This window comes from Triticum aestivum, chromosome 5B (assembly GCF_018294505.1).
Source record: "Triticum aestivum cultivar Chinese Spring chromosome 5B, IWGSC CS RefSeq v2.1, whole genome shotgun sequence".
In the NCBI taxonomy this organism is placed as follows: Eukaryota; Viridiplantae; Streptophyta; class Magnoliopsida; order Poales; family Poaceae; genus Triticum; species Triticum aestivum.
In genome coordinates, this window is record NC_057807.1 from 499,487,049 (window position 1) to 499,631,227 (window position 144,179).

A 144,179-nucleotide genomic window follows, 5' to 3' on the forward strand; every position below is an offset into this window, starting at 1 on the left:
CGCGCGTATATAAATTTGATCCCATGCTATTCGAGATTGTGATCTCCCCGTCTCAAAAGTTTTTCTTGGACGATGTCTAGGGTGATTCCTAGCATCGAGAGGTAGGATGGGTGTGTACTGGTTAGCTGTGTTTTCTTCCGAAATACCGTAAATGGAACTAGTCCTTCGTGACTACGGAAATCCGTTGGCTGTGGGAAAAATTTTGTACAAACTCTGCAGAGTCATATATTCCTTCGAATCATCTATTCCATGTCCAAGTTCGATATTAACTTATCTTGACCAAATGTCAGTTTTGATGACAGAGACTCCGGTGAACCGCATGAGTGCTAAGTCCGGTTAAATGATTATTCCTGTGGATGGACTAACCCATTTATTCTCATGAATTGAATATTTATTATGAGCATTATTTCCTTGTGAATAAAAGCCATTTATGTGGTGTCGCTAAGACGCCCGACTGTCGTATTTCTTTTAAAGCCCTTTCTGTGATGTCGCCCCGACGTCCGACTGTGGCATTTCTATTAAAGCCCTTTATGTGGTGTCGCTAAGACGCCCGACTGTCGTATTTCTTTTAAAGCCCTTTCTGTGATGTCGCCCCGACGTCCGACTGTGGCATTTCTTTTAAAGCCCTTTATGTGGTGTCGCTAAGACGCCCGACTGTGGTATTTCTTTTAAAGCCCTTTCTGTGATGTCGCCCCGACGTCCGACTGTGGCATTTCTTTTAAAGCCCTTTATGTGGTGTCGCTAAGACGCCCGACTGTGGTATTTCTTTTAAAGCCCTTTCTGTGATGTCGCCCCGACGTCCGACTGTGGCATTTCTTTTAAAGCCCTTTATGTGGTGTCGCTAAGACGCCCGACTGTGGCATCATTTCCTTATATTTATTTGTTCACCTTTCGAGGCGTCGCTTCAGACACCCGATCGGTCTTCATTTATGTTTTGTGGGATTTCAGGCGGACTACCGCCGTTTCCCTTTTACTTACCTCGTTATGCTAATTTTTGAATGTACATTGGTGAATTAATCATGACGCATTCATGCATGCATTTGTTATGTCTTACGTCCGAACTGTCTTGCGAGTACTTTCAAAGTACTCACTGGCTTGTTGATTTGGCTAGATGCTGACGAAGGCGATCTCATGGATGAAGAATTTGATAGCGAGTCCGACGCCTAGAGGAGTCCCAGTCAGTCTCGTTCGACCCTGGATTTGGTCACTGTATTATATCCGCTTCCGCTACCAAATAAATTCATCAAGCCTCACCTCGACGCTCGATGAGATGACAGTTTTAGAGACTTGTATCTCTCTCCCCGTTGTGTTTCTCCACCACCGCCCTATCCTCGAGTCAGTAGTATGCCTCCACACCACTGTGTCATGTCCGCCATTATGTATATTTATTGGCGTGCTTGTAATAATTTGGTTGAGCAACCGTAGTTCGACCCTGTAATATATTTTATGCTACTGGCTTATTGTATCAAGAATTTGTCTACCAGTGAGGAGGATTTCTCTCATACTGGACTCAAAAGATTGGTTTCTCAATAAATATTTTTATTGGAAAACCGGTCGTGACAGAACGATGATGGAACAACGGAGGATGACCCCTCCAAGAAACAGCATAAGCGCCGGCATCAGCGGCGCCGCTCTAAATCCCGCCACAGCAAAAACGGTGATTCCGGCACGGGAGACAATAACACCCCGGAAAGTGCCGAAGACAACCCCCTCCAGCAGGATTCAACACAGGAGGATGGAGAAGCCAGCCCTCATGAGATAGCGGCAGACAGAGAGGTAGAGGACGATAATTACATGCCTCCCTCCGAAGACGAGGCAAGCCTCGACGACGACGAATTTGTCGTGCCTGAGGATCCCGTCGAACAGGAGCGTTTCAAACGCAGGCTTACGGCCATGGCAAGCAGCCTCAAGAAAAAACAGCAACAGCTTAGAGTTGATCAAGATTTGCTAGCTGACAGATGGACTGAAGTCCTTGCGGCCGAAGAGTACGAACTCGAATGCCCCTCCAAGAGCTACCCAAAACGCAGGCTGCTACCCCGATTAGAGGAGGAAGCACCCAAACCTACATCACCAGCGCATGATGCGGCCGACCGGCCACCTCATTGCTGCGACAGAGAGGCCTCTCGGCCCTCCACTCAAGCCGCACCCCGGCACCGCTCAAATACCAAGGCACGGGGAAGTGCGCCAGACCTGCGAGATATATTGGAGGACAAGGCAAGGCAGACAAGATCGATCTACGGATTCACTACACATGACGACAACCGTCATGCCGGATACAGCAAATCCGGCCGGGCCGAACATAGCAGGCAACACCCATTTGAGCTACGTCGTGATATAGCCCAATACAGAGGCGCCGCACACCCACTATGCTTCATAGACAAAGTGATGGATCATCAAATCCCTGAGGGTTTCAAACCCATAAACATTGAATCATACGATGGCACAACAGATCCTGCGGTCTGGATCGAGGACTATCTCCTTCATATCCACATGGCCCGCGGTGATGATCTACACGCCATCAAATACCTCCCACTCAAGCTTAAAGGACCAGCTCGGCATTGGCTTAACAGCTTGCCAGCGGAGTCAATTGGTTGTTGGGAAGACCTGGAAGCTGCATTCCTCGACAACTTCCAGGGCACCTATGTGCGACCACCAGACGCTGATGACCTAAGCCACATAATTCAGCAGCCGGAAGAATCAGCCAGACAATTCTGGACATGGTTCCTAACCAAGAAAAATCAAATCGTCGACTGTCCGGATGCAGAGGCCCTTGCAGCCTTCAAACATAACATCCGCGACGAGTGGCTTGCCCGGCACCTAGGACAGGAAAAGCCAAAATCCATGGCAGCCCTCACAACACTCATGACCCGCTTTTGCACGGGAGAAGACAGCTGGCTAGCTCGTAGTAACAACATGACCAAGTGCCCTGGTAATTCGGATACCAAGGACAGCAGCGGCAAGTCGCGTCGGAACAAGCACAAGCGCCGCATTAATGGCGATAATGCTGAAGATATGGCAGTCAATGCCGGATTCAGAGGCTCTAAACCCGGTCAGCGGAAAAAGCCATTCAAAAGAAATACTCTGGGCCCGTCCAACTTGGACCGAATACTCGATCGTTCGTGCCAGATACACGGCACCCCCGAAAAACCAGCCAACCACACCAACAGGGATTGTTGGGTGCTCAAGCAGGCAGGCAAGTTAAATGCCTAAAACAATGACAAGGGGCTGCATAGCGACGACGAGGAGGATCCCCGACCGCCGAACAATAGAGGATAGAAGGGCTTCCCCCTACAAGTGCGGACGGCGAACATGATATACGCAACCCACATACCCAAAAGGGAGCGGAAGCGTGCACTAAGGGACGTATATGCGATGGAGCCAATCGCCCCAAAGTTTAACCCGTGGTCCTCTTGCCCGATCACTTTTGATTGAAGGGACCACCCCACTAGCATCCGTCATGGCGGATTCACTGCATTGGTTCTAGACCCAATCGTTGACGGATTTCACCTCACTAGAGTCCTGATGGACGGCGGCAGCAGCCTAAACCTGCTTTATCAGGATACAGTGCGCAAAATGGGCATAGACCCATCAAGGATTAAACCCACAAAATGACCTTTAAAGGCGTCATACCAGGTGTAGAGGCCAATTGTACAGGCTCAGTTACACTTGAAGTGGTCTTCGAATCCCCGGATAACTTCCGAAGCAAGGAGTTAATCTTCGACATAGTCCCGTTCCACAGCGGCTATCACGCACTGCTCGGACGAACCGCATTTGCAAAGTTCAATGTGGTGTCACACTACGCATACCTCAAGCTCAAGATGCCAGGCCCTCGAGGAGTTATTACGGTCAACTGAAACACCGAACTCTCTCTCCGAATGGAGGAGCATACGGCGGCCCTCGCGGCGGAAATACAAAGCAGCCTCTCAAGGCAATTCTCGAGTCCGGCTATTAAACGTCCAGACACCGTCAAGCGCGCCCGGAGTAACCTACAACAAGACCGCCTGGCACGTCTCGAGCACGCGTAGCAATGCGGCCCCAACCCCAGCCCTCGCGAAATTGCGAAACCAGTACTACGCGTACATAATTACACTCTGGAAATACCATGGGCATAGGGGGAGGGGCACGACCACGGCAGGCCCAGAATGCGGCTCAACCGCACTAGGGGCTCCCAATTGTGTCATTCTTTTTTCCTTTTTTCTTACTTTCAGGACTCCTTTCTCAAGAAGCCCTGTCCGGCAGAATCGCCGGACGCACGATGCAACAGCCAGGGAAGCAGAAGGCTACGTCGAGTGTCCAGGTGGTCTCTATAACGAGCAATATACCTGTTTTACATATCATCCCGCAGCTCGCTTCTGGAGGGGGACATGTCAAATAGTCCCGTCCCTTGCTTATCGCACTATTTGTATCGTTCTGCTTTTACCGCAGCTTTTTTGAATAAACAATGCATAGCTTTTGCCTATTATTGCATTCCTTTTTTATCTATATATGTTCACTTATGACATGTTGCATCCGTACGCTTTGGTACGGCCAAATACACCAGGGGCTTAAGTACCCCAAAATATGGTGTGATAAGTCCGAACACTTTCACAAGTGCGGCACCCCGAACTTATAACATTATATGCATCGGCTCCGAATCATGTCTTGGGTCAATAGTTGGGTTTGCCCGGCTCCCATGTTTTGGTACCTTACGTTCCGTTATATCGGCTAAGGTAGCGCTGGGAGAACCACTGCGATTGTGCCCCGGTTGAGCTGGGTTGAGCACCTCAGTGGAGAAAGCTAAAACTGACCGTCATGATAGGGCGAGAGCCGGTCGCTGTTCGAGAGGTTTTCGAGTCCCTAAAGACTTATGCCGCTTAGAGTGAGGAGTCGGCTTTGTCTGGCCCAGGCGTGGATAGCGCCCCGAATTCGGTCTTCCGAATACTAGGGGCTTCGCCGAAATTTAAAATTATAGAATTCTATGGCTAAGTGAGAGTGTTCAAGCATTATAGTCCGGTTGCCTTGTTCGTCGCGTTGAGCGCCTCCCTCAAAGGACCCAAGAATGGGAAAAAGAGCGCTCAAGTTTATCCCGAACACCCCAGCACTCCTGGCATGGGGGCAGAAGCCGACGACTCGCCATCTCTCAAATTTAATAAACGGCCGCACAGAAGGTAATATTTTAAATTCACAAGCGTTGCTTAGAGCATATGAACAAGTTTTCAAGCGTACAGGATAACAAATGCGAGTTTACTCAAAAATTACATCTTTGGAGCATTCACCCGCTATAAGGCGGGCACCCTTCAGGACACCCTCATAATACATTTCGGGCTTGCGATACTCCCTGCCCTGCGGTGGAGCGTCCGTCACAAGCTTCTCAGCATCCATCTTGCCCCAGTGTACTTTAGCACCGGCAAGGGCCCTACGGGCACCTTCGATACAGATGGAGTGCTTGACGACTTAAATCCATGGACAGGCGTCCATCAGCCTCCTCACCAGCTCGAAGTAGCTCCCAGGTATGGCTTCCGCAGGCCACAGCTGAACTATGAGGCCCTTCATGGCCTATTCGGCAACCTTATGGAGCTTGACCAGCTGCTTTAGCTGGTCGCTCAAGGGCACCGGGTGTCCGGCCTCAGCATACTGAGACCAGAACACCTTCTCTGTCGAGCTCCCCTCCTCGGCCCGGTAGAATGCGGCAGCGTTGGACACACTGCGGGGCAGATCTGCGAATGCTCCTGGAGAGCTCCGGATTCGGGTAAGTAACAAGTAATTCACTCTCACGTGCTTGCTCTGCATGGAGAATGCCTTACCCGCCGCTATCTTCTTCGTCGCCTCAATTTCCTGGAGGGCTTTTTGGGCTTCGGCCTTAGCGGCTTTGGCGCTCTCAAGAGCCAAGGCGAGCTCAGACTCTCGAGTCTTTGAGTCACGCTCCAAACTCTCGTGTTTTTCCACGAGAGCCTGGAGCTCTTGCCACACCTCCGCCACCCGCGCCTCCTGCTTCTCTCGCTCGGTGCGCTCCGCAGCCGCATTGCTTTTGGCCTTGGACACCGCTTCCTTCAGGGTCGCCACCTCGTTCGTGGCCCCTGTAATTCTCACGTTATTCCTGCTATTTTTTCAACCACATTTTTTATATACTTCCATAAGGTATTATTTACCTTCCTTGTCCTCGAGCTGCTTTTTGGCAAGGCCAAGCTCGTTCTCGGACCGCTCAAGGCTCTGCTTCAATGCATTGACCTCCACAGTCAGTGCGGCAGAGGTCAACAGCGCAACCTGCATTCCCCATATTGACATACTTATGTTAGACTCCTGCGTACATCTTTTTAGATCCTCAGTTCGGCTTTTCTTTCCGAACACCAAACTGAGCATCAGGGGCTACTATCTATGCGGTAATATTTTTACATATCTTAAATACATACCTCAAAGCCTGTTAGAAGGCTGGCACAGGCTTCAGTCAGCCCGCTCCTGGCGGACTGAACTTTCTGGATCACCACACTCATAACAGTGCGGTGCTCCTCGTCGATGGAGGCGCCGTTAAGCGCCTCCAGCAAATTATCCGATGCCTCTAGTTGGACGGAGGTCACCGGTGTCGCAGTCTTGCCCTTCTTACGAAGGGGCCGCCTGCCGGACTCCGGAACCACTGAAGGTTCCGATACGGAGTCCGGCCCAGGGCCGGACTTAGAGCCCTTTGGGGTTTGAACCTCCTCGTGCTTGGAGTCCGGGAGGTTGCCTTGCGGCGCCTCCTAGACCTCCTCCTCCTAGCTGGGCCCCTTTTTGGACCCCACCTCGACATCATCCGCAGCGCGAGGAGAGGAGGCAGCCGGAAGTGAAGTGCTATTCACTTCCGACGAAGCCAGGGAGCCGCTCATTGAAGCGTCGAGCCCGTCCTTGGGCGGGCTGCAGGGTTATATTCGGCGTTAGGAGATTCTATATGACAAACGAAACGCCATGAGTTATTCTAGTATCCGGACACTTACGATGTCGCTAGGGGCTTAGGCCTCAGTGGCCACTCCTCTTCACCGTCGTCGACGTTGGTGGAGTAGTCCGGGGGAAGGGTCCTTCCCTTCTTGGACCCTCCGGCCTCCCCGGTTGGGGCGGCCTTCCTTTTCTTCTCTCCCCCCGTTGGGGGAGAGGCCTCTTTTTCCTCCTCCTCGTCTTCGCGGGAGGAGTCCGCCTCGGAGTCATCGGACGATGAGTCCGACAACACCTGGTGCTGGGAACTCCTTCGAGCTCCTGTGGCCTTCTTCTTGGCCTTCTTCTCCGGCACCACGTGAGGTGCCGGAACCAGCAGCCCCGTCAATCGGGCGTCTGCTGGGTCTTCTGGCAAGGGAGCCGGACAGTTAACCTGCCCGGATGTCTTCTGCCAGGCCTGTCAAAGGTAAGGGAGTTTAGATCCCGCATAGAGTCAAACTATGGATAAAAATAGTCCCATAAAGGGTAAAGTAGCTTACCTCGCTGGCTTGACGCTGTGAGCTGTATCCGCGATCTTCGGTAGCGGATGCGGGAGCCTCGGCGCCCTTGAACAGCACCTTCCAGGCATCTTAGTACATAGTGTCGAAAAGCCTGCTCAAGGTTTGGTGTTGTGCCAGATCAAACTCCCACAAGCTGAAGGCCCGTTGTTGGCACAGGAGGATCCGGTGAATGAGCATGACCTGGACTACGTTGACAAGCTTGAGCTTCTTGTTCACCAGGCTTTGGACGCAGTATTGAAGTCTGGTCAGCTCTTCCGAATTACCCCACGACAAGCCCGTCTCTTTCCAGGAGGTGAGCCGTGTACGGAAGCCAAATCGGAATTCGGGGGCCGCTGCCCATTTAGGGTCACGCGGCTCGGTGATGTAGAACCACCCCGATTGCCACCCCTTTATGGTCTCCACGAAGGAGCCCTCGAGCCATAAGATGTTGGGCATCCTGCCCACCATGGCACCTCCGCACTCCGCCTGGCGGCCGCCCACTACCTTCGGCTTGACATTGAAGGTCTTCGGCCATAAGCCAAAGTAGGGGCTAGATGCAGAGGAAGGCCTCGCACACAATGATGAACACCGAGATGTTGAGGATGAAATTCAGGGCCAGATCGTGGAAATCCAAGCCGTAGTAGAACATGAGCCCCCGGACAAATGGGTGAAGTGGAAAACCTAGTCCGCAGAGGAAGTGGGTGAGGAACACCACCCTCTCATGGGGCCTGGGGGTGGGGATAAGCTGCCCCTTGTCAGGGAGCCAATGCGCGATGTTGCTGGACAAATATCGAGCCTTTCGCAGCTTTTTGATGTGCCCCTCCGTGATGGAGGAGACCATCCACTTGCCTCCCCCTCCGGACATGGCGGGGGAAGGTTGAGGCGAGATGTGCGGACTTGGGTGCTGGAGCTCGAGTGCGCAGAAATGGATGAGCAAAGGAGGAAGAAGGCGTGTGTGAAAAAGTGGATCCTTATCCCCTTATATGGACGGACGAAGCTATGCGTCCCCACCAGCCTGGTAAAACTCGCTTATCTCCCAAGCGTCGTAATTGATGGCGCGGTTGGGTTACCCACGCCCGTATTGATGAGAATCTTGGAATCAGGGGACACGATCTCTGCTTCGACAAGACGTGCCAAGGAAACCGCCTCGCTAAACGCATTGAGGTGGGACAATAAAAACGATTCGAATAAAGGCTTGGCCGCGGTGTGATGTCATGCCACAGAATACATTAGCAGATTGAGTTTGTGTAAATGTTATTCTCTCTACGGTGGTATGTGGAACTTATTTTGCAGAGCCGGACACTATCCTTGTGTTCAAAATCTTCTATGAAGTATTCGGAGGAGGAACCCACCTTGCAATGCCGAAGACAATATGCATGCCGGACTCGTCGTCATTGAAGCCTGGTTCAGGGGCTACTGAGGGAGTCCTGGATTAGGGGTGTTCGGATAGCTGAACTATCACCTTTGGCCGGACTCTTGGACTATGAAGATACAAGATTGAAGACTTCATCCCGTGTCCGGATGGGACTTTCCTTGGCGTGGAAGGCAAGCTTGGCGATACAGATATGCAGATCTCCTACCATTGTAACCGACTCTATGTAACCCTAACCCTCTTCGGTGCCTATATAAACCAGAGGGTTTTAGTCCGTAGGACGAACAACAATCATACCATAGGCTAGCTTCTAGGGTTTAGCCTCTTTGATCTCGTGGTAGATCTACTCTTGTACTACCCATATCATCAATATTAATCAAGCAGGGGTAGGGTTTTACCTCCATCGAGAGGGCCCGAACCTGGGTAAAAACATCGTGTCCCTTGTCTCCTGTTACTATCCTCCTAGACGCACGGTTCGGGACCCCCTACCCGAGATCTGCCGGTTTTGACACCAACAATAACCATGACAGAGTAGGCAATGTGTTACATGTATCTTGGCCATATGCATCAGCGCAAAGAATATTAAAGGAAATACCTTCATGCCCATGAGTCCTTCTTGCAAACAGTATGTACATCAGCAAGAATTCCTCATACACATGATTGTGATGCATATACTTACCTTGTAGTCTTGAGTTGGCTTTGGGTGGAATGAACCTGCGTAAACAAGGTTAGATAACACAGATACATCTACTAGCCAGAGCAAACAGAAGAAACCACAAGAATACCAAGACTGGGATGACATTTAGAGAGTGCGTACTAAGTACCACATTGGATTGGATGTGTCCCCAAGAGTAAAGATATGCAATGAATTTAAAAGATTTCTTTCCCTTAGATGTCTTGCTCCCCCTGAATCTAGCATGGGATATTGGGAGAAGACAGGGAACAGAAAATCAGAGCTGAAAGATATAAATGAACAGAGCTAATGCAAGCTAATGCAAATAAGCACATATGAACATGTCTTTCCCCTCAAGAAGACATGTGGCATATCTCCTCTTGAACACCAAGCATCTGGGATCCTTGAGAAATACTTTCTACTTGAGTATTCTCTCCCCCTGGAGATCTCTTTCTCCCCCTGAGGAGGTGATACTCTCTTTCTCTGATGTGATCTCTCTAAGTGATAAGCTTTGATGTGATCTCTATCTCCCCCTTTGACATCAATTTCCAAGAAGGGTTTGATCCTTGAGTCACAACACAAAGCACTGATAAAAATGTGATGCTTGTAGAGGACAAGATTCATTGAGTGGAGTTGGATCAGAAGAAACACAGAATAAGTGGGAAACTGTTTTTCCTGTTGTGAAATCGGTGGCACCGAGTGGTATGCTTCGGTTGTACCAAAAGGATTCGGTTGGACCGAAAACAACAAGTCGGTGAGACCGAGTTCATCGCAGAGAAAACACTTGTCACCTCAGCTCACTAGACTAGTAGGATCTCACAAAGATTTGCAAGGAATTTACTGAATGATGTGCAAAGAATTGGATGCAGAAAATGCAGAGCAAACAGAAAGAAATCTAGATGAAGTTTTTTTTTGAAAGGGGAAACAAATATGCATGAGACAAATGCAAAAACACAAAAAGAACACAAGAGAACTTCATCTAGAGATAGTCGGCGACAAAGTCACCTATGTTAGAGTATATTGACTTAGGAGTCAAGTGAGATCACTTGATCATAGGTCATACTCATTGTTTAAGCTCAAAATGGGGTTGCCATTTTTAGTTTAAGCATCTTGATGTATTCACATCTTGTCGAGTTACTTTAGCTCATGACTTGGAGTAAAGCTTCTCTAAGATGGAATAACATACCTTGGTTGGTGGTGTTGAATATGTAGTTGAACTTATGTGGGTTGCTCAAGGTTGATGTAGATCATCAAGAGTTGGGAGCACCACTTGGAATTTGAGTCCATCTTCCTACATGGGTTAGTTCTTGCAAGGAAGAGCACTTGTGTATCCAAAAGTGACAATCATGAAGCTCAACATAGAATTTGTCAAAGGATATGTTTGAATGGTTTCGTGCTTCCTTGTCTGTAACCACCATAGTGTAGAGACTTGGTGATGCAGAGGTTGCTCAAGATATGAGTAGGTTACTACCTCATGGAATTACATTCAACCAAGTACCTACATGGGTTAGATAACATGCAAGATACAAATATATCCAAGACATAAGATTTTCATCATAAGAGGAAAAACAAGGATTAGTCATAAGTTCATGCCTTGCATGTATCCAATGGAGTTTCTACTCCAAGTTTGAAGCATCAATTATGTTCAATTCTCCTCTTAACCCGCAAAACACTTTATCATCAAGAGGTTTAGTGAATATATCCGCTAATTGCTTTTCAGTGCGAACATGCTTAAGATTAATGTCACCCTTAGCAACATGATCTCGAATGAAATGATGACGAACTTCAGTATGCTTAGTTCGAGAATGTTGTACAGGATTATGACCAATTTTGATAGCACTTTCATTGTCACAAAGCAATGGAACATGTTTCACATATATCCCATAATCTTTAAGAGTTTGGGTCATCCGGAGTAATTGAGCACAACATGAACCAGCGGCAATGTATTCCGCTTTGGCGGTGGATAAGGATACCGAGTTTTGTTTCTTGGAGGACCAAGACACAAGAGATCTACCAAGAAATTGACAAGTACCCAACAAGATCGAACGAGGCCCTCTTAGGATACCAAATGCCAAAATTTGGTGTATGAATTAAGTATCTCACTATCCTTTTCACGGCCTTAAGATGACATTCTTTAGGAGCAGCTTGATATCTTGCACACATGCACACACTTAGCATAATATCGGGACGTGAAGCACATAAATATAACAATTAACCAATCATAGAGCGATAAACCTTTTAATCAACCGGTTCACCATCTTTGGTCAAGTCAAGATGTCCACTAGTAGGCATGGGTGTAGACATACCTTTGCATTCTTGCATGTTAAACTTCTTGAATAAGTCCTTAGTGTACTTCATTGAGAGACAAAAGTACCTTCCTTAGTTTGCTTGATTTGCAAACCAAGAAAGAATTTGAGTTCACTCATCATTGACATCTCAAACTTCTCCTACATTAGCTTCCCAAACTTTTCACTAAAATGAGGGTTAGTTGAACCAAATATAATATCATCAACATAGATTTGGCACACAAATAGTTCTCCATTAACCCTTTTAGTAAAAAGTGTGGAATCAATTTTCCCAATTTCAAAGCCTTTTTCAATAAGGAAATTGGTTAAGCATTTATACCATGCTCTAGGAGCTTGTTTAAGACCATAAAGGGCTTTGTGAAGTTTGTAAACATGATTGGGTTTCTTAGGATTGACAAAGCCGGGAGGTTGTTTAACATAAACTTCCTCCTCTATTTCACCATTTAGAAAAGCACTTTTAATGTCCATTTGGTACAAGGTGATATCATGATGATTAGCATAGGCAAGTAAGATGCGAATGGACTCAAGTCTAGCAACGGGAGCATAAGTCCCACCATAGTCCATACCTTCAACTTGTGTGTAGCCTTGGGCGACGAGACGTGCTTTGTTGCGAACTACTTATCCATCTTCATCTTGCTTGTTGCGAAACACCCATTTGGTACCGATGATGTTGTGGTTGTTGTCAGGCTTCTCAACCAATTTCCAAACTTGGTTCCTCTCAAAGTTGTGTAGCTATTCATGCATAGAATTTATCCAATTCGGATCTTCCAATGCTTCTTCGACCTTCATAGGTTCAATGCTAGAGATGAAAGAATAGTTTTCACAAAAGTTAGCTAAACGAGTTTTAGAGCGAGTGATTCTCCTGGTTTGAATATCATTGTAGATTTGCTCAACGGGATGATCTTTAGCAATTCTTGCTCAAACTCGTGAAAGCTTTTGCTTGGTTCTTCGTTGAACTTCTTCTTCATCTTGTTCTTCTTTCTTGGCCTTCTTCATTGTTGGCGTTGTCGTTCTCTTGTCGTGGTGGAGAAGGAGGTCGTTGACGTTCATCTTGATGCACTTCCTCATCTTCTTCATTTTGGTGTGTCCCACTTGTGGATGCTTCCGTATCAACTCTTAGTTCACCTTGTCGTGAAGTAGAAGCTTCCACTTGGACGGACGAGGTACTCTCCTTCACCTCCGTTGGACGAACCTTGCCAATAGACAAGTCTTGGATTGCTTCCGAAGGATCTTTGTCTCCTACATCAATTGGCAATTGCTCTACTTGCGAGCCGTTAGATTCATCAAACTTCACATCTACCATTTCTTCAACCTTTCGAGTGAAATTGTTGTAGACACGGTAAGTGTGAGAGTTTGAGCCATAACCTAGTAGGAAACCTTCATGAGACTTAGGAGCAAATTTAGAACGACGATGCTTATCAAGAATGTAGCACTTTGAGCCGAATACTCGAAAGTATCCAACTTGGGGTTTGTTACTGGTGAGGAGCTCATATGCCGTTTTGCCGAGTAGCTTGTGAAGATACAAGCGATTTGTTGCATGACAAGCTGTCTCAACCGCTTCTGCCCAAAAGTGCTTCGGCGTCTTGTACTCATCAAGCATCATTCTTGCTATTTCGATGAGCATCCGGTTCTTCCTCTCAACAACTCCATTTTGTTGAGGTGTGTACATAGCCGAGAACTCGTGTGAAATCCCTTCTTCGTCAAGAAAGGTGTCCACATTTGCGTTCTTGAACTCTGTTCCGTTGTCGCTGCGAACCTTCTTGATCTTCACTTCAAATTGATTTTGGGCCTTCCTAGCGAAGTTTTTGAAGCTCTTTTGGACCTGCGATTTATCATCAAGAAAGAACACCCACGTAAATCTTGAAAAATCATCAACTATAACTAGACCAAAAGAATTTCCACCGAGTAAGAGTTGGGACCAAAGAGATCCATGTGAAGTAGCTCGAGTGGCCTCCTTGTGGTCATGATGTTCTTCACGGGATGCCTTCCTCCAACCTGTTTACCTGCTTGACAAGCACTGCAAAGTCTATCCTTATCAAATATGACATCGTTAACACCAAGGATATGATTCCCTTTAATAAGCTTGTCAAGGTTTCGCATACCAACATGACCTAGTCGTCTATGCCATTACCAACCTTTTGAGTATTTAGCAATGAAGCAAGTTTTAGGTTGAGCCTTTTTAGTGAAATCAACAATATATAGATCACCTCTACGTATACCGGTAAAGACCATTTTATGATTGTCTCGACGAAACACTTGGCAATCTACTTTAGTAAATAGGACATTGAAACCGAAATCAGCAAGTCTAGATACTGAAAGTAAGTTGTAGCCAAGAGATTCAACGAGCATAACATTCTGAATAGAGCTATCATGTGAGATGGCCACCTTACCAAGGCCAATCACCTTACCCTTTGAGTTGTCACCGAAAGTGACATACTTTCGAGGACTATCATTTTCAGCAAGCTCATGAAACATGTCTTTATCTCCGGTCATGTGATCGGTACATCCACTATCAAGAACCCATTCCTTTCCTCCTGACATGTATCCCCGAAGATTTGCCATAAGACCAAAGTGTCTCATTGCATCGTCAAGATCGGACTCACTATCATCATCCTCATCATAGTATCCATGTTCAACATCGTCATGTGGTGGATCAAGTCCTAGAGAGGGTAATTTGTTAGAGTGAGCTTGACAATGATCTTGCTTATGAATTCTTATAGCTTCGGAAATAATATCACCAATAATTCCAACATCTCCTTTGGCACGCATAAGATTTGTAAGCTCAAACAGACGATCACCAATCATAGGATCACTAGTATTCATCTTACTCAAAGCAATAGACTTATGGAGAATTTCATCTAGATTTTTCAAGGAATAATTTGGAAAGTGTTCTTCAAGAAATTTCCATATGGTGTAGGCACACTCAAGAGTAGGCAAGTTTATAATCAAGTTTCTAGGCAAGCCTCTAGTGATAAGATTAACAGTTCTAAGACTCCTAATCATGTCAATTGACTCATCAAGAGTAGGATGCATAGGATCAACATGTGGTGCACCAGGGCTAGCAATGTACTTGTTCAAATGATATTGATTGAAAATTACAAGCATCTCATTTTTTCACTCATGAAAATACTCTCCATCAAGAATAGGCACTCTATGTCTAAGACTCCCCAAAGTAGACTCATCCATCTTCCTCCAACGGTGATTAAACCAAGGCAATGGATACCAATGCTCTGATACCACTTGTAGGACCTTGAGAAGAGGTGTCTAGAGGGGGGGGATTAGACACTAAGTACCAAAGTTGCAGTTTTTAACTTCTTTAAGTTTAAGTGGAGTTTAGAAACAAGTTTAACATTCACAACATATAGCAAGCAAGCATGCAAAGAGTATATAAGCAGCGGAAAGTAAAGCATGCAACTTGCAAGAATGTAAAGGGAAGGGTTTTGGAGGATTCAAACGCAATTGGAGACACGGATGTTCTTGGCGTGGTTCCGATAGGTGGTGCTATCGTACATCCACGTTGATGGAGACTTCAACCCACGAAGGGTAATGGTTGCGCGAGTCCACGGAGGGCTCCACCCACGAAGGGTCCACGAAGAAGCAACCTTGTCTATCCCACCATGGCCGTCGCCCACGAAGGACTTGCCTCACTAGCGGTAGATCTTCACGAAGTAGGCGATCTCCTTGCCCTTACAAACTTCTTGGTTCAACTCCACAATCTTGTCGGAGGCTCCCAAGTGACACCTAGCCAATCTAGGAGACACCACTCTCCAAGAAGTAACAAATGGTGCGTTGATGATGAACTCCTTGCTCTTGTGCTTCAAATGATAGTCTCCCCAACACTCAACTCTCTCTCATAGGATTTGGATCTGAAGGAAAGAAGATTTGAGTGGAAAGCAACTTGAGGAAGGCTAGAGATCAAGATTCATATGGTAGGAATGGAATATCTTGGCCTCAACACATGAGTAGGTAGTTCTCTCTCATAAATGGTAAGTTGGAAGTGTAGGTTTGTTTTGATGGCTCTCTCCATGAATGAAGAGGAGGTGGAGGGGTATATATAGCCTCCACACAAAATCTAACCGTTACACACAACTTGCAAAACTCGGTGGGACCGAATTGATAAACTCGGTCGGACCGATTCATCAAATCTAGTGGCCGTTGGGATTTTCGGTGGGACCGATATGCAACTCAGTAGGACCGATATGGTTAGGGTTGGGGCATAACGTAATCTCGGTGAGACCGATTACACAAACTCGATGAGACCGATTTTGGTAATAAGCTAACCAGAGAGTTGGTCAGGCAAACTCGGTGGGACCGATTACTCAAACTCGGTGGGACCGATTTTGGTAATAAGTTAACCAGAGAGTTTGCATTGTAATCTCGGTAGTACCGATTGCTCAAACTCGGTAAGACCGATTTTGATAATGGACATACACAGAGAGATTACAATCCCATCTCGGTGAGACCGAGATCCCTATCGGTGTAACCGATTTGCCTAGGGTTTGTGGCAGTGGCTATGACATCTGAACTCGGTGGCGCCGGATAGAAAGAATCGGTATGGCCGAGTCTGACTTTAGGTTTAGGACATATGTGTGGAAGTGGGAAAGTGGTTGAGGGTTTTGGAGCATATCACTAAGCACTGTGGAGCAAGAAACTCATTAAGCAACTCCTCATCCCTTCTTGATAGTATTGGCTTTTCCTATAGACTCAATGTGATCTTGGATCACTAAAATGTAAAATGAAGAGTCTTGAGCTTGAAGCTTGAGCCAATCCTTTGTCCTTAGCATCTTGAAGGAGTTCCCACATCTTTTAGTCCATGCCACTCCATTGTTGAACTTATCTGAAACATACTAGATAGAAGTGTTAGTCCAAGAAGAGATATGTTGACATTAATTACCAAAACCACCCAGGGAGCACTTGTGCTTTCACCCATGGGTTCCATATTTCAGAAAACCCTTCACAAGATTTCTCTCCGAATTTTTCCTGACCCTACGGGCCACCCCATTGGCGACCGCCCGTTGGCCTTGATTCGAATCCAGTCGCCCCCTGGTGGGGCCACTTCCCACCGTGCCGGCCAATCCCCACGCCTTCCAGGAAGGTCCGGCCTCGGATCCCGTCGGCGCTTCTCCAGTTGTCGGGCTTGCAGATGGGACTAACCCACCATCGCCCGGCCCCGCACTCGCTAGTTCTCGAGCCTCGCCAGTGTCCCCCCAGGTGGTCCCCAATCCTGCATCTCCCGAGACCGTGCCGCTGGCTGATTCCCCTGGCGCGGATCCCTCGGCTGCCCCCCCCCCCCTCGCTAGCTGCCCCTCTGCGGTCTGATGCAGGCCCCATCATCTCCTCCCCGAACGAGGATTGTGTGGCCCCACCACATTCGGATCCCGCGGGCGACCCGGCCGCTTCATGCGCGCCACATGCTCATCAGGAGTTAGCGCTCTGCCCCCAGCCCATGCACGTCCCGCTCGCATGCAACCCAGCACCGGCGAATCTGGTGGATTTTTTATGCGCCATGCAAGCACCCGCTCCATCCATCCTTCCCTCTTCGGTGCATCGCAGACGCCGCAACATGATCCCGCCTAACTTCACGCCTCTCCGCAGCGGGCGCATTACCCGGGCCGACCGCGGCCTTGATTATGAGATGAAGGCTAAACGGGTGTTGCTGTGTAAGCTGGGCCTGCTCAAGGATGATGAACCTCTGGATGATGCCATTCTTTCCCGCTACTCTGCCCTCTTTCAGCAGCCGCTTGCCGAGGACGTGATCTTGGCTTTCGCGGATTTCTACGGCTGGATCCTGCCTCCCGCTTCCTCGCTTGCTGGCGCCTCGTCCGCAAGCCCGTGCCCGGTGGAGGGTTGATCTTCTCCCCCCCCCCCACGCCTTCTGCCCCCCCCCCCCACCCTTTCCATGGAAAGTGATCTCAGCATTCTATTCTGGAATGTGCACGGCCTCAATTCACGGGCTAAATGCATGGCAGTTCGTAGCGTGATTTCCTCCGCTAGACCTTGTATTGTATGCCTTCAAGAAACTAAGCTCGAGTTGGTCTCGTCCTCACTGGTCTCCGAGACGTTAGGGGTTTCTTTTGGAGATTTCTTCTTCCTTCCTGCGACTGGCACATGCGGTGGCATTCTACTTGCGTGGGACAGCACCAAGATTGCTCTTTCCCATCCCGAGATTGGCTCCTATCATGCCTCGGCCCTCGTCACCCCCCTCTCGGGCAACCAACATAGGTGTCTCTCGGGTGTTTATGGTCCTCAGGCGGATGTTGATAAGCTAGCATTCCTCACCGAGCTCCAAGATTTTCGGAGCACATGTGCGGTCCCCTGGTTGGTCGGTGGGGATTTCAACATGATTGTCTCCGCTTCTGATAAGAACAATGGCCGGCTCAATCACAGGTCTATGAGTCGCTTCTGCCACTTCATCGCCGACATGGAACTCTCTGACATATACCTCCATGGGCACCGATACACCTAGTCCAATGAGCAAGATCACCCCACGCTAGTGTGCAATGATCGTGTGTTGCGTACACCCTCTTGGGAGGCTGCCCAACCCAGTTGTCTGCTCCGGTGCTTGGCTTCGACAGTCTCTGACCACTCCCCGCTTCTCATCGACTGCACCACCCCCCTGAGTGCGCCAAACGATTCCACTTTGAAAGTTTTTGGCCCAAGATGGATGGGCACCTCGCCGTGGTTGTGGAGGCTTGGAACTCCATGGAGCCGGACCCCGACCCCTTCCGCCGGATATATGACCGCCCTAAGGTCACAGCGCGCAAATTGCGCAGCTGGGGCACACGGCGAATGGGTGAGATTTCACTCCAGCTTCTGCTTGCCCGCGAGATTATCGCGCGGCTCGACGAGGCTCAAGAATTCCGCCCCCTTTCCGTTGTGGAAACATGGTTGAGCCACAAGCTGAAGCATGCCTACCTTCGCCTAGCATCTCTAGAGCGATCCCTCTCTCTCTAGCGATCGTGTTTCTCCTGGCTACGCGTCGGCGCCACCAACTCCGCTTTCCGCCGGATACATGCATCTCAACGCCTTCAGAAGAAGAGAATCCACGCGCTTCAAGTCAGTGACCAGTCCCTCACCGATGAAGCGGCCATGGCCCAGGCGGCTTTTGAGCACTTCTCCAGCTCTTTGGGCTCCGCGGACTCGCGCGCCTTCTCCCTCAACTTCCCAGCTTTCGAGCCACGCTCCTTCGACCTGTCGGCCCTTGAGCTCCCATTCTCCGCCGACGAGATTTGGCACGCCGTCAAGCTCCTGCCCACCGGGAAAGCGCTCGGGCCTGACGGATTCACGGTTGAGTTCCTTCGCTCCGCCTGGATGATCATCAAGGACGACATCGTCGAGGCCTTTGGCAAGCTGTACGAGCTAAACGGGCAGAGCTTCCAGCGGTTGAACGAGGCTCTCCTCACGCTGCTCCCCAAGAGACCAGATGCCGCCTCCCTCTCCGACTACCGGCCGATCAGCTTGATTCACCTCCTCGCAAAGCTCTTTGCGAAGGTTCTCTCCCTCCGGCTCGCCCCTAGGCTTGGGGAAATGGTCTCCCCAAACCAAAGCGCATTCATCTCGGGCCGTTGCATCCACGATAATTTCTTCCTTGTCCAACAGACCGCCAGGCACCTTCATCATCGCAAGCTGTCTAGAATCCTCCTCAAGCTTGGCATTGCCAAGGCGTTTGACTCAGTTTCTTGGCCTTTTCTCCTCGAGACTCTCCGCCATCTCGGATTCGGCCCAAGATGGACGGAGTGGATTTCCATCCTCCTCTCCATGGCCAGCACCAGGGTCTTGATCAATGGGCATCCTGGTCCGCCCACCCCCCATGCCAAGGGCCTCTGCCAGGGGGATCCGGTCTCCCCGATGCTTTTCACAATCGTCATCGACATGCTCCATTCTCTCATCCAGCATGCCGTACGTTGTTGTATTCTCAGACGCCTCACTCCACAATGCATGACCCCCAGCGTATCCCTCTTCACGGACGATGTGGTGATCTTCTGCCATCCGGATGCCCACGACCTCGACGCGGTGCGCGAGATCCTCCGGATTTTGGGGTGGCCTCCGGCCTCCATACCAACTACGCCAAGTATTCCATCTCTCCCATTCGCTGCTTCGACGAGCTGTCTGTGGAGGTGAGTGCCGCCCTGGCCTGCCCGATTGCCCAGTTCCCGATTACCTACCTGGGCCTCCCTTTGTCACTCTGAAAGCTGCCATCCTTCGCCTTCGATTCGCTTATTGTTCGCCTTCAGAAGAAGCTGCCCACCTGGCGAGCCGCCCTGCTCTCCAGGGGCGAAAGACTTGCTCTGGCTCGCCACGTCCTCACTGCCATGCCTACTCACATCCTGGCGGCGATCGCGCTGAATGCTAGCACCCTCAAGCACGCCAACCGGGTAATCCGAGACTTCCTGTGGCACGGGCGCAAGGATGCGGCATCGGGTTGCTGCCCTGTCAACTGGCGCAGGGTGTGCATGCCACTCGGCCTCGGCGGCCTGGGCGTGAGCGATCTCTTTCGTGTGGGCATCGCCCTTCGGGTCTGGTGGCTCTGGCTCCAGCACACTGACCACAACCGGTCGTGGAAACACCTCCAGCTCCCCATGACGCGGAGGTCCACGTGATCTTTAGGGCGTCTACCACTTGGATCATTGGCGATGGCCATAGCTGCCGCTTCTGGACCGATCACTGGATCCAGGGACAGTGCATGGCCGAGTTTGCACCGGCGATCCTTGCCCTCGTGCCCAAACGACACCGGAAAGCCCGCTCTGTGGCGAACGGCCTACATCTTCGCTCTTGGACCCAGTACATCCAAGGGGCTCTTGGCCCCCTGGAGGCTCTTCAGTACTTGGAGCTCCGGCGTCGCGTCCGCGACATCCCCCTCTCCTCCGCTCCTGACGCCATCCGCTGGCGATGGACGGCTTCGGGCATATACTCTGCCAAGTCCTGCTATGATGCCCTCTTTCTTGGTTCCACCTCGGCGCCGCACGCCAAGCTGATCTGGAAAACGTGGGCTCCGCTATGCTACAAGGTCTTCATCTGGCTAGTCACCCTCGACCGTTGCTGGACCGCAGAGCGCCGCCCCCGCCATGGGCTCTCCCACAGCCCTACCTACGTCCTTTGTGACCAGACCCTCGAGACGATCGACCACCTCCTGGTCGGCTACCTGTTCTCCCGCGAGATATGGCACCGTGTGCTCTCGAGCTTCAGGCTCACTACGGCGATTCCGATGGCACAGGACAGATTCATTGACTGGTGGAGCACCGCCACCCTCAACACCCCGCACTCGCTTGCGAAGGCTTTGCCTCCCTTGTCGTCCTTACTGCTTGGAGCCTTTGGAGACACCGTAAAGCCGTGCTCTTTGACTCCACCCGCCCATCCGCCGACCTAGTGACGCAAAGCATCCTTGACGAGTCACGGACCTGGGCCCTGGCTGGGGCTAGAGGACTAGCCGCGATCACCCAATTTGAGCCGCCCTAGGCGCGCCTATGATCTATTTCCCGTGCTGAGCATCCCGATCCCTTCCTATTCCTAGTTGCACGCTCTCCCGCTGGTGTTGGAGTTTGTAATTGGGCCCCTGTAACTCTTGCTTTCTACCTATCAATGAAATGATACGCAACTTGCGTATTCGCGAAAAAAAAGTTTCTGTTCCGAGGAGATCCAATCTAGAGGTTGTCCCGGCACTCTGCCGGAGGGGAGTCCACCATAGAAAACTTCTTAATCAACCTTTGTTGCCTCCATGACCATGTGTGAATAGTTTCCTTAGGACCTTATCGTCCATAGCAGTACCTCTCTCTCTCTCTCTCTCTCTCTCTCTCTCTCTCTCTCTCTCTCTTTCTCTCTCTCTCTCTCTCTCTCTCTCTCTCTCTCTCTCGCTCTCTCTGATCTTCAATACCAAGTTCCTGTGAGTTGCCTCACATGGCCAGGATCAATTCAATGTAATCGGTGGTGTGTTTATTCAGATATGATAAATTATCACTTTATGATCAGATTGTTGATTGGATTCAATTGAACCTTTTGAGGTTTATTTGATGTATAATTGAATATCTTTGTATGTTGTCTGACGGGGTCAAATCTGACAGATCTCTAGTAGGGGTTCCCGATCTGGTAGCCTTGGCTAGATGGTAACAGGAGACAGGGGGACGCCAATGTTTACCCAGGTTCAGGCCTCTAGAAGAGATAAAACCCTAAGTCCTGATTAGTTGTATTGATTGTGCGAGGCTGCTCATGTTCTCCTTCCTTTGGTGCTCCTTGGCCATTTTTGGATGGCAGAGCTCTGTGACTTCCTTGCGGACTAGGTGACGCCTATGAGCTTCGTCTCATCGGCTGTTGTTGTGCCTTGAGAAGCCTTGTCGTGCTTTTGCTTCTTCTTGTGTGCGGTGGTATATGTCGAAGCCCCTTTGATGTGCTCATCGTGCGCGGCGTTGGTGGTCTATTTTGATCTTCCGAGCGGCAATGGCGATGGCCCACTCCTTAGCTCTCAAGTGAGCACCTTCATCTTCCAACGGATTAGCGCCTTTCATGAGTTAGGCGAGGGTGTAGGAAGCCCCCTCCAGAGATGGAGGAGGATGCCACCGTGTCGGCCAGAGCCCATGGAGATGACTGAGCGCCTCTTCCCCCTTGCTTCATCCACCTAGGTCTTGTAGGCGTCCCTGTGGGCTACCCGTTCATATTGGAGGGCTTCATCGTCTCCAAGCTACTGTGTGTCGTAGTTTTCTCATCCTTGTAGTTTGTGTGTAGCCTATTAGTTGGTTGCTCAGCAACTTGTATCTTTCGCTATTTTTCATTCTTTGTAAGTTGTTGGTTGTAATCTCCTAACAAGTTAATGGATACCTTGAGCTTTTTCTCTAAAAAAAATCTAAAGAATTTGTTTGCAACGAGAAGTAGAATTTTGTTTGACGTTCTTCCATGTCAACATTTATTGTCGAGAAACATGTCTTCCACACCCTGCGAACGAAAAAAAAGCAGAGCATTAATTTACATATCCATGTTCTCTCACAGGCGACTCCCTACAAGCAGGAGCGCCTATGCCTCGCTTATAGGAAGATTGAAGAAGGTATCGCTGAAGCAGCGCCCTCCTAGCTGCAAGTGATGCGCTAGCCCAACTTTCAGGTTAATCCTTATTTTTATCATTTTTTTATTGTTTTACTTTTGTTTATATTTTCAACACATATATTCCAAAACATATTTTACTTTAGAAAATAAATCAAGATTTTGAAAATGTTAACGTGTGTAATTGTTTCTTAGTATAACTTAAAAAAATGTTGATAGCTTACAAAAAATGTTTTATGACATTTAGAAAATGTTCACGTCTTTCAAAAACACGTACATGGAATTTTAAAAAGAAACTTCTATACAATATACAAAAATGTTCATGTTATTCAAAAAATGTTAAACATGCATAATTAATTTTCCCAAAGGTATAAGAAAAATGTATGATGTGTATGAAAAAATTAGGTATAAAAAATATAGTATTTGAAAAATATGTTAATCCTGTAAGTGAAAAATGTTAAACCTGTATAAAAAATGTTTTAGATGTATACCAAAAATGTAAAATGTGCATGAAAACAAGAGAAATCAAAACATTTAGTCTAAATAATGTTAATCATGTAGTTTAAAAAATTTAAACGTGTACTAAAAATATTACACATGTATGAAAAATACTTCGGATATATAGAAAATATATTATGTGTGCGAAAAGTACACATTGAAACTTATATTGTAAAATTGCTAATCATGTATATGAAAATGTTAAACCTAAAATGGAAAAAAAATAGATGTATACTAAAAATATGCAATGTGTACGAAAACAATAGACATGGAAACCTATATTTGAAAAAAAAACTTGTATTTCAAAAATGTTAAACATGTATAAATAAAACTTAGGGCTGTATAATAAAACCGTATGATGTGTATAAAAAAAGAGATCAAAACATATATTCAAAAAAATGTTTCCATTGAACTCTGGGAATTTTATTACTTAACAACGATCCAGTTATAATCAGGCACAGAGGTGTCAACTAGAAAGTCAGGGCTCTTATCAGGCCAAACTTCCAAAAATGTCCAATGTGTAAGCTAACTTAGGAAATTGATCAATAACTCTATTGTTATCCCTGCTTACATGGCGGATCATGAAAGAAGAAAAACTAGAAGATCTATCCCCGATTTCATCTAAAATAAGTGTGATAATCAATCAAGAATTATTGTGTGTACTAAAAAATGTTAATCATGTATAAAACTTGTTTCGGATATATTGTAAGATGTTTACGAAAAAAAGTAGACATCAAAACATATATTTGAGAAAATGATACATGTATAAAATATGTTTTCGTTGTATACAAAAAATGTACAGTGTGTATAAAAACATAGAATCAAAACATATATTTGAAAAAAAAATGAGCATGTATTTAAGAAAAATTAAACATGTTTTAAAGAAAAGATCTGGACGTATAGAAAAAATGTACAATGTGTATTAAAAAATGGATATCAAAATATATATTTTAAAAAAATGCTTAAAAATGTAAACGTGCACGAGAAAATGTTCTTGATGTATACAAGAAATCTACAATGTGTAAGGAAAATGTAGACATGTATTAAAAATAAAGAAAATGGTAAAATAGGGAAAACAAAGAAAACTGAAGAGAAAAGGAAAAATAAAATAGGAAAAACGGAGAAAATACTAGTGCAAAAAAGAAACAAAGAAAACCGGGAAAAAAGGAAGAAAAGAATCTGTTAAAACCGACAAAGAAATGAAGAGAACCAATAAAAAACAAAGAAAAACAGAAAAACCAAAAAGAGACCGTGGTGAAACAAAGAAAAGTGAAGAATATTTGCAGAAAACAAAACCAAGAAAACTGAAGAAAACAGAAAAAGAAACGAAAATGAAGAAAGACCCGAAGAAAACCAGAATGAATTGAGAAGATAGGCCAACCCAAATACTATAGCGCATAGGAGAAAGCCTTTGGCGAGCATATCTTACAACTCGCTATAAGTAAGATATAATATCTGTGAATGCTAGTGGCGGCCCCCCTCCTCTCTTGCTGTCGTGGTAGGCCTGGTTGCCGGCCCATCTCCCAAGCCGGTTGCCTCACATGCGACGGCCGTTTGTTCAAAAAAAAAACAGGTTGGCTCAGCCTCACACGCTTGCCGTGCCCCGCTCCTCCTCCTTCCCAGCGCTGATCGGAACACCGTTGCGTGTGTAGCGTAGGTGAGCAACGCAAGACTCGCCGTCTCCCACCCTCCCGCCTACATCGCCGCGCCTATAAAATCACGACCGGTTCCCTGCTAGCGGCAGCACCTATGCCTCGCTTATAGCGAGACCAAAGAAGGTCTCGCTGAAGGAGCACCTGCGCTGGCACAACTTTCAGGCTAATCGTTTTATTAATGTTCCTCATTTTTTTCTTTATATTTTTTAATAAATTTTCAATACATATATTACAATACTTAATTTACTTCCAAAAATTTAAAATCGAGATTTTCAGCAATGTTAAAAGCAGTGTAATTTTTTGTTAGTATAACTTCAAAAATATTGATAGCTTTAAAATAATGTTTAAGACATTTAAAAATGTTCAATTGCTTCCAAAATATGTGCATGGAATGTTTAAAAGAAACTTTTATACAATATAATAAGATGTTCGCATAATTCAAAAAATATTAAACATGTATAATTTTTTTCATATGTATACAAAAATGTATGATGTGTATGAAATAAATTAGGCGTCAAAACAAATGTTTGAAAAAATCATGTCTGTAAAAAATGTTAAACCTGTATAAAAATGTTTTACATATATAAAAAATGTGCAATGTGTATGAAAATAAGAGACATCAAAACGTTTATTTGAAAAAAATGATAATCATGTACTTGAAAAAAGTTAGCATGTTTAACAAATGTTAAACATGTATAAAAATGTATTATATGTATGAAAAGTACACATGGAAACATATTTTTGAAAAATGTTAATCATGTATATCAAAATGTTAAACCTAGAAAATAAAATGTTAGAATATATGTTTATAATGTGTACGAAAGAAATAAACATGGAAATATATATTTGAAAAAAATTCATATATGTGAAAACTGTTAAACATCTATAAAAGGTCCTTTGGATTGTATAAGAAAAATGTACGATGTGTACAGAAAAGTAGACATCAAAAAAGATATTTTAGAAATCTTAATCATGTATTTGAAAAATGTCAAACATTTCTAAAAAATCTTCGTGTATATAAGAAAAATGCATGGTGCGTACGAAAAAGAGTAGACATCAAAACATATATTTGAAAAATGTTAATCATATATATGAAAAATATTTTAGATGTATACCAAAAATGTGCAGTGTGTATGAAAAGATAGACATCAAAACATATATTTGAAAAAACAATAGTAATCATGTATTTGAAAAAAATCAAAATGTTCTAAAGTAATGATGTTGACGCATAGTAAAAATGTATAATGTGTACGAAAATAAATGGACGTCAAAACATATATTTGTAAAAATATTAATTGTGTATTTAAAAAAGATAAACATGTATTAAAAATTGTTCTTGATGTATACAAGGTATATACAATGTGTAAGAAAAATATAGACATGTATTGAAATAAAGAAAAAGGGGGAAATGTAAGAATAAAGAAAATCTAAGAGAGAAAAAAGAAAACAAGAAAACCGAAAATAAACCAGTGCAAAAAAGAAATAATGAAAACAAGAAAACCAGGAAAAGGTTAGAAACAGAAGAAAATCCGTTAAAACCGAGAAAGTAACGAAGAAAACTGGTGTAAAGAAAAGAAAAAAAACAGCAAAAACAAAGAAAACTGAAGAAACAAAAGACGAAAATGAAGAAAGACCCGAAGAAAAACCAGCGCGAACGAATGAACTGAGAAAATAGGCCGACCCAAATGCTGCAGCGCAGAGGAGATAGCTTCTTTACTTCCTTTTTTTTTTGAGAAAGGAGATAGCTTTTGCCGAGCGTATCTTACAACATCTATATAGTCGCTGTGCTAGTGGCGGCCCCCCTCCTCTCTTCCTGCCGTGGTAGGCCTGGTCGCCGGCCCATCTCCCAAGCCGCTCGCGCGAGCGAACGATCAGCTTGTTCTCAAAAAAAAAAAAAGCGAACGGTCAGCTCGCCTCGCCGGGAGCACGCACCCGACGGGCGTTCGTTTGGTTGGGTCAGCCTCACACGCTTGCCGTGCCCCGCTCCTCCTCCCACCCAGCGCCGATCGGAGCACCGGTGTGTGCGTAGCGTAGGTGAGCAACGCAAGGCTCGCCGCCTCCCACCCTCCCACCTCCGTCGCCGCGCCTATAAAATCACGCCGTCCCGCACCACCACCACCACCACACCGCGACGCAAATCACACACACACACGAACGCATTTTCATTCATTTCTCAAGCCAGCAGCAGCGCGCGCACCGAGCCGGCGACGACGATGATGGCGGTGACCACGGCCCAGCTGCCGCAACCGCGCGCCCTGGCGGCCCTCCTCGTCCTGGTGCTGATCACGCTGGGCGGCGCGGCCGAGGCACAGCCGCCGCTCGGCACCTGCGGCGCGCAGCTGAGCCAGCTGGCCCCGTGCGCGCGCTACAGCGTGCCGCCGCTGCCGGGGCAGGCGCTCCCGGCGCCCGGGCCGGAGTGCTGCTCCGCGCTGGGGTCCGTGTCCCGCGACTGCGCCTGCGGCGCCATCGACATCATCAACAGCCTCCCCGCCAAGTGCGGCCTCCCGCGCGTCTCCTGCCGTAAGACTCCCTCCAACACTCCACGCTGACTCATCCACGCGCTGCTTTCGTTTTGCCTGAATATCTAGCTCAACTGACGGACTCCCGGTTGTTTCCTTTTGACTGCTGCTGCAGAGTGATCGCTCGCTACCTGGCTCCATGCAAGAAGAGGAAGAACTGAAGAAGACGATGATGAATAAGAAGCTCGATGGCCAGAGCAACCATCTTTAGTAGTAGTAGCAGTGCCTAGTAGCTGTCCGGTTCGTCTAGATCTATCTCCCGTGATCATTACAGGCTCTCGTGTCCGTTGTTGGCCTCTGTTGAAGGTCAGATTAATAATAATGGAACCAATTTGCACCGGCGGTCATTCCCAGCCACAAACATATAATGAACCCACAATAAAACCAAGGCATCTTTCGCTCTCTGAAACGAACAATGATTATCACTGCACTAGCGCGCATTCATAAACCAAATATCCTGAATCCGTTGCTGATCACTGTTTTATACCCTACATAAGACTAAAGTGATGCGAACCGTTCCACATCGCAAAAGAAAACAGTTTGAACTCTTCGACACAGAACAATTTTAGATTCCCTAGTAAAAACCATATGCAAGTATAGACATGTAAAACCCCAACTCAGTCTCAGATGGTATCCCTAGGTGTGGCTGAATCTTTTCCCCTAATCAGTAATCTGCTCTATAAATAAGGCTTCTTGCTTGCTTGTTAACCCGAGATCAGTAAATGATTGGTCGCCGTCAGCAGTGGTAAAAGCACGCCTGGGGTATGTCCTTACCTGCAAGACACACAACGCTAAATATGAGACCGGATGGCAGTAAGAGTCGAGCAGTTTAATGCTAAAATACAGAGCAATGGAAAATGACACCCACAAAAATCTAAATGAAAACAAATAAAAAGTTGTAATATTTCCACACTTGAAGTTATTTGAACAGCTATTTTAACACAAAGTACATTTGAACAGCTATTTTAACTTTGTGTGTATGAAAAGCTGATGATAACTACTCGAACGTATCTTACATTTTGAGACAGAGGGAGTACCTATTTTCTTTGTGTTATTCCCACTAGATATACTTGAACGTATCGAGAGTAAAAAGACGGACATATATGGTCTGTGGAACAGATGAACTGACAAAATGCAAAGGAACAGGGGGGAAATCATAGTACCACCGGGTCCAAATGGTTTCCCATGTGCTGCTCAGTGCGGTCAACTACAATATTTCAATGGATGAAATATGCACAACCGATACTACAATCAACTGGCAGAAAAAGCACAATATAACTTTCAACATTGCTTAGATCAAACATCTGTCGTGGACTGTCCTCAAAAAGGAAATTAGAGACACTGCACCAACACGAACAGTGACAGAGAAGCAATGCTCCAGTCTGCAGTCTGCACTGCATAAGAATGATCTCCCCTTGACAGCACATAGCAGCCAGAGCAGCAAATAGCACTATCCGGTGTTAGCTAATATGACCGGAGCTTGATGTATAATGTACTCAACAGTGAGCATGAAGTTACGGAAGCATAAAACTTGTTGGCACAGCACATATACATCCTCCTACAATCACTGTCAATCCTTTCTCTTGCTTCTAAAATTTCTCAATGAGTGCAAAATTGCATAGTCCTGCTAGTCTGCCGCACCATGTAACTTGAAATGTTCATTATGAGAACTAAGAATATCCCATTTTCTAGTGATCCATAGAATGTGTTAGTTATATGAACACAAAGACACCAAAGTCATCCCAAAGCTCAAGAATGAATTTGGTAATCTGTAAATGCTTCTCCCTAGAGAGCCACATGATTCAGGCATAATTATAGTAATCCAAATGCTTCAGAAACTTATATAAAACTACCTTCACGCATAGGTCTAGGAATACTAGCAGGTTACCTCAAGAAAATAGGATGCTAAACTACGCAGACGCTGGATTGAGAAAAATTCAACAAAGTACACGGCAAGCAAAACTAATCTGCTCTTGGGATCATATGAACCCATTATTTCATTTTATTTGAAACGAGGCAAAAGCTTTGCCTATTCCGTTAATTAGGAAAAAGGTTGTCGCGTTAACTGCGGACAACCAGGCAAAAACTGGAACATAGGGCCAAGCCCACTCTTGCCGACAACACAACAAGCCCAGCAAAAAGACAGGGCCGAACCCACTATTGGTTTGGGTAGCTCAGGAAATAATATATTATCACGCACGTGACTGCTAGTGCCTGACATACCAATCAATAAGGAAAAACACTAGGTTGCACTCATTTTTATTAAGACAATTTCCTCTACATGGGAATATATGCACATGAAATATTATAAAATAAGAAAAATATAGCACTAGAGAATTACCAGTCTGTAGGTTTCTGGCTTGCAAGTCCTGCCAACGTCTAAGAAATCAAAAAGGGACTGCAAGCAAACCAGCATGTCAGAAGCACGTATTAGTGGCAAGAGGCAAGTATAAATGAACCCCTCTTTTCTGGAATCTGGCAGGTCAAAGCAGTTTTTTTATTGAAGTTCAAAAGCAGCTTACCTTGAATTTATCAGATTTTAAAAAGCGACGCCCCTGTCGACTACCGTCAGGCATGCGAACTACAAGTGTTATAACACCTTCCTTGTCTGAAGGTGGCTCCAATGGCAATGATGCTTCTTTGGCGGCAAGATTGGACTCAAGCTCCTGTTTACATAAAACATCAGAAACAGCATAACTGGCAGATCCCCAACAACGCCAGGTAATGAACTTATGATAAATAGTTACAAATATCAAGCATGGAACGAACAGAAGCAAAGAGCTTAGTTATCCTATTGGATATATTTAGTTCATATAGCTACAGTTTGCCAAACTTTGCCAAGGGTGTGTCAGCTGTTTGTGGCTAATGTTTGTTTCGCTGCCACAGCTGTGGCATGCTACACTTTCTTAGCAGCCAGCCCCAGCTATCATAGACTCGTTTTGCCAAATCTTGCCATGGTTGTGGCGACCAATTCTCGCCATGCCTTTTGTGGCTTGTCATAGTTCAGCACGAAAAGTCTAGAAAAGTCCAGCTATCGACCAAACATAGCCAAATCTTTCTTGAAAGATACTATTGCCACATCATATCTACAGGCAACCAAACCTATAATAAGACCACTGTGAGTCTGTAAAATAACATAAACTTAAACACTAGAGTCTGTAACACAGCTGTGGCATGCTACACTTTCTTAGCAGCCAGCCCCAGCTATCATAGACTCGTTTTGCCAAATCTTGCCATGGTTGTGGCGACCAATTCTCGCCATGCCTTTCGTGGCTTGTCATAGTTCAGCACGAAAAGTCTATAAAAGTCCAGCTATCGACCAAACATAGCCAAATCTTTCTTGAAAGATACTATTGCCACATCATATCTACAGGCAACCAAACCTATAATAAGACCACTGTGAGTCTGTAACATAACATAAACTTAAACACTAGAGTCTGTAACACAGCTGTGGCATGCTACACTTTCTTAGCAGCCAGCCCCAGCTATCATAGACTCGTTTTGCCAAATCTTGCCATGGTTGTGGCGACCAATTCTCGCCATGCCTTTCGTGGCTTGTCATAGTTCAGCACGAAAAGTCTATAAAAGTCCAGCTATCGACCAAACATAGCCAAATCTTTCTTGAAAGATACTATTGCCACATCATATCTACAGGCAACCAAACCTATAATAAGACCACTGTGAGTCTGTAAAATAACATAAACTAAACACTAGAGTTTTTTCAAGTAAAATAAGTTTCATCTGATCACTGTAGTGATCTACTCCCTCCGTCCCAGTTGTACAAAGTTGAGACACCTATTTTGGGACGGAGGGAGTAGTTATCTACCATTCACATACTGGAAAGACTGTTAATTATCATCCAACTGTATTTCGAATTAACTGTAACAGAAAGGTACCTCTTTCTCAAGTTGCATTTTACGCTGTTCCTCCTCCTCTTGCCTTTGTTTCTCAAGAGCAGCTTCTCTTGCAGCAGTTTCTTCCAGCAGTCTGAGCTCAGCTTCTTGTAGAGTCTTCATCTCCTTTTCTTGATCAGCTTGGAGCGATGCAAGGTACTCATCATCCTGTAATAAAACATTCTGGAATTTACCATCCAATATTTTTTGCATTTAGCAACAATGTATAAGGCTTCAACTCCAAACCTGCTGCTCTCGTAATAACCGTTGTTCAGTCAATTCTGGTGGTGGAGAGTGCACTACTTGGGGATAATGACTCGAGCTCGCATGAGATAATGGATATGTTGGTGCTTCAGGAATTCCACCAAACATTGCAGCCTCAAGCATAACAGCTTCATCATGTTCCTCAGAAGAAATGCCACCCCACTTCACCAGAAGAAGAATTTTGAGCAATGACAATGAATAATACCATTAAGTGCTTAATATTAAGGTACAGATCAAGGCTACAATACCTCTGATGGGAAATCAGTTCTGTTATACTGGCGATCATGGTTTTGAGGCTGCGAACTTGAGGGAGGACTATCACCTGGGAGAACAGGTTCCGTTGACTCTGTGTCTCCAGCAGGGATGCGCCTAGAACGACGTCTAACTAATGGCTCTTCTTCAACATCATCGGTCTCCTCATCGGAGCTCTCTTCATCTGCTGGTTGCATAGTTGTTCCACCCCTCCCTGTACCTAATTCTTGCCTCCAAATAGGAAGAAAACATAAAATAGATAAATTGCTATTAGCCTACCGTAGTAAGGTAACCTAAGGATGAAGAGCAAGAGGGTACAAGTTAATATTCACCTTCTCACTGTTCCAGCTGCAGTTTCCATGTCTTCATCAGATAAATGATCTTCCAAGTTTATTCCACCAATATGTCGAGTCCGTTCTTGCTCTGCTGCCTGATATTTATTTAAAATTTAGGTAAAGCAAGACTCATCAAGCTCATCCTAACCTATCCCTGTGGGTAGAGACAGAGACAGTGAACAGCTTACGTTTGCCAGTTCTTCAGCCTCTCTTTTTGAAGCTTCAATTGCAGCCCGAATCATTTCCTCTTCTATGTCATTGTCTGTGACATGAACTAGTGGAGGAGCAGTTGGCAGAGGATTTGGCTGCGGCACATTGCTACGGATACTAGCATGCTGAGAAGACAGCCCAGATGACAACTCCTCATCGTCATCATCTATTATGATAGTGTCACGAACTTCTGGTCCATAAGAAGACCCACGTCCAGTGACATTCTCAACAACAGAAGCCTGACCAGAAGGACCGATTTGAATGTTGTTGTCATTAACTTCATTAGATGTCTCTCTAGGGTGCGGACCTTGTGCATCACGATTGGGAGTACCAGCAGAACCAACACTATCAAAAAACATTTGCTGGAAATTGGGATCCATTAGTGCAAAAGGGTCATGCAGAGCTTCAGGGAACAACGGTCTTTGAAACGTGTTATCAAGTGGTCCGTCCAGCTCCATATCATCATGATTAACAGGTGGAATACTTTGATTGATTGCGTTCCTGAAAAACAGAAACACATCAATTATCTGCCCTAGTGCAACATGGTACCTGGAAGGTAATTGTTCTGCCTCTGATCCAGTTTACTTGTCACTTTAGCTAAATGCACATAGAACAAGTAATTGGTGGTTTAAACTTTGATACAGGCTATCCATATTAATTGCGTGTAGCTCTTTACAACCAGTAAACAATTTATAGGGATATTGGAGGGAAAGTTCAGAAAACCAAAATAACAAGCAAAATTTGCAAACCAAAAGTACTTTGGAATTATCTGAAGAAAATGTGCTGGAAAAATTGAAATACGTACACTGTGCTATCTCCTTCAGTGAAGTGTGCATTGACTGCCTGATTGAGGTCACCAGCATGTTCCTGTGTGCCATTTATCAAAAAAGCACTGTGATTAAATATATAGATGACATCGATGGCAGAATGATGCACTTTCTTTCCGCGGCAACAGAATGTTGCACTTGAACAATCAATTTGGAGGCGATGCCCTAGAAGATTTGCGAACCACGCGCATTCACAGAGTGATTTCAGAAATAAGATGACCATTTCAAGATAACATGGTACCCCAACTGGTATGTGTGCTCTGAGTTAAACTTTGGAAATATCAAATTATCAAGTCTAGCACAACTGGATGAGACCAAACATAGTCAATAAGGTCATTAGGAAATTACAATGTAGCACCTGCTTGTGGAATTCCTATTTTAGTTATGAACCTAGACGAACAAGTACAGGGGGGAATCCACCAAATCCAGATGAGCCTAGCATCGAGATGAGCCAAGCAATTCTGTTTTTTTTTTAGATTAGTGAACCCCACGCCACATTTTTCCATCTAAAGGCCGCCAAACAATTCGTCTGGAGCAGTAACTGCAATTTGGGAGGGGGTTATGTGACCAAATTGGGCTCTTACAAAAACCACACCACTTTGAGTAAAGGAAGGCAGCAAGGGGACAAAGACAGGCCACAAGACTGCTGAGGTAATTCTATTCCATAACTGCACTAGCAGAACAGCGACGCAGGGATTCGCCAACAAATCGGGCCACCTCAACCAACCACGCGCAGACCCCTTCCCCGGCCCAAACAAGTGAACTAAAACCTAGCACCGAGCGATCCATACCCAGCGCAACCAAATCCGCCGCGCGAGCCCAGCCGATTGCGCTAGATTGGGCGGGCACCTGAACCAAATAACTGGGTAGGAAGAGGAGGGGAGGGGACTTGGGCGATACCTCGAGCTTGCGGATGGCGACGGCCTCGTCGGCCCCGGTGATGCTGATGAAGGTGTCGATAGCCTCCTGCTGCGGCCTCGCCATGGCGGGCGCCGGGGGAGGGTTTGGACGCGACGCTCTCACGCAGAGAAGGGAGGGAGGAGAGAAGATGAGCGTGTGGGAGAAGCCAAACTCGGAGGCTCAAGAGGGGAGGAGCGTTCTGCCCGTCACGTGGTGGCCGGTGAGACTGCTTTCCTAGGGTCACCTTTTGGAAGAAACTCTTTTTTCCTAATTTTTTGGGTTTATGAAATGGTAAACGATTCTAATCGGGCAACCGGCTAGGGCTTGCGCCGGTCGCAGTTCCTCCCCACGCAGCCACGTGTTTGGTTGGGGTCCACCCACACCGCCCGCGTTGCTTCCTTCCTTATCCTTCACGTGTTTTCAACCTTCATGTGACGAAGCTGTGACCGGGAGATGGTTTTGCTAGGACCTACAAGACTACAAATTGTGATCGGCGCGACAATTTGCTGGAACTGACGACGCCGGGAGCTACAACCTTTGAGTCGGGGGGAGGGGGCTGCAAGATACTCGACGCCATGCTCTCTCGTCGACAGGATGCTGCAACCGACATGGTCGGATGCTAGGATTGACCGGCGTGGATGTTACGTGCAGAGCTTGCGTGGGCACGGTGTGTTGGAACTTTTCCGGCATGGATGCTATGTGCGAGAGCTCTTGGTGCTGCAACGGGCCGGCTACGACGTTGCGGAGTCACGGCAAGGCATGTAGTGAGTGCGACGTCGGCGAGCTCAGAGGCGGAGCGTGTTGAGGGGTCGGGGCACTCTCTGCTAGCAATCGACGGTGACCAGTGAAGAGGTGTTAGTGTTATGTGATCTTGAAGAAACTATGTTAAAACTGCTTTATGTGATCTTGAAGCCGGTGTTAGTGTTATGCCTTTCTCTTTGTATCGTAGACTTGATTTGAATAAGTTGACACCTACTGAAATCTCTTTGCAAATGGCCGATAAATCAATTACTATACCCATCGATATTTGTGAGGATGTGCTTGTTGTGGTTGCAAACGTTACTATTTTAACAGACTTTATTATTCTTGATATTCCCGAGGACGACAGTATGTCGATCATCCTTGGTACACCCTTTTTGAATACTGCAGGGGCTGTTATTGATTGCAACAAAGGCAATGTCACTTTTCATGTTAGTGTTGAGCATACGGTACACTTTCCGAAGAAACAACCTCAAGTTCATAGTATCAATTCTATTGGAAAAAATTCAACTATTACTATTGGAGGTTTTGAATTCCCTCTTCCTACACTGTCAAAAAGAAATATGATATTCTTATTGTTGGGGACATGCATATCCCCGTTGAGGTAACATAGTGTTATTCGAAAATTCTTCGGTTTCATGATTTTCGAAAGAAGTTTGTTAACAAGACTTGATCAACCTTGTTAGTGGATTCCTTTTGATGAGCATGAGATGGATGAAGTTAGAAAAGCACAACTCTCTGTACCAGCCTTTTACTTTCTGTTATTTAGTTTAAATAAAATAAAAATAGTATTTTCTATCTGTTTTCTGAATTATCCGTGCAATAAAAAAATACCCCGAAAATAAAAGTTCTCCAAATGCCCTGAAAATTGAGTATGATTTTTTGTAGAATATTTGAGAATTTCTGGCACTTAGAACACACCAGGGGGTCATCGTTTGATCACGAGGGTGGAGGGCGCCCTACCCCCCTGGGCGCGCCCCCTGCCTCGTGGGCCCCACGTGGCCCCCTCCACTTATTCCAGCACCCACATACTTCGTCTTCCTCCAAAAAAATCATCTCGTAGCTCAAACCCGTGTTCTTGCTCGTTTTGCTGCCGTTTTCGATCTCCTTGCTCAAAGCTCCATTCACAAAACTGCTTTGGGAGATTGTTCTTCGGTATGTGACTTCTCCAATGGTTCAATTAGTTTTTGTTCTAGTGCTTTATTTATTGCAAATTTTTGTTGCTAAGGTGACCCTGTTCTTGAGCTTGCATGTCAAATTTATATGGTCCAAAGTAGTTTTAATGCATGATATAGCCTCTAGGCACTTGTGGGAGTAGTTGCTATTAATCTTGTTGAGTTTGGTTCACTTTTATTTTGAGTCACTAAAAATTTCAGAAATTTTTCAGAGGAAGAAAATGTTGAAGATATTGTTGAGAGGCTCCTCGAGCCGAAACTTGAAGGAAAAGCAGAATGAAGAAAATAAAAGCCCAAGTACAATCTTCCTCGCACGGCGGAGGCATCACTGACTTCATCCACGACTAGTGTGAACAACACATACCTCATCATGCCCGATGACATTTATGCATACTGGGAGCTGACACGAGCCCTAGAGCCTGAGCCTGAGCCATCTCTTGATCCATATCAGGAGTCTATTTATCAATGGGATCTGCATGAGCTCGCTAACCAGTGGCACCCCGAGGACCCTCCTCAGTACACCGGAGAGGACCACTTTGATCTGTGGGCTTAGACCAACTTAGGCCAAAAGCCTAAGCTTGGGGGAGTACATATTTCTCACCGACATTATATTCATGTTCACACACTCATTCTAGTTGTCGGTGTTCATACTTTTTCATTGTACTATCCATGCTAGTTTATTTTCTGTTCTTACTTTCTTCTTGTGTGTTTGAAAAACCTTGAGAAAAACCAAAAAAAATAGTTGTAACTTTTAGCTAGTTTATTTTCCAAGCTTGTAGTAGTAATATTAAAAAGAAAACTCAAAAAGATTTGTCGTTCTTCTTTTGCTTGTTGGGAGATTTCCCGTGTAAATAGTTTTTCTCATTCTTAGAATTTCTTTTCTTTTCTTTGGGGGCCGAGAGGAGAAGACCACGATGAAAATGATGAGTGGCTCTCGTATGCATTATTGTTGATCTAACCAAGAGCCCATATTACCTTGTCTTCTCCTTTGAATTAAACGTTTGCAGATTCCAGCTTAGTCCAATGCACGTGCACTATTATTAGTATCCACACCGTTCGGTCATGCAAGTAAAAGGCAATAATAATGATATATGATAAAATGATTGAGATGAGAAAAGCTGGTATGAACTCGACCTATCTTGTTTTTGTAAATATGATTAGTTCATCGTTCCTGATTCAGCCTATTATGAATGAAACATGTTTGCAATGACAACTAGAGATTATAGTTATTCATGCCATGCTTAATTAGCTAGGAGTTTATAATGGTTTACCTTGCGTGCCAACATTTCACTAAAATGGTTGTGATGTGGTATGATAGGGTGGTATCCTCCTTTGAATGGTTCGAGTGGCTTGACTTAGCACATGTTTACCCATGTAGTTGAAACAAAATCAACATAGCCTCCATGATATTTATGTTCATGGTGATTATCCTACTCATGCTTGCACTCATTGTTGGTTAATCCTAATACATGTTCATGACTGTTGTCGCTCTCGTCTCTTTCTAGCCTTCACTTGTACTAAGCTGGAATACTGCTTGTGCATCCACTTCCATAAACCCCAAAGTTATTCCATATGAGTCCATCATACCTACCTATATGCGGTATTTTTTTGAGGGAATTGACAGTGGGAGAGAACTCCCACTGTATTTTCATATATCTATATAAATAGGGCGTTTACATAGACATACCACTCACACACATCATCTCCACTCCTGGTGTTACCACCAGGGGTGGGCAACTACTCCATATCCATTGGTAAGCACTAGGCTAAATGTATGTTACAAGAGTAGGAAACAGAAAAAGGACTCAACTAAGTGTGTCACAATAAGAGAGCAGGGCAGCTCTACGTGCCACCTTAACTCTATGTTGCAGAAGTCTCAGATCCTCCTTGAAGCGAGCAAACCAACATGTAATGCTTGGGGCAATACCTCTGAAGTGTTTGTTATTTCTTTCTTTCCACAGGCTCCAGGTAGCAGTGAAGAATACTTCAATGAAGAAAGGATTGGGCCAATCTATTTGTGCGTTTTGGAGTGCGGTGAACCTGTTTTGAAAACCATGCCAGTCAATATGCAGCTTGGCCCAACACCTCTCACTGAACTGGCAAGTGAAAACCATATGCTCAAGAGTCTCATCAATATTTTGCCCATAGAGAAGACATGTAAAATCATCGCCAATGTTATAGTATCTCCTCCGAAGCATGTCAAGTGTATTGAGCCTATCATGCAGCAGTAACCATCCGAACACTTTGATCTTCATCGTATAGTTTGATTTCCAAAGAAGCCGAAAGGCAAGATGAGTTGTTGTAGCATGAAAGAAATTGTTGTAGTAGTCTTTCGGTCTATATTCAGCAGCGCCCCATGTATAATGCCAGATGTCAGTCGTTGTTGTTGAGGGGTATATTTCGGACGAAGCCTATTGGATATCCTGCACCTCACTAAGGGCCAGAGGAGACAGCGGTAGGTGAAAGGTTTCATGCAAATCTGTGGTGGCCCGGAAGTTAGCGACCGTCATGTCCTCATGCATAGCAAAATAGAAGGCACGTGGGTGCGATGATTGGAGCACGTCGTTTGACCACAAGTCCTTCCAGAGCAACGTGGTCAAGCCATCAACCACCTGGACATGCGAAATTCCTCGGTAGATGGGTGTTAACTTTAGGATATCTTTCCACCAAAAAGATTTGACCGAATCCACCGCATGTGGTACTTGGCTGACATACTAATTATCCCAAAGCATATTAACCCATGGAACGTCAAGCTTGTTATAGAACTTATGCAGAAACTTCAGCAAGAGAGCTTCATTGTGGATTTTAATATCAATCACACCTAACCCACCTTTGCTCTTGGGTTTGCAGACCAGATCCCAAGATGCCAGTGAATTGCACTTGTCACCTTGCTCAGTTTTCTTTGTCCAGAGACATCTCCTTCTAATCTTGTCAAAAATCTCAATCAGTTTCGGAGGGAACTTGAGCGTGCACATGGCAAACACGAGAAGGGAGGTGACAGAAGCATTGATCCAGGAAAGACGCCCCCCATAAGACATCATGGCGATCGTGGTAGTGAGGCGACGCTCCATTTTGCAAACTAAGGGCATGAACTCATGGATGGTGGGCTTGGTAGTGCCAAGCGGAAGGCCAAGATAGGTGAAAGGCATCGTGCCTACATTGCACCCAAAGATATTGGCTAGTCCAGTTGTGGTGTTTGCGTCAAGGTTGATTGGTATGAGCGTGGACTTATGAAAATTAATCTCGAGGCCAATGGAGGACGCATAGTCAGAAAGAATTTCCTTAACATGGAGAGCTTGACGCGGGCAAGCCGGCAAAACAAGGAGGGTGTCGTCCGCGTATTGAATCACTGGGTAGTCATGTTGCCCGTTGCAAGGGAAGGGCAGGAGGAGATCTCCACATCGGAAAGCATCATTTACTGCGGCTTGTAATAACTCAGCTGCGAGGACAAAGATGATGTGGGACAAAGGGTCGCCTTGCCTTACACCACAACGGCAAAGGAATTACCGGCCAAGGACACCATTAAGAAGGACGGACGAGCGGCCCGAGGAGAAGAGGCACTTGATCCAAGAAATCCACTTATCATTAAATCCCATTTGTTGCATAATGCGAATCATTGGCTCATGTGCAATCGTGTCAAACGCTTTGGCAAAATCTAACTTAAGGAGAATGATTGGCCAAGCCAAACTTTGACATTGGTATAGATATTAGTATGCCCATGCAAGACAGTCTTGGATAGTGCGCCCCTTGATAAATCCATATTGATTACGGTGGATAAGGGTGAGGATGACACGTTGAAGTCTTTCGGCCAACAGTTTGGTAAGTAACTTGAGGCATCAGTTTAGCAATGTTATAGGCCTGTAGTCGTTAACCGTCTCGAGGGAGTTGATCTTTGGTATGAGGATGAGACCATCATTGATACCTGTCACGTCCAGCGTACCTTCATAGAATTGATCACATAGTGTATAGAAGTCATGCCGAACGATGGGCCAACATGCCTTCAAAAAGTCCCCACTAAAACCATCTGGTCCAGGTGCACGGTCAGGAGGCATACCCTTGACGACGTTATCGACTTCATCATGAGTGAAAGGAGTGGTAAGCTGATGGAGATTGGTCGCGCGAGGAATGAGGGATGGAAGATCAAATTTCATGTCCGAGGGGGAAACCGTCCCAAGACGGGTCTTGTAGGTTTGAAATAAAAGGGCCTCTTTGGCAGGATGATTGTCAACCAGCGTGCCATCATCAATCTTAAAAGAAGAGATATTGTTCTTGCGATAACACTCCGTGGCCACTGCTTGAATTTTTTTTGAGTTTTTATCTCCGAATTTGATCCAACGAATAGTGCAGTGCTTTTTCCAATATAGTTTTTGGTATTTGAGCAGTGTCAACAGATGTGCCTTCAGGATGCATCTGAAGTTCATTTTGGGGGTTGACAAGCTTCTTTTATTCTCTAGCTCATCCAAATCCGCTAGGACGATGTTGCAGTTCGTGATGGCCACTGCTATATGCGGTATTTACCTGCCGTTCCAAGTAAATTTGTATGTGCCAAACTCTAAACCTTCAAATGAAATTCTATTTTATATGCTCGAATAGCTCATGTATCAACTAGGGTTGTCTATATCTTCCATGCTAGGTGGGTTATTATCACGATGAGTGGACTCCGCTCGTCATTCACGAGAAAATGGCTGGTAACCAGGATGCCCAGTCCCATGCTCAAATCAAATCAAAATAATTGCAAACAGAACTCCCCCCAGGACTGTTGTTAGCTGGACGGTACCCATTGTTTCGGACCAGTGCTCATTGGTGGGGGGAGTATAAACTTTACCATTCTGTTTGGGAACCGCCTATAATGTATGTAGCATGGAAGATATCAAGATCTCTTGGTTGTTATGTTAACAATGAAAGTATGTCGCTCAAAATATTATTTATCTCTGTTTCAAAACTCGATCTCTGGCACCTATGCAAATCCCTGCTTCCCTCTGTGAAGGGCCTATCTATTTACTTTTATGTTGAGTCATCATCCTCTTATAAAAAAGCACCAGTTGGAGAGCACCGCTGTCATTTGTATGCATTGTTATTAATTTACATTGAGTATGACTGTGACTGGATCTCTTTTACCATGAATTACAATGTCTAGTCAGTCCTTGTTCTTTAGGGGTGCTCTGCATTTATGTTTTGCAGTCTCAGAAAGGGCTAGTGAGATACCATCTTGTTATATCATATTATCATTATCTTGAGAAAGTGTTGTCATCCAAGATTTATTATTATTGCTCGCTAGTTGATTATGCCATTGATTTGAGTAAATGTGAGACCTAAATGTTATTGTGAATGTGGTTAGTTTATAATCTTTGCTGAAAACTTGAATGCTGGCTTTACATATTTGCAACAATAAGATCAAACAGAGTTTGTAAAAGTTTTTTTCTTTATCACTTTCAATTTGTGAACTGAGTTGCTTGAGGACAAGCAAAGGTTTAAGCTTGGGGGAGTTGATACGTCTCCTGTCTCCAGTGTATCTACTTTTCCAAACACCTTTGCCCTTGTTTTGGACTCTAACTTGCATGATTTGAATGGAACTAACCTGGACTGGCGCTGTTTTCAGCAGAATTGCCATGGTGTTATTTTTGTGAAGAAATAAAAGTTCTCTGAATGACCTGAAACTTCACAGAGTCACATTTTGGAATTAATAAAAAATATTGGCGAAAGAAGCAATAGAAGGGGCCCACACCCTGTCCACGAGGGTGGAGGGCATGCCCCCTGCCCCGTGTGCCCCCTAGACCTCGACCGACCTCAACTCCAACTCTATATATTCACGTTCGTGGAGAAAATAATCAAAGAGAAGGATTCATCGTGTTTTACGATACGGAGCCACCGCCAAGCCCTGTTCTTCCTCCGGAGGGCTGATCTAGAGTCCGTTCGGGCCTCCGGGGAGAGGAATCCGTTGCCATCGTCATCATCAACCATCCTCCATCACCAATTTCATGATGCTCATCGCCGTGCGTGGGTAATTCCATCGTAGGCTTGTTATGACTTTGATCCCTAGTATCCATTATGTTCTAAGATTGATGTTGCTATGACTTTGCCATGCTTAATCTTGTCACTAGGGCCCGAGTGCCATGATTTCAGATCTGAACCTATTATATTTTCATGAATATATGTGAGTTCTTGATCCTATCTTGCAAGTTACAGTCACCTAGCTACTACATGTTATGATCCGGCAAACCCCGGAGTGACAATAGTCGGGACACTTCCCGGTGATGACCGTAGTTTGAGGAGTTCATGTATTCACCAAGTGCTAATGCTTTGGTCCGGTACTCTATTAAAAGGAGGCCTTAATATCCCTTAGTTTCCAATAGGACCCCGCTGCCAGGCGAGGGTAGGACAAAAGATGTCATGCAAGTTCTTTTCCATAAGCACGTATGACTATATTCGGAATACATGCCTACATTACATTGATGAACTAGAGCTAGTTCTATGTCACCATACGTTATAACCGTTAGATGATGAATTACATCTGACATAATTATCCATCATTGATCCATTACCTACGAGCTCTTCACATATTGATCTTTGCTAAGTTACTTCTCCGTTGCCACTATTATGATTGCTACAAAACTGCTACTGTTACTTTTGCTACCGTCACCGTTACTTCCATACTACTTTGCTACTAAATACTTTTCTGGAGATATTAAGTCTTTCAGGTGTGGTTGAATTGACAACTCAACTGCTAATACTTGAGAATATTCTTTGGCTCCCCTTGTGTCGAATCAATAAATTTGGGTTGAATACTCTACCCTCGGAAACTGTTGCGATCCCCTATACTTGTGGGTTAGCATTGCTCATATTTGTAACTCAAAGCAGGGACTACGGATTAAACGAAGATTGGCAAAGGATGAGGTGACGATGAGCGTCAGAAATGGTTCCAAGGTTGATGTGATCGTCGTCGGCACGCTACCTCTACGTCTACCTTCGGGATTAGTTTTAGACCTGAATAATTGTTATTTGGTGCCAGCATTGAGCATGAACATTATATCTGGATCTTGTTTAGTGCGAGACGGTTATTCATTTAAATCAGAGAATAATGGTTGATCTATTTATATGAGTAATATCTTTTATGATCATGCACCCGTGAAGAGTGGTCTATTTCTGTTGAATCTTGATCGTGATGATACACATATTCATAATATTGATGCCAAAAGGTGCAAAGTTGATAATGATAGTGCAACTTATTTTGTGGCACTGCCATTTGGGTCATATAGGTGTAAAGCGCATGAAGAAACTCCATAAAGATGGACTTTTGGAATCACTTGATTATGAATCATTTGATACTTGCGAACCGTGCCTTATGGGCAAGATGACTAAAACTACGTTCTCCGGAACAATGGAACGAGCTAGTGACTTATTGGAAATAATACATACCGATGTATGTGGTCCAATGAGTGTTGATGCTCGTGGCGGGTATCGTTATTTTCTGGCCTTCACAGATGATTTGAGCAGATATGAGTATATATACTTAATGAAACACAAGTCTGAACCATTTGAAAAGTTCAAAGAATTTCAGAGTGAAGTGGAGAATCATCGTAACAAGAAAATAAAATTTCTATGATCTGGTCATGGAGGAGAATATTTGAGTTACGAGTTTGGCCTTCATTTAAAACAATGTGGAATAGTTTCATAGCTCACGCCACTTGGAACACCACAGCGTAATGGTGTGTCCGAATGTCGTAACGCACTTTATTGGATATGGTGCGATCTATGATGTCTCTTACCGATTTACCACTATTGTTCTGGGGTTATGCATTAGAGACGACTGCATTCACTTTAAACATGGCACCGTCAAAGTCCTTTGAGACGACACCGTATGAACTATGGTTTGGCAACAAACCTAAGCTGTCGTTTCTTAAAGTTTGGGCATGTGATGCTTATGTCAAAAGGCTTTGGCCCGATAAGCTCGAACCCAAATCGGAAAAATGTGTCTTCACAAGATACCCTAAGGAAACAATTGGTTACACCTTCTACCACAAGTCCGAAGGCAAGATTTTTGTTGCTAAGAATGGAACCTTTCTAGAGAAGGAGTTTATCTCGAAAGAAGTGAGTGGGAGGAAAGTAGAACTTGATGAGGTAATTGTACCTGCTCTCAATTTGGAAAGTAGCTCATCTGAGAAATCTGTTCCCGTGATGCCTACACCAACTAGAGAGGAAGTTAATGATAAAGATCATGAAACTACATATCAAGTTGCTACAGAACCTCGTAGGTCTGGCAGAGCACGATCCGCACCAGAGTGGTACGGTAATCCTGTCCTGGAAGTCATGTTGCTTGACCATGATGAACCTATGAACTATGAAGAAGCTATGATGAGCCCAGATTCCGATAAATAGCTTGAGGCCATGAAATCTGAGATAGGATCCATGTATGAGAACAAAGTGTGGACTTTGGTGGATCTGCCCGATGATCGGCGACCCATAGAAAATAAATGGATCTTCAAGAAGAAGACTGACGCTGATGGTAATGTTACTGTCTATAAAGCTCGACTTGTTGCAAAGGGTTTTCGACAAGTTCAAGGAGTTGACTATGATGAGATGTTCTCACCCATAGCAATGCTTAAGTCTGTCCGAATCATGTTAGCAATTTCCGCATTTTATGATTTTGAAATCTAGCAAATGGATGTCAAAACTGCATTCCTTAATGGGTTTCTTAAAGAAGAGTTGTATATGATGCAACCAGAAGGTTTTGTCAATCCTAAAGGTGCTAACAAAGTGTGTAAGCTTCAGCGATCCATTTATGGGCTGGTGCAAGCATCTCGGAGTTGGAATAAATGCTTTGATGAGGTGATCAAAGCATATGGTTTTATACAGACTTTTGGAGAAGCCTGTATTTACAAGAAAGTGAGTGGGAGCTCTATAGTATTTCTAATATTATATGTGGATGGCATTTTGTTGATTGAAAATGATGTAGAATTTCTGGATAGCATAAAAGGATACTTGAACAAGAGTTTTCAATGAAAGACCTCGGTGAAGCTGCTTACATATTAGGCATCAAGATCTATAGAGATAGATCGAGGCGCTTGATAGGAATTTCACAAAGCACATACCTTGATAAAGTTTTGAAGAAGTTCAAAATGGATCAGTCAAAGAAAAGGTCCTTGCCTGTATTACAAGGTGTAAAGTTGAGTCAGACTCAATGCCTGACCACTTCAGAAGATAGAGAGAAAATGAAAGTCATTCCCTATGCCTCAGCCATAGGTTCTATCATGTATGCTATGCTGTGTACCAAACCTGATGTGTGCCTTGCTATAAGTTTAGCAGGGAGGTGCCAAAGTAATCCAGGAGTGGATCACCCGACAACAGTCAAGAACATCCTAAAGCACCTGAAAAGGACTAGGGATATGTTTCTCGTTTATGGAGGTGACGAAGAGCTTGTCATAAATGGTTACGTCAACGCTAGCTTTGACACTGATCCGGATGACTCTAAGTCACAATCCAGATCCGTATTTTTATTGAATGATGGAGCTGTCAGTTGGTGTAGTTCCAACTAGAGCGTCGTGGTGGGATCTACGTGTGAAGCGGAGTACATAGCTACTTCGGAAGCAGCAAATGAAGGAGTCTGGATGAAGGAGTTCATATCCGATCTCGGTGTAATACCTAGTGCATCGGGTCCAATAAAAATCTTTTGTGATAATACTGGAGCAATTGCCTTGGCGAAGGAATCCAGATTTCACAAAAAGACCAAACTATCAAGAGGCGCTTCAACTCTATCCGAGATTTGGTCAAGGAGGGAGACATAGAGATTTGCAAAATACATACGGATCTGAATGTTGCAGACCCGTTGACTAAGCCTCTTCCATGAGCAAAACATGACCAGCACCAAGACTCCATGGGTGTTAGATTCGTTGAAATGTAATCTAGATTATTGACTCTAGTGCAAGTGGGAGACTGAAGGAAATATGCCCTAGAGGCAATAATAAAGTTGTTATTTTATATTTACTTATTCATGATAAATGTTTATTATTCATGCTAGAATTGTACTAACCAGAAACTTGATACATGTGTGAATACATAGACAAAACTACGTGTCCCTAGTATGCCTCTACTTGACTAGCTCGTTGATCAAAATATGGTTAAGTTTCCTAGCCATGGACATGAGTTGTCATTTGATAATGGGATCACATCATTAGTGGAATGATGTGATGGACAAGACCCATCTGTTAGCTTAGCATAATGATCGTTCAGTTTTATTGCTACTGCTTTCTTCGTGTCAAATATATATTCCTCCGACTATGAGATTATGCAACTCCCGGACACCGGAGGAATGCTTTGTGTGCTATCAAACGTCACAACGTAACTGGGTGATTACAAAGATGCTCTACAGGTATCTCCGAAGGTATTTGTTGGGTTGGCATAGATCGAGATTAGGATTTTTCACCCCTAGCATCGGAGAGGTATCTCTGGGCCCTCTCGGTAATGCACATCATATGAAGCCTTGCAAGCAATGTGACTAATGAGTTAGTTACGAGATGATGTATTATGGAACGAGTAAAGCGACTTGCCGGTAACAAGATTGAACTAGGTATAGAGATACCGACGATCGAATCTCGGGCAAGTAACATACCGATGACTAAGGGAATAGCTATGTTGACACTGCGGTTCGACCGATAAAGATCTTCATAGAATATGTGGGTGCCAATATGAGCATCCAGGTTCCGCTATTGGTTATTGAACGGAGAGGTGTCTCGGTCATGTCTACATAGTTCTCGAACCCGTAGGGTCCGCACTCTTAACGTTCAATGACGATTGGTATTATATGAGTTATGTGTTTTGGTGACCGAAGGATGTTCAGAGTCCTAGATTAGATCATGGACATGACGAGGAGTCTCGAAATGGTCGAGAGATAAAGATTGATATATTGGAAGGTTACATTCGGACACCGGAATGGTCTCGAAAAGTTTCAGATGTTTTCGGAGTACCGGGAGGTTACCGGAACCCCCCAGAAAATTATTGGGCCTACATGGGCCATAGGGTAGAGGGGAGGCATCCCACAAGGGGTGGTCACGCTCCCCTCCCATAGGGAGTCCGATTGGACTAGGGGAGGGGGCATGCCTCCCTTTCCTTCTCCGGTTCCCTCTCCCTTCCCCTTTTCCCATCCGGAAAGAAGGAAAAAAAGGGGGGCCAAATCCTACTAGGAGTGGAGTCCTAGTAGGACTCCCCCCATGGCGCGCGCCCTTGGTGGCCGGCCTCCTCCCTCCTCCTTTATATACGGGGGCACGAGGCACCCCAAAGGAACAACAATTGTCATAGCCGTGTGCGGTGCCCCCCTCCATCGTTTACTCCTCCGATAGTATCATCGTAGTGCTTAGGCGAAGCCCTGCACGGATCACATCACCAACACCGTCATCACGCCGTCGTGCTGACGGAACTCATCGACTCCATCGACACTATGCTGGATCAAGAGTTCGAGGGACGTCATCGAGCTGAACGTGTGCAGAACTCGGAGGTGTCATACATTCGGTACTTGATCGGTTGATTGGAGAAGACGTTCGACTACATCAATCGCATTAAGTTAACACTTTCATTTTTGGTCTATGAGGGTACGTGGACACACTCTCCCCCTCTCGTTGCTATGCATCTCCTAGATAGATCTTGCATGAGCGTAGGATTTTTTTTGAAATTGCATGCTACGTTTCCCAACATATTATTGATTGGAAATGATATAGAATTTCTGGATAGCATAAAAGGATACTTGAATAAGAACTTTTCAATGAAAGACCTCGGTGAAGCTGCTTACATATTGTGCATCAAGATCTATAGAGATAGATCAAGACGCTTATTAAGACTTTCAATGAGTACATACCTTGACAAGATTTTGAAGGAGTTCAAAATGGATCAGTCAAAGAAGGAGTTCTTGCCTGTATTGTAAGGTGTGAAGTTGAGTAAAGACTCAAAACCCGACCACGACAGAAGATAAAGAGAGAATGAAAGTCATTCCCTATGCCTTAGCCATAGGTTCTATAAAGCATGCCATGTTGGGTACAAAACCTATTGTGTACCTTGCCATGAGTTCGGTAAGGGGTACAATAGTGATCCAGGAATAGATCACTGGACAACGGTCAAAATTATCCTCAGTTACCTTAAAGAGGACTAAGTAAATGTTTCTCGGTTATGGAGGTGAGAAAGAGTTCGTCGTAAAGAGTTACATCGATGCAATCTTTGGCACTGATCTAGATGACTCTAAGTCTTCTAGATATGTATTGAACGTGGGAGCAATTAGTTAGAGTAGCTCCATGCAGAGCATTGTATACATAGAAATTTGCAAAATACATACGAATCTGAATGTGGCAGACCCGTTGACTAAACTTCTCTAACAAGCAAAACATGATCACACCTTAGTACTCTTTGGGTGTTAATCACATAGCGATGTGAACTAGATTATTGACTCTAGTAAGCCCTTTGGGTGTTGGTCACATGGTGATGTGAACTATGGGTGTTAATCACATAAAGATGTGAACTATTGGTGTTAAATTACATAGCGATGTGAACTAGATTATCGACTCTAGTGCAAGTGGGAGACTGAAGGAAATATGCCGTAGAGGCAATAATAAAGTTGTTATTTTATATTTTCTTATATCATGATAATTTTTTATTATTCATGCCAGAATTGTATTAACCGGAAACTTGATACATGTGTGGATACATAGACAAAACACCGTGTCCCTAGTAAGCCTCTACTAGACTAGCTCGTTAATCAAAGATGGTTAAGTTTCCTAATCATAGACACGTGTTGTCATTTGATGAATGGGATCACATCATTAGGAGAATGATGTGATGGACAAGACCCATCCGTTAGCTTAGCATTATGATCGTTCAGTTTTATTGCTATTGCTTTCTTCATGTCAAATACATATTCCTTTGACTATGAGATTATGCAACTCCCGGGTACCGGAGGAATGCCTTCTGTGCTATCAAACATCACAACATAACTGGGTGATTATAAAGATGCTCTACAGGTATCTCCAAAGGTGTTTGTGGGTTGGCATAGATCGAGATTAGGATTTGTCACTCCGAGTATCGGAAAGGTATCTCTAGGCCCTCTCGGTAATACACATCATAAGAAGCCTTGCAAGCAAAGTGACTAATGGATGATGTATTATGGAACGAGTAAAGAGACTTGCCGATAACGAGATTGAACTAGGTATGAAGATACCGACGATCGAATCTCGGGCAAGTAACATATCGATGGACAAAGGGAATAACGTATGTTGTCATAATGGTTTGATCAATAAAGATCTTCATAGAATATGTGGGAACCAATATGAGCATCCAGGTTCCGCTATTGGTAATTGACCGGAGAGGTGTCTCGGTCATGTCTACATAGTTCTCGAACCCGTAGGGTCCGCATGCTTAACGTTCGATGACGATATAGTATTATATGAGTTATGTGATTTGGTGACTGAATATTGTTCGGAGTCCCGGATGAGATGACGGACATGACGAAGAGTCTTGAAATGGTCGAGAGGTAAAGATTGATATATAGGACGATGGTATTCGGACACCAGAAGTGTTCCGGGGGGTACCGGGTACTTATCGAGTCACTGGAAGGGGTTTCGGGCACCCCCGACAAAAGATATGGGCCTTATGGGCCAAGAGGGGAACGCACCATCCACAAGGGGCTGGTGCACCCCATATATGGGCCGGCCAGGGATGGAGAAGGAAAGGGAAAGGGAGAAAGGCAAGTGTGGATTAGGATTCCCACTTCCTTCTCCCCCCCCCTCTTTCCTTCCCCGCTCCGTCAAATATGGCATCGGGCGCATGGCAAGGAAGCCCCAAGGTGGCCGGCGGCCAGCACTTGGGCGCCTGCTGGCCTCTTCCCTTCCCCTCCCACCTATATATATGTGGGGAAGGGGGCGCCTAGAACACATAACATCAATTGTTAGCCGTGTGCGGCGCCCCCCTCCACTATTTACACCCCGGTCATATTCTCGCGGTGCTTAGGCGAAGTCCTGCGCGGATCACTTCACCATCATCGTCACCACACTGTTGTGCTGACGGAACTGATCTACTTCCTCGACATCTTGCTGGATCAAGAGGGCGTGGGATGTCATCGAGCTGAATGTGTGCAGAACTCGGAGGTGCCGTACGTTCGGTACTTGATCGGTCGGAGCTAGAAGAAGTTCGACTATATCAACCGCGTTGTCAAATGCTTCCAATTTTTTTGAAATTGCATGCTACGTTCCCCAACACGGTATTGGCAAAGGGAAAATTTCAATGCAACATATTCATATCCTTATTTCGGGCCGCCAATGCCAATGCCAATGCCGTGGATGCCTCCCTATGCTCATGTAAATTCATCGGACAGGTATGATTCAAGTGCACATCCTCCATCTTATTTTAGACGATCTCACAAAGATCATGCAGCTACAAAAAGGCCCACAATAAACAACCATATGTTAAAGACCGTTTCACTAAAAAAGAATCGGTCCGGAGCATAAGAAAGGATAAGGAGGTGGTTGAGCAAGTCTATCGCATTAAAAAAGATGGTCGTAAGTGTGTTGCTTCATATATGATCTCAAATGAAAAAGAGCCAATTAAAGTGTTGACATTCGCAACAAAAGACACCAAGGAAAGTCAATCAAGTGCCAAATCTGAATGGAAGAAGTTGAAAGTGCACAAGGTAAAACAAGAATTGTCATTAGTTCAAACAAAATAACAGCCGGAACGCTCACTCGCCTTATCGTATTGGCAAAAGAAGAAATTACAAAAATTTAGTGCACAAGAGCTTGAAAACAGAAACATGGCATGGGTTCCCAAAGGAAGTACTCAAAACAAGAATGATGTGCAAGCTTTCATTGCAAGAAGTGCAACAAAGGTAAAGTAGGAAAAGAGTGAAAATTATGAATAACCAAGCCGAAGGTTTCAACGTCTTTGGTGCACACATTATCCACATTCTCGAACTATGCCATTGATGTCGATGACATGGAATACATCTTCAGGTATGACTGGTTACCCTCCATCGACTTATTTTGATCCATGGACGCAATATAACTTCTTACATCATGCAAGGGTTTTACTTCATCACCATACATTCGATTAGCTGTATTTTGATGCTAATCAAAGTGGCCGATATATAACTACCGCCCTAAGCAAAGACGTGGCCGATATGAAATTATCGTCCTAAGCACATATAAATGGCCGATGGAGTGTTGACATCGTCCTTAGAACCAACACGATACAAGTTATTTTTCGGCAATGCTAGGTTTGCCGAAAAACAGGGGGACATGTGTTGACGCTCGAAAATGGCATGATCGCAAAGAGTGAATTGAGGCTGTAACAAGATGACGTTAAAAAGGATTTCATGTCACCATTAGATGACTCTCTTCAAGATGATCGAAGTAGATATAAAGATGGTCCAAAACGGAGGTCAGATGCAAAAGGTATGATGATTTTGGAGTTAGCTGTGTTGACATCAGATTAAAGAATGGCATGGAACATAATTAAGGAAGCCTCAGATGTAAAAAGTTTCAACATGAAAGTTATTCATCTCATCGAGACAGATGATTTCGATATAAAAATCATCCCCATCCGAGATCGTATGTGAACATTACAGCCAAAACTGCGCGCTGCAGCACTGCGTGGCCGGACCATCCGGGCCGGGGTCCAGATCATCTGGCCAGAGGCCAAATAAATGACCCAAACAACAGAAGCTAAAAATTTAAGCCGTATGATCTGGTTGTAGACCCGGATGATCCGGGTAAAGACCATCCGGGCAAGGTTCCGGACGTCCGGACAAGTTTTTCTGCTGCAGACTTTAGAAAACAGCTTGAAACCCCCTCAAGATGGCCTCAGATCGAAAAGTGTTCAACAGAAAAGTTGTGTGTCTCTTCGAAACGGTTGATTTTGATATAAAAATCATCCTAATACGAGTTCGTGAATAGTCTGAATCATCCGGGCCTAGAGCCGCCGGGCCGGAGGTCGTGAATAGTCCGTGCTTTGTTAGGTTTTGATAATTTGGATGGCTAGGAAAGTCCTTTTATTGTACGAGAAGTCCATCAGCCTCTTATATAGACAAGAGGTGATGGCCGATTGAACAACACACAATCGAACAAATCATCTGCCACTTTGACCTTTACTTTTATCTTTTCCCTTTGTTCTTCTTCTTCCTCGTTCTTCATTCGTTCTTCTTTGCAGGGCGACGAACATCGAGGCCCTAGGGATGGTCAAGCCGACCTAGGGCAGCCCATAGCCGCCGTGTGCCCTGACGGGGTCCCTCCTGGGCACATGGGGTCTCGGGTCTCCAAAAGCGCCCGACCGCGCTTTCGGTGGGTCTCCTTCGATGTGAGTTGTGGTGCATCACCCCCGGTGTCGAGGGTACACGGCGACGTATTCGTGTGCGAACAATGTCTCCGTCACCTCCTCAAAGAGACGACGTGCACAACCAAACTCTAATCTCGTCAGCTTGTCAACGTTGTCCAGAGGAGCGCCAACGTTTCTCAAGGGTGTCGCTGCCGCCACCATAGCGTTGTCAAATGAGACCCTAAAACCCACTAATTGCATGTTGTTGGAATCACATATCCGGGGAGATAGATTCGTTATAGGAGGATTGAATGGTGAGTTGGTGACCACATGTCTTATTAGTGTCAGGCTGGAATTTTCCTTAGGGTGAGGGTACGAGTCCCAGTGAATCCACTCGGAGCTTTATATAATTTTTTAAATGCACTTTTGAAATAGTTAACTGTATCTTTGCGTTACGATATATATTGTTTGTTGCGTCTTTGTGCACAAAGCTTTTACTGTTGTGGTGGTTAGCAAGCCCCATTCAGAGGGGAGAGAGAGAATTAGTTTGAAAAGTTAGTAAAACGTTTTGTAAATTCTTTGTAGGTCTAGCATTATTGTTTTTCCCTTATCAGATCAAACAATTAGTTTGAGTTAATGAAGTAATGGTGCATTTCAATCCTTATATAAAGCTATGATTTGCATTTGAATATAAACCTTTTACTACTATAAATTAATACATTATATTTTTAAATACTTTCAACAGTGTGGTATGTATACAATAATTGCACAATCCTCTGTAACACTAAGCTCCCTAGCTTTAAAGAGCCTACATTCAATTGAGGTCTTCAATTACAATTTGGTTACCAAATTTTGACCAGGTCAATAATTTTTCAAAGCTCTCTCATTCAATTCTTTTTTATTATACACTATATTTCCTAATTTTTTAAAGTCTCGCAATCAAGTGAGGTATTCAATTTGGAATTAGGTCAACCAATTTTGACCGAGTCAACACTTTCTCAAGCTCTCCCATTCAATATTTTTAATGCATTGTCTCCTAATTATGAAGCTCTTTCATTCAGTCGAGGTATTTAATTTTGATTTTGGTTTATGATTTTGACCGGGCCAACGATTTTTCAAACCAATCAGCAGCAACCGGCCTTTAAAAACCTATCAATATCCCACGCACCCTCCCACCACATGTAAAATGAAGCGCCACCATGCGATATTGTAGCACCAAAATAGTAGTTCATGCGACCACCGACACAGAAATTTCCCCACGTAAATATAGGCTGGTTAGCAGGTAACACATAATCACACCACGAAAGGCCCACCAACCACCACATTATAAATAAATATAAAACACACGCTATCATCTCCCCTACCCGTCAAACTAAATATCCCATTGATTCCAAAATATAAGGGGTATTAGTTTTGTAGAAAGTCAAATTCTTTAACTTCGACCAATTTCAGAGGAAAAATATCGACAACCACAATATAAAAAATGTATGGAAATTCATTTCATGGCGAATTTAAAAATACCGATTTGATATTTTGGATTTTGATAAAGTTCTCTACAATTTTGATCAAACATAAAATGATTGACTTCTCAAAAAAGTAATACACCTTATATTTTGAAACAGAGTGATTGTTTTTCGAAGAAACCCAATATTTTGAAGAAACCCAACCCTTCTAGTAGTTAGTATGATTTCACAATCATTACGTGCAACATGTTGATTAATTGCTGACATATTCAATGATGTCATCATATGCTGTATGGCCTGATTGGGATTGGTCCACTTGGTGACTCGCTGCTAGTTTGGTTTGTTCATACATTACATATTCTAGACTTAAAGAAAAACTTTTTTAAGTTATTGTAAATTGCTAGTACATACATAGGTTAGACTTTTGTGTTTGGACTTTGGACAAATTACATGCATATTTTGTTGTTACATTTTTAAATTTCTCAGATTAATGAAGTTGGGAATGAAACACACTCACACACCCAAGTTTTTTTTTAGGGACATCATCCAATCCACAACAAATCGAATGAAACCGCTTCGGATTTCTTTTGATGAAACACACCAAATTTTCCATTATAATGGAAACAAATATAAATTCCGCGTTGCATTGAAGGTATATCCATATGCTTGGAGACACCAAGAATTGCATAACATCGGCCAGTAAATTCTTCCTCAGATGCGTGTCGAACTGTCAATTAGCGCTAGCTGGTTACAGCTTGCTGTTCCACAATGTGCATCCATCGTCCTTGGTTTCTCAACACTCCTTCACATCACTAGACCACCTCTTCTGTATAAATTAACACAGCAAGTCGTTCAACATCTTCAGCGCATCTCACAACCACAGCCTTAATCAATCTGTTAGCAAAGCTAAACTGTTAGCTTAGCTTGCAGCTACATCCATTTCCAATGGCTTCCATCAACTGCTACTACTCCTTGGTGTTGGTGGTGATTGCACTGGCCTCGGCTCCGTTGGCCGCCGTGGCCGGCGACCCGGACATCCTCAGCGACTTCATCGTGCCGACTTCCATGATCGGCATGCCACCAATGAACATCACCGGCGACTTCTTCACCTACACCGGCTTCCGCCGCAACTTTACCATGCCGATGCCGATGCCGGGGGCGCAGAACTTCACGGTGACCAAGGCCACCATGATGGAATTCCCTGCGCTCAATGGGCAAAGTGTGGCCTACGCCATGCTCAAGTTCCCCTCCGAATCTGTGAACCCGCCACACACCCACCCCCGCGCCGCCGAGCTGCTGCTCGTCCTTGACGGCGCGCTCTCCGTCGGCTTCGTCAACACGGCCGGCAAGCTCTACACGCAGGACCTGGCCGCCGGCGACATGTTCGTGTTCCCCAAGGGCCTGGTGCACTACCAGTCCAACCCAGGCCAAAGCCGCGCCGTTGCGCTCTCCGCATTTGGCAGCTCCGCACCCGGCACCGTGTCCGTGCCCGTCACCGTGTTCGGCACCGGCGTCGACGACGCCGTGCTGGCCAAGTCGTTCAGGACCGACCTGCCCACCGTGCAGAAGCTCAAGGCGGCGCTCACTCCACCACCCAAGAAGTGATTCATGTGAGGATACATGCTCTTGTTGCTCTTCTTTTCCGTCAGTGTATCGACGCCGCCATGAACTAATAAGGCTATGAGCTAGTGAGTGATGATGAAATAATCTCAGTGCTGCCAAGTATAAGCAACTACTTCTACTATGTAGTAATAAGTACTACTATGCTTGTTGTGATGTCTGAGTTGTGATTGTGCTTACGAGATCCATCCGTCCCCAAATGCTTTTGCAAGAAAACTTGACAAGAAACCATATTGTCTTTTACATACTATCAAAAGAAAGACAAAGCAACAACATAAGCCTAAGGGCATCTCCAAAGCGGACCCTCAAACCTTCCGCAAACGTTCGGACCGAGCTATCCGAACGCAGTTTGTTATCCAACAGCGTCCCACATCGGGCGCGGACCTGTCCGGACGTCTACTCTCTCGCAAATCAAAAGCAAATTAGGGGGCTGTGGGGTCCGGACGCCAACCGGCTCCGACACCCAAAACCCCACCTGGACCCGTGTCTCCATCCTCCCTCTTTCTGTTCATCCGCTTTCACTCTCGTCGACACCGTCGTTCTATCGCTCCGGCCGCCCGCCAAGCCCCTACCAGAACTTCGTGACCTCCACCGCTACACCAGGCCTCCACACCGTTTGTCCTCCGCCACCGGTCCACATCTCTCGTTCATCTGGCACGCAGGTAGCATCCACCTCTACGGTAGTCACCACGCCCGACAAGTATATTATCAAGTCCTTTATTAAAAACTTCTGCGACCGAGAGGTTTTTATCAAAACAAATGTTACACAACATAGGGTAGTTGCATTTGAGAGGCTTGTCACCGAGCCACCAATCCTCCTAAAATCTCACATTCTTACCATTCCCCGCACTGAGTTTACACTAAGAGAAGAAAGGTTGTTTGTGTTTAAGCGAACCACTCCAAAACTGAGAAACACAAAGTTTAGGTATAATTCCAGTTAGACAATGATTCTTCTGATACTTGTTTTTCAGAATGGTTTGCCATAAACCGTTTAAGTTATATACTTCGCATCACCATTTACACAATGAAGCCTGGTTCATTAGTGATGGTTTTTGAATTCCCAAGCCACCCAGGTCTTTTGGTCTACACACCTGTAATAATTTGACTAAATGGTATTTTTCTTATTTGCTTCTTCCTGCCATTCTGAACCTCCTAGGGAGCCCATAAAAGGACATCATAAATTTTGTATACTGATGAGAGAAGATTGAATCAAATTAAACCTGTCCCTACTGGCCAAGAGTTTACACTGTCAGCTGCTACATCTTTCTCCATTTTATCCTCGGGACTTTTTCAATGTTTATTTCTGATTATTTTTTATCTGCAAGTAGACCTAAATATTTCATGGGAAAAGAACCTATAGGGCAGGTAAAAAATGAAGCAAAACTAGCAGCCTTGGTAATAGCACAACAAAGTGGAATAATTCACTTTTATGAGTCAGTTTTTAAGTTCGACATCTGCTCAAACAGGCAAAGAATGAACATAAAATTGTGAGCACAAGCAAAATCATCTTGGAGCAGGAAAATTGTGTCATATGTATATTACAACATGTTTACTATTGGGAAACATGCTACGCAAAACAAACTTTTTACCACGCACGAACCAAACCAAGATACACTATCGAGGTGCAGGCAACCAAGATACACTACCGAGTGTATGACATCTCCGAGGTATCCACACATTCCGTATCACAGAACAGCGGCCATGTGTGGACCAACACATGAAGAGCAACAGGAATCAACGGGGTGGAGTAGCAGCAGCGCGCTGACAGCTAGCACTAGATCCAATCTAGAGGAGAGAGATAGGGGAAGCGATGGCCAGCATGAGGGTGCGGAGGCTAGGGAAGGGTGTGGCTAGGGCTGCTTGCACGACCATTGCCGCCAGAACCTAGCTGCGGTTTATGAAACCTGGTCCACCAAACAACCACTGTTGTCGCCAGTACGAGCCGCCGATGCGCCATTGTCACCACTCCCATGCTGGATCCAGCTTGACCTTGTCGATGACGGTCAAAAAGTCTTCGTGCACATGCCCTAAGGACCAGTGCCCTGAAGCCGCATTTGTCGCCATTGAACTCTTCAATCGATATGAAGAACCTGATACCAGACCTCGCCATCGCGTACGCATGATGAGAAACCCTAATCTTACTGCACCAAGGACCGACGGTAATCTATGTTGCAACTCCGTCGGACCTGTTCGGCGGACAAACTCGAGGAGGATCGGAGCCTAGAAAACTGACTCAAAGATGATGCGTCGTCATCCGCCCAAGCGCAGCCCCTACGGGGACTAAAGCCCTAACCTATCTACAAGCCGAAGCCAAGGCACCGGGATTCCCCTCCACACGACCGGCCACCGGAGTGGAAGATAGAGGGGAGGTGAATCCATGGGCTCACACATGAAGGTCAAGGAGAGGAAGACTTCACCTTGTCACCATGCGAGAGAGTAAAATAGTGGTGTATAGAATAGAGGCATTTTTCGTGTATCTCATTTCTTTTTGCCGGGGTCAATATACCTCTTTTACCATTAGTTTGTAGCCACATGATAGAAAAAAGGTCATAAAATTTGCATTTTTTTAAAAAGACACCTAAAGGGCATCTTATATTTGATATCTATCGAGGAAAACAATAGCTAGGACAATGAAAAGGCAACTAGACGCAGACCGATGATTATACAAAATAAAATCACATTGCAAAGTATACTATAGTCTTCTTCCTTAGATTGTACAATAAAAAATGCACTGAAGCAATAGTAAAGAAAAATGACACACGATTCCAGGAAGCCATACATTTTGAAAGTATGATTAAGGAAGACCTATGTATGTATGATTTGCTATCATTACGTGCAATTTATTAATTGTCGATATAGTCAATGATGTCATCGTATGCAATACGAGCTGATTCATATTGACTCAATGGGGGTATAACCATGCCATGTATAATCAAACAGGGCCAGGCCTAGGGTTTTCCCCCACAACTTCTGACCAGGTACTCAGGAAGCACCACTGAATCGAAGTCATTATGTATTTTCACCATCACTTTCTGCGATCCTAACAACTACATACATAACATTGTCTTGACGTGAGATTCCACGCAAGCAAAGACCATGCCAGCACAACAAGCATACAATCAAGCTGCAATAAGTGACAGTCGTCACCAAAGGCTCGGAATGACGAAAGCCGGTCGCCCATGCGGTGAAGATTGGCGAGGGAGGAAGGTCACTGACATCACCAAAATCCTAATTTGGGACACTCCCGGTTGTCTCGAACTGTCCTCATGCTCCGCGTCTCTATTGGAGTGGTTGAATTGGTCGGCAAAACATACTCTTCGTTACCGCAGGATTTGAAGGTCCAAGACCGAACAACTTGCTGCGACAACTACCTAGAAGCACAAAACCACACCGCCATCCATGCGCCCGAACAGAGGACCGCCTCATCTCGGACACAGATGGTCACTACCGTCGCCCCGCGGACCTGCGCATGGGATCACAACCATCAATGACTCGCCACCAGAGATCGCCGGTCCGGCTGAAAACACCACCACCACTGCTGCATAGTCATACAATGTGCCTCAAGTCATCGTCTGTAGACCATGTCTCACCATTGAAGGGAGAGTAGAGACATCACTGCCGCCGCCTTCATTGAATAGTGCCGGGACTTACCCAGCCAATGGTCTAGCAGCGGAAAGGGGAAGCGAGGATGGAGAGGTAGGATGCGGCGACTATGCGGAAGGGAGGAGACAGACCGCGTTTAGACAGATACACTACTGAAATCAGGATCTTTGCCGTCAGCCAGCTCTTTGAAGAAAACTGACGGCAAAGGTCATGTTTGCCACGACAAAGAATCGTTCCCTAACAAAATGCCAACGACGCCCGCTGACCCATCTCTCTGTCCCCTCTCTCTCTCCGTCCCGTGCCCGAGCCGCCGCCGCCCCGCCCCCGTGCCGCTGCCGCCTCGCGCCACCCCCGTTACCGCGACGCCCCGCCGCCCCGGCGACCCCCTCCTCCGCCCCGCGCCACCCCCTCGCCGCGTCACCCCGTCCCGCCCCTGTGCCCGAGCCGTCGCCGCCCCATGTGACCCCCGTCGCCGCGGTGCCCCCTCCACCCTGGTGGCCCCGGCGCCGTCATTCCCCCTTCGCTGCCGCCGCCGGGTACCGCCCCCTCTTCCAAGATGTCCAAGCGAGGTACGACCAAAAATTCCCCCCTTCCTTCATTTCTTTCTAGCATGGTTTACCCTGGCCGCCTCGTGCTAGTCTAGTCTTTGTTGGATTGTGCCGTGTTGTGCTTCGATTTGGAGGCTGAACGCGTGTTTTCCTGCTACCAGTAGTCGCGATTTGTTCCTGTTGTTGGTGCAAATTTGGTGGTAGTTTAGATCCGTGGGTGGTTGTATATGCTGTAGAAGATGTTTAGGAATGGATCTACTCAGCTGATTGTTGGTGCGAGGTTGCTACCTGCTAGCACTACTAGGGAAAAGCCTAGCAGTAGCGCGGGTGCCCGCGCTACTGATACGACGCTACAGCTAATAGGTAGTAGTAGCGCGGGTGCCACCGCGCTACTACTGAAGGAAATATGCCCTAGAGGCAATAATAAAGTTATTATTTATTTCCTTATTTCATGATAAATGTTTATTATTCATGCTAGAATTGTATTAACCGGAAACATGATACATGTGTGAATACATAGACAAACATATAGTCACTAGTATGCCTCTACTTGACTAGCTCATTAATCAAAGATGGTTATGTTTCCTAACCATAGACATGTGTTGTCATTTGATTAATGGGATCGCATCATTAGGAGAATGATGTGATTGACATGACCCATTCCGTTAGCCTAGCACTTGATCGTTTGGTATGTTGCTATTGCTTTCTTCATGACTTATACATGTTCCTGTAACTATGAGATTATGCAACTCCCGTTTACCGGAGGAACACTTTGGGTACTACCAAACGTCACAACGTAACTGGGTGATTATAAAGGAGTACTACAGGTGTCTCCGAAGGTACATGTTGAGTTGGCGTATTTCGAGATTAGGTTTTGTCACTCCGATTGTCGGAGAGGTATCTCTGGGCCCTCTCGGTAATGCACATCATTATAAGCCTTGCAAGCAATGTGACCAATGAGTTGGTTACGGAATGATGCATTACGTAACGAGTAAAGAGACTTGCCGGTAACGAGATTGAACTAGGTATTGGATACCGACGATCGAATCTCGGGCAAGTAACATACCGATGACAAAGGGAACAAAGTATGTTGTTATGCGGTTTGACCGATAAAGATCTTCGTAGAATATGTAGGAGCCAATATGGGCATCCAGGTTCCGCTATTGGTTATTGACCGAGAATGGTTCTAGGTCATGTCTACATAGTTCTCGAACTCGTAGGGTCCGCACGCTTAACGTTACGATGACAGTTTTATTATGAGTTTATAAGTTTTGATGTACCGAAGTTTGTTTGGAGTCCCGTATGTGATCACGGACATGACGAGGAGTCTCAAAATGGTCGAGACATAAAGATTGATATATTGGACGACCATATTCGAACACCGGAAGTGTTCCGGGTGATTTCGGAGAAAACCGGAGTGCCGGGGGGGGGGGGGGGTTACCGGAACCCCCCGAGAGAGTATTGGGTCTTATGGGCCTTAGGGGAAAGGAGAGAGGGGCGGCCAGCATGGGCCGCGCACCCCCTCCACCCTCTGGTCCGAATTGGACTAGGAGGGGGGGCGGCGCCCCCCTCTTTCCTTCCCCCTCTCCCCCTTCCTTCCCCCTCCTAGTAGGAGTAGGAAAGGAGGAGTCCTACTCCTACTAGGAGGAGGATTCCTCCTCCCTTGGCATGCCCAAGGGGCCGGCCAGCCTCCCCCCTCCCTCCTTTATATACGGGGGCAGGGGGCACCCCATAGACACACAAGTTGATCTACGGATCGTTCCTTAGCCGTGTGCGGTGCCCCCCTCCATCATATTCCACCTCGGTTATATCGTAGCGGAGTTTAGGCGAAGCCCTGCGCCGGTAGAGCATTATCATCGTCACCACGCCGTCGTGCTGACGGAACTCATCCCCGAAGCTTTGCTGGATCGGAGCCCGGGGATCGTCATCGAGCTGAACGTGTGTTGAACTCGGAGGTGCCGTACGTTTGGTACTTGGATCGGTCGGATCGTGAAGACGTACGACTACATCAACCGCGTTGTGATAACGCTTCCGCTTTCAGTCTACAAGGGTACGTAGACAACACTCTCCCCTCTCATTGCTATGCCATCACCATGATCTTGCGTGTGCGTTGGAAATTTTTTGAAATTACTACGTTCCCCAACAGTGGCATCCGAGCTATGTTTTATGCATTGATGTTATATGCACGAGTAGAACACAAGTGAGTTGTGGGCGATACAAGTCATACTGCTTACCAGCATGTCATACTTTGGTTCGGCGGTATTGTGAGATGAAGCGGCCCGGACCGACATTACGCGTACGCTTACGCGAGACTGGTTTCACCGTTGCAAGCACTCGTGCTTAAAGGTGGCTGGCGGGTGTCTGTCTCTCTCACTTTAGCTGAATCGAGTGTGGCTACGCCCGGTCCTTGTGAAGGTTAAAACAACACCAACTTGACAAACTATCATTGTGGTTTTTGATGCGTAGGTAAGAACGGTTCTTGCTAAGCCCGTAGCAGCCACGTAAAATTTGCAACAACAAAGTAGAGGACGTCTAACTTGTTTTTGCAGGGCATGTTGTGATGTGATATGGTCAAGACGTGATGCTATATTTTATTGTATGAGATTATCATGTTTTGTAACCGAAGTTATCGGCAACTGGCAGGAGCCATATGGTTGTCGCTTTATTGTATGAAATGCAAACGCCCTGTAATTGCTTTACTTTATCACTAAGCGGTAGCGATAGTCGTAGAAGCAATAGATGGCGTAACGACAACGATGCTACGATGGAGATCAAGGTGTCCCGCCGGTGACGATGGTGATCACGACGGTGCTTTGGAGATGGAGATCACAAGCACAAGATGATGATGGCCATATCATATCACTTATATTGATTACATGTGATGTTTATCCTTTATGCATCTTATCTTGCTTTGATTGACGGTAGCATTTTAAGATGACCTCTCACTAAAAATTATCAAGAAGTGTTCTCCCTGAGTATGCACCGTTGCCAAAGTTCGTCGTGCCCAGACACCACGTGATGATCGGGTGTGATAAGCTCTACGTCCATCTACAACGGGTGCAAGCTAGTTTTGCACACGCAGAATACTCAGGTTAAACTTGACGAGCCTAGCATATGCAGATATGGCCTCGGAACACGAAGACCGAAAGGTCGAGCGTGAATCATATAGTAGATATGATCAACATAGTGATGTTCACCATTGAAAACTACTCCATCTCACATGATGATCGGTTATGGTTTAGTTGATTTGGATCACATGATCACTTAGATGACTCGAGAGATGTCTGTCTAAGTGGGAGTTCTTAAGTAATATGATTAATTGAACTTTAATTTATCATGAACTTAGTCCTGGTAGTATTTTGCAAATTATGTTGTAGATCAATAGCTTGCGTTGTTGCTTTCATATGTTTATTTTGATATGTTCCTAGAGAAAATTGTGTTGAAAGATGTTAGTAGCAATGATGCGGATTGGATCCGTGATCTGAGGTTTATCCTCATTGCTGCATAGAAGAATTATGTCCTTAATGCACCGCTAGGTGACAGACCTATTGCAGGAGCAAATGCAGACGTTATGAACGTTTGGCTAGCTCAATATGATGACTACTTGATAGTTTAGTGCACCATGCTTAATGACTTAGAATCGGGACTTCAAAGACGTTTTGAACGTCATGGACCATATGAGATGTTCCAGGAATTGAAGTTAATATTTCAAGCAAATACCCGAGTTGAGAGATAAGAAGTCTCCAACAAGTTCTATTGCTAAAAGATGGAGGAGAATCGCTCAACTAGTGAGCATGTGCTCAGATTGTCTGGGTACTACAATCGCTTGAATCAAGTGGGAGTTAATCTTCCAGATAAGATAGTGATTGACAGAGTTCTCTAGTCACCACCACCAAGTTAGTAGAACTTTGTGATGAACTATAATGCAAGGGATGACGAAAACGTTTTCCGAGCTCTTCGTGATGCTGAAATCGACGAAGGTAGAAATCAAGAAAGAGCATCAAGTGTTGATGATTGACAAGACCACTAGTTTCATGAAAAGGGCAAAGGGAAAGAAAGGAAACTTCAAGCAGAATGGCAAGCAAGTTGTCACTCCCGCGAAGAAGCCCAAAGCTGGACCAAAGCCTGAAACTGAGTGATTATACTGCAAAGGAAATGGTCACTAGAAGCGGAAATGCCTTGAATATTTGGTGGATAAGAAGGATGGCAAAGTGAACAAGGGTATATTTGATATACATGTTATTGATGTGTACCTTACTAGTGTTTATAGTAACCCCTGAGTATTTGATACTTGTTCAGTTGCTAAGATTAGTAACTCGAAACAGGAGTTACAGAATAAACATAAACTAGTTGAAGGTGAAGTGGCAATGTATGTTGGAAGTGGTTCCAAGATTGATATGATCATCATCGCACACTCCCTATACTTTCAGGATTAGTGTTGAGCCTAAATAAATGTTATTTGGTGTTTGCGTTGAGCATGAATATGATTTGATCATGTTTGTTGCAATACGGTTATTCATTAAAATCAGAGAATAATTGTTGTTCTGTTTAAATGAATAAAACCTTTGATGGTCATACACCCAATGAAAATAGTTTGTTGGATCTCGATCGTAGTAATACACATATTCATAATATTGATGCCAAAAGATGCAAAGTTGATAATGATAGTGCAACTTATTTGTGGCACTGCCGTTTGGGTCATATCGGTGTAAAGTGCATGAAGAAACTCCATAAAGATGGATTTTCAGAATCACTTGGTTATGAATCATTTGATGCTTGCGAACCGTGCCTTTTGGGCAAGATGACTAAAACTCCGTTCTCCGGAACAATGGAACGAGCTACTGACTTATTGGAAACAATACATACCGATGTATGCGGTCCAATAAATGTTGATGCTCGTGGCAGGTATCATTATTTTCTGACCTTCACAAGATGATTTGAGCAGATATGAGTATATCTTCTTGATAAAACATAAGTCTGAAATAATTGAAAGGTTCAAAGAATTTCAGAGTGAAGTGGAAAAGTCATCGTAACAAGAAAATAAAGTTTCTACGATCTGATCGTGGAGACAAATATTTGAGTTACGAGTTTGGTCTTCAATTAAAACAATGTGAAATAGTTTCACAGCTCACGCCACCTGGAACACCACAACGTTATGGTGTGTCCGAACGTCGTAACCGCACTTTATTGGATATGGTGCGATCTATGATGTCTCTTATTGATTTACCATTATTGTTTTGGGGTTATGCATTAGAGACAGCTGCATTCACGTTAAAAGGGCACCATCTAAATCCGTTGAGACGACGCCTTATGAACTGTGGTTTGACAAGAAACCAAAGTTGTCGTTTCTTAAAAGTTTGGGGCTGCGATGCTTATGTGAAAAAGTTTCAACCTGATAAGCTCGAACCCAAATCGGAGAAGTGCATCTTCATAGAATACCCAAAGGAAACTGTTGGGTACACCTTCTATCACAGATCCAAAGGCAAGATATTCGTTGCTAAAAATAGATCCTTTCTAGAGAAGGAGTTTCTCTCGAAAGAAGTGAGTGGGAGGAAAGTAGAACTTGATGAGGTAACTGTACCTGCTCCCTTATTGGAAAGTAGTTCATCACAAGAACCGGTTCCTGTGACATCTACACCAATTAATGAGGAAGCTAATGATATTGATCATGAAACTTCAGATCAAGTTTCTACTGAACCTCGTAGGTCTACCAGAGTAAGATCCGTACCAGAGTGGTACGGTAATCCTATTCTGGAAGTCATGTTACTTGACCATGATGAACCTACGAACTATGAGGAAGCTATGATGAGCCCAGATTCCGCAAAATGGCTAGAGGCCATAAAATCTGAGATATGATCCATGTATGAGAACAAAGTATGGACTTTGATTGACTTGCTCGATGATCAGCAAGCCATGTTAAATAAATGGATCTTCAAGAGGAAGACAGACGCTAATAGTAGTGTTACTATGTACAAAGCTCGACTTGTCGCAAAAAGATTTTCGACAAGTTCAAGGTGTTGACTACAATGAGATTTTCTCAAATGTAGCGATGCTTAAGTCTGTCCGAATCATGTTAGCAATTGCCACGTTTTATGAAATCTGGCAAATGGATGTCGAAACTACATTCCTTAATGGTTTTCTTAAAGAAGAGTTGTATATGATGCAACCAGAAGGTTTTGTCAATCCTAAAGGTGCTAACAAATTGTGCAAGCTCCAGCGATCCATCTATGGACTGGTGCAAGCATCTCGGAGTTGGAATATACGCTTTGATGAGTTGATCAAAGCATATGGTTTTATACAGACTTTTGAAGAAGCCTATATTTACAAGAAAGTGAGTGGGAGCTCTGTAGCATTTCTAATATTATATGTGGATGACATATTGTTAATTGGAAATGATATGGAAATTCTGGATAGCATGAAAGGATACTTGAATAAGAGTTTTTCAAAGCAAGACCTCGGTGAAGCTGCTTACACATTGAGCATCAAGATCTGTATAGATAGATCAAGACGCTTGATAAGATTTTTCAATGAGTACATACCTTGATAATTTTTTTGAAATAGTTCAAAATGGAATAGTCAAAGAAGGAGTTCTTGCCTGTGTTACAAGGTGTGAAGTTGAGTAAGACTCAAGACCCGACCATTGCAGAAAATAGAAAGAGAATGAAAATTCATTCCCTATGCCTCAGTCATAGGTTCTATAAAGTATGCTATGCTGTGAACCAGACCTATTGTATACCTTGCTCTGTGTTTGGCAAAGGAATACAATTTTGATCTAATAAGTAGATCACTGGACATGGGTCAAGAATATACTTAGTGAGGACTAAGGAGATGTTTCTCGATTATGGAGGTGATAAAAGAGCCCGTTGTAAAAGTTACAACGATGCAAGCTTTTACACCAATCCAGATGACTCTAAGTCTCAATCTGGATACATATTGAAAGTGGGGGCAATTATCTAGAGTAGCTCCGTGCAGAGCATTGTGGACATAGAATATTTGTGAAATACATACGACACTGAATATGACAGACCCGTTGACTAAGCTTCTCTCACGAGCAAAACATGATCATACCTTAGTACTCTTTTGGGTGTTAATCACATAGCGATGTGAACTAGATTATTGACTCTAGTAAACCCTTTGGGTGTTGATCACATGATGATGTGAACTATGGGTATTAATCACATGCAGATGTAAATATTGGTGTTAAATCACATAGCGATGTGAACTAGATTATTGACTCTAGTGCAAATGGGAGACTGAAGGAAATATGCCCTAGAGGCAATAATAAAGTTATTATTTATTTCCTTATTTCATGATAAATGTTTATTATTCATGCTAGAATTGTATTAACCGGAAACATGATACATGTGTGAATACATAGACAAACATATAGTCACTAGTATGCCTCTACTTGACTAGCTCATTAATCAAAGATGGTTATGTTTTCTAACCATAGACATGTGTTGTCATTTGATCAATGGGATCGCATCATTAGGAGAATGATGTGATTGACATGACCCATTCCGTTAGCCTAGCACTTGATCGTTTGGTATGTTGCTATTGCTTTTTTCATGACTTATATATGTTCCTGTAACTATGAGATTATGCAACTCCCGTTTACCGGAGGAACACTTTGGGTACTACCAAACGTCACAACGTAACTGGGTGATTATAAAGGAGTACTACAGGTGTCTCCGAAGGTACATGTTGAGTTGGCGTATTTCGAGATTAGGTTTTGTCACTCCGATTGTCGGAGAGGTATCTCTGGGCCCTCTCGGTAATGCACATCATTATAAGCCTTGCAAGCAATGTGACCAATGAGTTGGTTACGGAATGATGCATTATGTAACGAGTAAAGACACTTGCCGGTAACGAGATTGAACTAGGTATTGGATACCGACGATCGAATCTCGGGCAAGTAACATACCGATGACAAAGGGAACAAAGTATGTTGTTATGCGGTTTGACCGATAAAGATCTTCATAGAATATGTAGGAGCCAATATGGGCATCCAGGTTCCGCTATTGGTTATTGACCGAGAATGGTTCTAGGTCATGTCTACATAGTTCTCGAACCCGTAGGGTCTGCACGCTTAACGTTACGATGACAGTTTTATTATGAGTTTATAAGTTTTGATGTACCGAAGTTTGTTCGGAGTCCCGGATGTGATCACGGACATGACGAGGAGTCTCGAAATGGTCGAGACATAAAGATTGATATATTGGACGACTATATTCGGACACCGGAAGTGTTCCGGGTGATTTCGGAGAAAACCGGAGTGCCGGGGGGGGGGGGGTTACCGGAACCCCCGGGAGAGTATTGGGCCTTATGGGCCTTAGGGGAAAGGAGAGAGGGGCGGCCAGCATGGGCCGCGCGCCCCCTCCACCCTCTGGTCCGAATTGGACTAGGAGGGGGGGCGGCGCCCCCCCTCTTTCCTTCCCCCTTCCTTCCCCCTCCTAGTAGGAGTAGGAAAGGAGGAGTCCTACTCCTACTAGGAGGAGGATTCCTCCTCCCTTGGCGCGCCCAAGGGGCCGGCCGGCCTCCCCCCTCCCTCCTTTATATACGGGGGCAGGGGGCACCCCATAGACACACAAGTTGATCTACGGATCGTTCCTTAGCCGTGTGCGGTGCCCCCCTCCACCATATTCCACCTCGGTCATATCGTCGCGGAGTTTAGGCGAAGCCCTGCGCCGGTAGAGCACCATCATCATCACCACGCCATCGTGCTGACGAAACTCATCCCCGAAGCTTTGCTGGATCGGAGCCCGGGGATCGTCATCGAGCTGAACGTGTGCTGAACTCGGAGGTGCCGTACGTTCGGTACTTGGATCGGTCGGATCGTGAAGACGTACGATTACATCAACCGCGTTGTGATAACGCTTCCGCTTTCGGTCTACAAGGGTACATAGACAACACTCTCCCCTCTCGTTGCTATGCCATCACCATGATCTTGCGTGTGCGTAGGAAATTTTTTGAAATTACTACGTTCCCCAACAACTACTACGTCCGTTAGTAGTAGCATGGATACCACGCGCGCTACTGCTAACTAATTAGGAAATAAAAAAAATTCCAGCCATGGCTGCTGCTGGTAGGCGTCATCGTCCTCTTCATCCATGGTCGATACTAATCCTGGAGGGGATGAAGTCGTCCATGGAGATGGTGCTTCCCCATCCAACTCTTCTCCACAACTCTCCTTTGCTGCTGCTATGAAAAAAGAGACAAGGATTAGAAGAGGAAGAGAGAGATAGAGAGGAGTAGGTGCAGCAACTCACCAGTGGCCGCTGGAGTTGGAGCCAAAACCCTAGATGACGCCATGGGTTGCGTCCATCAGAGATCTGGCCATCGTCATGGCGGCGCTCTGCTGGATCTTCCTCTCCTTCCAGCAGCAGAGGAGGAGGAGGGGGGAGGAGGGATAGCAGAGGATGAGGGGAGGAAGGAGGGGCTATGGTGGAAGAGGAGGTCACCGGATTTGAGGGAGACGTCACGGCGTGAGGCCGGCAGTTGCGGTGGAGGAGGAGACGCGCATGTGCAGGAGCACCATGGAGAGACAGAGAGGAGGAGAGGGATAGGGGAGAGGAGTGATTTGGACAAGGAGATGGGGATTCCAGGGCTGTTAAAAACCCAGTGCTTAGTAGTAGCGCGGGTTTTTACCCCTCGCTACTACTATGGCATGTCCCAGAGGGGCATGGTAGAGACCGCTTAGTAGTAGCGAGGGGTAAAAACCCGCGCTACTACTATCAACTTAGCAGTAGCGCGGGTTTATAACCCTCGCTATTACTATGACATGTCTCGGGGGGCACGATAGAGACCACTTAGTAGTAGCGAGGGTTAAAAACCCGCGCTACTACTATCAACTTAGTAGTAGCGAGGGTTAAAAACCCGCGCTACTAGTAAGTAGCAGTAGCGAGAGGTATAAACCCGCGCTACTAGTAAGCGTCTGTGTATAAGCTTTTCCCTAGTAGTTGCTTGCTGTATTGATGTGGGATGGATCATTGCCTTGCTCGTGTTTAAATCCACTTCAGGGCCTTAGAGGGGTTTGGAAGTGAACATGTATGTGATGCTCTCGTCCTCGTTAGTTGCATGTGACTATCTTTTCCTGGTCAAAAATGGTGCACGCTTGTTGCTAGATAGATGTTTGTTAGCTCGTACGAGGTAAATTAGTTCTTTGTTTGAAATAATAGTATGTTAAATGTTCTCTTCAATGTATAGGAGTTGTCATGCAAGGTGATTTCCTCCCATTTTTCCTCGGCTGGGGAGTTATTGTATTAGATCCTGGATGAACCCTTCGGGCAGTTGCATGTCTGTGCCCAAGTGAACAAATGATTGTAAAATTTATCAGATGCTTGCGTTTATCTTGGCTCACTAAATATATATAGTCCTTGTTTAACTTTGAAGAAATGTTCATGATATCGTGTAATCATAACATGTGTGTGGCTTATATGTCAATATCTGGTTTATATGGCATGAAATTGGTATCATTAGCTTTTGTTTTGTTGATACTTAGTACTTACTAACAAATGTGAGTTTTTATCCTATAAACCCCATAGTGATAAAATAACTCTTGGTCAAAGTCTTCTCTCACTGGAACTTAATATATATGTCCTACATTTGAAGTACTCCAAAACAAAACAAAACATCTCGATAAAACTAAGAAAACGTAGCTCATATCTATTGGTGGTAAATGACGGTGGATATTGAGCTCGGTCGACTCATAAATAGTCGCGAGCTAGTTGATGAAAGTGCATTTATCCTCTAATGATATTTTGGTGATGACTACAATATCCTCTAGTTTAGGTTTACTTTAGGTTTGGTTTAGTTTAGGTTTACTTTGTCTTTGTTGATCTGCTGCTCTGTTTAGGTTTACAAACCATCTTAACTTGGCAAAAAAAACTGGTGTACATTCTTTCATTACTATAAGCTAATTTGCATCTTCTGTTACAAGTATTATGAGCTAATTTATAATAAATTATATGTATTCCAGGCATTGCAATATTGTGCCTAGGGAGTGAGTCTTGAAATTTTTGTGCAAGTAGAGATGACATCAATAAATGTGTTATCATGCAAATCCTATGTGGGGGTGGAGTGTAACATATAGTAACTTGGTAACCAAGTTGCTACATGGCAACCAAGTGGCTATAATATGCATATGACCTGGCAAGTCAGTCGTATGTCCTAGCTACTACTAAAAGACAAATATCATCCCTGAGATCTAGTTTTGAAGATCTTGTCATAATGAGCCAATCGTGAAATAAATCGTCAACCAGGTTAATGGCTTGAAAGCTATGTTTTCTTGAAAATTAAAAAACAATTCAGCTGTTGATATCATGCTTACATATTTGATATATTGTTTCATTACATGCTTATATGTGTGGCATCTTGATATATCGCAGTCATGCGTGCATAAGCGAGAGAGTGAATTGGTGTCACATGTGAAGACTATATAATGTGACATCACATTGTAGTCTTGTCCTTTGTTATTTACAAGTGTCTCAAATAATCTTGTAAACCAATGAAACATTGTTACCATCTAGTGAAACATTATGTTACACTTCTACATTTCTTGTATGTAGGGCATATTAGATTTCATTAAGGAAAGCTTTGGCTGAGAATTATTTTGTCAATATGTGGTTTATATGGCATGAAATTCGTATCATTAGCTTTTGTCTAGATACTAATTGGTCTCTTCTGCTGCTTATTAGAGATGGGGGGAGGCCGCCACTGCAGGCTGCGCTCTGCCACACCGGATTACGACTTGGATGGTTTCGAGTTCTTCACGATCATACTTGAGAATTCCTCCAGGAGGCAGGTATATAAAAGGAGAGATCTCCCCTTCACCCATCTCTTTATCATAACTCTGTTGTTTGCTACATCACTCCTTGACCCATGCAACAAAGGCTGCCTGACACTTTTATGAAGATGCTGGACGACCATCGACCAAAGAATGTGAAGCTGCGGGCTGGCAGCGGGCTTCGCAGGCTGTGGAACGTGGAGGTGGTGATCAGGTATGGCCACATGTACCTGTGTCGTGGCTGGGAGCAGTTCGCCCGTGCCTACGACCTGCGGCACGGGTACTTCCTTGTCTTCAGGTACGACGGCAACACCATGCTCATCATGAAGGTGTTCAACATGACTATGTGCCACATGCGCTACCTGGATGACGATAATGCCAGTACGCTCTGCCTCTTCTGCCTCTACATTTGGCTTTGTCTCACATCGATTGTTAAAAAAACTTTGTTGCATTTGGTGAGGCAATGAGAGCAGCAGCAGCGACTCTGGCTACAGCAAAAGCAGCAGCGATAATGAGGAGGAACGGAGTGGGGAAGAAGAGGAGCAGAGCGGGGATGACCTCACGATGGTGGTGGCTGACGATGGCCACACAATGGTGGTGGCTGATGATGGCCTCGCGATAGTGGCGACTGACGATGAGCTAGCGGCGGCGGTGCCTGAAGATGGCCTCGTGATAGTGGTGGTGCCTGACGATGACCACGTGATGGTGGTGGCGCCGGCGATCCCACAGCTGGGGGACGACTTGACCATGCTAATTGTGGTAGAGGAGTATATCCCATTGCCTCACCGCTCTAAGCGCATCACGATGATGAAGGAGAAGAAGGGGGAGGAGTGAAGATCTTAAGAAAAGCTAGTCTTCTTCTAATTTGCAGATGTGTTGGAAACTTGTTTTGGATATATGTTGTTGGAAACCATTGTATGTTGGATATGTAGTTGGAAACTTATACTCCCTCCGTTCCAATTTACTCTTCGTGGTTTTAGTTCAAAATTTACTCGTCGTGGTTTTAGTTCAAAATTTGAACTAAAACCACGATGAGTAAATCAGAACGAAGGGAGTATGTTGGAAACTTATTGTTAATATGCTTGTTGAAATTATTTTGAAATATATATATATATATATATATGTGTGTGTGTGTGTGTGTGTGAAATTTTGTCAAATTGAATGAATTTAAGAAAAAACAGGGGCTATACAGCAACTTTGCTGTCCGCTGGCAGACGGCAAAGATCTTTACCGTCAGCCAGCAGACGACAAAGCTGACACGTGGTTGCTACCTGTGCAGCCTGGGGTGTACTGGGCTGGCCTATTTGGCAGCTTTGCCGTCAACTAGCTGACGGCAAAGACCTTTGCATCTTTGCCGTCTGCCAGCTGACGGCAAAGCACGTTGTTAACCCTTAACGGGCCTAAGCTGTCACGTGTGCCGTCCAGACTCTTTGCCGTCTGCTAGCAGACGGCAAAGGCCTTTGCATCTTTGTCGTCCACCAGCAGACGGCAAAGAGGGCTTTGCCGTAGCTTATTCAGTCGGACCTGTTGCCGTCTGCTGGCCCGCCAGGCATGCCTTTGCTGTCAGTCATGGCGGACAACAAAGTGCCTGATTCCTGTAGTGATACCATGCACATTTTTTGTTGTTAGAATTTAAAAGTGTGGCGGCTCTTCTGTCTTCTATTTTATGATAATATAATAATAGATAGATACTCCCTTCCTCTCATAATGTAAGATGTTTTTTGACACTGCAGTCGAGAGTGATTGATACACACTCACACATCCAAGTATTCATTACAATGGAAACGGAAATAAATCCTACGCTGCATATTGTAGGTATATCCGTATGCTTGGATACACCAAGAGTTGCATAACATCGGCCAGTTAATATTCTTCCTCAGATGTGTGTCAAACTGTCAATTAGCGCTAGCTGGACACAGCTTGTTGTTCTGCAATACTCATACTCTACTTCGTCCTTGGTTTCTCAAACTCTTCATCACATCACTAGTTTTCCTCTTCTGTATAAATTGACAACACATCAAGTGGTTCAACATCTTCACCACAGCTCACAACCACAGCCTCCATCAATCAATCTCTTAGCACGGCTAAACATTTTCAATGGCGTCCATCAACTGCTACTACTCCTTGGTGTTGGTGGTGGTTGCACTGGCCTCGGCTCCGTTGGCCGCCGTGGCCGGCGACCCGGACATCCTCAGCGACTTCATCGTGCCGACTTCCATGATCGGCATGCCACCGATGAACATCACCGGCGACTTCTTCACATACACCGGCTTCCGCCGCAACGTTACCATGCCGATGCCGATGCCAGGGGCGTAGAACTTCACGGTGACCAAGGCCACCATGATGGAATTCCCTGCGCTCAATGGGCAAAGTGTGGCTTACGCCATGCTCAAGTTCCCCTCCGAATCTGTGAACCCGCCACACACTCACCCCCGCGCCGCCGAGCTGCTGCTCGTCCTTGACGGCGCGCTCTCCGTCGGCTTCGTCGACACGGCCGGCAAGCTCTACACGCAGGACCTGGCCGCCGGCGACATGTTCGTGTTCCCCAAGGGCCTGGTGCACTACCAGTCCAACCCGGGGCAAAGGCCCGCCGTGGCGCTCTCCGCGTTCGGCAGCTCTGCGCCCGGCACTGTGTCCGTGCCCGTTACTGTGTTCGGCACCGGTGTCGATGACGCCGTGCTTGCCAAGTCATTCAAGACCGACCTGCCCACCGTGCAGAAGCTCAAGGCGGCGCTCACTCCACCTCCCAAGAAGTGATTCATGTGCGGATACATGCTCTTGTTGCTCTTCTTTTCCGTCAGTGTATCGACGCCGCCATCAACTAATAAAGCTGTGAGCTAGTGAGTGATGATGAAATAATCTCAGTGCTGTCAAGTATAGGCAACTATTGAAGTACTATTTACTCCCTCCGTCCGAGAAAGCTTGTCCCTCAAATGGATGTATCTAGCAGGGTGCTAGATACATCCATTTGAGGGACAAGCGTGGGACAAGTTTTTTCGGACGGAGGGAGTAATACTGTGCTTGTTGTGATGTCTGAGTCGTGATTGTGCTTACGAGATCCATCCGTTCCCAAATGCATTGTAAAAGAACTTGACGCACGACTAAAAGCTTTTTATGTAGTACTAGTACAACTTAACAGCATCAATCACAAATGAACACCGTGAATCACACAAGTCGCAACGAGTTCCTAATTTCCTTCAAGCGTCCTATATATATCCATCGACCGGCATTGAGCCCATTGATCACAACCATCTTCTACGCCGCACGAGAGTGGTGGTGGCGGCGCTCATGGTCGCGGTCTTGTGCCCTCTCCCTCTGCGGCGCCTTGCCGTGACGGTGGTGCTTGTGCCCGGCGTCCCTGTGCTGCACGCCGAGCGCTGCTGCATGCCGGTGCCGCTCGCCGTCGTCGGGCTTGCCACCGTGCCTGTGGAGGACATGGTGGTGATTGTGGTGCTGCTGCTGCCCGACCGCCCCGCTGCTACGCTTCTTGTGCGCGTGCGGGTGCTTGCTGTGGTGGTGGTGGTGGTGGTGGGTGTGGGCGTGCGCGTGATGGCCTCGACCTTCCCGGTGCTTCGGGTGCGCGGCCTCCGGCAGCCCGAACACGTCCTCCCAGCAGTCGTACAGCGGGTCGAACATGCCCTTCTGGTGGAGCAGCCACAGCAGCACCGCAACTGCAACGCCAAAAACAGAGAAAATAAGCATTGGCGTCGTGAACATGAAGAAAAATAGCCACCTGACGAAACGAAATGCTTACGGACCTGCGGGTAGCGTGGTGAGCAGCAGGCCGAACATGACGAGCCAGCCGATGCATATGTACTGGATGTGGCAGCTCAGGTCCAGGAAGCTCGAGCACTTGGTGCTGTTCCACAGGGAGTGAAACAGATAGATGAGCTAAAATGGTCAGAAAGAGTAAGAGGCACGGCCGGATCAGAAAGAGTAATAGGCACAGCCGGATTCGAATTACAGATATGTCACACCTGGCCACTTGGCATGTGTGACTTGGCATCCTACGGGTGGGACCCAGCCGAGAGTATGCGTGTGTGTGTCGTGTGAGTATTTAGCTGGCCGCCTGTGGCTGGTTGGGGGCATGTGTGATGACTGATTCCAACTCTCACCTAATCCTTCCTCTGTAAGGAAAGTTCTTCTTCCTCCCCAAGTCTTCCCCTCTCGTGTGATCTCCCCCTCTCTCCCGATCCCCTCTTCCGCCGTTCGTTACAGTTGGTAATCAGAGCCAATTTTAGCCACCAATTTTTTTTTCCGTCGATTGGGTTGAAGATCGGTAACATCCACCGCGCCGGTGTGTGCTGCTCCGGCAAGCGCACCCGAAATCCGTCGCGGGGTTCGATCTCTCCCGAGCAAGGCGACGGCGCCCTCCAAAGCTTCGGCGGCGACGCGCCAAGTGTTGGCCGCCATGGATGAGAGCACGGGCAACATCACCAAGATGCTCGAGTCCCTCCTCACCAAGATGGATGAGCAGAAGGCGATCCACGACAAACAGATCGAGATGCAGGCCGCCTTCAACGCGCAGATCTCACAAGATGTCCGGGGCCTCGCCAAGCAGATCGATCTCACTCAAGCCGATGTCGACGCAACCCGCAAGACGGTGGAAGGCTCGGCATCACCGTCGGGCTCGGTCACCACCGTGCTTCACCAGCCCGCCGTTCCACAGCAACCACCACCGCCCCCGCCGCCTCCACCCTTGCCGCGCATGGCCGCCGAATTGGGCCGTGCGGCGGCAGCTCCTCCGCGCCTGGGAGATCATCGCCCTCCGCTGATCCCAGTGGCACCGCAGGGTGGATTCGTCGCTCCCGCAGCCATGCCGTCGCCGACATCGGGCTACCACGGCCACGACTACCACAAGCCACCGAAGCACGACTTCCCTCGATTTGATGGCGCCGCTCCGTACCTCTGGCTAGACCGCTGCCTGGCGTACTTCGAGCTCTACAAGGTGAAGCCCCACAAGTGGGTAACCACGGCGGCCTTATACATCGAAGGCCAAGCCGCGCACTGGCTGCAAGCATTTCGTCAAACACGTCGCGGCCTCACTTGGGAGTCGTTCACAGCGGCAGTTCTGGAGGAGTTCGGTGCCGACGAGTACGAAGTGGTCCTGCACAAGCTGCTGCAACTACGCCAGACGGCCACCGTCGCCGAATACCGCGCGGCATTCGACGAGCAGATGTATCATTTGCTCGCTCTCGACCCGTCCATCAACACAAAATTCTTCGTCACCCAGTTCATTCTGGGCCTGAAGGACGAACTGCGCGCGTCCGTGCACCTCCAGGCGCCCTCGAGTATCACCAGGGCGTCGGTGTTGGCGCGCATCCAAGAAGAGGAACTGGGCACGACGCGCGCCCGCCCACGCATCACACCAGCGGGACGGCCTCCTCCAACGACGGCACCAGTCCAGCAGCAGGCGGCCGCGCCCAACCGCGCGCCTTCCGATGACTACGCGCGCAAGCGACAGCTGCGTGACTATCGCCGCGCCAACAACTTGTGTTTCAAGTGCGGCGACCGTTACTCACGCGAGCACCGATGCGCCCAGCCCGCGCAGCTGCTCACGATCAGCGTGGGCGACCACGGGGAAGTGCTATCAAACGACACCATTCACGCCCTGCAACTCTTGGACGACCCAGGACCGACAGCGCCACCACCTGATCCTGCCGTTGCCGCACCGGAGTGCTGCCTCCTCTCGTCACACGCTCTGGACGGCACTGACTCGGCGACAACTATTCGCCTGCGCGCACTGGTGGGCAACCAGGTCATGCTGTTGCTGCTCGATTCAGGGAGCTCGCACAGTTTCGTCAACAAGTCCTTCGTCGATCGCCTCGGGCTGGCGACGAAAGAGATGCCACAAGTGGACGTGCACGTCGCCAACGGGGACCGCCTTACCTGCAACCGCATTGTACCTGAATTGAAATGGTGGATGCAAGGGCACACGTTCACCACTCCAATGCGCGAACTGGACATCGGTGCCTACAGTGGCATCCTCGGCATGGACTGGCTCGCCCAGCACAGCCCCATGACATGCCACTGGCAAGACAAGTGGGTCAAATTCACCCACGACAACGAAGAGGTCACGCTCCGGGGCGTGCCCACGAAGGCGTCCACCACCCTCAAGGCGATCAAACCTGATGAGTTGCGCAAGATGATCGCGGGCAACGACGTGTGGGCTCTGGCCATGGTGGACACATGCGGGCGCGCCCCACCACCACGGCGTAAGTGCGCCAGCCAGACGCCGCTCGCTGACCTATTGGACGAGTTCGCCGACGTGTTTGCGGCGCCACAAGGGATCCCTCCTCACCGCCAGTACGACCACGCCGTCACGCTGGTCGAAGGCGCGGTTCCGGCAAACACGCGCCCATACCGCTATTCTCCACTCCAGAAGGACGAGATTGAGCGTCAGGTCAACGAAATGCTCGACGCCGGTCTGATCATGCACAGCGTGAGCCCGTACGCCGCGCCGGTGCTCCTGGTCAAGAAGGACGGCACGTGGCGGTTCTGCGTGGATTATCGCCGCCTGAATGACGCAACAATCAAGAACAAATTTCCCCTGCCCATCATCGACGAGCTACTCGATGAGTTAGCTGGTGCTGCGGTCTTCTCCAAGCTGGACTTACGCGCCGGCTACCATCAGATCAGGATGCGCGAAGAGGACGAGCACAAGACGGCGTTCAAAACGCACCACGGCCATTTCCAGTTCAGGGTCATGCCGTTCGGCCTCACGAACGCACCGTCCACATTCCAGTGCCTGATGAACGCCATTTTCGGTAAGTATGTGCGCAAATTCGTCATAATCTTCTTGGATGACATTCTAGTCTTCAGTGAAACCATGGAGGAGCATCTCGAACACCTACGCCTCGTCCTCGAGCTTCTCCGCGCACACCAGCTATACGTCAAGGAATCCAAGTGTACATTCGCAGCCGACCACATTGACTACCTTGGCCATGTGATCTCCAAGGAGGGAGTGGCCACGGACAAGGAAAAAACGAGCGCGATGGAGCAGTGGCCTACTCCGACGAACGCCACCGAACTACGAGGATTTCTGGGCCTCACCGGCTATTACAGAAAATTTGTGCCACATTACGGCATCATCGCGAAGCCGCTGACGCAGCTGCTCACCAAGAAGGGCTTCAATTGGACGGCGCACACTCAAGCGGCATTCGAGCAGCTCAAGACGGCGATGGTCACCACGCCCGTGCTCGCGCTTCCCGATTTCGACAAACCATTCTCGATCGAAACGAACGCGTGCGACACTGGCGTGGGCGCCGTGCTAGTGCAGGAAGGCCACCCAGTCGCCTACTTCAGCAAGGCCCTGGGAGTGCGCAACCAGCAGCTGTCAACTTACGAGAAGGAGTTTCTGGCGGTGATGATGGCGATAGACAAATGGCGCCCGTACCTGCAGCGGGGCCCCTTCGCCATCCTCACAGACCACAAGTCTCTTTGCAACTTGGGCAAGCAGCACCTGGAGACAGAGCTTCAACGCAAGGCCATGGCGAAATTGGCGGGCTTACAATTCAGATTCCAGTACAAGCGAGGGCTGGACAATGGCGCGGCTGATGCTCTGTCGCGCGTCGGCAAGCAGCTCGATCTGGCCGCGCTCTCGACGTGTCAACCGGCCTGGCTCCAGGAAGTACTCAATTCTTACTCCACGGACCAGGATGCGCAAGATCGTCTTCAAAAACTCACCTTGGTCAGCCCGGACAAGGACGGCTACGAGCTGCATCGCGGCGTCATTCGTCGCCAAGGCCGTCTGTGGATCGGCGCCAACGCCGCGCTCCGTACCAAGCTTATCGCCGCGCTCCACAACAGCGCAGTGGGAGGTCACTCCGGCGCCACGGCGACGTACCAACGGGTGCGCAAGCATTTTGAGTGGCGTGGCCTGAAGCGCGATGTTGAAGAGTTCGTGCAGCAATGCACGGTCTATCAGCAGGCGAAGCATGAGCACTGCAAGCCAGCGGGACTCCTAGCACCCCTTCCAGTACCAACTACGCCATGGGAGGATCTCACGATAGATTTCGTGGAAGGGTTGCCGGTGTCGGATGGCGCGGACACGATCATGGTGGTGGTGGATCGGTTCACCAAGTTCGCCCATTTCGTTCCCCTACGCCACCCGTTTCATGCACCGCAAGTGGCAAAGGCCTTCTGGGACAATGTCGTGAAGCTCCACGGTGTCCCTGCGTCGATCGTCTCCGACCGCGACAAGGTGTTTACCAGCAACCTTTGGAAGCAGCTGTTTGCCGGAGCAGGCACCAAACTGCTCTACTCCACCGCGTACCACCCGCAGACCGATGGCCAGAGCGAGCACGTGAACCAGTGCATGGAAATGTACCTCCGGTGCGCGGTGCACGACGCGCCGCGGCGGTGGCGCCGCTGGCTGCCCATGGCTGAATTCTGGTACAACTCCACCTTTCACGCATCACTCAACGACACCCCATTCAAGGCGCTTTATGGCCGTGAAGCCAACCTGGGAGCAATGCCGGCCTGGCCAACGGATGAGCACGACGGCGAGGACATGGACTGGGCGGCACACACGGAGCACATTCGCGCCCAACTGGAGCGCGTCCAGCGCAGGTTCAAGAAACAAGCAGATCGCAACCGCACTGAGCGTCAGTTCCAGGTCGGCGAACAAGTGCTGCTGAAACTGCAGCCCTACGCGCAGCGTTCGGTCGTCAACAGGCCTTGTGCCAAGCTCACCTTCAAGTTCTTCGGGCCGTACACTATCCTCGAGAAGATTGGTCTCATGGCATACAAGCTTGCTCTACCGGCCGCCAGTCAGGTACATCCGATGTTTCACGTGTCCCAGCTCAAGCCATTTACGTCGGACTATACGCCGGTGTATACAGAGCTGCCGCGCGTGCCGGATCTTTCTGTGTCATCAGCAGAGCCAACTCAGCTGCTGGAACGACGCATGATGAAGCGAGGGAATGCGGCCATCGTCCAAGTCAAGGTGCAGTGGGGCGAAGGTTCGTCGGCGGCCACCACATGGGAGGATTATGAAGTTCTTCGACAGCGTTTTCCAACAGCAGCCATCTGGGAGGAGGCAGGTCCAAGCTTGCAGGAGGAAGCTCAGTCTTAAGGAGAGGAGAATGTCACACATGGCCACTTGGCATGTGTGACTTGGCATCCTATGGGTGGGACCCAGCCAAGAGTATGCGTGTGTGTGTCGTGTGAGTATTTAGCTGGCCGCCTGTGGCTGGTTGGGGGCATGTGTGATGACTGATTCCAACTCTCACCTAATCCTTCCTCTGTAAGGAAAGTTCTTCTTCCTCCCCAAGTCTTCCCCTCTCGTGTGATCTCCCCCTCTCTCCCGATCCCCTCTTCCGCCGTTCGTTACAAAATAACATTATATATTACCTGCATGATCTGCCGGTGAAGAAATCGATCACGCTGTCCCACGTGTTGCGCCACAAGGTTTTGATGGCTTCGATGAAACCCCTGATGCCACCCTTCTTATGCTGCTTCGGTGGGCTGATCTACACGGGTTTCAAGGGCAGTAAGCAATGTATGTAGCTCAGAGATGGGAACAGCACGACACAATTATTTGTCATAGTAAAAAGGGGATCTGGATCGTGCAAAAACACAGATTTGTGATATCAAAAGTTTATCAAGGCAAGAGATACACTGACATCAAAGATTGGGATGAAACATCGTAGGCAACTCTAACCATCTCGCTAATGAATTCATTACAAGGAAAGAAAAGCTAATGAATTCTAACAGGATCACTACAAGGGAACAAACATTTCAGAACCTGTGTTCCATTGTCAAGAACTGTGGCTGTAGTAGAGAACTGACACTCTGCTCTGTCAAGTTCACTGAAATCTGACGCTTTCAAAATAGCTGGAAGCGACCACAAACAAATCCTCTGTTAGTTCCTAAAACATGACTTTGGATTTAAGGACAATGATGAGCTGTCTTTGGTTTCTAACTCACCCGAGCAGCGATATTTTGATGCTTGGTCTGATGAGGAACGCAAATAAAATGAGCGGATAAGCACTTGGCCAGGTTTGATGATGAAGAATTGCTCCTGCAAATGGAATTGCAGGGTAGCTTCATGAGAACAAACTGAATGAGCAAATAACCAAAGCAGGGAACTGTGCTGGTGAATAATTAACTGAAACGAAGTGTTACAGCTCGTCAATACAAATAAAAAGAGAAAATACCGAGACCGCAATATATATACCTCCACATAACTGATGCCACTTAAGCAGTCGAACTGTAAAAAGAGTAAGGCAGTCATCAGAGTTCAGGAAAACTGAGGAGGCTACGTAAATCATCTATTACATTATTAAACTAGTCGTTTTATATGTCAAATATATCTCAGTCGAACGAATAGAAAGGTTATTCATGCAAGGACAACAAGGATGATGGGTAGGAAATCAGTACATGCACCTATCATCTTAGTAGAAAAGAAAATTAATGCAATTAATGAACTATCAAAAGGTAGTATTGTCTACAAATATATCAAAAGGTATTGCTTCCGTGCAAAGAAAATTATAATTTCCTTGGCGATGCATACCGTCAAGCTATATGACGCTTCCAGTTTGCCAATGTTCTTAATTGTGACCTTGGCTGTACCAACTTGGCTTAAGGCTTCAAATGTAGGGACATTAATGTCAATTATTTTCCCTGGACTCCTGAAATTGACAAATCAGTGCAAGGTAAATGCAAAATAAAATTGCGTAATTATTATCAGTACCTCTGGTATACATAATTTATATCATCAGCACTCAGCTCTATCAGCAAATTAGTATTCAGAGTTTCTGTGATTCCAATAGAGAATGAATGAGCTCCTGCATTCTGTGATGGGTATGTATCAAATGCTTTATCCAATGCTAGCATAAAAACAGGACTCAAGAATAAATGGTGGGAATATAACCGGGTGTTGGTTGATCCTATCAAATCGTCCCTGCACAATATACTGGGGCTCTTGGTTTCTGTTTATTCGATTGTCGTCAGACTGAAAAAAATGATGAAATAGAAACTCAAGACTAAACAGTTACAATATTAGCAGATTGTGCTTCACGAACAAGAAGCTCGACACTTATCCTTGCAAAAGAAAACTTAACACTTGCTAATGCACAACCTTACCTCCTTGAAATTCCAAAGCTGATTGTACAAGCAGCTCCCAAATGGTGATCCACAGAGGTTAGGCTGGTTTCTGTAAGCTTCATACCCAACACCAATCTTGTTGCACTCAAGTCCATCTAATGTAAACCGGACTCTCTCCAACAGCATCCACCAGGAAAACTCATCGCCAAGAACTTGCGGTTGACCCTCACCACCACCCTTCAATATTTCAGATATAGAAGGAAATTATGAAGTCGCGTGAGAGAAATACATGTATAATAATTTGCTGAATACCTTCCGTGGAGTCACAAGATAGAAGTCTTCAAATGTTGGCATACTTTCGTGACCAACCAAGTCACCAATGAGATTTACTCTCAGAAAGTTATCTTTAGAAACAACTGTTTTATTCTCTGGACTAACAATAACCTCCTGCAGTGTTATGTCAAATTGTTAAAGGCGTACTGCTGTTGCATAAGTGCTTTGCATACTCGAAGTTGAAAACAGCAAACCAGATATAAGAACAGAAAAGTAGTCCTTTGGACGATACTTTTATTTGATAAATAAATAGAATATTGAGAATATTAAGCGCAGCAAGCCAAGGTTCCCAGACTTGATAGAACTCTAGTTAGCAAAGGCATGTGAAAAATATAATATCGTCATCAGGAGGATTGTATTTTGCTTGTGCCTATTCGTGCAAACATATTGTCAGCATGTACATAATCATGGTAATTTCTTCAAGAGTCTGTATTCTATACTAGCCTTACAAGTAACAGTGCAGAATTTTAGTGCCAACCGTTACAGAAGAGCCTTTCTTTACTTGTACTCTGATGCTGTACCCAGTTGACCTCGTCCCAATTCCAAAAACATGAAACCTGTTTATAAGCAATGGAGATACAGTGATACACAGATTTACTCAAATTTTGACCTGAATAATGATAAAAAAACATGGAATAGTGTGAACAGCATATAAGTTTGGCATGAGCATATACTCTCCAAGATTCTACTTAAAAATAAATAAATAAACTAGATCACCACTAATCCCCAAAATGTGAACTGCCTACTTGATGATGTTAGCAAAGGAAAAGGAAATACTATGACCATGTCAGACCGAAATAAGAAGTACAAGATATTAGGATATCGTGCCAATTCAAACTCAACAGGTGGAGTTCTTAAGACAATATTTGTAAATATTACAAAGATATCTCACAATTAATGCCCATACCAATCACCTGGAAAACGTACACAGTGAGCCGTATTAGCTTTGCCTTTAATCATTTTATCAACTGCAAGGAAGATGCATGTGAAAGGTGTGACACAATGTTATACTGAAAATGCAGGAATGCTCAAAAAAACAATTTGTTAGCTCACAAATTGATCCGCAAGACGAACCAACACGGCGATGAGGCCCACATGGACAGCAAACCGGCTAGTGCAATGCAAAGTGTAGAGGAAACATTAGATTTACCGTGAAAAAGAGAGGAAACATTAGAATCATGAGATAGTAGATCATAGCTACATGTAAAATACAATAACACAAACTGAACTGAGTATATGACATGCAGGTGCATTCATTGCACAAGCACGTTGAAAAGAACTTCATATGTGCCTTTATTTTTCTCAAAAAAAATCAACAAAGGGTGGATTTTATTGGTTCAAAATGGAGCATCAAGAGGATACAAACACTATGAGCACACACCCGGCCTTTGCATAGCTAGGATGCACACAGCCAACACCGACACACGAACACAAAAACACGCCGGCACCTAGCAAAGTCATATAAGACCAAAGCTATGCGTAGGCGAGGAAAAAAAAGCCCCAAAGCAATCAGATCCACGGTTTATTCGGTCAAAAACTGTTTGGTACAATATTGCTACTACTCAAGACACTGAGATAATAAAGTAAGGATGACAAAGGCCAGTGCGTTTCACCTCTGTATGCTCAATTACGTGACCGTTCTGATCCCATAACCTAGCCATATTCATGAAATAGACATCATTATTTTATACGACATTGAAAATATGTATAAAGAAGGATGCAGAAATCGAGGGAAGGTCTAAAGATATGAATGGCCATGAGAGTACTACCTTCGTCCGGGTTTATTGGTCCCCATTGTATTTCGTGCTAAATTTTGACCATAGATTAAACTAACAAAATGTTCATGCATGTCACCAAACATTATATTTTTGAAAACTATGTTCAAATACGAATCCAATGAGATAATTTTTCTTGACATGCATTAACATTTTGTTAGTTAAATCTTTAGTCAAAGTTTGGCACAAACTACAAAGGGGACCTATAAACCAGGACGGAGGTAGTAAACGGTATATGCTACACAAATGTATACGGCAAGGGTTATACTATTGTAATAAACTGCACCAAAAGTGCTACAGCACAGATCATTGCTGTCTAAAACTGAAATGGTGGGCCTGTGATTATGAAGACCTGCCAATTGGAATCCCTCCCAGAAATATTGACGAATGATGATGACAACCAATCAACTGGATCGAGTTCCAAAGTTTTTTTTACCTTTCACAAACTCCAACAACATTAGCACCAGCATCTGACTCGCATTTATGTGTCTTGGTAAACATTTCCTCTGGTTTATAAGCAACATCCTGAAGAAACGAGCACAGACAATAAATCAGCTCCGAATTCACATGATTTGTTATAGTATAGTGTTACTGGTAGGTAACAGTTGATATCAGTGATATGGCTAACTTTTCAGTGCAACAAGCTGCATATAAAAACAATCAGACAACAAAATGATAAAAACATTTTCAGATGCAAATGGGGTTGCTATAACAAATGAGGAGATGCAGAATGCGTAAGCATAAACGGTCCCACTCTAGCGGTATCAGATCATACTGAATGGCATTCCAACATTTCAATAGCTCTGAAACATTTTGGAAACCCGCTTCGTGGACTCCCTGTTTATCCATGACAAATAGAGAAATATCCCTATGATGTGCCCATTCGAGAAACGCTACGATAGGGCCGCGAGTGATGGGAATGGACAGCAACAGGGACTGCCAAGAGCCTGAAAATTGCATACTATTTCCAGCTCAAGTAGTACACCTAAATTTCTCCAGAAGGAATGCGTGATATCAATTAACAAGTACTCCCTCCGTCCGAAAATACTTGTCATTGAAATGAATGTATCTAGATGTACTTTTAATTCTAGATACATCCATTTTCATCCATTTATGCGACAAGTATTTCCGGACGGAGGGAGTACGAGCCAGCATTGTATGATGGCTGGAGGCTGTTTGGCTCTAAGTCTTGAAGTGGAAAATGGCATCCTACTAGCTATTCATCAGAAAAACCAGACTCCGGTCTGTTGGTCAGGGGGGCACAGGCAGAGGGGCTTTACCCTGAGGTAGCTGATGGCGTAGAGCGCGTAGACGGCGGACTTGTTGATGGTGATGACGGGGGGATCCCGCACCGTCTGCATCGCCTGCGTATCATCCTCCTCGACCTCCACCACCTCCGCCACCAGCGACGATTCGCCGCTGCTCTGAATCGAGCCCCCGAACACACACACCGTCAGTACAAAAACAACGCACGGCTCGAGAGGAGAAGGACGAGGAGGATGAGGATAGGCTTACGGAGCCGCTGGGGACGGCGAGGTTGAGGACGAGCTTGCGGTCGCAGGCCAGGGCGCCGCCTGCCCCCGAGTCCAGGGCGCAGCGCTCCAGGCGGGACTTGGAGAGGATCTCCACCCCGACGGCGGGCCCGAAGAGGGCGGCCGCGGCGAGGAGGAGGAACACGGCGTGGTTAGCGGGCCGGGAAGGAGGGGGGCGGCGTGGAGGAGCCATCGGCGGTTGCCGTCGCGGCGGCGAAGGGCGAGTGGAGTGGTGGGGTGGGGTGGGGATGAGTTGCAGCAACTGGTGGGCGGAACCGCAGACGCGCGCCTCCTCTTCAAAATGGATTTTTTCTTTTTGAGAAATCTGCTTCAAAATGGATGGCGATAACGTAACCGCTTGAGCGTCATGGGCCCCGAGGCTCTTGGGCTTGCGGTTGTCTCCAGCCGTCCTCCTGGACTCCGGTTCCCCACTAGTCTCTACTATTAAAGGGGGATATGCAGTCGTCGTCGTGATGGTTCGACCGCAGCCCCACCCTCGATCGCATCCCGTTGCTACGAGCATCCTCTCTACCTCGTGCGATCCCCGCGAAAATAATGCCATACCGCGCATGCAGTTGAGCGGAACACGGACGAGAGAAAAGGAAAATCGTAAAACAAGCCCACTTACGCATGCACGACTCGGTCGAAGGGCAACTGCCGATCTGCCGCGATCCACTCACCCACGCCATCTCCTCCCAATTCTCGCTCCGGATCCTGTCTCTCTGACGAGAAAGTCGCCGCCGCATCCACCGCAACCTCCCCTTGTCTCTTTGCACGATGCCGCCGCCACCCACGCCCTAGCCTGACCCATCTTCCTCCACCACGGCGCCACCTCGCACCTATAGTCCTATACCCGCCGCCAGGGGCTGCGCTCAGATGCCCAGATGGCGACCGCGACGACGGCCTACGCCCTCGCAAGATGAACCCCGACGCGCCTCTTCTCCTCCAACTCCGTCACACCTTCGTCCATCTCCTCCGCCATGACGTCTCAGGGATGGCAACCCCGTGGCCAGTTCCCCTCGCCGACTACCACATCGCCCCCTTTCACCCGTGGCAGAGACAATGACGCCGATGTCAGGATCAGCATCTATGCTTGCGACCGCGTCCGTCATGACCCGCAATGCTCACCTGGGACACTTGAGCCGGCGGTCGCAAGGAAAAAAAGGTGAACTCCGTTCTGGCCCAGATGTCGAGTTCAATGACGATCAGCCCCTAATCTCTTCTCCCCAGCAAATTAATATCCACGAGGTTTTGTACCCTTTTCTAATTGTTCTCTGAGTGGTCAGCAGCATCGGCGCCCTTGTCTGCCCCAGGTGCGAGCTTGTTCGTCGCCATGAGCAGCTGCGAGTCTGCGACCTCGTCGGCTACCGCCAGCACCCAGGTCATTGTGATTTGTGAGTGTTGTCTCAATAAAATTAGTATTTTTGTTAAGGACTGAACTTCGTATTTTCTGCAATTCCACCAATTGATCAGGTATAGTTAAATAGTATGGCTTGAACTGATTTAGAGTCATGTTAACTTCCACATCTTCAGGTTTCATTTAGTTTTCCACCTTTTGCTGATGCCTTGAATTTAGTTTGAGATTTCACTGTTCATATGCCAAAAACAAATATGTTATAGTGTAATTCTCTTGAATTTGGGTTGTTCTCTATGAGTGTGTTAGCTATTTGTGTATCGGCAGTACATACACTGCTACGTCTTTACTGTTTAGTGTCAGTCTTGAGTATTTCATAGCCATTTTACTGAATTAGAATTAGAAGCATTCGCCATTTTCAGGAAGGGGAATCCCTAAAAATTCACCATATCAATCAATTTCCCGGTCAAATGTAAGATGTTCCTTTTTCTTCGAGAGGATGTGTTTTTGAATGATCATGCTATTTCAGCCATAAACTTTTATCATGGTGTAGTGAGGCAAGTCATAAGACATAAGGCTTGATGTTCATCTTGGAATGGTTGATCTGTAGCTAATTGTTTATATGTTGGATTATGCGCAGGACAAGGAGCAGACAGATTTTTCTTTACAACCTGCCTTCTTCTGCATGGAATTTGTGTTCACTTTATGGCTGGTCGTTGGGGTGCTGGATGATGCGCAGGCGCAGGTGAACGATGCCTTCTATGATCCAACAATATATCAAAGATTTTTGCAAGATAGTTAGTGAAGATCCTTTTCTGAATCACTTATACATGAGCAGCCTACATATCCAATATTATGCAGTTTTGATTTTTGTGTGCTAACAAATTAGAATGAAAACTCCTCCATTGCAAGCGTACATTGGTCAAATCAGACCAATTTTTCTTTACAACCTGGCTTCTTCTGCAAGGAATTTGTGTTCAATTTATCGCTGGTCGTTGGGGTGCTGGATGATGCGCAGGCGCAGATGAACGATGCCTTCTATGATCCAACAATATATTGAAGAATTTGCAAGATAGTTAGTGGAGATCCTTTTCTGAATCAGTTATACATGAGCAGCCTACATATCCAATATTGTGCAGTTTTGATTTTTGTGTGCTAACAAATTAGAATGAAAATTTCTACATTGCAAGCGTACATTGGTCGAATATTAATTTCAACCAATAATTTGTAGCATATATTATTGAAAATACAACGCCAAACATATTATGAAGGTTACGCATGGTTTGGTGACGCATGTATCATTAGTACTGAATTGTCAATGAGAGCTACCTCTGTACTGTAGTATTTTTAACCAAGATATCTTTTTTGTTCCATTACCAACTAAACATGGGTTCGTATGTTACTAGGAAACAAAGATGCAGCTGAAAAAAAACAGGAAACAAATATGGGCTGATGAGATATCGTGACACATATATTGCTTCTGTATTATCTCCAAATAGTTTTATGATTTTAATGTATGGCTATTTCTACCAGTGCCCTTCGAAGTTCTATCCATAGCTGAATCTAAAGGATACATGAAATGAGAGTGCTGGTTCCTGGTAAACTAACAGTGATGCATGAAGTTACTTGATAAAACCGTAAATAGGTATGTAATCCTTCCCTGTATCCATGCATGTCCATGCTGAAACCAGCTTCGAACGGGTACATTAAAATTCACAGTATCCATGCATGTCTCTGCTGAATCCAGTGTCATTAATTGGTTTGGACTTGGCCATATAATGGGATGTCAGGAAATATCCTTCCCATCGATTGGAATACTTATTGTCGACATGACTGTTAATATTACCGGTTTCTATTGTTTCTAGGAGCTGCAAGGCGGCGGTCATTCTGAAATGTCTAGGTTGTGCATTGTACTCTTTGTAAGAAGGCAATACCTGACAGTGTTCCGATAATTCATTTCGGCCTGACCATGTATCCTGCTACTTGTTTTCTGCATGTAAGACAATAATCTGAAGATGCGTTCTCGCTTTTTGCCTAGGTCAGGCTTACGTTTTTGTCCCTATGACTCAAGATTGTTGTAGTAGCTATCTGTAGATAAGAATGTAAAATGAATGTGCTGTACATGAAGGCGAAGCTAATGTTTGCTTGCTACTTCAACAATGTGTTATGTAGCATTCTATTTATTTTGTATTCATTGGAAAATTTTGATGGCACAATATTTGTATTTGTGATCCTTATCCTACCGGACCAAATTATCTCGTCACTACTGACTGCTCCACAATTCAGAACTTGTGATATGACATCAAATTGGACAATGCTCACCAAATTTATGATCTCTTTTTCCTTCTCTTGATTGGCAACAAAACATTTTCTTATTGGTATATTATGCTTGCGATACTAAGCATAGGTTCATCCTTCCAGTTTAAGCAAAAAAAGGTTCCTCTTTAGATGTAGAATTCTATTCGATGAACAAAATGTGTGATGGTGGGGGTAGTGGAGCACAATTGTAAGATTTAAATGCTGCCTGCGGGTGTGGTGTTGCCACTCATTGTTGTAAAATGTCATAGTGTAAATCTTGTTATCATATAATGCTCACCTCATCGAATTGTATTTGTTTTCATTATATTGACGCATCAGGGCATTGCTAATTGCTGCCAAGTGACATCTATGGTGCCAAAAGGCACTTGAAGTTTGAGAAATGAAGCAAATAAAGTTGGACGAAGAAGAGACACGCCAGAGATATATAGGACATGCACAACGGGATGGGGATATATAGGATTCAAGAAAAAAAATGTTACATGCACAGCGGGCTGAAGATATATAGGATGTGATGAATAATTGCTTGCTATAGCGGAGAGACGTGGAGTGGAGCGGAGCCAAGTGATGAGCTGAGATAAGATGTGGAAGAAAGATGAAGATTTGCAACCGAAAATAACATGGCATGCATGATTTGAACTGCACGTGCATGCACTGCAAAATGTAAACAACAAACTGATTATTGCACTGCAAAATGTAAACAACAAACTGATTATATATTTTATTGTCTGTGGCAACGCACGGGCATTCGACTAGTTCTTCTCAAAAACAAAAACTCTAGATTTCCTAAATTAAAAGAAAAAACTAGTTCTCTACACGTCGCCGTAGGCCATCTCCCCGTCTCCAATGCAAAAAAATACATAGATGTTTGAATAAAGAAAACAATACAGCATCACCAAAAAAAGGCGTCATTGCTATTCTAAGGATTGTTTAGACAATTTTACAAAACAATAAAAGGCAAGTTCCTAGGGGATCCCCCCCCCCCCTAAATAAAGGTTTTTAGGGATTTCCTGTATGTGCCTGTCTTTTTTTTTACATAGTACAGACGCAAACGCTCATATATACGCGCATACACCCACTCCTATAAATGCACACATGCACACCCTACCCTTATGAGCACCTCCAGAGACAGAGCCGACAAATCATCTTGAGATTTTACGAAGTCACGCCAGACGCCTCGTAGTCGACGGGAACGTCTCCTCCCATTAAATGCTCATCGCCGAAAATCCTAAAATAAATTCAGGATAAATGTGAGCACCAGGACTTGAACCCTGGTGGGCTGAGGATACCACTGTTCTCCTAACCATCCAACCACAGGTTGGTTCATGGTGCGCCATTGCCGCCACTCACATGCTGGATCCGGCTTGACCTTGTCGATGAAAGTCAGGAAGTCTTCGTGCACATGCCCTAAGGACCAGTGCCCCAGAGTCGCATTCGTTGCCATTGATTTGTTGAAATGATATGAAGAACCTGACACCAGACCTCGCCATCGCGTATGCATGATGAGAAACCCTAACCTTACTTCCCCAGGGACCGGCGGTAATCTATGCTGCAACTCCGTTGAACCCGTTCCGCCGACAAACTCAAGGAGCATTGAAGCCCGGAAGACCGACTCAAAGATGATGTGTCGCCATCCGCCCAAGCGCAGCCCCTATAGGGACTAAAGCCCTAACCTATCTACAAGCCGGAGACAAGGCACCAGGATTCCCCTCAACACGATCGGCCACCGGAGCGACAGATAGAGGGGTGGATTCCCCTCAACGCGATGGGCCACCGGAGCGGCAGATAGAGGGAGGCGAATCCACGGGCTCGCACATGAAGGTCAAGGAGAGGAAGACTTCGCCTTGTCACATTGTGAGAGGGTAAAATAGTGGTGTATAAAATAGAGGCATTTTCCATGTATCTCATTTCTTTTGCCATGGCCAATATACCTCTTTTACCATTATTTTGTAGCCACATGATAGAAAAAAGTTATAAAAATTGCATTTTTAAAGAGACACCTAAAGGGCATCTTATATTTGATATTTATCGAGGAAAACAATAGCTAGAACAACAAAAAGACAACTAGACACAGACCGAGCATTACAATATAAAATTGCATTGCAAAGTATACTATAGTCTTCTTCCTTAGATTGTACGTCATCCGCCATGGAATGAAAAATGCACTGAAGCAATAGTAAAGAAAAAGGACACACGTATTCCAAGAAGCCATATATTTTGAAAGTATGATTAAGGAAGACCTATGTATGTATGATTGGCTATCATTACGTGCAATATAGTAATTGCTGATATAGTCAATGATGTCATTGTATGCAATACGAGCTGATTCAGATTGGCTCAATGGGGGTATAACCATGCCAGGTATAATCAAACAGGGTTATACCTAGGGTTTTCCCCCGCAACTTGTGACCAGGTACTCGAGAAGCACCACCGAATCAAATTCATCATGTATTTTCGCCATCACTTTCTGCTATTCAAGCAGCTACATGCATAGCGTGGTCTTGACGTGAGATTCCACGCAAGTGAAGACCATGCTAGCACAAGTATACCATCAAGCTGCAACAAGTGACAATCGCCGCCAAAGGCTCGGAATGATGAAAGTCATGGTCGCCCGTGCGACGAAGATTAGTGAGGGAGGAAGTTCATTGTCATCACCAAAATCTTAATTTGGGACACTTCGGTTGTCTCGAACTGTCCTCATCCTCCGCGTCTCTATTGTTGTGGCTGAATTGGTCAAAACATACTCGTCGTTGCCGCAGGATCTGAAGGTCAAAGATTGTCCAACTTGCTATGACAACTGCCTAGCAGCGCAAAACGGTCACCATCGTCGCCCTGCGGACCTGCAGATGGCACTACTTGGGAAAATCCTAGCGGTAGCGCTATTTTTGGGCTAGTAGTAGCGCGGGGGACCGTACTATTGCTACGGTGCTATAGCTAAAGGGTAGCAGTAGCGTTGGTTTACCCGCGCTACTGTTATACCTACTTAGAAGTAGCACTTTTTAGAGAACGCGCTACTAGTAGTTACTAGGAGCGCGCCTCTCTACACGCGCTACTGCTATTATTACGTATTCTATTTCTTTTTATTTTATGTTGTATTCATACACCATTATACAAGTTTTCATATAGTAGCAATTTAGAAATTGTTTTTACATCAAAATGAGTTATTAAATCACTGGGTGAAAGAACCGCAGATTAGTTTCAAGTGGATGGATCCAAAGTGACCAATTTATGGATTAGCACGCTAACTTGGTCACTTTGGATCTAATCCATAACTTGGTCACTTTGGATCCATCCACTTGAAACTAATCCGCGGTTCTTTCACCCAATGACATAATAACTCATCATCATCATCATCATCATCATCATCATAATATCATTAACAACTTATCATCATAATACATCATTGTCATATAACAACTCCTCATCATCATCATTTTCGTCCATGAGACATCATATAACAACTTGGTCACTAGTCATAATCACAACTCCTCCTCCTCATCGTCATCAACTCTAACACATTGTAGCACATAATAACAACTTCTCGTCATCACCATCATAGTCATAATAAACACTAACTAATTGTTCTTAATACCTAGGACCTCCTCCTCTCTTCTAAGTAAAATACCATAAAAGAGATAAATCGGTCCATCTCCATAATGGAGAATGGAGATAAATCTATCTCCAACTTGTGGCTTGCGCACATTCATGTTGTGTCCAATTGGTTGCGTGTGCACATTCATCATTTGCTCCATTCATTGATTTTGAACCTTCCATCATTTGAAGAAATCGAGTATGTAGTATGGTAAGCCTTCGAAGGAGTTGGTCATAAGCTAAACATATGCATATAACCTTCGGTAAATAGCATGTAAGGCATAACCTCCTTCGGGAGCCTCTGTTGAAAAATGTAATAGTAACATATATAGTTAGCAATGTAGTTTATATACTTAAGAAGAATGTATGCAATAAAATTGCCATCATTAACAAAATCTTACCAAGTTTTTGGCAATGAAGTTACCATCAAGCAATTTATGGACTAGTGGCACGTATACAGTAAAATTTGGGAGGATGGAGTTACCATCATTAACAAAATCTTACCAAGTTTTTGGCAATGAAGTTACCATCATGCAATTTATGGACTAGTGGCATGTATCCAGTAAAATTTGGGAGGATAGAGTTACCATCATTAACAAAATCTTACCAAGATTGTGCAACATGTTCATGATCAAGTTGCTTAAAATTCAGAATATCGTTCCTACGGGAGATGATCTTAGCGGGAGGAAAATACTTGAAAATAAAAGCATCTTTACACGTATTCCATGAATCAATACTATTTTTCGGCAAAGATGAAAACCAAGTTTTAGCACGATCTCGTAGTAAGAACTGAAATAGCTTCAATTTAACAATATCATTATCCACATCTTTCTTCTTTTTGCATATCACACAACTCAAAGTATTTAGATGGGATGCGTCATCTTCACTAGGAAGGCCGAAAAATTGATCTTTCATAACAAGATTCAACAAAGCAACATTAATTTCATAAGATTCCGCACTAGTGGCGGGAGCAATCTGAGTACTAACAAAATCATTATTATTAGTATTGGAAAAATCACACAACTTGGTATTCTCTTGAGTCATCATGATAAAGCAAGCAATATAGCACATAAGCAACCAAAAACAAACGAAAAGACAAACGGAAAAATGGCGAATAAAAAAGGAAAATCTTTTTGTATTTTTCTGAAAATGTTTTAGAAGTGGGGGAGAGGAAAACGAGAGGAAAATGGCAAATAATGTAATGCAAGAGATGAGAGTTTATGATGGGTACTTGGTAGGCTTGATGTAGATCTCCCCGGCAACGGCGCCAGAAATTCTTCCTGCTACCTCTTGAGCTTGCTTTGGTTTTTCCCTTGAAGAGGAAATGGTGATGCAGCAAAGTAGAGAGAAGTATTTTCCTTAGTTAAGAACCAAGGTATCAATCCAGTAGGAGATACAAGCAAGTCCCCAACATATGCACCTACACAAACAATCAAACACTTGCACCCAACGCGATAAAGGGGTTGTCAATCCCTTCACGGTCACTTGCAAATGTGAGATTTGATAGAGATAGATATAAAAGATTACTAAAACGTAAAACAAAATAAAAATAAATAAATTGCAGCAAGGTATTTTTGGTTTATAGATCTAAAAATATATGATGCAAAATAGACCCGGGGGCCATAGGTTTCACTAGAGGCTTCTCTCTTGAAGAAAAATAATACGGTGGGTGAACAAATTACTGTCGAGTGATTGATAGAAAAGTGCAAAGTTATGATGATATCCAAGCCAATGATTATGAATATAGGCATCACGTCTGTGTCAAGTAGACCGACTCCTGCCTGCATCTACTACTATTACTCCACACATCGACCGCTATTCCTACATGCATCTAGAGTATTAGGTTCATAAGAACGGAGTAATGCCTTAAGCAAGATGACATGATGTAGAGGGATAAACTCAAGCAATATGATGAAAACCCCATCTTTTTACCCTTCATGGCAACAATGCAAATACGTGTCTTGCTACCCCTACTTTGTCACTGGGTGAGATCACACAAGATTGAACCCAAAACTAAGCACCTCTCCAATTGCAAGAAAAACCAATCTAGTTGGACAAACCAAACCGATAATTTGAATAGAAATATAAAGATACTAAATCATGCATATAAGAATTCTGAGAAGATTCTTATTATATTCATAGATAAGCTAGTCATAAATCCACAATTCATCGGATCTCAACAAACACACCGCGAAAGAAGATTACATCGGATAGGTCTCCAAGAACATCGAAGAGAACATTGTATTGAAGATCAAAGAGAGAGAGAGAGAGAGAGAGAGAGAGAGAGAGAGAGAGAAGAAGCCATCTAGCTACTAGCTATGGACTATGGTAAACTACTCACGCTTCATCGGAAGCACAATAGAGTTGATCTAGATGCCCTCCGTGATCGAATCCCCCTTTGGCAGGATGCCGGAAAAGGCCTGAAGATGGGATCTCACGGGAACAGAAGGTTACGGCGACGGAAAAGTATTTTGGTGGACGCTTCTGTTGATATTGGAATATTTAAGGATTTATAGAGCTGAGAGGGAGGTCGGTGGACTCAAGAGGGGCCCTGATACGTCTCCAATGTATCTATTTTTTATTGTTCCATGCTATTATATTATCCATCTTAGATGTTTTATATGCATTTATATGCTATTTTATATTATTTTTGGGACTAATCTATTAACCTAGAGCCCAGTGCCAGTTTCTATTTTTCCTTGTTTTTGAGTTTTGCAAAAAAGGAATATCAAACGGAGTCCAAACGAGCTTGTAGGATCGGAAGTATGTCTAGAGGGGGGTGATTAGACTACTTGACCAATTAAAAACTTAACCTTTTCCCAATTTTAGTCTTTGGCAGATTTTAGCTATCTTAGCACAAGTCAAGCAATCTTCACACAATTCAAGCAAGCATGCAAAGAGTATATGAGCAGCGGAAAGTAAAGCATGCAACTTGCAAGAATGTAAAGGGAAGGGTTTGGAGAATTCAAACGCAATTGGGGACACGGATGTTTTTGTCGTGGTTCCGATAGGTGGTGCTATCGTACATCCACGTTGATGGAGACTTCAACCCACGAAGGGTAAGGCTGCGCGAGTCCACGGAGGGCTCCACCCAAGAAGGGTCCACGAAGAAGCAACCTTGTCTATCCCACCATGGCCGTCGCCCACGAAGGACTTGCCTCACTAGCGGTAGATCTTCACGAAGTAGGCGATCTCCTTGCCCTTACAAACTCCTTGGTTCAACTCCACAACCTTGTCGGAGGCTCCCAAGTGACACCTAGCCAATCTAGGAGACACCACTCTCCAAGAAGTAACAAATGGTGCGTTGATGATGAACTCCTTGCTCTTGTGCTTCAAATGATAGTCTCCCCAACACTCAACTCTCTCTCACAGGATTTGGATTTGGTGGAAAGAAGATTTGAGTGGAAAGCAACTTGGGGAAGGCTGGAGATCAAGATTCATATGGTAGGAATGGAATATCTTGGCCTCAACACATGAGTAGGTGGTTCTCTCTCAGAAATGGTAAGTTGGAAGTGTAGGTTTGTTCTGATGGCTCTCTCCACAAATGAAGAGGAGGTGGAGGGGTATATATAGCCTCCACACAAAATCTAACCGTTACACACAATTTACCAATCTCGGTGGGACCGAATCAACAAACTCGGTCAGACTGATTTAGTAAACCTAGTGACTGTTAGGATTTTCGGTGGGACCGACATGCAACTCGGTAGGACCTATATGATTAGGGTTAGGGCATAACGTAATCTCGATGAGACCGATTACACAAACTCGGTGAGACCGATTACACAAACTCGGTGAGACCGATTTTGGTAATAAGCTAACCAGAGAGTTGGTCAGGTAAACTCGGTGGGACCGGTTCGCTCATTTTGGTGAGACTGAAATGTTACGAAAAGGAAACAGAGAGTTTACATTGCAATCTCGGTGGGACCGATCGCTCATCCCGGTAAGACCGAAATGTTACGAAGGGAAACAGAGAGATTACAATCCCATCTCGGTGAGACCGAGATCCCTATCGGTGAGACCGATTTGCCTAGGGTTTGTGGCAGTGGCTATGACATCTGAACTCGGTGGCGCCGGATAGAAAGAATCGATGGGGCCGAGTTTGACTTTTGGTTTGGGTCATATGTGGATATGATAAAGTAGTTGAGGGTTTTTGGATGATATCACTAAGCACTGTGGAGCAAGAAACTCCTCGAAGCACAAGAGTTGGGCTAGAAGAGTCACGAACCAATGACAAGGGTGGAGGGTGTGCCCACCCCCTAGGGCGCCCCCTGCCTTGTCGCTGACTCATGGACCCCCCCCCCCCGACGTCAAACCGATGCCAAAATTCCTATAAATCCAGAAACCCCCAGAAAGAAACCTAGATCGGGAGTTCCGCCGCTGCAAGCCTCTGTAGCCACGAAAAAACAATCAGGAGCCTGTTTCGGCACCCTGCCAGAGGGGGAAACCATCACCGGCGGCCACCTTCATCATCCTGGCGCTGTCCATGACAAGGAGGGAGTAGTTCACCCTCGGTCTAAGGGTATGTACTAGTAGCTATGTGTTTGATCTCTCTCTCTCTCTCTCTCTCTCTCTCTCGTGTTCTTGATTTGGCACAATCTTGATGTACCGCAAACTTTGCTATTATAGTTGGATCATATGGTGTTTCTCCCCCTGTACCTTCTTGTGATTAATTGAGTATATCTTTGAGGTTTCATTATGTCGGATTGAGTATTGGATTTGAGAACACTTGATGCATGTCTTGCGATGGGATATCTTTGGTGACAATGGGATTTTCTATTGATTCACTTGATGTATGTTCTGGCACTCAACTCGCGGATTCCCGAGGTGACATTGGGGTAATCTATGCATAGGTGTTGATGCACGTTTTCGTCCTACGTCTCCGATAGAAACTTTGAAGTGATTCTCTGTTGCACGTTGAGGGATTGCCATATGATTTAATTATGTTATCATTGTTGAGAGAACTTGCACTAGCGAAAGTATGAACCCTAGGCCTTGTTACCAAGCATTGCAAAACCGTTTTTGCTCACTTTTGTTACTAGTTACCTTGCTGTTTTTATATTTTCATATTACAAAAACCTATATCTACCATCCATATTACACTTGTATCACCATCTCTTCGCCGAACTAGTGCACCTATACAATTTACCATTGTATTGGGTGTGTTGGGGACACAAGAGACTCTTTGTTATTTGGTTGCAGGGTTGTTTGAGAGAGACCATCTTCATCCTATGCCTCCCATGGATTGCTAAACCTTAGGTCATCCACTTGAGGGAAATTTGCTACTGTCCTACAAAACTCTGCACTTGGAGGCCCAACACGAGTCTACAAGAAGAAGGTTGCATAGTAGACATCAGACCCACAAGGCAGGGGGCGTGCCCCCCCTAGGGCGCACCCTGGAGGCTTGTGGAGTCCTCGAGACTCTTCTGACTTGGTCTCTAAGCTCCGTGGGTGTCTTCTGGTCCAAGAGAAATCATCATGGAAGTTTTATTTCATTTGGACTCCGTTTGATATTCCTTTTCTGTAAAACTCAAAAAAAGGAAAAAACAGAAACTTGCACTGGGCTCTAGGTTAATAAGTTAGTCCCAAAAATAATATAAAATAGCATAATAATGCATATGAAACATCAAAATAGATAATATAATAGCATGGAACAATAAAAAATTATAGGTAAGTTGGAGATGTATCAAGCATCCCCAAGCTTAATTCCTACTCGTCCTCGAGTAGGTATGTAAAAACAGAATTTTTATTGTGGAATGCTACCTAACATATTTATCCATGTAATTTTCTTTATTGTGGCATGAATATTTAGATCCATAAGATTCAAAACAAAATTTTAATATTGACATAAACACAATGATACTTCAAGCATACTAATAAAGCAATCATGTCTTCTCAAAATAACATGGCCAAAGAAAGGTATCCCTACAAAATCATATAGTCTGGCTATGCTCCATCTTCATCACACAAAGTATTAAATCATGCACAACCCTGATGAAAAGCCAAGCAATTGTTTCATACTTTTGATGTTCTCAAACTTTTTCAAATTTCACGCAATACATGAGCGTGAGCCATGGATATAGCACTATAGGTGGAATAGAATATGGTGGTTGGGGAGAAGACAAAAAGAAGGAGATAGTCCCACGTCAACTAGGCATATAAACGGGCTATGGAGATGCCCATCAATAGATATCAATGTGAGTGAGTAGGGATTGCCTTGCAATGGATATGCACTAGAGCTATAAGTTTATGAAAGCTCAAAAAGAAACTAAGTGGGTGTGCATCCAACTCGCTTGCTCACGAAGACCTAGGGAAATTTGAGGAAGCCCATCATTGGAATATACAAGCCAAGTTCTATAATGAAAAATTCCCCGGCAACGTCGCCAAAAATTCTTTCTGCTACTTCTTGAGCTTGCGTTGATTTTTCCCTTAAAGAGGAAAGGGTGATGCAGTAAAGTAGAGATAAGTATTTCCCTCGGTTAGAGAACCAAGGTATCAATCCAGTAGGAGACAACGTGCAAATCACCAAGACCTGCACAAACAATCAAACAACTTGCACCCAATGCAATAAAGGGGTTGTCAATCCCTTCATGGTTACTTGCAAAAGTGCGATCTGATAGAGATAGATAAAATTAAACAAAAGATAAAGTAAATATTTTTGGTATTTTTGGTTTATAGATCGGAAAGTAAAAGATTGCAAAATAGTAGATCGGAAACTTATATGATGGAAAATAGTCCCGGGGGCCATAGGTTTCACTAGTGGCTTCTCTAATGATGGCAAATAATACGGTGGGTGAACAAATTACTGTCGAGCAATTGATAGAAAAGCGCAAAGTTATGACGATATCTAAGGCAATGATTATGAAATATAGGCATCACATCCGTGTCAAGTAGACCAACTCCTGCTTGTATCCTACTATTACTCCACACATCGACCGACTCCTGCCCGCATCTAGAATATTAAGTTCTGAAGAACAGAGCAACACATTAAGTAAGATGACATGATGTAGAGGAATAAACTCAGGCAATATGATGTAAACCCCATCTATTTATCCTCGATGGCAACAATACAATACGTGCCTTGTTGCCCCTACTGTCACTGGGAAAGGACACTGCAAGATTGAACCCAAAGCTAAGCACTTCTCCCATTGCAAGAAAAACCAATCTAGTTGGCCAAACTAAACGGATAGTTCGAAGAGAATTATAAAGATATCAAATCATGCATATACAGATTCAGAGAAGATTCAAATAATATTCATAGATAAGTTGATCATAAATCCACAATTAATCGGATCTCAACAAACACACCGCAAAAGAAGATTACATCGGATAGATCTCCAAGAACATCAAGGAGAACATGGTATTGAGAATCAAAGCGAGAGAAGAAGCCATCTAGCTACTAGCTATTGACCCATAGGTCTGAGGTAAACTACTCCCGCTTCATCGGAAAGGGCAATAGAGTTGATGTAGAAGACCTCCGTCATCAAATCCCCCTCTGGCAGGATGAGGGAAAAGGCCCCTAGATGGGATCTCACGGGTATAGAAGGTTGCGGCGGTGGAAAAGTGTTTCGTGGATGCTTCTAGTGGTTTGGGGATATTTGGGAATATATAGGACGAAGAAGTAGGTCGGTGGAGTCATGGGGGGCCCACAAGGTAGGGGGGCACGCCCTACCCCCCTGGGCGCGCCCTCCCCCCTTGTGGCTGCTCGTGACTCTTCCAACTTGATCTTCAAGTCTGCTGGGTGTCTTCTGGTCCAAGAAAAATGATCGCGAAGATTTTATTCCGTTTGGACTCCATTTGGTATTCCTTCTCTGCGAAGCTCAAAAACAAGGGAAAAAATAGAAACTGGCACTGGGCTCTAGGTTAATAGGTTAGTTCCCAAAATAATATAAAATAGCATACTAGTGCATATAAAACATCCAAAACAGATAATATAATAGCATGGAACAATAAAAAATTATAGATACGTTGGAGACGTATCTGGCATCCCCAAGGTTAATTCCTGGTCGCCCTCGAGTAGGTAAATGGTAAAAACAAAAAAAATGATGTGGAACGCTACCTAACGTATCTATCCATGTAAATTTTCTTTATTGTGGCATGAATGTTCAGATCCATAAAATTCAAAACAAAAGTTTAATATTGACATAAAAACAATAATACTTCAAGCATACTCCCTCCGTTTTTATTTACTCTGCATATTAGAGTTGATTGAAGTGAAACTTCGTAAAGTTTGACCAAGTTTATAGAAAACAATATAGACATTTATCATAATAAATCTATACGATGTGAATGTACATTCCATAATAAATCTAATGTTATCGATTTGTTATTGTATATCTTAATATTTTTGTTTATAAACTTGGTCAAAGTTTGTAAAGCTTGACTTTGACCAAAGCTAATATGCGAACTAAATAAAAACGGAGGGAGTACTAACAAGGCAATTATGTCTTCTCAAAATAACATGGCGAAAGAAAACTATCCCTACAAAATCATATAGTCTGGCTATGCTCCATCTTCATCACACAAAATATTCAAATCATGCACAACCCCGATGACAAGCCAAGCAATTGTTTCATACTTTTGGTGTTATCAAACCTTTTCAACTTTCGCGCAATACATGAGCGTGAGCCATGGACATAACACTATAGGTGGAATAGAATATAGTGGTTGTGGAGAAGACAAAAAGAGGGAGATAGTCTCACATCAACTAGGCGTATCAATGGTCTATGGAGATGCCCATCAATATATATCAATGTGAGTGAGTAGGGATTGCCATGCAATGGATGCACTAGAGCTATAAGTTTATGAAAGCTCAAAAAGAAAAACTAAGTGGGTGTGCATCCAACTTGCTTGCTCATGAAGACCTAGGGCGATTTGAGGAAGCCCATCGTTGGAATATACAAGCCAAGTTCTATAATGAAAAATTCCCACTAGTATATGAAAGTGACAAAATGGGAGACCCACTATCATGAAGATCATGGTGCTACTTTGAAGCAAAAGTGTGGAAAAAGGATAGTAACATTGCCCCTTCTCTCTTTTTCTCTCATTTTTCTTCTTTTTTTGTTTGGATTCTTTGGCCTCTTTTTTTTATTACCTCACATGGGAGAATGCTCTAATAATGATGATCATCACACTTCTATTTACTTACAACTCAAGAATTACAACTCGATACTTAGAACAAAAATATGACTCTATATGAATGCCTCCGGCGGTGTACTGGGATGTGCAATGACTCAAGAGTGACATGTATGAAAGAATTATGAAAGGTGGCTTTGCCACAAATAAGATGTCAACTACATGATCATGCAAAGCAATATGACAATGATGAAGCGTGTCATAATAAACAGAACGATGGAATGTTGCATGATAATATATCTCAGAATGGCTATGGGAATGCCATAATAGGTAGGTATGGTGGATGTTTTGAGGAAGGTATATGGTGGGTGTGTGGTATCGGCGAAAGTTGCGCAGTACTAGAGAGGCTAGCAATGGTGGAAGGGTGAGAGTGCGTATAATCCATGGACTCAACATTAGTCATAAAGAACTCACATACTTATTGCAAAAATCTACAAGTCATCAAAACAAAGTACTACGTGCATGCTCCTAGGGGGATAGATTGGTAGGAAAAGACCATCGCTCGTCCCCGACCGCCACTCATAAGGAAGACCATCAATAAATACCTCATGCTCCAACTTCGTTACATAACGGTTCACCATACGTGCATGCTATGAGAATCACAAACCTCAACACAAGTATTTCTCCAATTCACAATTACTCACTAGCATGACTCTAATATCACCATCTTTATATCTCAAAACAATCATAAGGAATCAAACTTCTCATAGTACTCAATACACTTTATATGAAAGTTTTTATTATATCCCTCTTGGATGCCTATCATACTAGGACTAATTTTATAACCAAAGCAAATTACCATGCTGTTTAAAAAGATTCCCAAAATAATATAAGTGAAGCATGAGATTTCAATGATTTCTATAAAATAAAACCATCGCCGTGCTCTAAAAAGATATAAGTGAAGCACTAGAGCAACATTTCCTATCTCAAAAGATATAAGTGAAGCACATAGAGTATTCTAATAAATCACGATTCATGCGTGTCCCTCTCAAAAGGTGTGCACAATAAGTATGATTGTGGCAAACTAAAAAGCAAAGACTCAAATCATACAAGACGCTCCAAGCAAAACACATATCATGTGGTGAATAAAAATATAGCCTCAAGTATAGTTACCGATAGACGAAGACGAAAGAGGGGATGCCTTCCGGGGCATCCCCAAGCTTAGGCTCTTGGTTGTCTTTGAATATTACCTTGGGGTGCCTTGTGCATCCCCAAGCTTAGGCTCTTGCCACTCCTTATTCCATAGTCCATCAAATCCTTACCCAAAACTTGAAAACTTCACAACACAAAACTCAACAGAAAATCTCATAAGCTTCGTTAGTATAAGAAAATAAATCACCACTTTTGGTACTGTTGTGAAATCATTCTCTATTTATATTGGTGTAATATCTACTGTATTCCAACTTTTCCATGGTTCATACCCCCCCGACACTACCAATAGATTCATCACAATAAGCAAACAACACATAGAAAACTGAATCTGTCAAAAACAGAACAGTCTGTAGTAATCTGTAACTCTCAAATACTTCTGTAACTCCAAAAATTCTGAAAAAGTAGGAAAGCCTGGGAAATTTTGTGTGCCAATCTTGTTCAAAAAGAATCATATCAAAATCATGCTTCTATGAATTACAAAAACTATTTTCCTGGGCACAAAAGTTTCTATTTTTCAGCAAGATCAAAACAACTATCACCGTAAGCCATCCCAAAGGTCTTACTTGGCACAAACACTAATTAAAACACAAAACCACATCTTACCAGAGGCTAGATGAATCAAAACAGACCCAAAAAGCAAGAACAAAAATAAAATTGGGTTGCCTCCCATCAAGCGTTATGGTTTAACGCTCTTAGCTAGGCATTGAGATTTCAATGATGCTCACATGAAAGACAAGAATTGAAGCGCAAAGAGAGCATCATAAAACACGTGACAAACACATCTAAGTCTAACATACTTCCTATGCATAGGCATTTTATAAGCAAACAAATTATCAAGGCAAGCAAAAACTAGCATATGCATGGAAGAAGAAAGAAACAATAACAATCTCAACATAATGAGAGGTAAGTTAGTGACATGAGAGATTCTACAACCATAATTTCCTCTCTCATAATAATTACATGTAGGATCATAATAAAATTCAACAATATAGCTATCGCATAAAATTTTCTCTTCATGATCCACATGCATGCAAAGTTGACACTCTTCCAAAATAGTGGGATTATCACAAAATAAAGTCATGACCTCTCCGAACCCACTTTTATCAAAAACTTCATAAGATTGAACATTATACAAATATGATGGATCTAAAGTTGACACTCTTCCAAACCCACTTTCAGTATTATTGCAAACATTATTATCAATCTCATATTCATCATGGGGCTTAAATAAATTTTCAAGATCATAAGAAGCATTAGCACCCCAATCATGATCGTTGCAGTAAGTAGAGGTCATAGCAAAACTAGCATCCCCAAGCTTGGGGTTTTGCATATCATTAGCACAACTGACATTAATAGAATTTATAATAACATCATTGCAATCATGCTTTTGATTCAAGAAACTATCAAGTATGGGTGCAATAGCAATAATCTCATGTTTAACATAAGGAACTATAGCAAATTCATCTCCATAAACATTATTAATATTGGCATCATGGCCATAAGAATAGCAAGCAACACACTCATCAAGGGAGGGTATCTCAATCAAATCATCGAAATCATAATTATCTATAGATTCATGCATATCATTATTTTCTTCCAAAGCAATGGTCATTCTCTCAATAATTCTTTGACATAGGCATTATGAGCATAGTTTTCATAGCAATATTTAAGTATGTCAAAAAAATAGATTTGTAGAGAGTAATATCATAACTTTCAATCAAAGAAGCAACTTCATAAGCACCCTTAAAAGCAACAAATTCTTCAATTTGCTCGACATCATAGTAACTATAAACACCCTTTTCATAAGAAGATAATATTTCATTATCATTAAACTCACATAGGTAGGGAAGGTGTTTTTAGGGTTCTTAGAGCAACAAGTAAAATCACAAAGTTCACAAAGATTCCAAGCAGAACAAAGCAAACAATTTATTTGATTCCATAAGAGTCTCCCCTTTTCAGACAAACGATGACAGGGAAAATGAGCATGCTCATCTAAAGATTTTCCCTCAACTAAACTAGTTGGGGTTTCAACACGAGCACATATGGATCGAAGATGATCCAAGTAGAAAACTTTAAGTCGATCCATATTAATAGATTTTTAGCAAGCAAAGATGCAAGCAAATAGAAGGCACATGGCAACACAAGCAAAGATAGCAAACGAGCAAAAAGGCATACAGAAAGAAGGGCGAAGAAAAAGGGCAAATCTTTTCAAAAATCGTTCTAGAAGTGGGGGAGAGGAAAACGAGAGGCGAATGGTGAATAATGTAATGCAAGAGATGAGAGTTTATATGGGTACTTGGTATGTCTTGACTTGGCGTAGATCTCCCCAGCAACGGTGCCAAAAATTCTTCGTGCTACTTCTTGAGCTTGCGTTGATTTTTCCCTTGAAGTGGAAAGGGTGATGCAGCAAAGTAGAGATAAGTATTTCCCTCAGTTAGAGACCAAGGTATCAATTCAGTAGGAGACAATGCGCAAATCACCAAGACATGCACAAACAATCAAACAATTTGCACCCAACGCGATAAAAGGGGTTGGAAATCCCTTCACGGTTACTTGCAAAAGTGAGATCTGATAGAGATAGATAAAACTAAACAAAATATGAAGTACATATTTTTGGTATTTTTGGTTTATAGATCGGAAAGTAAAAGATTGCAAAATAGTACATGAGAATATGATGGAAAATAGACCCGGGGCCATAGGTGTCACTAGTGGCTTCTCTCAAGATAGCAAATAATACGGTGGGTGAACAAATTACTGTCGAGCAATTGGTAGAAAAGCGCAAAGTTATGACAATATCTAAGGCAATGATTATGAAATATATGCATCACGTCTGTGTCAAGTAGACCGACTCCTGCCTGCATCTAGTACTATTACTCCACACATCGACCGACTCCTACCTGCATCTAGAGTATTTTTTCGATAAAAGGATGGATTTTATTGACTCAAAATGAAGCATCAGGAGGATACAAACACAATGAGTACATATTCGGCCTCTGCATAGCTAGGATGCACACATCCAACACTACGCGCACACACCAAAAACATGCCAGCAAATAGCAAAGTCATACAAGGCCAAAGCTATGCGTAGGCAAAGAAAAGAAAAGGAGAAAGTGACCGGATCCGCGAATCAGCAAACTACAACAAATGACCATATTTGCACCAACTACCTCATGACACCACATGGACGATGAGGTTCTTCAACAGCAACGCCTTCAGGAAGGGAGTGACGCTTAAGCGTCGCCATCGCTAGATCCAACCATCCAAGGCCAGAATCTAGATTTTCATCCTGAAGAACCAGTCCGAGCATATCTGAGCAATGCCTTCAACAAGGTAACAACGTAAAAACATCGCCATTGCCAGGTATAACCAACTCAGGTTGGCCCTAGGTTTTTGCTCAAATAGCACCATCATGAATGCCACACATGTGTTGTCGCCACCACTTTTCCGCAATCCAAGCAGCTACATGTGATATGGACCACCGCCGCTGCACAACCATCCCTCTGCGTCAAGCTGATGTCCTTAGTTTGCATCTCACCACCAAACTCAACCACCAGATCTGAAGGGAGGAACCCTCATGAAGACCTTCCGGTAGCATCACAACCCCAGCGAGGCCGAGGCCGACGCTGTAGGCCGAAGATCCAGACCGTGCACAATTGGCCAAGGCTAGTTCAGCGCGAGGAGCAGAACACGTCGGCGGTGCAATGTCTGCATAGACGTGCCTAACCGCCGCGCAAGAGTCGGCCGCCGCCACGAGATCAACCACCATTAGCACGGACCTCATGGCGTGGCATCTAGTCATAGTTGCATGGGTAGTGACCATGAGTGTAGACCTTATTGCTGGGAGCCAAGGTGGTGAACGCATCTCGTCAAAGCCACCCCAAGATCCATCAAAACCTTGTTACGGGAGACTACATCATTGCTCATCGCTGAGATCGATCTCAAGGGAGTAGAGAAAGAGTAGAGGAGGAGATGGCCTGTAGGTCCCGCCGACACCGGCTGGCCGGCCGGAGGCCACCGCCGGCAGCGGCGAGGAGGAGGAGGCGGACTAGATGACTAGCGGCCGGCGAAGGCGAGGAGGAGGAGGCAGACTGGATGCATCTAGAGTATTAAGTTCATGAAGAACAGAATAACGCATTAAGTAAGATGACATGATGTAGAGGAATAAACTCAAGCAATATGATGTAAACCCCATCTTTTTATCATCGATGGCAACAATACAATACGTGCCTTGCTGCCGCTACTGTCACTGCGAAAGGACACTGCAAGATTGAACCAAAGCTAAGCACTTCTCCCATTGCAAGAAAAACCAATCTTGTTTGCCAAACTAAACCGATATTTCAAAGAGAATTACAAAGATATCACATCATTCATAATATTCAAATAATATTCATAGATAAGCTGATCATAAATCCACAATTCATCGGTTATCAACAAACACACCGCAAAAGAAGATTTGATCAGATAGATCTCCAAGAACATCGAGAAGAACATGGTATTGAGAATCAAAGAGAGAGAAGAAGCCACCTAGCTACTAGCTATGGACCCGTAGGTCTGAGGTAAACTACTCACGCTTCATCGGAAGGGTAATAGAGTTGATGTAGAAGCCCTCCGTGATCGAATCCCCCCCGACATGATGCCGAAAAGGCCCCTAGATGGGATCTCATGGGTACAGAAGGTTGTGGCGGTGGAAAAGTGTGTTCATGGATGCTTCTAGTGGTTTGGGGATATTTGGGAATATATAGGATGAAGAAGTAGGTCGGTGGACTCACGGGGGGCCCACAAGGAATGGGGCGTGCCCTATCCCTCTAGGCGCACCCTCCCCCTTGTGGCCGCCTCGTGGCTCTTCCGACTTGATCTCCAAGTCTCCTGGGTGTCTTCTGGTCCAAGAAAAAGTATCGCGAACGTTTTATTCCGTTTGGTATTCCTTCTCTGTGAAGCTCAAACACAAGGAAAAAACAGAAACTTGCACTAGGCTCTAGGTTAATAGGTTAGTCCCAAAAATAATATAAATTGGCATATTAATGCATATAAAACATCCAAAACAAATAATATAATAACATGGAACAATCAAAAATTACAGATACGTTGGAGACGTATCAAGCAGTAGCACGGGGATCTGCGCTACTGCTACAGTGCTACGGCTTGATATGTCTCCAACGTATCTATAATTATTGATTGCTCCATGCTATTATATTATCTGTTTTGGATGTTTTATACGCATTTATATGCTATTTTATATGATTTTTGGGACTAACCTATTAACCTAGAGCCCAGTGCCAGTTTATGTTTTTACTTGTTTTTGAGTTTTACAGAAAAGGAATACCAAACGGAGTCCAATTGACCTGAAAATTTGCGGAGCTTGTTTTTGGACCAGAAGAAGCCCATGAAGCATCGGAGATGGACCACCGAGTTAACCACGAGGGTGGAGGGCATGCCTTACCCTATGGGTGCACCCCCTACCTCGTGGCTGACTCGGGGACCCCCCTGACTTGTTCCCGATGCCAACATCTCTTATATATCCCCAAACTTCCAGAATAGAACCAAGATCGGGAGTTCCGCCGCCGCAAGCCTCTATAGCCATGAAAAACCAATCGGGCCCTTTTCCGGCACCCTACCGGAGGGGGGATCCATCACCGGTGTCCATCTTCATCATCCTGGCGCTCTCCATGATGAGGAGGGAGTAGTTCACCCTCGGGGCTGAGGGTATGTACCAGTAGCTATGTGTTTGATCTCTCTCTCTCTCTCTCTCTCTCTCTCTCTCTCTCTCGCTCTCTCTCTCTCTCATGTTCTTGATATGGCACGATCTTGATGTATTGCGAGCTTTGTTATTATAGCTGGATCTTAGGATATTTCTTCCCCTTTACCTTCTTGCAATGGATTGGGTTTTCCCTTTGAAGTTATCTTATCGGATTGAGTCTTTAAGGATTTGAGAACACTTGATGTATGTCTTGCGTGGGATACTGAAAGTGCGTTAAGTCGACTAGAGGGGGGGTGAATAGGCGATTTTTACAAAATTCATCACTGAGGAATTTCAGGGTGAGGAAATTCCAAAGTCACAAACAACTAGCAGCGGAATAAGTACTCAGGTATAACCATAACAAAGCAATAGTAGAGTCATCATGATGAAATAAAAAACAAACACAGAGTATAGAAAGCGTAAACACAGGATAAGTAGGCTGAAGACAATTTGACTGAAGAAATTGGATTGAGGAAATAGAGAAAGTCTTCAGTCAAAGTCTTCAAACAGTAATGATCAGGTTCATCAACACATGAATGAGGAAATGGAAGGGTTGAGGAAATAGAACCAGTAGGCTTGGTGAAGACAATGATTTGGTAGACCAGTTCCAACTACTGTGACAGTTGTACGTCTGGTTGAAGCGGTTGAGTATTTAAACTCAAGGACACACAGTCCTAGACACACAGTCCTCACCATATTCTCCTTGAGCTAAGATCACATAGACCTCTCCCAACACTCGTGCTAAGTTGTTACGTCTCGAGCTTGCGTTGGTTTTCCCCGAAGAGGAGAGGATGATGCAGCACAGTAGCGTAAGTATTTCCCTCAGTTTTTTGAGAACCAAGGTATCAATCCAGTAGGAGGTCACGCGCAAGTCCCTCGTACCTGCACAAAACGATAGCTACTCGCAACCAACGCGATTAGGGGTTGTCAATCCCTTCACGGTCACTTACGAGAGTGAGATCTGACAGAGATAATATTTTTGGTATTTTTGGTATAAAGATGCAAAGTAAAAAGTAAAAGCAAAGCAAGTAAATAAAGCGATGGAGACTGATATGATGAGAATAGACTAGGGGGCCATAGGTTTCACTAGTGGCTTCTCTCAAGAGCATAAATATTCTATGGTGGGTGAACAAATTACTGTTGAGCAATTGATAGAATTGAGCATAGTTATGAGGTTATCTAGGTATGATCATGTATATAGGCATCACGTCCGAGACAAGTAGATCGAAACAATTCTACATCTACTACTATTACTCCACTCACCGACCGCTATCCAGCATGCATCTAGAGTATTAAGTTAAAAACAGAGTAATGCCTTAAGCAAGATGACATGATGTAGAGAATTAAATTCATGCAATATGATAAATACCCCATCTTGTTATCCTTGATGGCAACAATACAATACGTGCCTTGCTGCCCCTTCTGTCACTGGGTAAGGACACCGCAAGATTGAACCCAAAGCCATGCATTTCTCCCATTGCAAGAACTACCAATCTAGTTGGCCAAACCAAACGGATAATTCTAAGAGACTTGCAAAGATAACTCAATCATACATAAAAAATTCAGAGAAGATTCAAATATTGTTCATAGATAAGCTGGATCATAAACCCACAATTCATCGGTCTCAACAAACACACCACAAAAAGAAGATTACATCGAATAGATCTCCACGAGAGAGGGGAGAACATTGTATTGAGATCCAAAAAGAGAGAAGAAGCCATCTAGCTACTAGCTATGGACCCGAAGGTCTGAAGTAAACTACTCACACTTCATCGGAGGGGCTATGGTGTTGATGTAGAAGCCCTCTGTGGTAGATGCCCCCTCCGGTGGAGCTCCGGAACAGGCCCCAAGATGGGATCTCGTGGATACAGAAAGTTGCGGCGGTGGAATTAGGTTTTTGGCTCCTGTTCTGATCGTTCGGGGATACGTAGGTATATATAGGAGGAAGGAGTATGTCGATGGAGCTCCGAGGGGCCCACGAGGTAGGGGGCGCGCCCCGGGGGGGCACCCTCCACCCTCATGACCTCCTCGGAAGCTTCTTGGAGTAGGGTCCAAGCCTACTGGATCATGTTCGGTTGGAAAATCACGATCCCGAAGGTTTCATTCCGTTTGGACTCCGTTTGGACTCCGTTTGATATTCTGTTTCTTCGAAATACTGAAAAAGGCAAAAAAAACAACAATTCTGGGCTGGGCCTCTGGTTAATAGGTTAGTCCCAAAAGTAATATAAAAGTGGAAAATAAAGCCCATTATAGTCCAAAACAATAGATAAAATAGCATGGAGCAATAAAAAATTATAGATATGTTGGAGACGTATCATAAGTCTTCACAGGTGACTTCCAAACCTTCACAGACTTGGTTACTCGGCGGTCCACAATTCCTCTTGGATGCTCAGACCATGACGCCTAACCGTCTGGAGGATACACAGTCCTCAAAGGTAAAAAGCGTTGGTCCCACATAGAAACAATCTCTTCAGTGATGCTCAATCACTTTGGGTTTATAGGTGTTTGGGTTTGAGATTTGGGTTTTCTTCACTTGATGGTTTTTGCTCAAAGTCCTCGAAGGATGGGATGCTCTCAATTGACAAGTGTTAGTTTCTCTCGGAGCAGCCAACTAGCTAGTGGTTGTAGCGGGCGGCTATTTATAGCCTAGGGAGCAGCCCAACATGATAAGACATAAATGCCCTTCAATGATATGACCGTTAGGTGGTAGGATATTTTGGACAGCTCGCGTGTAGCACAACAATGGGCGGATTTGAGGTTCGAATTCCTCAGGGCTACCATGTTCCTCACTGTGTAGGCAATCCGCACTGGCGAATTCCTAACTCCTCGGTTAGAACAAATTCCTCAGAGGCCAGAAGATCTTGATCTCTGTCACTGAAGAAATTGACTGAACTGATATGAGATTTCCAATGGCTTCACTCGAAAGCATTGGGTAGGTGTAGGATTTTGAGATGAGCATCACTTGGAAATCAGTTTCCTTAGTATTACCTCGCCCCCCTTTAACAGAACGGTGTTTCCTATGACTCAAGAAAGAGAAAATGAAACTACAAAAACAAAAGTCTTCACGCTTCATAATCCTCGCATGAATATTCAAGTCTTCAAGGTCACACCAATTTCTTCACTTTCAAAGTCTTTAGGAGAACCAAAGTCTTCAGCTGAAGACATTCATTTTTAGGGGTCGACATTCATTGTAAATATCAAACTCCTCATCGACCTATAGAGCCTGTGTACACTCACAAACATATTAGTCCCTTAACCTATAAGTATTTAATACACAAAAATCACTAAGGGGCACTAGATGCACTTACATTCTCCCCCTTTTTGGTGATTGATGACAAATAGGTTAAGTTTTCAATGGGGATAAACATATCAATTGCAAGTGCTCAATATTGAGGAATTTGATTGCAAGATATAGAAGAACTCCCCCTAAAGATGTGCATAGTGAGGAATTTGCTTTTGAAGCAATGCACATTTGAAGAGTAGAATCATGGAGATCTCCCCCTATATCTTGTAATTCATACACACATTTAACATATCGAATGAAGAATTTGAAATGCATGATGAAATATGGTGACTGATGTAATTCAACGTATATGAGTAAATAGCATGCAGAAAAACAGAGCAAAAGTATCAGGTCACCATCGAACTTAAGTTTACAACTCGACCCAATAAACACTTCAGAAGAGCGAGAGTTGCAACTTAACAAAAAAAAAGCCCATATAGATAGACCCGCTTGAAGACTAACTCAAATTTCTCCCCCTTTGTCATCAAATGACCAAAAGGGACGAAAGGTGAGGACTAACGCCCCTGAAGAATATCATCACGAGGTTGATGGAGGAGCGCCAGCGTTGTTGGGGTCGGTTGTTGGAGTAGGGCCTGCCGCAGTGTCGTCCAAATTTTCATTTTCATCAGTCTCGAGCGATGAAGAAAATGAGCTGGCCACCAAGGGAGGAACCTTGACTTTCTTGAATTTCTTCGCCGGTGGCTTAGACCAGTCAAAGTCCTGCTTGAAGCCCATATGCTTAAGATCTTCTTCACCATAGAGATGAGACAGAACAGCCTAGGTGCGATCAAATACTTCATGGAGGTAGTAATGGTTCTTCTTCACAGAATTTTGTGTAGTAGTCATGTTGTGAAGAATTGAACCAAACTAACGCTTGACCCATTTGTGGTTGCAATTGACCTTCTGATGAAGACTGAGGAGAAGCTCACGATCAGTCATCACCCTTGGAGCTGTCCCTTAGGATTTTGCTTGGAAGCATTGGCGACAGAGTCATGAGTGGCAGAGTCATCATTGGTGGAGTAGGATGCAGCTTTGCGGAATTGTCCATCCAATGGACGAATGCATTCATCAACAATAGTAGTGACCTTGCCCTTTTCATCAGCTGAGGAAAACGTCTGCTTGAGGACTTCAATGGGGGGCAAGTAACTGCCATGGTTGAGTGTGTCAGCCTTGTGGTTGATTGAAGACCTTGATCTGAGGAATCTCATAATCCAGGGAGCGTAAGGCTTCAATTCAAACAGAGACAATGCAACATTTGCCATAGTCCTCATGAAGAAGTCATGGTAGTTTATTGGAATACCATGCATGATATTGAATAGCAGATTCTTCATGATGCCAATGACTTCTTCTGCATTAGAGTCGTGGCCTTTGATAGGACTCAATGTCTTGGTCAGAATGTGATTGACAGTCCGTGGCACATATAGCAATTCCTTCACGAGGAATTTGGTTCTTGGGGCTTGGCAAGGCTTCAGCGGCTTCATCAACACTTGCATGTAGTGATCTATGAGTTTAGGTTCGTGATACATAAGACGCGCACCTTCAAGGGGAGGACTGACAGGCAGGGCATGAAGCAATTCAGAGGCCGGTGCTTTGAAGTGAGTGTTCTCTGTCATCCAGTACAACACCCAAGAATTTATATCATCATAATTTCCTGTGATGTGCAGCGTTGCATAGAATTGAAGAACCAGTTCTTCATTCCAATCACATATATCGGTGCAGAAGTTGAGCAGTCCAGCGTCATGAAGAACATGAAGGATTGGCGTGAAGCACGACATCGATTCCATATCCACATGAGGAATTTGCTCATGGTCAAAGACTTTGTCCTTATCAAAAAGCAGTGAAGAATAGAAGTTTGCTTGGCTGGCGGTCCAGAAACGCTTCCTTCAAAGATGAGCAGAGTCATATGGGTTGTATTCTGTGAAGAACACATGCTCCTGGAAGAAGTCATCAGCTTTGAACTTCGGCGTCTTCGAAAGTGGATTCTTCGGCTTGGGCTAAGGGGTATCAATCAATGTCTTCACAACCTCAGGAATCACAGTCTCAGCAGCCGCTTGCTGAGGAATTTTAGTTTCTGCTTCAGTAGCAGCCTGGGTCTCCTTTTCTTCAGCAACTTTATCATCAGCACTAGTGGCTGGAATTTCTTCAGGCATGGTAAGAAGAGGTGCTTGAGGTTCATCAGAGCCCGTGTGAATTTCTTCAGTCTGGACTGGGGACTGAGGAATTTGTTGTAGTGGGGTGAACATGGGGGAATTGGGGTGATGACTTTCCTAATAGTCATCATTCAACACTAGAGTGGTGCACTCAATCTCCACGTCTGCTTCTTCTTCATCAATTTCCTCAACGCCTGCCTCTTCAGCCGTGAACTGAGGCATGGGTGATGATACCAGTGTTGGGGAACGTAGTAATTTCAAAAAATTTCCTACGCACACGCAAGATCATGGTGATGCATAGCAACGAGAGGGGAGAGTGTTGTCCACGTACCCTCGTAGACCGAAAGCGGAAGCGTTATGACAACGCGGTTGATGTAGTCGTACGTCTTCACGATCCGACCGATCCAAGTACCGGACGTATGGCACCTCCGACTTCAGCACACGTTCAGCTCGATGACGATCCCCGAACTCCGATCCAGCAGGGTGTCGGGGATGAGTTCCGTCAGCACGACAGCGTGGTGACGATGATGATGTTCTACCAACGCAGGGCTTTGCCTAAGCACCGCTACGATATGACCGAGGTGGAATATGGTGGAGGGGGGCACCGCACACGGCTAAGGAATGATCATGAAGATCAACTTGTGTGTCATGGGGTGCCCCCTGCCCCCGTATATAAAGGAGGGAGGGGGAGGTGCGGCCGGCCCCCTAGGGGTGCGCCTGGAGGAGTCCTACTCCCACCGGGAGTAGGACTCCCCCCTCTTGCCTTGGTGGAGAAGGAAAGGGGGGAGGGGAAAGAGGAAAGGGGGGCGCCGCCCCCCTTCCTTGTCCTATACGGACTAGGGGGGGGGGGAGGGGGCGCGGCCTGCCCTGGCCGCCCCTCCTCTTCTCCCTCATGGCCCATGTAGGCCCATTAACCCCCCGGGGGGGGGGGGTCCGGTAACCCTCCGGTACTCCGGTAAAATCCTGATTTCACCCGGAACATTTCCGATATCCAAATATAGGCTTCCAATATATCAATCTTTATGTCTCGACCATTTCGAGACTCCTCGTCATGTCCGTGATCACATCCGGGACTCCGAACAACCGTCGGTACATCAAAAATTATAAACTCATAATAAAACAGTCATCGTAATGTTAAGCGTGCGGACCCTACGGGTTCGAGAACTATGTAGACATGACCTAGAACTGTTTCCGGTCAATAACCAATAGCGGAACCTGGATGCTCATATTGGCTCCTACATATTCTACGAAGATCTTTATCGGTCAAACCGCATAACAACATACGTTGTTCCCTTTGTCATCGGTATGTTACTTGCCCGAGATTCGATCGTCGGTATCTCAATACCTAGTTCAATCTCGTTACCGGCAAGTCTCTTTACTCATTATGTAATGCATCATACCGTAATAAACTCATTGATCACATTGCTTGCAAGGCTTATAGTGATGTGCATTACCGAGAGGGCCCAGAGATACCTCTCCGACAATCGGAGTGACAAAAAACTAATCTCGAAATACGCCAACTCAACATCTACCTTTGGAGACACCTGTAGAGCTCCTTTATAATCACCCAGTTACGTTGTGACGTTTGGTAGCACACAAAGTGTTCCTCCGGTAAATGGGAGTTGCATAATCTCATAGTTGTAGGAACTTTGTATAAGTCATGAAAAAAGCAATAGCAACATACTAAATGATCAAGTGCTAGGCTAACGGGATGGGTCAAGTCAATCACATCATTCTCCTAATGATGTGATCCCGTTAATCAAATGACAACACATGTCTATGGTTAGGAAACATAACCATCTTTGATTAATGAGCTAGTCAAGTAGAGGCACACTAGTGACATTATGTTTGTCTATGTATTCACACATGTTTCATGTTTCCGGGTAATACAATTCTAGCATGAATAATAAACATTTATCATGAAATAAGGAAATAAATAATACCTTTATTATTGCCTCTAGGGCATATTTCCTTCAGTCTCCCACTTGCACTAGAGTCAATAATCTAGTTCACATCGCCATGTGATTTAACACAAATATTCATATCTGTATATGATTAACACCCATAGTTCACATTGTCATGTGACCAACACCCAAAGGGTTTACTAGAGTCAATAATCTAGTTCACATTGCTATGTGATTAACACCCAAAGAGTACTAAGGTGTGATCATGTTTTGCTCGTGAGAGAAGCTTAGTCAACGGGTCTGTCATATTCAGAGCCGTATGTATTTTCCAAATATTCTATGTCTACAATGTTCTGCACGGAGCTAGTCTAGCTAATCGCTCCCACTTTCAATATGTATCCAGATTGAGACTTAGAGTCATCTAGATTAGTGCCAAAACTTGTATCGACATAACTGAGGGAGTCCTGGATTAGGGGGTGTCCGGATGGCCGGACTATGACCTTTGGCCGGACTCCCGGACTATGAAGATACAAGATTGAAGACTCTGTCTCGTGTCCGGATAGGACTTTCCTTGGCGTGGAAGGCAAGCTTGGCGATACGATATGAAGATCTCCTCCCATTGTAACCGACTCTGTGTAACCCTAGCCCTCTCCGGTGTCTATATAAACCGGAGAGTTTTAGTCCGTAGGACGAACAACAATCATACCATAGGCTAGCTTATAGGGTTTAGCCTCTCTGATCTCGTGGTAGATCAACTCTTGTACTACCCATATCATCAATATTAATCAAGTAGGAGTAGGGTTTTACCTCCATCGAGTGGGCCCGAACCTGGGTAAAAACATCGTGTCCCTTGTCTCCTGTTACCATCCGCCTAGACGCACAGTTCGGGACCCCCTACCCGAGATCTGCCGGTTTTGACACCGACATTGGTGCTTTCATTGAGAGTTCCTCTGTGTCATCACCAACAGGAAGGATGCCGCACCCCGTCTTTAAAGACGGCACTGTTGCTAAAGGAGCTTTGGCTGTCGGCCAAACTCTCCGGCTAGGCAGTTTTCTGATGACCGCCTGTCCGGCCGCCGTGCCGGCGATGACCTCTCGGGTCATCGAAAGCAATCTCCAGATCAGCTCAGAACTTGCCGAGCGGTTAGATCCGATGGAGCTCTCTTCCCTAAACGAGCTCTTGGATCGCATCGCCGCCCTGAGAGTCCCTACAGATTACGGCCAGATTGGGCTTAAACCCGATCAGAGAGAGATCGACTCTCCCCAGGTCACCCACCACATTGAAGTGGTGGAAGAACAATGCGGCGAATCTTCGCCCATCCTAAGGACCAGATGTTTCCAGATTCCCGACCCCTCCAAGCTGGATACCCGCGGAGGGGAGGATGTCGCCCAAGACCTGAACCTAAAGTCAGGCAGCAGGCCTGATTCATTGAATAACGTCCAAGAAAACAAGCTTCCGAATTCGGAAATTTCTTGGCCCCTAAGTCTTAGATCGGGCGAGGTTCTGGATTTAAATCCACCCGCCCACCCAAATATAAGGGATCTATCCCAAATACGGCAAGAGCCCGGGGAAACAGTACACCACTACTGGGCCAGATTCCTCCTGGTCATGAACAGGATAAAGGGCTGCCGTGAGAAGGATGCAATTTCATTCTTCTGTAACAACTACACGGACATCGGAATCCCCAACGCCACAAGTCGCCGCGAAATTACACGCTTCGCCGACTTGACATCCATAGTACGAAAGTATTGTGCGACAGAAAGCGTTCGGAAAACCGAAACTAAATTCTGGGACAATCCGGCCCTGAATACAATCCCAGTCCGAAACAAAAGGGTGCATTATCGCCAGGCACCTGAGCCAAACAGCAAAAAACAAAAACCCTCTATAGGGTATGGGACCGTACTAGAGGGATGGCTCAATGGACCCTGTAAAATTCATAGTTCAGGGGAAGTCACACCAACTCACAGCCTTAGAGCATGTTGGATACTCCGGCAGGTGGCCAGAAGTGTCGAGGAGCTTCTAACTCCAGAATCCGCAGAGCACCACCCCAGAAACACCAGTACGGTGTCAATGGTCTTCGAGACTTTCACATCAAACAATGCAAGGAAACGAACGCTCCGCAGCCTTACCGAAGTCTACCAAGTAGCAACAATAAATCCATGGAGTGACACGGCTATTACCTTTAATACCAGTGATGAACCTAAATTCCGAACAGCCTGAGCACCAGCTGCACTGGTCCTCAGTCCGATAGTGGACGGCTTCCGGCTTTCAAAGGTACTCATGGACGGTGGCAGCGGATTGAACCTCATCTATGAGGAAACACTGCGAAAATGGAAATAGACTGGAGCCGCATTGAGCGAAGCAACACGACCTTTAGAGGAATAATCCCCAGCCAAGAAGCATGCTGTTCAGGGAAAATCACACTGGACGTGGTGTTCGGCACACCGGATATTTACAGATCTGAGGAGGTCACATTTCAAGTGGCCCCGTTCAGCAGCAGATACCACACTCTGTTAGGGCGAGAAGCATTCACAATTTTTCAAGCTATACCCCATTACGGGTACATGAAGCTCAAAATGCCCGGACCCAACGAAATCATCACTCCTGCTAGTGATCCGGACATAGCGGTCCGCGCCGAAAACAGGACAGTCGCACTGGCCCTCGAGGCATTATCCGAAGCCCTGGTGGCCGAGGAACTAACTGTGTTGCGCTCCATGGTGGACAAGAACGATGTGATACTCGACAAAATATCCAAGTCCACCTCCTTCAAGCCGGCAGACGAAATAGTCAAGTTCCAAGTCCATCCAACGGACACTACAAAAACGGCTTCCATCGGGGCACAACTAAAACCTGATGTAGACGCCGCAATCAGAGAATTCCTACGAGAAAATTGGGACATTTTTGCCTGGCACCCTTCAGACATGCCAGGAATCCCAGGCAGGCTGGCCGAGCACAGCCTGAACATCCTAAAAGGATTCAAGCCCATTAAGCAGACTCTTCGGCGTTTCTCCGAACCTAAGAGACAAGCCATGGGAGAGGAGCTAGCAAAACTACTGGAAGCTGGATTCATCAGAGATATAAAGCATCCGGACTGGCTAGCAAACCTGGTGATGGTACCAAAGAAGGACAAATCCTGGCGCCTATGCGTCGATTTCAAAGACCTAAATAAGGCCTGCCCAAAGGATCCCTTCCCCCTCCCCCGCATTGATCAAATCATCTACGCCACTGCAGGACACGATTCATTGTGTTTCCTAGATGCATACTCGGGCTACCACCAAATCAAGATGGCAGAGTCAGACCAAGCCACAACGGCATTCATCACCCCATATGGCCCATTCTACTTCAACACGATGCCCTTCGGGCTCAAAAATGGCGGCGCAACATATCAACGCATGATTCAGACATGTCTGGCCAACCAGATCGGCAAAACAGTTGAAGCGTACGTGGATGATGTGGTCATCAAATCCAAGCATGTCGAAACTCTAGTAGACGACTTGAGGCTCACATTCGACAATCTCCGAGCATATGACATTAAGCTCAACCCGGAAAAATGCGTTTTCGGCGTACCAGCCGGAAAGCTCTTGGGCTTCATCGTATCCGGTAGAGGAATTGAAGCAAACCCAGCCAAGATCCGAGCTCTGTCACAATTGGATATCCCAAAAGACCTCAAGCAAATACAAAAATTGACTGGATGCATGGCGGCTCTAAGCCGCTTTATCTCCCGCTTAGGAGAAAAGGCATGACCCCTTTATCGCCTCCTACAGCGCACCGAACACTTCGAGTGGACGGACGCCGCCACGGCCGGACTCGAAGAAATCAAAGCCATACTAGCAACAAATCCGGTCCTGGCCGCGCCCAACATGGGCGAACCAATGCTATTATACATCGCGGCAACCCATCAAGTTGTAAGCGCGGTGCTTGTTGTCGAACGAGAAACGGACAGACACAAGTTCCCTCTCCAAAAACCAGTTTACTATGTGTCCACTGTCCTAACTCCATGAAAGTCACGGTACCCGCATTATCAAAAGATTGCATACACGGTGTTCATGGCATCCCGGAAGCTGCGACACTATTTCCAAGAGTGTTCGATAACAGTAGCCTCCGAAGTACCTCTCAATGACATTATAAACAACCGCGACGCAACAGGACGGATTGCCAAATGGGCCATTGAGCTCCTCTCGTTCGACATAACTTACAAGCCACGACGAGCTATTAAGTCGCAGGTTTTGGCTGACTTCATCACCGAATGGACTGAAGCCAAGCTCCCTAAAGAGTACGGCGCATATTCCAACTGGATCATGCACTTCGACGGCTCCAAAATGTTGGCTGGCCTGGGGGCTGGCGTCGTTCTGACGTCCCCAACCGGAGATACAGTCCAATACGTACTTCAGATAATGTACACAGACTCCAACAACGCGGCGAATACGAGGCCCTTCTACACGGTCTCCGGATGGCAGTCTCCATGGGCATTCAACACCTAGAGGTCCGCGGGGATTCAAACCTCACGATATCCCAAATAAATGGAGACTTCGATGCCAAGGATCCGAAAATGGCAGCTTATCGCAACGCCGTCTTAAAGATGTCAGCCCGGTTTGAGGGGCTCGAATTTCACCACATAGCCCGGGAGAACAACCAGGCAGAAGACGTGTTGGCACGCATTGGCGCAAAGCGCGATGCCGTCCCTCCCAACATCTTCCTAGAGAGGCTTTTCAAGCCATCCGTATCATGGGAGGGAGAGTCCGGAAACAACATCCCAGACACAACCACACCACCCTCACCGAAACAACACCGTCAGCCCACACAATAATGGCAGTCATTGCCCCGTGGACAGAACCATTCCTAGCCTACCTAACTAGGCAGGAACTTCCTGAGGACCAAAACGAGGCCCGCTGCATAGTGCGGCGATCTAAAGCCTATAAAGTCCACGAGGGAGAGCTTTATAAGAAAAGCACAACCGGAGTCCTTCAAAGGTGTATCTCCAAAGAGGAAGGGCAAAATCTTCTGGCTGAAATTCATGCCGGACTCGGCGGGCACCACGCTGCAGCCCGGGCCCTTGTAAGCAAGGCCTTCCGTACCGGATTTTATTGGTCGACGGCCCGGGCAGACGCTCAGGACTTAGTGCAGCGACGCGTCGGTTGCCAATTATTCGCTAACCAAAGCCACATGCCGCCTACCGCCCTACAAACCATACCCATTACCTGGCCTTTTGCGGTCTAGGGGCTTGACATGGTTGGACCCCTTAAAGGAGGAACCCACTAGCAAAAATATCTACTGGTCATGGTGGACAAATTCACCAAATGGATAGAGGCCAAGCCTGTAAAGACGGCCGAATCCGGACCGGTGATAGACTTCATATCCGGGGTTGTACACCGTTACGGCGTCCCCCACAGCATCATAACTAACAACGACACAAACTTCACGGCCGACGAAGTTAAACTCTGGTGCAAAAACATGGGCATTAAGCTCGACTACGCTTCAGTCTATCACCCTCAAACCAACGGTCAAGTCGAGCGAGCCAATGGTCTCATCATGAGCGGCATCAAACCCAGACTAGTGCGATCCCTCAAGGAATCTAACGCGCACTGGGTAGAGGAGCTTGACTCCGTACTCTGGGAACTGCGGACCATGCCGAATCGCACTACCGGATTCACACCATTTTTTATGGTATACGGCGCAGAGGCAGTCCTGCCCTGCGACATAATTCATGACTCACCTCGCGTGCGCATGTACGAAGAAAGAGAAGCCGAGCTCGATCGGCAGGACAGCTTGGATGCATTGGAGGAGGAGCGCGACGTGGCAAAAGCTCGTTCCATATTCTATCAACAACAGGCTCGAAGATATCAAAGCAGAGAAGTACGGGCCAAAACTTATAACGTTGGCGAACTAGTTCTACGCCTGCCGGACAAGAAAAAGGACAAACTAAAGCCCAAATGGGAGGGTCCCTTCATAATCGACCAAGTCCTGACTGGTGGCGTGTACTGTCTGCGAAACGCATCGGACAACCGACTCGAGCCAAACCCATGGAACGCAGCACGCCTATGAAGATTCTACGCCTAGCGCCGGACTCCATGTTTGTCTCCTTCCTCTGTCTCTTTTTTTACTTTTTTCAAATTAGCTGCCTGGTATTTCTCTCCTTCTCCCTACCTTTTTCTCCCAAGCCCTTAGGGGCTTGCTTGCGCGTTGTTCGCACATACTTGACGCGCCACCCGCGCTCATTATACCCGGGGGCTTCTTTACCAGAAGTTTATATAAACGGGCCTCATGCCCAAAACATGTGTGACACTTCCGCATGAACCTTTTATACACCATTATATGCATCGATATGAATTAAGTTTTGGCCAAGCTGGGTTGCCTAGCTCCTGTGCTTACCCCTACGTTCCCGTTTGTTCGTCTAGGTGGTAAAGGGAGCACCTCTGTGATTGTTACTGCCGGGTCAGCTGGATGTGTACCTCAGACTGGGTGAAGCCAAAAGCTAGCGTTCTTAAGGGAATATTCGGTCGGTGAACTAAAAGATGATTTTTCTTGTTTATTTATCTGCCCCCAGATGTTTTTCTGCTTTTTTCTCGCAGTTCAGACATGCACTTTAGGGCATGCCTCCCAGGGAAAGGAACCCCTAACGGAACTATTCTCCCTGGAAGATGTTTCTTACTAACCATGTAATATAACATAACTAGTTGGGCACTTGTCTGCTAAAGCACTTATGACCCCTACGCCTGGTCTCCATGCATGCCCCGGTTCTTACATAACCGAGAAGGTATTCGGACACACTCCGAACTATCGGGTCCAGAGGTTGAAGCGAGAAGGTCCGCAATGACAAACGATCTACAATCCGGCTAGAAGGCATTTTACATGTCATTTTAAAATTACATAGTCAATTTGACTCGGTATATTCTTCTTCAATACCATCCAACAGGTTGTCTAATTTACAGTCCTGTTGAGAATACTTGGCAGCCAGCTTTACCTGGCCATATACCAAACTGACAGGGATCTCCTTCCCATTGGGCCCCACAGGGCCGACCTTGGCCATGTGGGTTGGGTCAGCCTTCGTGTACTGAGTCTTCACCATGGCCCATGCCTCCCTGGCACCTTGACGGCAGGCCGATATCTTCCATAACCGGAAGCGCTGCCGCACTCCCTTCAGCTTCTCTGCAAGCTCTCCAAGGCCTTCGGGCATGGAGAGGGATGGCCACATAGCCTGGACGACGCCTTGCATCGCCTGCCGAACTCGTTCGTGCAGTTGCAACAGCTCGGGAAGAAGGTCCCCCGCTCAACCGGGCATTTCCTCCGCAGGAAGACCTGTCAGCATACCTACAGACATAGCTCAGTCAATCGACTTCCTCGCCAAACTCTTTTTTTGAAGATTCGTTCAAGCACTTACTAAAAATGCCGCGTCGAAGTCGCCGATTCTCCTTTACGGAATCAGACAACTGAGCACGAACATCCTTTAGTTCCTCGCCCAGCTGGGTTTTGGCGTCTTGAAGTTTGTTCTTCTCTTGCCTCACCCTCGTCAGCACACTCTCGCCAGCCTTTAGTTGGCATAGGAGTTGTTGCTTGTCCGGATTTACTCCGGCCCCATCTGCACTATTATTGTCAGAATTGCACACATGCCGCACTTCACAACGGAATTATCTTTCGAAGCATATATTACCTGGGGGGTCCCCTTGGCACTATCTGAAGCGGCCAGTGCGGCCTCGAGTTGGGCCTTGCACTCTTCCAGCTCCTGGGACAGTTGCGTGTTCTTTTTTGTAAGATCCTGCATAACATATGATCCTTAAATCAGTTATCTTAACTGTTTCAAGTCTCAGGGGCTACTGACATATACAACCATAAGATTTACTCACCCGTATGCCTTTCACATACTGCTCTGTGGCTCTGGCTAGACCATTCTGAGCGGCACGGAGGTACGCATCTCCCGTATTAAAGGCGTCCAACGCCTCTGGGGAAAACCATGCATCACGAAGAATGGTCCGGCGACGCCTGTGGTTCATGGCACTCTCCGCCTCTGAATTGGTGGCAGAAAGCCTGTCTGCGTCCTCTATCGGAGGAACGTCCGATGCACGCCCTGTGTTCGCCTCCGCTTCCGGACCCGGCCTTGAAGCCTGGTCGGTGGATATAGTCCGGCGGGCTCTCTTCTTCCTGAGGATAGCATGAGTGTTAGTGTGACTTGAGGGCATAAACCCTATGCGTTAAATTTGCGCGCCGTACCGTTGTGCCGGAATCTCGATCTGGTCCACACTTCTTTTTAGCCCGCCTGGCTTCAGCGGCCCTTGTTGGCTGCCCACCGCGGGCTCGGCTCTCCGCCTCAAGGATTTCCCCTGCAAAACGACACACTATTGGTTTACGGCATTCAAAATAAGGCATGGATGGATCCTCTTGAAAGTACTGGGATTTCGGTCTCAGTTACCTTTGAGGCCGGAAGTAGTCCGGGATAGTCGTCCGTAATGGCCACTAAGGTGTTGTCCTTACTCAATTGATGAAACACCCCGTCAATTAACTCCACACATAAGTCCGGATCCTCTTGGGAGTCCGGATCGAGGGACCATCCTGGGTCCTCGGTTTGCGGAGGAGGGCTGTTTATCTCCTTCACGGTCTGGCGCAGCTCCTGCGTTAACATCGCTAGACTAAGTACTCAATTATGGGAATTTTGAAAGCAGGTGGACAGGTGGAAGTGTTCACTCACCCAGCTTGGAGGACTGTACATAGAGAATCCGCCCCGTGGGTTGACACGGAGGAATTCCTCTTCTTCTCCCTTGTATAAAGCGGATAAGATCTTCATTAGAGTGGCGACCGAATCCGGCCCCTTGCGACCGCACCGGGTGGCGTCGTCCTCCCCGTTGAAATCCCACATGGGGTGGCCTCTGTACTAAAGCGGCTGCACCCCCCGCGTAATGCATGTGGCCATGACCTCGATCATGGTCAATCCGGAATGAGCCAACAATCTTATCCGACTCATCAGGTAAAGGACGTCCCTATCAGTTTCCCTCTGAGGGTTTCATGGGCGCCAGCTCAGGCATTTCTTCAATGGAGCGTTGTTAAACTCAGGAAGGCCGATCCGTACAGGGTCCGGCAGGGGGACGTCATCCATATAAAACAATTCCGAAGGCCAGTCCTCGGACGCCTTCTTTGGGGTACCGGATAGATATCCGGTCCCGGTGATGCGCCATAGTTCGGCTCTGCCCACTTGATAAATTGACCCCTCCTGAGAGCGGGGCACAAGGCAGAACAACCTCTTCCACAGCTTGAAATGGGCCTCGATTCCCAAAAACAGCTTGCAGAGGGCCACGAAGCCCGCAACATGCAGAATGGAGGAAGGCGTGAGGTTGTGTAGCTGGAGGCCGTAGAACTCCAGTAGCCCTCGGAGAAACGGATGAATTGGAAATCCAAGTCCTCTTATTAAATAAGGGACTAGACATACCCGCTCTCCTTGAGAGGGATTGGGGACGCTCTCCGCCTGCTCTCCGCCGCTATAGGTGGCGATCCCGTCTCGAACTGGGACCATATATGCCGGGGGGAGGAGCCCCTTGGATTGAAGCACTACTAGCTTGCTATGCGGGATGGAACACCACTCCCAATCTCCGGGCCGAGGGCTGGAGAGGCGAGAGGAGGAGCTGCTTCGGCCGACCATGATGGAATGGATCTCTGTCGAAAGCGCTCTGATGAATACTTGCGGAGGGAAGGTGGTGTGAATTGGATCTAAACCCCTGTCTCCTTTATGGGCGACTCATTTACACAGCTGGGGGGGGGTAAATGAAAAAAAAACCTGGCTTTTCGCATTCGTTTGACACGTGGAAGATGGTCATTATTGGGCACGGAAGCTGAGGAGAGCAACACACACCAGAAGCCGGACACTATCCGACAGGTACATGGATTTTGGAGAAGAACCCGCCTTGCAATGCCGAAGATAAATTTGCGCGTCGGACTTACCGTCATTGAAGCCTGGTTCAGGGGCTACTGAGGGAATCCTGGATTAGGGGGTGTCCGGATGGCCGGACTATGACCTTTGGCCGGACTCCCGGACTATGAAGATACAAGATTGAAGACTCCGTCTCATGTCTGGATAGGACTTTCCTTGGCGTGGAAGGCAAGCTTGGTGATACGATATGAAGATCTCCTCCCATTGTAACCGACTCTGTGTAACCCTTGCCCTCTCCGTGTCTATATAAACCGGAGAGTTTTAGTCCGTAGGACGAACACCAATCATACCATAGGCTAGCTTCTAGGGTTTAGCCTCTCTGATCTCGTGGTAGATCAACTCTTGTACTACCCATATCATCAATATTAATCAAGCAGGAGTAGGTTTTTACCTCCATCGAGAGGGCCCGAACCTGGGTAAAAACATCGTGTCCCTTGTCTCCTGTTACCATCTGCCTAGACGCACAGTTCGGGACCCCCTACCCGAGATCCGCCGGTTTTGACACCGACAGTAACCCTTTACGATGAACCTATTGTCACCTCCATAGTTGAGAAACATATCCTTATTCCACTAAGGATAATTTTGACCAATGTCCAGTGATCTACTCCTAGATCACTATTATACTCCCTTGCCAAACCAGGACAGAGTATACAATAGGTCTGGTCCATAGCATGGCATACTTTTATAGAACCTATGACTGATGCATAGGGAATGACTTTCATTCTCTTTCTATTTTCTGTTGTGGTCGGGATTTGAGTCTTACTCAATTTCATACCTTTGCAACACAGGCAAGAATTCTTTCTTTGACTATTCCATTTTGAACTACTTCAAAATCTTGTCAAGGTATGTACTCATTGAAATTCTATCAAGCGTCTTGATCTTTCTCAATAGATCTTGATGCTCAATATGTAAGTAGCTTTACCAAGATCTTTCTTTGAAAAAACTCCTTTCAAACACTCCTTTATGCTTTGCAGAATAATTCTACATTATTTCTAATCAACAATATGTCATTCATATATACTTATCAGAAATGTTGTACTGCTCCCACTCACTTTCTTGTAAATACAGGCTTCATCACAAGTCTGTATAAAACTATATGCTTTGATCAACTTATCAAAGCGTATATTCCAACTCCGAGATGCTTGCACCAGTCCATAGATGGATTGCTGGAGCTTGCACATTTTGTTAGCACCTTTAGGATTGACAAAACCTTCTGGTTGCATCATATACAACTCTTCTTTAATAAAACCATTAAGGAATGCAGTTTTGACATCCATTTGCCAGATTTCATAAAATGTGGCAATTGCTAACATGATTCAGACAGACTTCAGCATCGCTACAGTTGAGAAAATATCATTGTAGTCAACACCTTGAACTTGTCAAAAACCTTTTTGCAACAAGTCGAGCTTTGTAGATAGTAACACTACTATCAGCGTCCGTCTTCCTCTTGAAGATCCATTTATTTTATATGGCTTGCCGATCATCGGGCAAGTCCACCAAAGTCCACACTTTGTTCTCATACATGGATTCCATCTCATATTTCATGGCCTCAAACCATTTTGCGGAATCTGGGCTCATCATTGCTTCCTCATAGTTCGTAGGTTCATCATGGTCTAGTAACATGACTTCCAGAATAGGATTACCATACCACTCTGGTGCGGATCTTAATCTGGAAGATCTACAAAGTTCGGTAGTAACTTGATCTGAAGCTTCATGATCATTATCATTAGCTTCCTCACTAATTGGTGTAGGAATCACTAGAACTGATTTCTGTGATAAACTACTTTCCAATTCGGGAGAAGGTACAATTACCTTATCAAGCTCTACTTTCCTCCCACTCACTTCTTTCCAGAGAAACTCCTTCTCTAGAAAGGATCCATTTTAGCAACGGATATTTTGCCTTCAGATCTGTGATAGAAGGTGTACCCAACAGTTTCCTTTGGGTATTCTATGAAGACACACTTCTCCGATTTGGGTTCGGGCTTATCAGGTGAAACTTTTTCACATAAGCATCGCAACTCCAAACTTTAAGAAACGACAGCTTAGGTTTACTGCTAAACCATAATTCATACGGTGTCGTCTCAACGGATTTAGATGGTGCCCTATTTAAAGTGAATGCAACTATCTCTAATGCATAACCCCAAAACGATAGTGGTAGATCGGTAAGACATCATAGATCGCACCATATCCAATAGAGTGCGGTTACGACGTTCGGACACACCATTACGCTGTGGTGTTCCATGTGGCGTGAACTGTGAAACTATTCCACATTGTTTAAAATGAAGGCCAAACTCGTAACTCAAATATTCTTCTCTATGATCAGATTGTAGAAACTTTTATTTTCTTGTTATGATGATTCTCCACTTCACTCTGAAATTCTTTGAACTTTTCAAATGTTTCAGACTTGTGCTTCATTAAGTAGATATACACATATCTTCTCAAATCATCTGTGAAGGTCAGAAAATAAAGATACCCTGCCACGAGCATCAACACTCATTGGACTGCATACATCGGTATGTATTATTTCCAACAAGTTAGTAGCTCATTCCATTGTTCCGGAGAACGGAGTTTTAGTCATCTTGCCCAAAAGGCACGGTTCGCAAGAATCAAATGATTCATAACCAAGTGATTCCGAAAATCCATCTTTATGGAGTTTCTTCATGCGCTTTACACCGATATGACCCAAACGACAGTGCCACAAATAAGTTGCACTATCATTATTAACTTTGCATCTTTTGGCATTAACATTATGAATATGTGTATCACTATGATCAAGATTCAGTAAACCATCACCATTGGGTGTATGACCATAGAAGGTTTTATTCATGTAAACAAAATAACAATTTATTCTCTATCTTAGATGAATAATCGTATCGCAAAAAACATGATCTTATCATATTTATGCTCAATGCAAACACCAAATAACATTTATTTAGGTTTAACACTAATCTCGAAAATATAGGGAGTGTGTGATGATGATCATATCAATCTTGGAACTACTTCCAACACTCATCGTCACTTCCCCTTTAACTAGTCTCTGTTTATTCTGTAACTCCTGTTTCGAGTTACTAATCTTAGCAACCGAACAAGTATCAAATACTCAGGGGCTACTATAAATACTAGTAAGGCACACATCAATAACCTGTATATCAAATATACCCTTGTTCACTTTGCCATCCTTCTTATCCACCAAATATTCTGGGCATTTCCGCTTCCAGTGACCATTTCCTTTGCAGTGTAAGCACTCAGTTTCAGGCTTTGGTCTAGCTTTAGTCTTCTTCATAGGAGTGACAACTTGTTTGCCATTCTACTTGAATTTTCCCTTTCTTCCCCTTTGCCCTTTTCTTGAAACTAGTGGTCTTGTCAATCATCAACACTTGATGCTCTTTCTTGATTTCTACCTTCATTGATTTCAACATCATGAAGAGCTCGGGTATCGTTTTCGTCATCCCTTGCATACTATAGTTCATCACGAAGTTCTAGTAACTTAGTGATGGTGACTAGAGAATTCTGTCAATCACTATCTTATCTGGAAGATTAACTCCCACTTGATTCAAGCGATTGAAGTACCCAAACAATCTGAGCACATGCTCACTAGTTGAGCGATTCTCCTCCATCTTTTAGCTATAGAACTTGTTGGAGACTTCATATCTCTCAACTCGGGTATTTGCTGGAAATATTAACTTCAACTCCTGGAACATCTCATATGGTCCATGACATTCAAAACGTCTTTGAAGTTCTGATTCTAAGCCGTTTAAGCATGGTGCACTAAACTATCAAGTAGTCATCATTTTGAGCTAGCCAAACATTCATAACGTCTGCATCTGCTCCTGCAATAGGTTTGTCACCTAGCAGTGCATCAATGACGTAATTCTTCTGTGCAACAATGGGGATAAACCTCATATCACGGATCAATCCACATCATTGCTACTAACATCTTTCAACACAATTTTCTCTAGGAACATATCAAAATAAACATATGAAAGGAATAACGCGAGCTATTGATCTACAACATAATTTGCAAAATACTACCAGGACTAAGTTCATGATAAATTTAAGTTCAATTAATCATATTACTTAAGAACTCCCACTTAGACAGACATCTCTCTAGTCATCTAAGTGATCATGTGATCCAAATCAACTAAACCATGTCCGATCATCACGTGAGATGAAGTAGTTTCCAATGGTGAACATCACTATGTTGATCATATCTACTATATGATTCACGCTCGACCTTTCGGTCTCCGTGTTCCGAGGCCATATCTGTGTATGCTAGGCTCATCAAGTTTAACCTGAGTATTCCGCGTGTGCAACTGTTTTGCACCCGTTGTATTTGAACGTAGAGCCTATCACACCCGATCATCACGTGGTGTCTCAGCACGAAGAACTTTCACAAGGTGCATACTCAGGGAGAACACTTCTTGATAATTTAGTGAGAGATCATCTTAAAATGCTACCGTCAATCAAAGCAAGATAAGATGCATAAAGGATAAACATCACATGCAATCAATACAAGTGATATGATATGGCCATCATCACCTTGTGCTTGTGATCTCCATCTCCGAAGCACCGTCACCATCGTCACCGGCACGACACCTTGATCTCCATCGTAGCATAGTTGTCGTTATGCCATCTATTGCTTCTACGACTATCGCTACCGCTTAGTGATAAAGTAAAGCAATTACAGGGCATTTGCATTTCATACAATAAAGCGACAACCATATGGCTCCTGCCAGTTGCCGATAACTTCGGTTACAAAACATGATCATCTCATACAATAAAATATAGCATCACGTCTTGACCATATCATATCACAACATGTCCTGCAAAAACAAGTTAGACGTCCTCTATTTTGTTGTTTGCAAATTTTACGTGGCTGCTACGGGCTGAGCAAGAACCGTTCTTACCTACGCATCAAAACTACAACGATAGTTCGTCAAGTTAGTGCTGTTTTAACCTTCACAAGGACCGGGCGTAGTCACACTCGGTTCAACTAAAGTTGGAGAAATAAACACCCGCTAGTCACCTGTGTGCGAAGCACGGCGGTAAAACCAGTCTCGCGTAAGCGTACGCGTAATGTCGGTCCGGGCCGCTTCATCCAACAATACCGCCGAACCAAAGTATGACACGCTGGTAAGCAGTATGACTTGTATCACCCACAACTCACTTGTGTTCTACTTGTGCATATAACATCAACACATAAAACCTAGGCTCTGATACCACTGTTGGGGAACGTAGTAATTTCAAAAAAATTCCTACACACATGCAAGATCATGGTGATGCATAGCAACAAGAGGGGAGAGTGTTGTCCACGTACCCTCGTAGACCGAAAGCGGAAGCGTTATGACAACGCGGTTGATGTAGTCGTACGTCTTCATGATCCGACCGATCCAAGTATCGAACATACGGCACCTCCGAGTTCAGCACACATTCAGCTCGATGATGATCCCCGGACTTCGATCCAGTAGGGTGTCGGGGATGAGTTCCGTCAGCACGACGGCGTGGTGACAATGATGATGTTCTACCGACGTAGGGCTTTGCCTAAGCACCGCTACGATCTGACCGAGGTGGAATATGGTGGAGGGGGGCACCGCACACGGATAAGGAACGATCACGAAGATCAACTTGTGTGTCATGGGGTGCCCCCTGCCCCCGTATATAAAGGAGGGAGGGGGAGGTGCGGCCGGCACCCTAGGGGTGCGCCTGGAGGAGTCCTACTCCCACCGGGAGTAGGACTCCCCCCTCTTGCCTTGGTGGAGAAGGAAAGGGGGGAGGAGAAAGAGGAAAGGGGGGCGCTGCCCCCCTTCCTTGTCCTATACGGACTAGGGGGGAGGGGGCACACGGCCTGCCCTGGCCGGCCGTCCTCTTCTCCCTCATGGCCCATGTAGGCCCATTAACCCCCCCCCCCGGGGGGGGGGGGGGGTTCCGGTAACCCTCCGGTACTCCGGTAAAATCCCGATTTCACCTGGAACATTTCCGATATCCAAATATAGGCTTCCAATATATCAATCTTTATGTCTCGACCATTTCGAGACTCGTCATCATGTCTGTGATCACATCCGAGACTCCGAACAACCTTCGGTACATCAAAACTTATAAACTCATAATAAAACTGTCATCGTAACGTTAAGCGTGCGGACCCTATGGGTTCGAGAACTATGGAGACATGACCTAGAACTGTTTCCGGTCAATAACCAATAGCGGAACCTGGATGCTCATATTGGCTCCTACATATTCTACGAAGATCTTTATCGGTCAAACCGCATCACAACATACGTTGTTCCCTTTGTCATCGGTATGTTACTTGCCCGAGATTCGATCATTGGTATCTCAATACCTAGTTCAATCTCATTACCGGCAAGTCTCTTTACTCGTTATGTAATGCATCATACCGTAATCAACTCATTGATCACATTGCTTGCAAGGCTTATAGTGATGTGCATTACCGAGAGGGCCCAGAGATACCTCTCTGACAATCGGAGTGACAAAAAACTAATCTCGAAATACGCCAACTCAACATCTACCTTTGGAGACACCTGTAGAGCTCCTTTATAATCACCCAGTTATGTTGTGACGTTTGGTAGCACACAAAGTGTTCCTCCGGTAAATGGGAGTTGCATAATCTCATAGTTGTAGGAACTTTGTATAAGTCATGAAGAAAGCAATAGCAACATACTAAACGATCAAGTGCTAGGCTAATGGGATGGGTCAAGTCAATCACATCATTCTCCTAATGATGTGATCCCGTTAATCAAATGACAACATATGTCTATGGTTAGGAAACATAACCATCTTTGATTAATGAGCTAGTCAAGTAGATGCACACTAGTGACATTATGTTTGTCTATGTATTCACACATGTATCATGTTTCCGGGTAATACAATTCTAGCATGAATAATAAACATTTATCATGAAATAAGGAAATAAATAATAACTTTATTATTGCCTCTAGGGCATATTTCCTTCAACCAGAGGAGTTGAAGTGACATTGTCCACTTCAATTTCTTCATCCATCTGTTCTGTCGAAGCAGCAGAAGGATCTTCTTCATCTGATTCACTTGGAATCACATAATATTCACCAAAAGGAATGATTTCCTTTGATGGTCTACTTGAAAGAGGAACAACATCAATTGGATTTGCAAATGAGCTGGTCAAAGTCTTCGCCTTCTTGGGAGCAGAAGACTTTGAGGAAGCAGATGCTTTCCTTTTCTTCAGTGCAGCTCGCTCCGCAGCCTTGGTTTTCTTCACTTCTAATGCAGAAAGAAGAATAGGACTTGGTGATGGTGTTGGTGCAGGAGGAGCAGAGGAAATTGGTGCAGTTTCTTCAGGCACAACTGATGCAGCTGTCCTGACTTGTACTTCATGCGCAACACTAGAGGTTGCCCTGGCAATTTCTTCAGCGGCTGGAATAGCTTCATCAGCCTTGGTGCTTTCAGTTTCATCAGCAGACTGGTTTTCATCAGCGGTGTTGGCATGTTCTTCAGTAGGCTGTGCAGATGCTTCAGCCTGAGGAATTTCAATGTGCATTGGGCAGCAACATTGGCTGTAAATCCCTTCGCCATTTTTATGAGTCTGACTTTGGCTCCCAGCCATTCTACCTTGTAGGCGTCAAATTCATCACTGAGTTTCTTGATCTCAGATTGTAGAGCGATAAATTGTTCAGGCAATAGCGTTAGAACGTTGTCCTTCAGAAAGCATTGTTTCTTGTACTGGGCTTTCTTCGCAGACCTGGCTTTCTCAAATTTCCATTTTTCTTCAGAAATGAAAGCCGTCAACATATAAATTTGACTAGGTGTGAGGTTTAATTCTGGCAAGGGAGTGTTTGGGTCCTTGTGCCAGAGGTCAATGAAGTCCAGGATCTTCTTCGGATCCAACATGAGGGGCACAACACTGCCCTTGGCTCTAGCGGCCCTTTGCTGTCTCTCTTTGATGATTTCGGCTAATTCCTCATCATCAGCTTCGTCATCATCTGACTGTACTTGGAAGGCAACTTGCTTCTTGTGAGGACTTGGTCTAGTGCCTCGTCCAGCAGTAGCCTTGGTCTTCAGCAAAGTGGGGCCTATTGAAGACTGAGGAGGAGCTGAAGAACTTGCAGATGCTCCTGAGGCAATTGAGATGCCTATGGTCCTTTGGCAAGAGGAGGGATGCACATGTGCCAAGGACTTTGCTGGAGGAGCTGAAAGTTTTCCAACCTAAGGAACTGGAGCAGCTTGAGGAATAGGCCGTGAGGGCACATATGAGCTTGGCCGTGAGGGCATTGCTGAGGAATGTGGTTTCCAATCAGACTTCTTAGGCATAGCCTTCTTGCTAGTGGAGGCCTCAGCAGCGGCTGAGGGAGTCCTGGATTAGGGGGTCCTCGTACAACCGGACTATATACTTTGGCCGGACTGTTGGAATATGAAGATACAAGATTGAAGACTTCGTCCCGTGTCCGGATGGGACTCTCCTTTGCGTGGAAGGCAAGCTTGGATATTCGGATGTGTAGATTTCCTTCTCTGTAACCGACTGTGTAACCCTAGCCCCCTCCGATGTCTATATAAACCGGAGGGTTTAGTCCATAGAACAACAATCATAATCATAGGCTAGCTTCTAGGGTTTAGCCTCTACGATCTCGTGGTAGATCAACTCTTGTAATACTCATATCATCAAGATCAATCAAGCAGGAAGTAGGGTATTACCTCCATCGAGAGGGCCCGAACCTGGGTAAAACATCGTGTCCCCTGCCTCTTGTTACCATTAGCCTTAGACGAATAGTTCGGGAACCCCTACCCGAGATCCGCCGGTTTTGACTCCGGCATTGGTGCTTTCATTGAGAGTTCCACTGTGTCGTCCCGGTAAGGCTTGATGGCTCGCCTTGTTATCAAGGATAACATCACCTCTAGGCCAAACTCTCCGGCTGGGCGGTTTCGTCCTGGCCGCCCGTTCGGCCACCGCACCGATGATGACATCTCAAGTCATCAAAAACAACCTCCGCGTCAGCCCAGAATTCACCGAGTAGATGGATCCAATGGAGTTCTCCTCCTTGAATGAACTCTTGAATCGCATCGCCGCCCTGGGAGTCTCTACAGATTATGATCGGATTGGGCTTAAACCCGACCTAAGGGAGATTAACTCTCCGTCGGTCACCCATCAGATAGCAGTGGTGGAGGAATAAAACGACAATTCTTCCTCTATTTTGAGGACGAACTATGTGTGGATTCCCGAGCTCGCTGAGCCGGATACCCGTTTACAGGAGAACATGGCCCAGGCTCCAAACTTAGAATCGGACAGCGGGCCACAAATATCGGGCAACATCTTGGAGCCCGGGGTGCCAAGCTCATAAGCTCCTTTGCCCCTGGGTTCCAGATTGGGTTAGGATGTGGACTTAATTTCACCCACCCACCCAGATGCAAGCGATCTCTCCCATATCAGGCAAGAGCCCCAAGAGACAGTACACCACTTCTGGGCCAGATTCCTCCTTGTAATGAGCAAGGTTAAGGACTGTCACGAGGAAGACGCAATCTCATTCTTTTGCAAAAACTGCACGGACAGGAGAATTCTCAATGCCATAAGTTGCTGTGACATAGCACACTTTGCCGACCTGGTGGCCATAGTACAGAAGTACTGCGCGATGGAAAGCGCCTGGAAGACCCAAACAAAATTCTGGGGATCCGCCGGCCCTAACTAAACCCTTCGTCCGAACTAAAAGGATGCGCTCTCGCAAGTTACCCAATAGAATTACAAAGAAGCCAAAGCCCTTTGCAGGGCGTGGAACCGTACTGGAGGAATGGCTCAATAGGCCGTGCAAAATTCATAGCACACCGGACACCATACCAACACACAACCTTAGAGCATGTTGGATACTCCGGCAAGTGGCCAAGAGCGGCGAGGACATTCTCATCAACAATACCCCAGTGCACCATCCCACAAAAAATAACAATACAGTACTGACCGTCTTCGAGACTTTCGCCTCAAACAACAGGCACAAGTGAGCACTCCGCAGCCTCGCCGAAATCTGCCACATCGTAGCAATAAACCCGTGGAACGACATGGCCATAACCTTCAACGCCAGCGACGAACCTCAATTCCGAACAGTCCGAGCACCAGCCGCTTTGGTCCTTAGTCGAATAGTGGATGGATTCCGGCTTACTAAAATGCCGATGGACGGTGGCAGCGGATTAAACCTAATCTAGGAGGAAACTCTTAACAAGATGCAAATAGACAAAAGCCGCATTGAGCAAAGCAGCACGACCTTCAGGGGAATCATCCCTAGTCAGGAGGCACGATGCATAGGGAAAATCACATTGGATGTGGTATTCGACACACCGGAGAATTATTGGTTCGAAGAAATCACATTCCAAGTGGCCCCGTTTAGCAGTGGATACCACACCCTTTTGGGGCGAGACGCATTCACAAGCTTCCAAGCTATACCCCATTACGGGTACATGAAACTCAAGGTGCCGGGGCCCAATGGGATCATCACTCTAGCCAGTGATCCGGACATAGCACTCTGTGCCAAAAATAAAATTGCCGCACTAGCGCTGGAGGCATCATCCGAAGCCCTTGCAACCGAAGAGTTAACTGCGCTGTGCTCCGCAATGGACAGGGATGACGTGATACTCGACAAACGACCCAAGTCCACCTCTTTCAGACCAGCAGACGAAATAGTCAAATTCCAGGTCCACCCAACGGACCCTGCAAAAACAACATCAATTGGGGCACAGCTGAACCCCACAATAGACGCCGCACTACGAGAGTTCCTGCGCGAGAATTGGGACATTTTTGCCTGGCATCCTTCAGACATGCCAAGTATCCCACGCAGGCTGGCCGAACATAGCCTAAACATACTGAAGGGATACAAGCCGGTCAAACAGACTCTTGGGCGCTTTTCAGAGCCCAAGCGACAAGCCATGGGAGAGGAGCTAGCCAAGCTACTTGAGGCCGGTTTCATTAGAGAAATAAAACATCCAGACTGGCTAGCAAACCTAGTGATGGTACCAAAGAAGGACAAATCCTGGCGCCTATGCGTCGATTTCAAAGACCTGAATAAGGCGTGCCCTAAGGATCCCTTCCCCCTCCCCCGCATCGATCAAATTATCGATGCTACCGTGTTTCCTCGACGCATACTCCGGATACCATCAAATCAAGATGGCAGAGTCCGATCAAGTCGCAACGACATTTATCACTCCATACGGTCCCTTCTGTTTTAACACCATGCCTTTCGGGCTGAAAAATGCCGATGCAAACTATCAACGCATGATTCAGACATGCCTGGAAACACAAATTGGCAAAACAGTGGAGGCTTACATAGACAATGTGGTCATTAAAACCAGACACGTCGAATCATTAATAGACAACTTGAGGCTCACGTTCGACAATCTCCAAACATACGACATCAAGCTCAACTCAGAAAAAAGCGTTTTCGGCGTACCGGTCGGAAAACTCTTAGGCTTTATTGTCTCCAATAGAGGAATCAAAGCAAATCCGGCTAAAATCCAAGCTCTGTCACAGTTGGCTACCCCAACAGACCTCAAGCAAATCCAAAAATTAACTAGATGCATGGCCGCCCTAAGCCGCTTTATCTCCCGATTAGGAGAAAAGGTGTTACCTCTTTATCACCTTCTTCAACGCACCGAACACTTCGAATGGACGGATGCGGCTACAGCGGGGCTGGAGGAAATAAAATCCCTCTTGGCCACCAATCCAATTCTGGCAGTGCCAAATGTCGGCGAACCCATGTTGCTATACAAAGCTGCAACACACCAGGTTGTAAGCGCAGTGCTCGTCATCGAACGAGAGATGGACGGACATAAATTTCCATTACAAAAGCCGGTATACTACGTATCCACTGTCCTCACTCCATGCAAGTCACGGTACCCATATTATCAAAAGATAGCATACACGGTCTTCATGGCATCCCGAAAACTACGCTACTTTCAAGAGTGTTCAATCATGGTGGCCTCCGAAGTACCACTCAATGACATAATAAATAACCGCGATGCCATGGGCCGGATTGCAAAATGGGCTATCAAGCTCCTCCTGTTCGACATAACATACAAGCCTCGGCGGGCCATTAAGTCGCAAGTACCGGCTGACTTCATCGCCGAATGGACAGAGGCCGAACTCCCTAAAGAGTACGACACGTACTCCAACTGGATCATGCATTTTGACGGCTCTAAGATGCTAGCTGGTCTAGAGGCTGGTGTCGTCCTGACTTCCCCCACCGGAGATACAGTCCAGTACGTACTCCAAATACTTTACACGGACTCCAACAATGCAGTTGAGTATGAGGCTCTGTTGCACGGTCTTCGGATGGCAGTCTCCATGGGCATTCAACGTCTCGAAGTATGTAGGGATTCAAATCTCGCAATATCTCAAATAAATGGAGACTTTGACACCAAGGACCCAAAAATGGCGGCTTACCGTAATGCCATTCTCAAAATGTCAGCTTGATTCAAGGGGCTCGAATTCCACCATGTGGTTCGAGAAAACAATCAAGCGGCGGATATCCTTGCGCGCATCGGCGCTAAACGTGACCCCGTCCCACCAAATATATTTTTTGGAAAGGCTGTTCAAGCCATCCGTGGTATGGAAAGGGGAGACCGGCAATACTAATCCGGATTCGCATATAACCCCAGATCCCGAACAATCTGACGTAATCGGAGGCTCCGCCACCGAAATCACAACTTCGGCCCACGTGATCATGGCGGTCATCACCCCATGGACGGAACCCTTCCTAGCATACTTAAATAGGCAGGAACTCCCGGAGGACCAAAATGAGGCACACTGCATTGTGCGGCGCTCTAAAGCCTGCAAAGTCCACGAGGGAGAGCTTTATAAGAAAAGCGCAACTGGAGTGCTCCAAAGATGTATCTCCGAAGAGGAAGGGCGACAGCTCTTGGCTGAAATTCATGTAGGACTCGGCGGCCACCATGCCACAGCTCGGGCGCTCGTAAGCAAGGCCTTCCGTACAGGTTCCTACTGGCCGACAGCCCGGACAGACGCACAAGACCTTGTCCAACACTGCGTCGGTTGCCAGCTTTTTGCAAATCAAAGCCATATGCCGCCCACTGCCCTCCAAACAATCCCCATAACCTGACCCTTTGCGGTCTGGGGGATCGATATGGTTGGACCCGTTAAAGGAGGAAGCCATAAGAAGAAATACTTGTTGGTCATGGTCGATAAATTCACCAAATGGATAGAAGCCAAACCAGTTAAAACGGCCGAATCCGGACCAGTGATAGACTTTATATCTGGGGTCGTACACCGCTATGGTGTCCCCAACAGCATCATCACCGATAACGGCTCAAACTTCATAGCCGATGACGTGAAAACCTGGTACAGCAAAATGGGCATAAAACTTGATTACGCCTCCGTCTATCACCCTCAAACAAACGGTCAAGTCAAACGAGCGAACGATCTTATTATGAGAGGCATTAAACACAGACTAGTGGGATCTTTAAGGAATCAGATACACACTGGGTTGAGGAGCTTGACTCTGTATTATGGGGGCTGCGGACCACGCCGAATCACACAACCGGATACACACCATTTTTTATGGTATACGGCGCAGAGGCAGTACTACCCTGCGATGATATCATCCATGATTCACCTAGAGTACGCATGTACGAAGAGAGAGAAGCCGAGCTGGATCGGCAGGACAACTTAGATGCCCTGGAGGAGGAGCGTGACATCGCGAAGGCCCGTTCCGCATTCTATCAATAGCAGGCTCGAAGGTATCAAAGCAGAGAAGTGCGGGCCAAAACTTATAATATTGGTGAACTCGTTCAACGCTTAACAGAGAAGAAAAAGGACAAGCTCAAGCCCAAATGGGAGGGCCCCTTCATCATTGACAAAGTTCTCACTGGAGGTGCATACCGTCTACGTGATGCATCAGACAATCGACTCGAGCCGAACCCATGGAATGCGGCCAAACTCCGAAGATTCTACGCCTAGTGCCGAACTTCGTCTTTGTCTCCTTACCTCCATCCTCCTTTTTAAATTATATCCTCTCTCTCTCTCTCTCCCTTTTACATTTATAGCCTTAACGACTCTAAGTATGCTTTGACCGCACACTCTGGCCGCGCTATGCACGCTCATCATACCTGGGGGCTTCTTACATAGAAGCTTATTTGTCTTTCGGGATTTATGCCCACCACATATGCGTCACCTCTACGTATGTGCCTTATTTCACCACTATATGCATCGATATGACTTAAGTTTTGGCCAAGCTGGGTTGCCTGGCTCTTGTGTTTATGCCCTACGTTCCCGTTAATTCGGCTAGGGCATAAGGGGAGCACCTCTGTGATTGTTACTGCTGGGTCAGCCGGATGTGTACCTCAGACTGGGTGAAGCCGAAAGCTAGCGTTCTTAAGGGAATATTCGGTCGATGAACAAAAGATGTATTTTACCTATTACAACACATGCCCCCAGATGCTTATATCCTGCGTAAATTTTCGCAGTTCAGACATGCACATCAATGCATGCACACCCAGGGAAAGGAACCCTTAACGGAACTATTCTCCCTAGAAGATGTTTCTTACTACCCATGTAATATAACATAACTAGTTGGGTACTTGTTTGTTCAAGCACTTATGACCCCTACGCCTGGTTTCCATGTGTGCCCCAGTTTTCACGTAACCGAGCGGGTATTCGGATACACTCCAGACTGTCGGGTCCAGAGGTTGAAGCAAAAGGGTCGGCCAAGACAAATGATTTACAATCCGGCTAGGGACAAAATATGTCCTTTGAAGTACAATGTCACTTAGATTGACTAAATTCTTCTTCTATACCATCCAACAGGCTGTCTAGCCTACAGTCCTGTTGGGAATACTTAGCGGCTAATGCTACTTGGTCATACACAAGATGTACAGGGATCTCCTTCCCATCTGACCCTACAGATCCGACCTCGGCCATGTGGTTCGGATCAGATTTGGTGTATCGCATCTTCACCATGGCCCAGGCTTCCCTTGCTCCTTGTCGGCAGGCTGATATCTTCCATAATCGGAAGCGCTGCCGCGCTCCCTTGAGCAGCTCGATCAGCTCACCCATGCCTCCTCGAAGGGAGGCGGATGGCCACAAGGCTTGGGCAATGTCCTGCATCACCTGCCGAACTTGTTCGTGCAGTTGTGAGAGCTCCGACAAAAGATCGCCCACAGATCCAGGCATCTCCTCTTCAGGATGACCTATAATCATGCCTACAGACATAATTCTGTTAGCACGCTTCTATGCCGAACTTCATAGTGGTTCGTCAGAACACTTACTGAATTAGCTGCGTCGAAGCTTCTTATTCTCCTTCACGGAGTCGGCAAGCTGGGCCCGAACATCCTTCAATTCGACGTCCAGACGAACGTTCGCGTCCTGGAGAATATTTTTCTCCTTTATAACCTTGGTAAGCACACGCTGGCCAGCCTTCAGCTGTCGCTGAATATGTTGCTCATCCTCCGGTACGATCTCCGGATTGCCTCCGGGATTGTCTGCAAGTTCTCTTGTTAGAACCGCATCCTTGCCGAATACTTAACTGGTATATACCATGCCATTATTCTTGTTTAAATGCAAATATTACCAGATGGGGCCTTCGTAGACTCCTCCATCACGACGGTTGCGGCCCGTAGTTAGGCCTTGCACTCCTCCAGCTCTTTGGATAGCTGGGTATTCTTCTCCGTCAGAACCTATGCACACGAGGATCCTTAAATCAGTTGTGCCAACTATTTCAAGTCTCAGGGGCTACTGATATATACACTTATAAAATTTACTTACCCATATATCCTTCACGTACTGGTCCGTGGCCCTGGCTAGGCCACCTTGAGCATCCCGGATGTATGCGTCCCCTGAGTTGAAGGCGTCGAACGCCTCTTCAAAGAAATTAGGGTCGCGTAGTGCGGCCCGTCGGCGCCTATGGTTTATGGCGCTCTTCACTTCGGAGTTGGTTGCGGAAAATCTATCCGCATCCTTTGTAGGAGGATCATTCGCGTTGACCTCCGCCCTTGAGTTCGGCCTCGGAGTTCAGCTGGTGGAAGCGTGACCGGCAGGCTCTCCGGATGCAGTCCGGCGAGCACTCTTTCTGTCATAAGGCAGAAGACATCGTTATATTCTAACAATGATGACTACGTGGCAGGCTTTTAAAACATACCTTTGCAACGGCGTCTCTGTTCTGACCGCCTTTCTTTTAAGCCTACCCGGCTTCGGTGCCCCTTGTTGGCGAGTCATCGCGGGTTCAGCTTGGCGCCCTGATGGCCTTCCCTGCAAGACGTAATACATGTACGGTGGACGAAGTGTGAAGAGGGAATCCTTTTCGGAAGTCGGGACTGTAGCTTTACTTACCTGGGATACAGGGAGTAGGCCGGGATAATCGGCTATGATGGCCACCATCACACCATCGCGGCTCAGCTGGTAAAATGTCATGTCAACAAGCTCCACAAACGTATCTGGATCTTCTTCGAGTCCGGGGTCGAGGGCCCAGTTAGGGTCCTCTGGCTATGGAGGTGGGCTGTGAACATCCTTCATGGCCCTTCGCAGTTCCTACTATGAATTGATGAACTAAACATCTATGCTAAAAATGTGGGAAAGATTGGAATAAAAGATAGCGACTCACCCAGCTTGGGGGGTACTCACCCAGCTTGGGGGGTTGTACATGGAGAATCCATCCCGTGGCTTGATATGGATGAACTCCTCCTCTTCCCCTTTGAACAAATCGGACAGTATCTTCGACAGAGCGGCGGGAGAATCCGGTCCTTTACGGCCGTAGTGGGTGGCGTCATCTTCTCCATTGAAGTGACACATGGGTTTTCCCCGATATTGAAGTGGCTACACTCCCCAATGTATTTATCCTATCCATCAGGAAAAGTATCTCTCTGCTATCTTCCTCGTGGGGGCTCCTGGGGCGCCAGCTGTGGCATTTCTTCAATGGGGCATCTACAAACTCGGGAAGGCCCTTCCGAATAGGGTCTGGAAGAGGGACGTCCTCCACGTAGAACCATTCTGAGGGCTAGTCCTCGGATGTCTTCTTCGGGGTGCCGGATAGATATCCGGTCCCGGCGATGCGCCATATTTCGGCTCCGCCCACTTGAAATACTGACCCCTTCTGGGTACGGGGTACTAGGCAAAATAGTCTCTTCCACAGCTCGAAATGAGCTTCGCATCCCAGAAAATGCTCGCAGAAGGCGACGTAGCCTGCGATATGCAGTATGGAGGCTGGGGTAAAGTTGTGAAGCTGGAGTCCGTAAAACTCCAGGAGCCCGCGGAGGAAAGGATGGATTGTAAATCCGAGCCCCCTTAGAAAGTAGGGGACGAAGCACACCCGCTCTCCCTTGGATGGGTTTGGAAAGCTCTCCACTTGCTCCCCGCCATTATAAGTGGCTAGTCCAGCTCGGACGGGGACCATGTATGCAGGTGGGAGAAACCCTTTGGTCTACAGCTCTAATAGTCGGCTGTGGGGAACATAACATCTCTCCCAATCACCTGGCTTGTTACTATGGGAACGAGAGGAGGAACCGCGATCACCGGCCATGGTGGTATGGATTTATCCGGGCACGCTTTGATGAACACTCGCTGGGAGGAGATGGTGTGATTTGGATCTGAGAATCCCCCT

General features: G+C 45.5%; 5 protein-coding genes and 1 pseudogene across 8 annotated transcripts; 4 read left to right on the forward strand and 2 right to left on the reverse strand.

The window, feature by feature from the left end:
- Nucleotides 1-27,061: 27,061 nt before the first annotated feature.
- LOC123112767 (anther-specific protein MZm3-3-like) lies at nt 27,062-27,819 on the forward strand. Its single transcript, XM_044533852.1, has 2 exons — nt 27,062-27,473; nt 27,588-27,819. The coding sequence occupies exons 1-2, from the start codon at nt 27,167-27,169 to the stop codon at nt 27,590-27,592; spliced, it is 312 nt and encodes a 103-aa protein (XP_044389787.1). The 5' UTR covers nt 27,062-27,166; the 3' UTR covers nt 27,593-27,819.
- Nucleotides 27,820-27,876: 57 nt separating this feature from the next.
- Nucleotides 27,877-34,396, reverse strand: LOC123112766 (plant UBX domain-containing protein 8). The gene is made up of 10 exons (XM_044533851.1): nt 34,154-34,396; nt 33,232-33,293; nt 32,405-32,927; nt 32,214-32,311; nt 31,878-32,112; nt 31,612-31,791; nt 31,369-31,533; nt 29,995-30,138; nt 29,814-29,870; nt 27,877-28,246 (listed from the first exon to the last, which is right to left on the reverse strand). The coding sequence occupies exons 1-10, from the start codon at nt 34,235-34,237 to the stop codon at nt 28,133-28,135; spliced, it is 1,662 nt and encodes a 553-aa protein (XP_044389786.1). The 5' UTR covers nt 34,238-34,396; the 3' UTR covers nt 27,877-28,132.
- Nucleotides 34,397-54,720: 20,324 nt separating this feature from the next.
- On the forward strand, nt 54,721-55,614 carry LOC123116618 (germin-like protein 9-3). Its single transcript, XM_044537560.1, has one exon. It carries the CDS (start codon nt 54,777-54,779, stop codon nt 55,434-55,436), a length of 660 nt encoding a protein of 219 aa, XP_044393495.1. The 5' UTR covers nt 54,721-54,776; the 3' UTR covers nt 55,437-55,614.
- Nucleotides 55,615-73,112: 17,498 nt separating this feature from the next.
- Nucleotides 73,113-74,204, forward strand: LOC123116619 (germin-like protein 9-3; annotated as a pseudogene).
- Nucleotides 74,205-74,479: 275 nt separating this feature from the next.
- LOC123112768 (protein HAPLESS 2) lies at nt 74,480-86,383 on the reverse strand. Of its 2 annotated transcripts, none has more exons than XM_044533853.1 (18): nt 86,060-86,383; nt 85,825-85,968; nt 84,981-85,069; nt 84,383-84,422; nt 83,823-83,880; nt 83,677-83,737; nt 83,248-83,326; nt 82,749-82,883; nt 82,476-82,673; nt 82,264-82,344; nt 82,084-82,184; nt 81,904-82,021; nt 81,568-81,600; nt 81,318-81,411; nt 81,136-81,224; nt 80,742-80,860; nt 75,146-75,246; nt 74,480-75,058 (listed from the first exon to the last, which is right to left on the reverse strand). In XM_044533853.1, exons 1-18 carry the CDS (start codon nt 86,267-86,269, stop codon nt 74,643-74,645), a joined length of 2,166 nt encoding a protein of 721 aa, XP_044389788.1. In that variant the 5' UTR covers nt 86,270-86,383; the 3' UTR covers nt 74,480-74,642. The 2 variants fall into 2 exon arrangements, with proteins under 2 accessions (XP_044389788.1, XP_044389789.1); XM_044533854.1 differs by having other exon boundaries at nt 85,825-85,963; nt 86,060-86,333.
- Nucleotides 86,384-86,592: 209 nt separating this feature from the next.
- Nucleotides 86,593-89,029, forward strand: LOC123112769 (uncharacterized). Of its 3 annotated transcripts, none has more exons than XM_044533857.1 (4): nt 86,593-87,241; nt 87,366-87,457; nt 88,071-88,175; nt 88,964-89,029. In XM_044533857.1, exons 1-4 carry the CDS (start codon nt 87,139-87,141, stop codon nt 88,985-88,987), a joined length of 324 nt encoding a protein of 107 aa, XP_044389792.1. In that variant the 5' UTR covers nt 86,593-87,138; the 3' UTR covers nt 88,988-89,029. The 3 variants fall into 3 exon arrangements, with proteins under 3 accessions (XP_044389792.1, XP_044389790.1, XP_044389791.1); XM_044533855.1 differs by having other exon boundaries at nt 86,595-87,241; nt 87,366-87,470; XM_044533856.1 differs by lacking the exon at nt 88,964-89,029 and having other exon boundaries at nt 86,596-87,241; nt 88,071-88,955.
- The last annotated feature ends 55,150 nt before the right edge of the window (nt 89,030-144,179 follow it).

Coding starts and splice junctions, on each gene's coding strand:
- LOC123112766 (XM_044533851.1), bottom strand. CDS start 34,237: ATGGCGAGGCCGCAGCAGGAGGCTATCGACACCTTCATCAGCATCACC. Junction 33,294..34,153: donor TCGCCATCCGCAAGCTCGAG/GTATCGCCCAAG, acceptor AATGGCACACAG/GAACATGCTGGTGACCTCAA. Junction 28,247..29,813: donor AGCCAGAAACCTACAGACTG/GTAATTCTCTAG, acceptor TGTGTCTTGCAG/GTAAGGACATACCCCAGGCG.
- LOC123112769 (XM_044533855.1), top strand. CDS start 87,057: ATGACGTCTCAGGGATGGCAACCCCGTGGCCAGTTCCCCTCGCCGACT. Junction 87,242..87,365: donor GCGGTCGCAAGGAAAAAAAG/GTGAACTCCGTT, acceptor AGTGGTCAGCAG/CATCGGCGCCCTTGTCTGCC. Junction 88,176..88,963: donor TGGATGATGCGCAGGCGCAG/GTGAACGATGCC, acceptor TATTTCTACCAG/TGCCCTTCGAAGTTCTATCC.
- LOC123112768 (XM_044533853.1), bottom strand. CDS start 86,269: ATGGCTCCTCCACGCCGCCCCCCTCCTTCCCGGCCCGCTAACCACGCC. Junction 83,881..84,382: donor ACGTAATTGAGCATACAGAG/GTGAAACGCACT, acceptor GCATTGCACTAG/CCGGTTTGCTGTCCATGTGG. Junction 81,225..81,317: donor ATCAAAATATCGCTGCTCGG/GTGAGTTAGAAA, acceptor GGTCGCTTCCAG/CTATTTTGAAAGCGTCAGAT.
- LOC123112767 (XM_044533852.1), top strand. CDS start 27,167: ATGATGGCGGTGACCACGGCCCAGCTGCCGCAACCGCGCGCCCTGGCG.
- LOC123116618 (XM_044537560.1), top strand. CDS start 54,777: ATGGCTTCCATCAACTGCTACTACTCCTTGGTGTTGGTGGTGATTGCA.